General features: G+C 46.3%; 5 protein-coding genes and 1 long non-coding RNA gene across 11 annotated transcripts; 3 read left to right on the top strand and 3 right to left on the bottom strand.

Annotated features, from left to right (window-relative positions):
• The first annotated feature begins 5,316 nt into the window (after positions 1-5,316).
• Positions 5,317-10,566, top strand: LOC100753824 (acyl-coenzyme A thioesterase 5). 2 transcript variants are annotated; one of them, XM_035445564.1, is made up of 4 exons: positions 5,317-5,773; positions 7,884-8,086; positions 9,961-10,149; positions 10,268-10,345. In XM_035445564.1, the coding sequence occupies exons 1-4, from the start codon at positions 5,317-5,319 to the stop codon at positions 10,325-10,327; spliced, it is 909 nt and encodes a 302-aa protein (XP_035301455.1). In that variant the 3' UTR covers positions 10,328-10,345. The 2 variants fall into 2 exon arrangements, with proteins under 2 accessions (XP_035301455.1, XP_027274271.1); XM_027418470.2 differs by having other exon boundaries at positions 9,961-10,566.
• A 4,308-nt stretch (positions 10,567-14,874) lies between these two features.
• On the top strand, positions 14,875-22,828 carry Acot6 (acyl-CoA thioesterase 6). The gene is made up of 3 exons (XM_027418471.2): positions 14,875-15,331; positions 19,694-19,896; positions 22,223-22,828. Exons 1-3 carry the CDS (start codon positions 14,875-14,877, stop codon positions 22,826-22,828), a joined length of 1,266 nt encoding a protein of 421 aa, XP_027274272.1.
• Positions 22,829-34,389: 11,561 nt separating this feature from the next.
• On the top strand, positions 34,390-62,320 carry Dnal1 (dynein axonemal light chain 1). The gene is made up of 8 exons (XM_035444992.1): positions 34,390-34,518; positions 39,822-39,860; positions 40,840-40,949; positions 43,417-43,472; positions 47,958-48,013; positions 52,564-52,690; positions 53,806-53,946; positions 58,687-62,320. The coding sequence occupies exons 1-8, from the start codon at positions 34,516-34,518 to the stop codon at positions 58,725-58,727; spliced, it is 573 nt and encodes a 190-aa protein (XP_035300883.1). The 5' UTR covers positions 34,390-34,515; the 3' UTR covers positions 58,728-62,320.
• On the bottom strand, positions 51,619-56,393 carry LOC113836011. Its single transcript, XR_003485950.2, has 2 exons — positions 55,870-56,393; positions 51,619-53,998 (listed from the first exon to the last, which is right to left on the bottom strand). It is a non-coding gene; the product is annotated as an uncharacterized LOC113836011 (long non-coding RNA).
• A 3,305-nt stretch (positions 62,321-65,625) lies between the features above and the next one.
• Positions 65,626-68,080, bottom strand: Pnma1 (PNMA family member 1). The gene has a single exon (XM_027418472.2). It carries the CDS (start codon positions 67,412-67,414, stop codon positions 66,353-66,355), a length of 1,062 nt encoding a protein of 353 aa, XP_027274273.1. The 5' UTR covers positions 67,415-68,080; the 3' UTR covers positions 65,626-66,352.
• Positions 68,081-69,311: 1,231 nt separating this feature from the next.
• Mideas (mitotic deacetylase associated SANT domain protein) lies at positions 69,312-133,897 on the bottom strand. 5 transcript variants are annotated; one of them, XM_027418478.2, is made up of 14 exons: positions 101,244-101,538; positions 100,770-100,917; positions 89,337-90,976; positions 87,947-88,243; positions 81,980-82,325; positions 80,199-80,265; positions 79,605-79,747; positions 79,379-79,482; positions 78,680-78,755; positions 78,010-78,098; positions 75,955-76,104; positions 74,710-74,922; positions 73,106-73,302; positions 69,312-72,745 (listed from the first exon to the last, which is right to left on the bottom strand). In XM_027418478.2, exons 3-14 carry the CDS (start codon positions 90,741-90,743, stop codon positions 72,592-72,594), a joined length of 3,243 nt encoding a protein of 1,080 aa, XP_027274279.1. In that variant the 5' UTR covers positions 90,744-90,976; positions 100,770-100,917; positions 101,244-101,538; the 3' UTR covers positions 69,312-72,591. The 5 variants fall into 5 exon arrangements, with proteins under 5 accessions (XP_027274279.1, XP_027274278.1, XP_027274277.1 ...); XM_027418477.2 differs by lacking the exons at positions 100,770-100,917; positions 101,244-101,538 and adding an exon at positions 133,776-133,897; XM_027418476.2 differs by lacking the exons at positions 100,770-100,917; positions 101,244-101,538 and adding an exon at positions 108,762-108,896.
• Positions 133,898-142,678: the final 8,781 nt, after the last annotated feature.

Genomic DNA, 142,678 nt, shown 5'->3' with positions numbered 1-142,678 from the left:
GATTCCCCCTTGTTCAGGTCAGCTGTTTCTATGGGTTTCACCAGCCTGGTCTGGACCCCTTTGCTCATCACTCATCCTTCTTTGCAACTGGTTTCCAGTTCATTCAGTGTTTAGCTGTGGGTGTCTGCTTCTACTTCCATCAGCTTCTGGATGAAGGCTCTAGGATAGCATGTAAGTTAGTCCTCAATCTCAGTATCTGGGGAGGGCATTTAAGGTAGCCTCTCCACTGTTGCTTAGATTGTTAGTTGGGGTCATCCTTGTAGATCTCTGGACATTTCCCTAGTTCCTAATTTCTCTTTAAACCTATAATGGCTCCCTCTCTTGTGGTATAAAAGGAGTAATTTTGTGTAATTTCTTGAAGAATTTTTGAAAATGGAGGCCTGCACCAAGCCTGATGACCTGAGCTCAGTCACCTGGACCTACCCGGTAGGAGGTGAGAACTGACTCCCCACAAGTTATCTTTCCACCACTACACATGCATCTTAGCACACACTGGGAGCATGCACACACACACACCACACTAAATAAATGAATGTAGTTTTGAACGTTTTCCTTAAAACATTTTTTTAATTGGGGTAAATGAGACTGGGCATCAGGAAAAAGCACTTGCCAGCAAACCTGGCAACCTCAGCTCAATCCCAGGAACCCATGTGAAAGGCAGAAAAGCAGAGAGAGAGAGAAAAAAAAAAAGTAATCAGGCATGATGGCCCAAGCCTTTGATCCCAGCAGAAACTCTGAATTCAAGGCCAGCCTGGTCTACAAAGTGAGTTCTAGAACAGTTAGGACCACATCAGAGAAACCCTATCAAGAAACCCTACCAAAAATAAATGAATAAATAAATAAATTACAAGTGTTAGAATCTAGTTTTCTTGTGAGGGAAAGATAAAAAGAGATTTTAAAAATCATGTCAAATAATTTTTCATTTTGGGCCTAAACTTTGGTCCTAAATGGAAAGACTAGACTGGTAGGGAGTAAGAAAAAATAATTATAGACTAAATTTAAAATTTAAAATTCAGGGCCTATAAGATAGCACAATAGGTAAAGGCGCTTGTTGCCAAGCCTGACAACCTGAGTCCGACTCTTGGGGCCTCTAAGGTAGAAAGGGAGAGCTGAGGGAATCAGGCATGTTATCTTCTCGCCTCACATGTTCTCTGTGACTCACACAAAATAAACAGATATGATAAAAAATTATTTGAAGTAAAACTAGAAAAATAACAGGTTGGCTAACACCAGGGTACTTCAGGTGCTGGGTGTAATGTACTACAGGTGCTGGGTGTAATGTACTACAGGTGTTGGTGTAATGCAATCCAGGTGCTAGTGTAATGCACTTCAGGTGCTGCTGTAATACAATCAAGGTGCTGGTGTAATGCAATCCAGGTGCTGGGTGTAATGGCTAAAGAGGAGGGATTTCATTCATCTTCATGTCACTTAAATCTGGTTTGTTTGGGAAACTTGGCTCTTAGGGTAGATACAAGGGCCCCAAACGAAAGCTAAATTCACAGGCTTTTACAAACAGGTTATGACTACCTGGAAACTGGCTCCAGGGCTTTAAAAGGCCTTCTATAGACATCTGGAACTAACTCCTCATGATCCTGGCACTTTATCCAAATGGCTAGTCTCAAGAAGAACAGCTGGCCCTATCTATTATTGCCCACTCAACAAAATAGAGAGATGACCACTTGTCCACCCAGCCATGGGCCATACACAAATGGCTCCCAAGATAAGACCAATAACTCCCACCTCATGATTCCATTTAGGAACTTATCCAATTGTCCTAGTTGGGGTTACCATCGCTGGGATGAAACGCCATGACCAAAAGCAACTTGGGGAGGAAAGGGTTTATTTCATTCACAGTTCTGTGTAACAGTTCATCACCAAAAGCTATGAGAGCACAAACTCATGCAGGGCAGGAAACTGGAGGCAGGAGCAGATGCAGAGGCCATGGAGGGGCACTGCCTACAGGCTTGATAGCCATGGTTTGCTCAGTCTGCTTTCTTATAGAACCCAGGACCACAAGCCCAGGGATGGCTCCACCCACTGGGTCCTCTGCCTCCTGGGTGCTGGGATTAAAGGCATGCACTACCACCACCCAGCCTTCAGGTTCCTTTGAAAATGATGTTATATGTGTGGTGAGTGTGTGTACGAACATTGGTATGTGTGGAGATACATATGTGTGTGGTGGTGATGTGTCTATACACACAAGGTGGAAGCCATGCTGTCACCCTTGTTGCATATGGGCTCTGTAGAGCTAAGGCCCTTTGGAGAATCCCATCCATTTGGCAAGGACCTATGGATACCAAACTGCAAACTGCTGCACTGATCTTAGGGAGCTCATGGGCTTCAGGCTTCTCCAACTTCTGCTTTGCCTGAGTTGACTAGGAACAAAAGCCTCTACAGAAAAACTAAATTTCTCTGATCTGTTACAGAAACCAGTTTCTCCAGTCGTCCCTGGCTGCCTCTGCAGTCATCCTGAATAAAGAGGAAGAACTCACTAAGGTTAATGATTATTGCTTATTCAATACCAAAGGAGATAAATATATTCCAAAGAACTTAGGAACCAAGAAAATGGTTTCTTAAAATGACATTAAAATCCTTATAGAAACAAAGAAGGAAAAACAGATAGGACACAAAAGGTCAGGCATCTCTCTGTCACTAGGACATGAACACTCAGATACTTTTCCAATATCAATGTATCAATAAAGAAATCTAAAACTCCTAGTTCCTCTTTTTTTTTTTTGACATATTAAGCAGTTTATTATAGGCCCAGCAGAGTAGGGAAACTAAAGGAGAAGAGAAACAGGGTAAATGGCTGACCGCGATGGCTGGTCACCATAGAGAGAGAGAGAAGAGATGCAGAAGCAGGCAGAGAAGAGGAGAAGACTAGAGAGTGTAGAGAGCAAGTGTAGGGAGAGTGTCCTAGGAAGTACATTTAGAAATTTCCAGGAAGGCCAGGTGTTGGTGGCACACGCCTTTAATCCCAGCGCTCAGGAGGCAGAGGAAGGTGGATTTCTGTGATTTTGAGGCCAGCCTGGTCTACAGAGCTAGTTCCAGGACAGGCTCCAAAGCCACAGAGAAACCCTGTCTCAAAAAAACAAAAAAACAAACAAACAAAAAAAAAAGATGAAGAAAAAAGGAAAAGAAATTACCAGGAAGAATAAAGAAACTTAGTCTCAATAGTTAAAGAGTTAGGTATTATTCATTACGATTATAGCTGTGATCCATATAATAAAGTTGACATTACACAGAAAACTGATATACACCTAAAAATGATACTCTAGGCATCACAATATACTCAGCTGATCCCATATTGTTCAGAATGAATCACCGGGCTCAAATCTCTTATTTTGTAACTGCTGGCTAAGACACAGTATGAATAAGATGTACCTAACTATATACAAACATTGGGCTTGCTACAAAATGATATGGGCCAAAACTACACAGAGAAACCCTGTCTCAAAAAAAAAAAAAATGATATGGGGTAAAGGTTAATGACATCCAGGGAGTGGGAAAAAAGAGAAACTAAAACATTGATGATTCTTGGGAAATGATTAAAGAGAAATGATTTGAAACTGCTCATGCTTGAATGCATTGGAACTTGTAAAATTAAAGACAGCCTGAGCTAGTCCGGGCCATCCTCGGAAAGACAGCCGGTGTTCAGACTCCTCATATTTTGCCTACCTCACACATTCTTCCTGTGGCACAAGAACCCTGCTGAAGCTGGACTCGGGCACACACGTGTGTGGGCATCCATGTGGAGACCTGAAATTGGCATCATAGGTCTTCCCCATTGCTCCTCACTTTGTCTATTGAGGCAGTGTCTCTGGCTAAACTCAGAGTCACTGACTCCAGCTACTCTAGCTAAGCAGATACCCACTCAGAACATGCCAGCCTGGCTGTTACATGGTTTCTAAGGATCGGAACTTCAGTCCTTGCACTTGCACAGCAAATGTGTTCTCTGCTAAGCCCCTGTCCAGCCCCTCAGAAATTCTCTGTGTTCTGTGATGCAGTCAGTGATGAGGCTTTTACCATGGTTACCATCGTGGAGATGGGCAGTATCTCCTGCCCTTGCTAACTTGTTAAACAGAGGCACACTTGGGGAGGCGAAGAGTTAAATATAAGTACTGATTATCTCCTGTTTGCATCATCATTCTGATATGAACTAAATTTCACAGAAAAAAAAAAAAAAAGGCCACACTGATGTTCTTGGTGTTGATTCAAACTTCTGCAATCATTAGACACCCAGAGCCAAATTATCTTTTGCTACCTTTAGCCACCTTTAAACACTTCTCTGTTTAACCTACTATCCAGCCTGTGGCTGTTAGATAAATCCTTTTGCAATGTACAGACCCCTAGCTTCCACCAACCACACTGAGAACACATTCAGGCAGCATCTGAGGCCAACAGAACACAATTCCCTGATGTAAGGTGACCTGCCCAGCTGACGCCTACATTAAAGTATCTTAAGAGTGCCTCGGTTTTTGACATCCTTTTGTTTGTTACCATAAAAACTAAATGGAACTGTTACCAGGTTGGAACAAGGTTTGGAGACAACCCGAATCCCTATTTCTGCATAACAATTAATTGATGGTTCCAGGAAAGCAAGCAAACAAAGAATCTTACTCTTTGAAGTGAGGGCTGCCTGTCTGCATTGATGGTAGGGTGCAGTTGTTGCTGGGGAACCTTATTCCTCTGCCCCTTGAGCATCTCAGTGAAGCCACTCCCACAACCCTTTGAAATGTTGCCATGGTATCAACAAACTGTTCTTCCTAGTCCTATAAGCACCTGTTTCTTGCCAAGACTCTGACTGAGAAAACCCAAAACCGGTGAGTTGAGTTGGAAAACCTCTTTGCCTGTCTGTCTGGGCTGGGGGCATACTGCCTGGCTGTTTTCCCAGGTTCCCAAGTCATTAATCCGCTGAGTCATGGCTTCAGCCTTGGTGGTCTGTTTCCATGCACTTGGCTCCAGCTTCTGTTTGAGGCTGCATGAGAAAATGCTAGCAACATACTCAAATAAAGATGTTTCAAGGCCAAGTTTCTCAGGGTCACCGCATAAAAGTATCTTGGTGTACTTTTGCAAAACTATTGGTACGGGAGCAGTGATCCTTTCAAATCAGTCTTTGTACCGGTATTTCAACAAAATCATTACTGTTGCTTAACTTTTTTGCTATGGGTCACCGCATCCCCTAAACTCTAAGGAGTTTCATACCGCGATTGCCAAAGCAAACAAGTAGGGCTAATGGTTCCCTCGTGATCATTGACTCAAGAAGTTGAGAAACTGTATTTATCATACAGTATTCTCATTTTTCACGGTGTCGGGATGGTGCCAACAGTAAGCCTGAAGCCCGCGGGCCGCAGCTGCTGGGACGAGCCGCTGGGTATCTCCGTGCACGGCCTGGCCCCCGAGCAGCCCGTCACGCTGCGCGCGGCCCTGCGAGACGAGAAAGGCGCGCTCTTCCGCGCCCACGCACGCTACCGCGCCGACGACCACGGCGGCCTGGACCTGGCGCGCGCGCCCGCGCTGGGCGGCAGCTTCGCCGGGATCGAGCCCATGGGGCTGCTCTGGGCCCTGGAGCCCGAACGGCCGCTGTGGCGCCTAATCAAGCGCGACGTGTGGACGCCCTTCGTGGTGGAGCTGGAGGTGCTGGACGGCCACGAGCCCGACGGCGGGCGGCTGCTGGCGCGGGCGGTGCACGAGCGTCACTTCATGGCTCCCGGGGTGCGGCGCGTGCCCGTGCGCGAGGGCCGTGTGCGCGCCACGCTCTTCCTGCCTCCAGGTGAGCAGCCCTCCTTCTGAGCCCGGGATGCTTCAGGGATGCAGCGCCTGGGCCCCTTCTTCCCTGACTCCCGCACTCTTCACTGGGCCCTTGGAGGTCAGTGGGCCCTGGAAAAGTCTTTCTGACTTGGGGTCATGTCTGGGAGAGCCCTGAACTGAAGGTCAGCTCAGGAGCAGCATCTGAATTTGCTTAGGCAAGCTCAGCAGAGGTGGCAAAGCCCTGTGAAGTAGAAATCTTCTCTGTGATAATGATACCAGCAGGTGGTTGTGCATGGGTTCACATTTAGCATCTGCTGCTCTAAAACATTCCTTCAGTCAAGGTGGGCTAGTGCAAGCCCTGGGACACCAGAGCAAGTAGGCAGGCACGGCCCTGGAGCAGCAACTGAGATCTTTCATCTGACCCATAAGCACAAGGCAGCGAGAGGGGGAACGGGGAATGACATGGGCTTTTGAGACCTCAGAGCCGGTGATGCACCTCCTCCAACAGGGCCATCCTTCTTAGTCCTTCTCATACAGTTTCTCCAATGGAGGCCCAAGTATTCATTCAAACTACTGCGTGTTATCATAAAACCTTCATGGAAGTGTTACCATGGAGGGGAAACCTTAGCCCATGTTCCTGAAGCATGCTATGTCAGATTTGGGTTGAAAATAAACTGTCTTCTTTTTCTCCTTCAATTGTTTTACATCAGCAAATAGAATTTTCATGTGTCTATACTTGAGTTGACCTACAGATATTAGAAATATGTGAATGTGACCAGGTGTTGGTGGCACATGCCTTTAATCCCAGCACTTGGGAGGCTGAGGCAGGTGAATATCTGTGAGTTGGAGACCAGCCTAGTCTACAGAGTGAGTTCTAGGACAGGCTTCAAAGCTACACAAACACTAGCTTGGAAAAAAATGTTAATGTTTTGGCAAAGGTGAAACATGCCTTTAATCCCAGTACTTGGGAGGCAGGGGCAGGTGAATATCTTGAGTTTAAAGCTAATCTGGTGTTCAGAGCTAGTACCAGAGTGCTGGGATTAAAGGCATGTGCCACCATGCCCTGCTGCTAAAAAATTGCCGGAGATCATGGCCTTATGCTGCCTCTGGACCTAAACCATATAAAAGCTACAAAATGTTAAGTTCCAGTTTGGCAAGTAAAGGTATAAAACAAAGCATTGCAGCATAATGGTCATGAGCCAGGGAAACTAGAACAAAAAGGGGTTAGGCTTTCTCCCTGCTTTGACTTTTTCACCCTGCCAAGCTTCCCGATGGCTAGCATGCTATGTTCCCAGACTCCCTCCCTACATTCTGCCCCGAGAACTATATAACTGCCTGGGAGAAAAAATAAAATTTGTCAGCTTGATCAGAAAGCCTGTCTTCTGCGGGACAGTGGTGGCACATGCCTTTAATCCCAGCACTCTGGAGGCAGAGGCAGGCGGATCTCTGTGAGTTCGAGGCCAGCCTGGTCTCCAGAGCGAGTGCCAGGATAGGCTCCAAAGCTACACAGAGAAACCCTGTCTCAAAAAACAAGACAAAACAAAAAAGCCTGACTTACTGTCTGTTCCTTGTGTCTATTGTTTCTTCATTTTAGGTCCTTTGTTGCTGCAGGATTTTGGTGTCATGAGTTTGTGTTCTCACCCCGCTGGCTGGGGCAAAAAACATTGTGTTTAATCTAGGAATTTACAAGCAAGTGTAGTTAAATGTGGACTTTGACCCTTTGGTAGCAATCTTGAAAATCACAAACTTTGGCATAGAATGGAGAGACACTACCTGAGAATTTAGAATTCCTTTTCTAATTTTTTTTAGGATTATCAATGATAGATTTTTGACATCACAATACTTTGGAAGTGCAATTAATCAGCCCTTTTAATTGCAGACATACTAAAAACAATTCTGGATGATTTAAGTAGGAAGGAAATGTCCTTGGAGGTCACTGATTTAGAAATACAATGGAACAGGCATTGGGATATTGGCATCAGAAAACTGAGAGGATCCTAGGAATCCCAGCACCCAGTCAGCAGCTGACATCCATAAGGAAGGACACTCAGAGCTGCTGTGGACTCGATGCAAATGCCTTTGAGCTGAGTAAATAGTAAGCCACCTCTCCCTCTTGTGTCTTTCTTTCTAAGGAAATGGACCCTTTCCTGGGATCATAGACCTTTTTGGAATTGGAGGGGGCCTTCCGGAGTATCGGGCTAGTCTGCTGGCTGGGAAGGGCTTTGCAGTCATGGCTCTGGCTTATTATAACTACGATGACCTCCCCAAGGACATGGACATTATCCACCTGGAATACTTTGAGGAAGCTGTGAACTACCTGCTCAGTCACCCTCAGGTTGGCTGTTACTTTCATCTTTTGGTTTAGAAACATCCACCCACCAAGGCAGGATTTTCAACCTAGTAGCTGAGGTGCAGAGATACCATCAAATATCTAGATTATTTTTATTTTTTTAAAAGTTTTTATGCATATGAGTATTTGCCTGCATGCATGTTTGTGCACCACATGTGTGCCTGATGCCTGTGAAGGAGAGAACAGGGAATTGTATCCCCTGGAACCGGAATTACAAACAGTTGTAAGCTGCCATCTGGATGCTAACTAAGCACTGAGCCATTTCTCCAGCCCCAATATTTAGTCTTTTCCAAAGTCAAAAAGGAAAGTAAAATTTTAAATTAGATGAGGCATAGAGTTGGTTGGCAATCCAATGATGGAAACACACAGACAACAGCTTGGTATCATGGTTGGTCCAGAAAGAGGGCTACCTAGGATATGAGCACATTCAGCATTAAGATCAGTGTAGGCCGAGGTAAACCACAAATGGGTTGGGGTCCCTTAGCAGCATTATTGCTTTGCTTGCCTGTGTCTCTAGTCCCAGGTTTTGTTCTCAGTACTAAATGCATCATACCTGTACATCCCCTGCAATAGGACCTCCATTAATTGATAAACATCATTCACTTGGCAAGCAATAGAGGAGTTAGGGCTACAAGGGAGGACGACAAAATCAGGTCCACATGAGTTTAGAGTGTAGTGTGGGGCAAGGTGGGGCTGGCTGTGGAAAAAAAGAAAGTCACATTCAGGGTGAACATGAAAACCAAGAGGCCATGCATGAAGACCAGGAGAAGTGAGAGTTGATGGGAGGAGTCTCATTTTGCAAGGGTTGAAAGCCTACTGTTAGTGCAGCAGGGTTCCCTCTGGGAGCTTGTCCTACCAATTAAGGTTTTGTGAACCTTTCAGTGAAAGCCTAGTTACTGCTCCCACATAGACCCATTGCACAACTCAGAAATTAGGAAAATTGTGTGACTTCAGTAACCCTGCCCCAACTCTCCAAAGCCTGTCAATGGTTTTGAATAAAAACATTTCTTCCAAGTCTCATTCCCCTAGACACTCTTTTTAAAAACATAATTTTTGATTTGAATAAGAAATTCTTTTGTTTAAAGCATCTTCTTCTTCCTCAGTACCTACACATGCATTTTGAACTCTTATTCATAAACGGAATCTTCCCTCACTTACTATGATGTTTATTGGATGATCGTGAACCCCTGTGAATACAGTGCCCACCACTGTAAAGCATCACAGATAAAGAAGAAAACATATTCTTGCCCTGCCCACATACTTCCTTAAACACATTCATGCTTTAAGATGTACCTGTTATTTCTCATTTGAACTTCATGTAGACCGTGGTGTTGTGCAATATTCATTTACACTATGTGAAGATGTGTCGCTGTGGTTGGTTTAATAAAAACCTGAAAGGCCAATAGCTAGGCAGGAAGAGATTAGGCAGGACCTCTGGGGGCAGAGAGGACTCTGGGAAGAAGAAAGGCAGAAGAGCCAGCCAGGCAAAGAGGAAGCAGGATGGGCAGTGCAGAGTAAAGGCAACCGAGCCATGTAAAAGAATGTAGATTAAAAGATATAGCTTAATTTAGGTTATAAGAACTAGTTAGGAACAAGTCTAAACTATGACTGAGCATTTATAATTAATAAGAAGTCTCTGTGTGGTTATTTGGGAGATAGCAGGCAGGACAGAGAAAGACTTGGAGTTGAGTCTCAAAACTAAGGACATTGATTTGAAGAGACCTAATCACCTTGCAAAAGCCAAGTAGGGCAGAGTGAGATTCAGGCTCAGGACTGCTTTGCATTCATAGATTAGCACCACTAAGTATCCTACTGACTAAATGCACTCATGCCCTTCCTTTTCTCTGTCTCTTTCTTAGGTCAAGGGACCAGGGATTGGCCTTCTAGGGATTTCCAGAGGCGGTGAACTCTGCCTCTCCATGGCCTCTTTCCTGAAAGGCATCACGGCCGCTGTCATCATCAATGGCTCTTTGGCCAATGTTGTTGGGAAATTGTGCTACAAGGATGAGACCCTGCCCCCTTTGAGAGTAAATGCAGATCGAATCAGGGTGACCAAAGATGGCCTTTCAGACATTTCTGATGTCCTGAGTTGCCCTATAGAAGGACCTGACCAGAAGAGCATCATCCCCGTGGAAAGGTCAGACACCACCTTCCTGTTGCTTGTAGGTCAGGATGATCGCAACTGGAAGAGCGAGTTCTATGCCAATGAGATCTCCAAACGCTTAGAGGCCCATGGGAAGGAGAAGCCCCAGGTCATCTGCTACCCAGAAACGGGGCACTATATTGAGCCCCCTTATTTCCCTTGGTGCAAGGCTTCCCTACACGCCTATTTTGGAAAACCTGTCGTCTTTGGGGGAGAGCCCAGGGCTCATGCCATGGCCCAGGTGGATGCGTGGCAGAAACTCCAGACTTTTTTCCACAAACATTTGGATGGTGAAGTGAGGACAACCCTAGCGAAACTGTAATTTTGAGTGGTGACATTTCTGATGCTGATCACTCCTGAGAATGGCCACCACTGTTAAGATATGTATAGCTATATATGTTCTTTCTCCTTTTAATAACAACTTGAGGTTCCCCTCCCCCAAAAAAAGTTTTATGGATTATCTTCCTCATTAGTTTGAGGACACAGTGGTTCCTACTTTCTTATGGTGCCAAGGATTTAGCCCAGGACTTGTGCATGGTAGGCAATCACTCTGTCAGCAAGCTATCCCACTGCACTTTAGAGGGCAGCAATTTTAAAGAAACTTGAGAGGTTGAGAAGCATACATGCTCTCTGGCACAGCATGCAAGTGACAACTCCAGGTCTAGTAGGGATGGCATCCACATGATCTGCAGCCATCAGATTGTCTTTTTTTTAGATTTATTTATATCCATTCCAATCTCAGTTCCATCTCCCTCCTCTCCTTAACCTCTCCTCCACCCCCACTCCCCCCTTACCACCTATCTGCTCCTCAGAGAGGGTAGTCCTACCCTAGGAGTGTATTAATTCTGTCCCATCATCTCCTAGGGGCAGGAGCAAGACCCTCCCCCTCCTCTCCCTGTACCTAGGCTGAGCAAGGTATCTTTCCATATATATACAAGGGTCTCAGCTAAGTTAGTTTGTGCATTAGTATTAGGTCTTGGACCCACTGCCAGTGGCCTCATATATTGTCCCAGTCACACCATTGTCACCTGTATTAAAGGAATCTAGTTCAGTCTTATGCAGATTCCCCGTTTGTCAGTGATCTCTCACTAGCTCAGGTCAGCTGATTCTGTGGGTTTCCCCACCATGGTCTTGACTCCTTTGTTCATATTACACTTTGATTGTACTCCAGGAGCTGGCCCAATGTTTAGTTGTGGATTTGTGCATCTGCTTCCATCTGTTTCTGGAAGAGGTTTTCTGGCTTCTCTGGGGTTGTGGACTGTAGGGTGGATATCTTTTGCTTTATTTCTGGTATCCACTTATGAGTGAGTATATACTATATTTGTCTTTCTGGTTTTGGGTTACCTCACTTAGGATGGTTTTTCCTAGTTCTATCCATTTGCCTGAGAATTTTAGGATGTCATTATTTCCTACCACTGAGTAGTACTCCATAGTGTAAATGTACCACATTTTCTTTATCCATTCTTCAGCTGAGGAGCATGTAGGTTGTTTTCAAGTTCTGGCTATCATGAATATTGCTGCTATGAACATAGTTGAGCAAATGTCCTTGTGGTGCTCATGAGGGTGCCTCCTTTGGGTATATGCCCAAAAGTAGTATTGCAGTGTCTTGGTAGGTTGATTCCTAATTTTCTGAGAAATCATCATACTGATTTCCACATGGCTGTAGAAGTTTGCACTCTTACCAGCAGTGGATGAGTGTTCCCCTTTCAGGACATCCTCTCCAGCATAAGCTGTCATCGGTGTCTTTGATCTTAGTCATTCTGATCAGTGTAAGCCATGGGATTCTTTAGTGATGGGGAAACAAAGGCAGTTGATCACAAAGATTCAGTCTTGCTTTCTTGCCAGGTGATTGCCTCATCTCTCAGACTGTCCTTTCCCCTCATTACCTTTGCTCTGGGTAGCATGGGGTTTGCATACACCAGTCACTGAATCCCCAAGTTAATGTGTGGGTGATTAGATTTAAGGTTAACTCAGAGACAACAAGCCACCAGCAGTGTATACATGACGAGCTGTACTCTGGGTGGGAAGATCCTCCCACAGAATGAAGTGCAAATGTCTCTTGTAATAGAGACTATGAAATGTCTAGCAAAATCCAATGCAAGCCAACAACTAGAAATTTAGTCTTTGTATATAGGTATAAAAGACTATTAGGAAAGCCAACACAGGGAATCTGAAAAAAACACAGTGAGCACAGAGTGACAGACTTAACAGTCACCACATATCCAGTGGCCAAAGACAATTTAGAAAAATATTCTCGATAACATGCTCATACTTCATATCTGAGAATACTGTATACCAATTTAGAAGAAAGAAATAAAATAATGGTAGATTTTTTTCTAAAGATTACAATGTAGAAAACATCTTTAAAAAGAAATCAAAGCATGGTGGATTACAAAGCATACCCTGTTCTACTTGTAGTTCTGTTAGCTTCAGGTAGACAAACTCTAAGACACTATAAGGTTCACTTCATTTTCAGAATTTTTGTTTGTTTGTTTTTCGAGACGCAGTTTCTCTGTGTAGCTTTGGAGCCTATCCTGGCACTCGCTGTGGAGACCAGGCTGGCCTCGAACTTATAGAGATCCACCTGCCTCTGCCTCTGGAGTGCTGTGATTAAAGGCGTGTGCCACCATCGCCCGGCCATTTTCAGAATTTAGGATGAATGGAAACAATGAAAAGGGAATGGTTCACCAAAGCTTCTAAGTCATTAGTACTCAGGAGGCATGTGGTGTGCTTAAACAAACCCAGTCCTGATGTGCCAGCACTGAAGCCAAAAATCATAGAAGCCAGGAGACCAACAAAAGAAACAGACGGCTCCAGAATTAAACAGGATATGGTTTTCTGGGGACTTACAGACAGAAATGTGTCTTGAGCAGCCAGCAACATGACAGGAAGATTTTTGCATCTAATCATAATCATTTTCGCCCCACGTTTGGCAGAGGTGGGCCATGAGAACTGGGATGTAGCTAGTCTTCTCTGATTTCTTATTGTCTGTTAAAAAACCAATATGAGCAGCAGCGGCTGGCATATTGTGCTTAGATGACTGTCTCAATGGCTCTGTTCCTCCTGTGGGTATGTAATAGCATAACCTGGACAAGATAGTTATAACCAAGGTACCAATAATGAGGTCAAGCTGAATCCCCACATCGTCACAAAGGATGACTCTGATATGCACAGACAATTTTAGATTAAACTGCTTCACAATGAGATGAAAAGAAAACTTTAAAAACTCCCAGTTGAAGCAACAATTAATATCTTAACCTGAAATTCCAGCCACTGGCAATCAGATGTGTAATTCAATATGTATGCAGTCCTGTAGGGACTGTTCTATAGTTAATTTACCATTAAAATTATGACTTCCACATACTCTAAAACAATTATCTTTTGGAAAGGAAAAAACACCTGCATCAGAAGAGTGTCTCCTAGGGTATGGAAGTGAGAGATCCGTTTCTGAATCTTGTCCGTGTAAGGATATGCGCATATGGTCTTGTGTGTATAAATTATCTTTACACAACCAACCTATTCTTTATGTATGTGAGTTTGCTATGTTTCAAAGTGTTTCTCAAAGCTTGTGTCGTAGAAACTTAATAACTGCCCCAGTATGGTAGGTAGAAACTTAAAGAGGACTCTAGGCTGGTAAATGGAGTGAGTCACAGCAGGAGTGGGTTATCTATAATTTTCTCTCTGAAGGATGAGTGTGACCTTTTTTCTTGCCTGCTTTGTCTATGGGTTTGTTCAAAACAGAATCTCCCAGACTGGCTTTGAATTACAATGATCCTCTTTGTTGTAATTAAAGAAAAGCAGCGCCTGAGAGAAATATACAGTGCCACAGGGTTCAAGCAGATGGTTTGTTTTAATTAGGGAAAGGGATCATAAAAAGGGGAGGGGGGGAGACCAGCCTCTGGGGACAGGAGCATCAGGAGAGAGAAAAAAGGGGCAGAGAGAGGGAGATAGAGAGGGGAACAGACAGAGAGACAGAGAGGAGGAGGAGAGGTGGGCAGGGCCCTTTGAAAAGGGAACATAGTGAATAGGCACAGGTGGTGCTCTTAGTGGCTGCAGCTGAGGGTGTATTCTGTCAGAGCCCCAAGGACAGGCCAGTACAGATGCCTGAATACTAACACTCTTGTCTTGGGTCATTACACCCAAATTTGAGTACTGTTTGCTTTCTGCTACCCGTGACTAAATATTGCCCCCCTCCAAAAAAATTTGGACGTCCCAGACTTCAAAACTGTAAGATATAAATCTTTGTTCTTTATAAATTATCCAACCTTAAGTATTTACCTATCTACAGTAGCAAACAATTGCCTAAAATAAAAGGAACACAGTATTTAAAAGTTGTTTGTTTTTGGAAAAACAAAACAAAACAAAAAAACTGCTACTGAATCCACGCCAGGGCCGGACTTTGCCTGGATCTTATTCACCACGTGAGCAGAATCCTCTGGCTGGCTCTGACCCACTGCTACTCTGACCTCCCCTGTCAGCCCGGGAGACATCAGCCGGGTTTGGGTCCCTGTTTTCTCTGAGGCGCACGACCCACGAGTCAAGACCTCCGAGAGACCCACCAGGTCGGCTCCACAGCAGGCCAGGCTCCGCTCCGGACTCGCGTGGCGCTGCCCGCGGCCTCTGAGCTCCGATGGCGGTGACGCTGAGCCTGGACCCCGCAGGCCGCAGCTGTTGGGACGAGCCGCTGGGCATCTCCGTGCACGGCCTGGCCCCCGAGCAGCCCGTCACGCTGCGCGCGGCCCTGCGAGACGAGAAAGGCGCGCTCTTCCGCGCCCACGCGCGCTACCGCGCCGACGACCACGGCGGCCTGGACCTGGCGCGCGCGCCCGCGCTGGGCGGCAGCTTCGCCGGGATCGAGCCCATGGGGCTGCTCTGGGCCCTGGAGCCCGAACGGCCGCTGTGGCGCCTGATCAAGCGCGACGTGCAGACGCCCTTCGTGGTGGAGCTGGAGGTGCTGGACGGCCACGAGCCCGACGGCGGGCGGCTGCTGGCGCGCGCGGTGCACGAGCGTCACTTCATGGCTCCCGGGGTGCGGCGCGTGCCCGTGCGCGAGGGCCGTGTGCGCGCCACGCTCTTCCTGCCTCCAGGTGAGCAGCCCTCCCTCCTGGGCTTGCAGCCTAGCCTAATTTCTGGTCCACCATGGACCCGGCAGGACAATCACATAATTGTGTAACTTCCACTCTCCAAAGCCTGTCAGTCTTTTTAAATGGAAAATTTTCCTAGTTTCATCCCCTTAAGGCACCGTGAGTCCCTCAGCTACATCCTGAAGAAGGCATTCAACTTTACATTATTGAAATCCACTAAGTGCCAGTCACGTGGATGCATTTTAAGTAAGGATATAATCAATAACTTATGACTGGATTAAAAGTGACTTTTGCCTCCTTTTACATAAAACTTTCAAAGCCACAAATGTAGACAATGTTTTCTCTTATTTTTTTAAAGAATTATTTTAAAATACTAACATTCTTGTATTTTAATTAATTTTTTAAAAGATTTTATTTATTTATTATGTATACAACATTCTGCTTCCATGTATATCTGCACACCAGAAGAGGGCACCAGATCTCATAACGGATGGTTGTGAGCCACCATGTGGTTGCTGGGAATTGAACTCAGGACCTCTGGAAGAGCAGTCAGTACTCTTAAACTTCTGAGCCTTCTCTCCAGCCCAATTAATTTAATAATAATAATAATGTAATATTTTTAAGTCACTAGGCTGGATAAACAACAATTTAAATTCACATTACCATATCTTTTTTTGCAGATGTTTTTTATTTGAATTAGAAACAAGATTGTTTTACATGTCAATCCCATTTCCCTCTCCCTCCCCTCCTCCCCTACCACTCCCCACCCCCAACTAAAACCCTACCTATCACATATCCTTTCTGCTCCCCCTGCAGGGTGAGGCCTTCCATAGGGTGGTAGACAATGTTTTTAATCATTGAAAAGCAGACAAATATCCCTGGCAACCCCTCCCCCACTAGAAACATAGTAGGGTGATTTTTGACCCTCCATGAAGGGATTTGGCAATATCTGCAGAGATTTTTGTTTGTCAAAAATGAAGGTGGGAGATGCAGTTGTCATTTAGGTGATAGAGGCCAATGATGCTGCTAACCTTTCCACCAAATACTGAACAGCCCTAGAACAAAATTATCTTGTTCCAAATGGATACAGTGGGCTGGGGAGATAGCTCAGTCGGCAACCATGAAGACATGAGTTCAGGTCCTCAGGCCCTCAGTACCCATGTAAAAAACTGAGCACTAGACTCAATGCCTGTAATCACACCCTGGAAAGCACACACACACACACACACACACACACACACACACCAGAACATACACACAAGCACTCACATGAACATAACACACGAATGGATTGTGGTGGTTTGAATAAAAATGGCCACCATAGGTCCACAGGGAGTGGCACTATTAGGAGATGTGGCCTTATTGGAGTAGGTATGGCCTTGTTGGAGGAAGTGCATCACCAAGGGGTTGGCTTTGCGATCTCAGAGGCTCAAGCCAGGCCTTGTGGCTCACTGTCTCTTCCCGTTGCCTGTGGATGCAGATGTGGAACCCTCAGCTCCTTCTCCAGGACCATGTCTACCTGCATGCCACCATGCTTCCTGTCATGAAGATAACAGACTAATTGGGAACTGTAAGCAAACCCCAGTTAAATGGTTTCCTTTATAAGAGTTGCTGTGGTCATGGTGTCTCTTCACAACAATGGAAACCCTAAGACATGGATGCTGTGCTAATGTTGACAAACCCTAGTCTAAGAAAAATAGGGTACAGTCTATGTAAACAGTGGGAAGACAGCCCCTTCCAACCACAGAAAAGTACTATAGTCACTGCAGTGTGCAAAATTTTGAAGCTAAATTTGGTGATTGTTGTACAAAGTAAGAGAATATGCCTCATTTATACAGCTCTTAGGCACTTTCTAACCTTAACTAGGGGCTTCTTGGTACAGTGAGAACTCTGTGACTGGAATTGAGTCCCACTCCATTTCTCTGTCTCTACTTCTGGAGACTTCCACATGACTTTAGCAGGAGCTCTGTAAATCACCATGATTTATTCAGTCATCCAGTGAGAGTATTTATCCTAGTGACTGTTTTATTGCTGTGAAGAGACACTATGACCAAAGCAATTCTTATGAACGAAAGCATTTAATTGAGGGCTTGCTTACATTTTCCGAGATTTTGGTCAATTATTATGATGAGGAGCATTGCAGCATGTAGGCAGGGCAGTAGCTAAGAGCTACATCCTGTTAGGCAGAGAGAGCAGCACCAGACCAAGTGTGGGCTTTTGAAACCTCAAAGCTCACTCCTACTGACATACTTCCTCCAACAAAGCCACCACCTCCTAAACCTTCTCAAACAGTGCCACTCCCCGATGACTAAGCATTCAAGTATATAGGCCTATGGGGGGGGTTCATTCTTGTTCAAACCACCACAATGTTATAAAGGCTTTCCTTAAGGACAAGCAAACAACATGATCCACAAGTAAATTACTTAAATAGTTGGTGGTACATATTTGAAATCCCAACCCTCCAGAAGCAGAGGCAGGAGGATCAGGAGCTCAGGATCCTGTGTTACAAAGCAAGTTTGAGGCTAGTATGAACTACACGAGACTTAAAGAAATGGGGAAATGAAGAGAAAAAAAAAAGAGAGAACGAGAAAAGAAAACCAAACAGAAAATTTCGTTGTCTACTGTGTGGCCTGTGGTGGTTTGAATGAGCATGGCCTCCACCGGCTTGTATATTTGAATACCATGTCCCTAGTTCACTGAGCTGTTTGGAAAGGATTAGGAGGTGTGGCCTTGCTGAGGGAGATGTGTCACTGGGGAGGAGTCTCAGTTCTTTCTGAGTTGTGCTTGTGGATCAAGATATAAGTAAGTTCTCAGCTACGCTCCAGTGCCATGCCTGCCTGCTGCAATGATCACTTGCTGACCCGATGATTATCATGGAGCTTCAAACTGTGAGCTCCAAATTAAATGCTTTCTTTTATTAGTTGCCTGGGTCACGGTGGGTTTTTGTTTGTTTGTTCTTAGATTTTATTTATTTATTACATATACAACATTTTGCTTCCATGTATATCTGCACACCAGAAGAGGGCACCAGGATCCATAATGGATAGCTGTGAGCCACCACGTGGTTGCTGGGAATTGAATTCAGGACCTCTGGAAGACCAGTCAGTGCTCTTAACCTCTGAGCCATCTCTCCAGCCCCCAAGGTCATGGTGTTTTTATCACAACAATAGTAACCAAGACATGACCTATCAAAATTTCGGGCAAAACTTATAGCATAATAGAAATTACTTAAGCTTATGGGCTGGAGAGATGGCTCAGAGGTTAAGAGCACTGACTGAGTTCAATTCCCAGCAACCACATGGTGGCTCACAACCATCTATAATGAGATCTGGTGCCCTCTTCTGGTGTGCAGATATACATGGAAGCAGAATGTTGTACACATAATAAATAAAATCTTAAAAAAAAAAAAGAAAGAAATTACGCTTATACACAGAGTGCAGTGTGGCAGGTTCTATGAGAGAGGCTAAGGCATTGGTGAGAACATGTCTAAGACTATCTAATCCAACCCAGCCTTGGGGGCATGTGGAATGACTGGAAGTAGAAACATGTGGAAAGACTGTCTGGAAGGGGAATCTAAATTGAAGTCGGCAAACTAAGAAATTAATGAGATCAAAGTCAGGAGAGAGAAAGAAAATAGCACAGTCAGCGAAAGAAACAGTATGTATAAATATTTAGGGGTCAAATATTTATGGCTGATGCAGGGTCCCTTCTAGAATTATCTAGAAAGATAAAAGGGGGATAGGAATGCCCCCCCAACCCCTACTGTACGTAAGAGTGTCTTACACCCATAAAGCGTCCTCAGATATTGTCTGAGAAAGCTGAAAAAAGTTGTTGGAAGGCATGCATTGTTTTTAAACTTTATTTATTATTATTAATGACAAATTTGGGGGGGAGACATTTTGTTTCACTTCTCTTTTCTCTGTAGGTTATTAAAAACAAATAGCCAGACATGGTGACGCATACCTTTAATCCCAGGAGGCAGAAGCAGACAGATCTCTGTGAGTTTGAGGCCAGCCTGGTCTATATAGTAAGTTCCAAACTAGACAGAGCTACGTAGTGATACCCTGTCGGAAACAAAAGCCAGATGTGGTGCCACCTATCTGTAACTCCTCTGTTGAGAGACAGAGACAGGAGGGTCAAAGGTTCCAGGCCACTGCATACAATGTAGTAAGACCATATCTCCAAATAAATAAATAAAGTAAGAAGGGTCCTGTTTCACAAATATTTCCAGCCACTTCATTCCTGACTTCAAAGACTTTTCCTTGCTGATTGTCAAAATCTGAATCCCCAAATGTCTTTTGAGCAGCTAAGGCATTTTTTTTTTTTTTTTTTTTTTTTTGTGATGTGATATGTGATGCTCTGCAGGCAAGGGGAGGTTTCCTGGGATCATGGATTTGTTTGGAAGTGGTGGTGGCCTGTGTGAATACAGAGCCAGCCTCCTGGCTGGGCATGGTTTTGCTGTACTTGCTCTGGCTTACTTCAGATTTGAAGACCTCCCTGAATATCTGAGTGATGTGCACCTGGAGTACTTTGAAGAAGCCTTGACCTTTATGCTGCAGCATCCAAAGGTGGGTTCCAGTGCTGTCCTGAATACAAAGAGGGCGTGGAGTGGACTCAGGGCCAGGGCCAAAAGCCCTGGCAAGACACTGGGCATTAGAGAAAAGAAGGGAGATCTAGCACTCCCTCAACAACTACCAAGATCATTTCTATTTCTGCCTGTCTTTCTATTTCTTAAGATTGGACTGTTTAGTGCCATCTTTAACTACCGTAACTCTAAAGCACTGCACTAAGAAGCTGCTAACCTTGAATTTTCCTCCCACAAATGCCCAAGTAAGGCAGCTGACATCTCGGAGGTTTGACTTTCCTCATTACTGACATTAATATAAGTTGTTAGTGGGAAATGTTTGACTGAAAAGAGATTATCTTTGAGACCATTGGTGACACCAGAATACAGATGGTGTTTTGATGATATTAAGGATTCTCATCAGTGCTATAAGTGTGATAAAAATTATTGTCCTGGCTAGTTTTATGTCAACTTCACACAACTAGAGTCATCAGAGAAGAGGGAACCTCAGTTGAGAAAATGCTTCCTTAAGATTGTGCTGTAGGTAAGTCTATAAGGTATTTTCTTAATTAGTGATTGGTAGGGGAGGGCCCAATCCCTTGTGGATGGTGCCACCCCTGGTCTGGTGGTCCTGGATTCTATAAGAAAGCAGGCTGAGCAAGCCATGAGGAGCCAGTAAGCAGCACTTCTCCGTGGTGTCTGCATCAGCTTCTGCCTCCAGGTTCCTGCCCTGACTTCCTTCATGGTGGACTGAGGTGTGGAAGTGTAAGCCAAATAAACCCTCTCCTTCACAAGTTGCTTTGGTCATTGTATTTTATCATGGTAGTGATAACCTTAAGACTATTATTATGCTTTATGAATATCTGATATCAGAAAATTTATTTTAAATATTTTTGTGAATGTAAGTGGAATGACACAAACTTTTGCTGCCATCTAAACTTAGAATCTAGAATATTCTAATGTTAAGGGATAAGATGATCTATAAGGACTGTAGGATGCTCTTTGTTGGAGTTCAGGGACAACTCCCAGCAGAGCTATTAAAACCTAAATGAGCTGGGCAGAGTAGCATGCACCTTTAATCCAGCATTTGGGAGACAGAGGCAGGAGGATCTCTGTGAGTTCTAGGCCAGCCAGATGATCTGGAACTGTGATGGTTTTATTAAGGGAAGAAATTAAGGCCCTAGAAAAATAAGTCAAAATGCATTGTATATTTGACCCCTTAACCCCTGGCAAGAGTGGTTCCTGGCCTGGGTCCTTTGTTTTACATTACCATTCTATGGTCTTTCTTTGGCTGGACTCCTTCCCGCAGGGTGAGGAGTCTGAAGAGTCAAGGAAATTTGTCTATTTGGGACCTATATGCTCTTAGCCACACTCTTGAGGTGTGGAACTCTCACATTCTCTGCCTGGCATTTCTGACTATGTGTCCAAGCCCTATGCCTCTTCTCTGTATTGACCAGAACATATGCACCTAGACCTTAAACATGTTAGTTGTGTGTCCACACATAATGAAGGCCTTTTAAGGTACACAAAAGAAGCCATGATGGAAAAAGAAGGCAGACCCCAGAATCTGGGGTCCATGCCTGGTTTTTCTTGCTACATCAATACGGAGCTACAAGTGAGTTCTGAGATTTTTTTCCAAGACAGGGTTTCTCCGTGTAGCCATGGATGTCCTGGAACTCACTCTGTAGATCGAGCTGAGCTGGCTCCCAAGTGCTGGGGTTAAAAGTGTGCTCCATCACCCAGCAAGTTGTAAGATTTTAAATTGAGCTTGATCACACACACACACACACACACACACACACACACACACACACACACACAAACACACACACACAATATATATATATATATATATATATATTATATATATATATATATATATATGGTTTTCTGAGACAGGGTTTCTCTGTGTAACAGCCTTGGCTGTCCTAGAACTAGCTCTATAGACCAGGCTGGCCTCCAACTCACAGAGATGCACCTGCCTCTGCCTCCCAAGTGCTGGGATTAAAGGAGTGAGCTGCCACCACCCAGCAATCTTACATATATTTTTATGGTGATATATTCATCAAGGTAGGGAAAATATTTAACAGTTTGTTCATTAATTTAGTTTATAAGTGCCTTTATGTATACTCTTACCCTGTCTTTATAAGCATTAGATGGTGTACATACTCAGAAATCAATTCATTTGTTTATTGGTGGGCATGCTTGAACTTTCTAGCTAATTGTATGAGGAGGACAAAGAAGTTATATTGAGCGAGGTATTTGGAGGACATAAAATCACCGCATGCTTTCCACTCATGAACTCCACACTTGTTCTCTCTCCTCATCAGGTGAAAGGCCCAAATGTTGGTCTTCTTGGTTTCTCCAAAGGCGGTGACCTGTGCCTCTCGATGGCTGCTTTCCTAAGGAACATCACAGCCACTGTCCTTATCAATGCCTGTGTGGCCAACACAATAGCTCCTCTGTATTACAAAGATCTATTTATTCCAGATCTTGGCTGTGACCCCACGAAACAAAAGACCATGGAGTCAGGCCTTTGGGATTTGGTGGATATTTGGAACAACCCACTGGAGGAACCTAACCACAAAAGTCTTATTCCACTAGAAAAAGCCCAGGGACCCTTCCTGTTTATTGTGGGCATGGATGATCATAACTGGAAGAGTGAATTCTATGCTCATATAGCCTGTGGACGTCTACAAGCCCATGGGAAAGACAGACCCCAGATAATCTACTATCCAGAAACTGGTCACTGTATTGACCCACCGTATTTCCCTCCTTCCAGGGCTTCTGTTCATGCAGTGTTAGGTGAAGCAGTATTCTATGGAGGTGAGCCAAGGGCTCAGGCAAGGGCACAGGTGGATGCCTGGCAACAAATTCAAACTTTCTTCCAAAAATATCTCAATGGTGAAAAACCTGTAAAGTGCAGCAAAATATGACTTTGCAATTATATACCAAATGCCATTGGTGAAAGTTCTAATCATGCAAATTCCTTTGGAATTCCAGAGTACTAAGGAAGCTTTTTGTTTCTTTTCTCTCATGTCCCCTGGAGTCTCACATTCACTGTTCAGACAAGGATGACCTTGAACCTCTGATCCTCCTGCTTCCAGCTCTCCAGTGCCAATATTACAGTCATACACTGTCATGCCTAGTTTCAGGCATTGTTAGGAGCAAAACCCAGGCCTTTGTGTAAAGACAAGCATTCAGCCAACAGAGCTGTATCCCCAGCTCCCTCAGAAGTTTTATGTAGGAAGCTCAGCCTCCTTGTAAGGATTGACCGGGACTCTGAGGCTTTGAAACAAATTACCTTCTTTTAGTGCTAGGTCTACTCTTGCCTCTGAACTCCAACTAATGGATCTCTTTAACTCTGTAAGACCAATCTTAACCTTGGGCAAAAGATTGTAAGAAGTATTTGTCCGATTCCCAGTTACTGGGCTATTATCACTTTGCTTCTGAGGACTGGTGTGCATTGCTCTGAAGTCTCACATCCCCTTTGGACCCTGCCTGATTTTATCTGAGCCTTCAGAACCTGTCTGCTGAAGTCACACTATAAATGGATTCTGCCTTCTTCTTATCCGTTTTTAACATGCCTGAAATTTACTCCAGACTTCACCCTGACCCTTAGACACCTATCAATATACTTCTTTTATGTTTACCATCTTGTCTGGATTACTTGTCACTGTGTGGTATTTTCCTGCCTGGAAAAAAAAAATGTCTTGATGCCAAGATTTTCATGACTGAAGTGTGAGCCAGAGCCTGTGACTTTGGGAACAGTTATGCCTAACCGAGTCACACTTTCTCCCGATACCATCTGCTCTTATTACAACCTCAAAGACTAGTGGTTCACCCTGCTGTAGTTGAAGCATTATCTACAGTCATGAGATTCCAGAGCAGTCTTCCCTCTGAGCACAAGAAGTTCTTCTGATCTTCAGGACAAATCTCATGGCTTTCTGGGTATACACAAAACCTCTCACTAAGCTAATAGCCATGCTATTCCAACATTAAAACAAAAAGTTCCTCAGAGATAACAGTTATGGTCAACTGTAAAGCTTAGAATTTAATCATTCACCTTGTATAATAATGTTCTCCGGAAGGATATGTGATAGGTAGGGTTTTAGTTGGGGAGTGGTAGGGGAGGACGGGAGGGAGAAGGGAACTGGGATTGGCATGTAAAACAATCTTGTTTCTAATTCAAATAAAAAAAATCTGCAAAAAAAAAAATAATGTTCTCTGATGTGAATCCTGAGAGTCTCTGCTTCAACTCATTCCTAGGCAGACCTGCTGCTGTAGAGATGCTAGGGATGGGTCACTCAAACAGTTACACAAAATTTCCAACATTTGTAAAAGAAGTACAAAGCTTAGAAATCAGTGCTCCCAGATTCTTAGTCATATTAAAAGCATCAAGTGATATAAAAGTAGTATCTCAGAAGATGCCTCCCATAGTAGCACGTAGATCTATGTCTCAGGCTCTGCCAGTCACTCTGTGGTTGATTTTGACTGATCCGTTAATCTCTCTAGCCCTCCATTTCTTTATCTATGAAATGCAAAAATAACAACTACATCAGACAGTTCCCATGAGGCATTTACACTGTTTTTTATTTTTATTTTTTTGGTTTTTCAAGACAGGGTTTCTCTGTGTAGCTTTGGAGCCTGTCCTGGCACTCACTCTGGAGACCAGGCTGGCCTGGAACTCACAGAGATCCACCTGCCTCTGCCTCCCGAGTGCTGGGATTAAAGGTGTGCGCCACCAACGCCCAGCTTGCATTTACACATTTTTTTTTTATTAGTTTAAGTTAGGGAACAAGCTTGTTTCACATGTAAGTCCCTTCTCCCTCTCCCTCCCCTCACCCCATCCCTCCTCCCCACCCCCAGCCTACCCCCACCCCATCCACCCACCACTCCCCAGGCAGGGTAGGGCCCTCAATGGGGGCTCTGCAAAGTCCACCAAATCTTCCTGTGCTGGGCCTGGGCCCTTCCCCATGTGTCCAGGGCCAGTGCATCCCTTCATGTGGGATGGGCTCTCAAAGTCCCTTCTTACACTAGGGAAAAATACTAATCCACTACCAGAGGTTCCCTGGAGTGCAGAGGCCTCCTTATTGACATCCATGTTCAGGGGTCTGGATCAGTCTTGTACTGGCCTCCCAGATAGCATCTGGGGTCGATGTGCTCTCCCTTGTTCAGGCCAACTGTTCCTGTGGGTTTCTCCAACCTGGTACAGACCCCTTCGCTCTTCATTCCTCCCTCTCTTCAACTAAATTCTAGATTTCAGTTCAGTGTATATCTGTGGATGTCTGTCTCTGCTTCCATCAGCCACTGGATGAGGGCTCTTGTGGATCGGTCGGCGGGAAGGGCGCATTTACGCATTTTAACCTGAAAGTATTCGATGCTTTTTTTTTTTTTTTTTCCTGATGAGGGTATTGAAAGCAAGAAGTGTTAAGAAGTCCATCTGGGGCCAGTGGGGTGGTTTTGTGGATAAAGGTGCTGGTTGCTCAATAGGTAAGTCCGATGACCTGAGTTCAATCACCAGAACCCATAGAAAGGTGACAGGAGAGAAATGGTTCTACAAAGATGTCCTTTGACCTTCACACCCCAAATAGATACACATCACACACACACACACACACACACACACACACACACACACACACACACTTATTTACAAATTCTGGTTGGTAGAAGAACTAAATCACTCTACCCCCATATTCCATGAATTTCATTGACTATTTAACTCTATCTTGAGATATTGCCATCTCATAATGCTGAGTTGCATTGTGAGAACTACTGGAAAGTTCAAGTCAAGTTACAGCCACAGAATGAAGGCTCTGAAAGCAAAGTTGGAGAGTTTAAACTCAAACATTTAAAAATTAATCATTTTTTAGACATGATTAAAAAAAAAAACAAAAAACACCTTGCTAATACTTTTCCTTGAAGCTTGGTGGCACACAGCAGATGCCATAAACCTAAAGTGAGTTCTATGATACTTTTCAAAAGGAAAATAACAGATAGCAAATCATGACTGCAACCAAGTTGAGACTGTGGCTAACAATCTGGAGGAGGAGAAAAGAGGCCGTGGAGAAAGGGTAATGAACAGGTACTAACTGACAGTTAGTGAGGGGGGTGTGCCATTCACAGCAGGGTGACTAGGAAGAGTGATGATGTGCTGTGTGTTCTGAAAAGTTAGAAAAGGTTTTGAATGTTTTTTGTTGCTGTTTTACCATAAGCGTGATATGTTTGAGGAGATATTATTAGCCTGGCTTAAGCATTGTATGATGTATTCACGTGTCAAAGCATTACACGTGTATCCATTTCTGTTACTGTGATGAAATGCAGTGACCAAAAGCAACTTAGGGTTTACAGTTCCACAGGGTAGGGTCCATAATGACAGGGAGGGCACGATAGCACATGGCTGGAGCAGGACGCTGGCTAATCACCTTTCTAGCCATATGGAGGAAACACACGCTTGCACACAAAAACAGAGAGGGGGGAGGGTGTAGACAGAGGGTGGTGGAAATGGGTACGCTATAGACTCTCAAAGCCCGCCCCCGGTAACAATCTTACTCCATCAACGCTTCATATTCTGAAAGTTCCACAATGTCCCCAAACAACAACTGGTAACCAAGTATTCAAATATGTGAGTCTGTTGGGGGGGGGCTTTTCCCATTCACACCATCAGGACATAGTACCCCCTAAATGTGTACAAATTTTTGTTTTTAGATACTTTAAAATAAATTTTTGAATAATAAAGCATAGCCAAATCCAACCCATCGTCATCTTTTCCTTGGAAAACCCACTATTCTCTAATGTACTTCTGTCTGGGTGAAAAAGGTTAATGGGCAAATCTAAAATACATGTTTGCGTTAGCCACTGGCTATTTAAAAATGTTAGTGCAGCTGGCCTTGGTGGTCCTTTAGTCCTGGCACTAGGAAGGCTGAGGTGAGAAGATTTCAAGTCCACAGTCTTCCTGGGTTACAGAGCTGGTTGACGTCCAGTTCAGGTACTTGATTGAAAGCTGGACTCAATGTTTGACAAAAGAAAGCAGCGGCGGGCGTAGCTCAGTGACAGAGGGCTTGCTTTTGTCTAAGCGGCTACACATTTCAGACAACTGACAATGCAGGCTTCTTAATTCTTCTGAAGCATCATTACTTAAGTTAGGCTCTTCTATATGTTCATTTTATTTTTTAAAAATTTTAGATTTATTTGTATAAGTTGTTTTGCCTGCATATATGTGCATAATGTGGGGCCATCTTTCATATTCAAAATATAACAGAAGACACACAGATAATGCATACAGAGACATTCTTCACTGTATGAGATTCAAGAAGTGCAGATAAAATAGCATTTACCTTAGCTCATTTCCCAGGCCCAGCTTTCTCCCAAAGGTAACTTACTGATCTTGCCCTAACTTCCCTTTGAACCTGTTCAGCCCCTGATGGCTCTAAACAGTCACGTCCACTTTGGAAACACTTTTGGGACTTTCCTTGTCCCTGACCATGGCCCAGATATATAACCAAAATGACTCCTGAATGTACATCCTAAACAAATGTTACCATGTTCCCCTGACCTACTCCTGGCAATGACGTCATTATGGTTCTCGGTTTTGTTTATAAATGCTGTGCCCTTGAATTTTGAACTTGAAAGTTCTTTGTGACAATAGCCTGTCCCCAGTCACTGCTTAAAGGACTCTTATTTGGCCTTAAATGCATGGTGGTCTGTAACTTTCTCAACCGGACTGTAATACTGTTGCTAACTTGATTAAACAGCTTCTAGAACCTTTTTTTTTTTTTTTTGGTTTTTCGAGACAGGGTTTCTCTGTGTAGCTGGCACTCGCTCTGGAGACCAGGCTGGCCTCGAACTCACAGAGATCCGCCTGCCTCTGGCTCCCGAGTGTTAGGATTAAAGGCGTGCGCCACCAACGCCCAGCTTAGAATCATTTTTATACACATAAGAACACATACGTATAAGAATAAAACATGTGGTTTTATTTTGTGAGTTCAATGCCTTCTCAAAAACAAAATCTATTAAAGTCATATACCGTAAGTGTTTGGGCCTTTTTCCACATAAAAAACAATGCACTAATACTTGTGCCAAGTGAGAAGAAGATTTCGGGTTTTTTTTTTTTTTTTTTTTTTTTTTTTTTCAGAATATCCAAAGTTGAACCATGCAGATGTCTCAGTGAATAAAGGCTCTTGCTGTTGAGGCTGATGACCTGAGTTTGACCCCCCAGTACTCCTATGGTGGAAGAAGAGCACTGACTCCCACAGGTTTTCCTCTGACGTCCACACGCCCCTAAATAAATGAAGGTGACAAAACTTTAAAAACGCATTATCAGCTAAAAACAGCCCCCCAAAGTTTGTGCCCTTATCAGCTAGACCCGTTTTGAAACTTCATGGCTTTCATGTCAGAGGACTTCCTCTGTATGTTTCTGTTGGTGTCGCCCAATTGTGTGATAGCTCAATCCAGTGTCGTATTGAAAGGTTTCAATTTGAACTGTGATGATCTTTCTTAATCTAAGACTAAGATCCGCCCCCACCCCCACCAAAGGACACAACTTGTCCTAGCACATGGGCATTTCCACTAAGTAAGTTTAGGGAACAGTGCCCCCTCGTGGCCAGAGAGAGATTTTAGCGACGGTGACCTGCGAATATTTCCAGGGAGAAATCACTGCTTCCCTGCCGCTTCTCTTTTCTCTGAGCGTTAGGCCGAGCGTGAGATTTTGATTGAATCTTGCATGCTGTCCGGCTGCTAAACATAAGCATGACCATCCAAGCCTTGTTGCTGTTTGTACAGCGTGTCAAACTAGGAAACCCCGGCCCCAGCTTTCACAATAAAGCCTCGATTTTATAAACAACACTTTATCTTAATGGATAATTATGCGATCAGTTGTGGACCTTAAGCTGTCCACAAAGGTGTTAGCTGCTAAATAGCCAAAAAAAAAAAAAAAAAAGCTACAGGTGCATCTGAGAGTTTGTTCCCTTTCTCCTGTGTGCCTCCGGGGCGGGGGTTGGGGGTGTGTCAAACTCAGATCATCAGGTTTGGCGACAAGTACCTACTGAGAGATCATCCACCCCTCACCTTCCTTATTCCGTTTTTTGAAACTCTCAACTCTCTCACTAAATCTAGAGCTAATGACTGGCAGGCCACCAGCCCAGGGACCCTCCCCATCCTGTACTGCGCCTGCCAACAATTAGGCCACACTAGAGTTCAAGTAAAGTCACACCCTTTGAGCTCTAAACTCAGGTCTCGTAGGCATTCCTCCAACACCGGTTGAGGGAATAAATCAATGAGTTATAATTCGGGTTTATTGTGACTGCTGCTGTTCTCTGTTTCTTTGTTTGTTTGTTCTCCTTACACAGGGCCTATTTGCTTTGAAAATGTGTTTTGGATAAATTTGATTTATTGTTGTAGTTGACATAGGTCATTACTTAGGAGACATATATTGGCTTGGGGAAATAAACGATACACCCAATATCTAGGAGACAAAGCAATCAAGGAGCTCACTTTATAATTGTTGTTATTATTATTATTATTATTATTACTATTATTATTATTAATGGAGATTTGAGTCAGGGTCTCATTTTGAGCCTGGCCTGAAACTCCCTGTGTAGACCAGGCTGGGCTCAAACTCACAGAGATCTGCCTGCATCTGTCTCCCAAATTTTATCAAAGATATGTACCATCACACCTAGCAAGAGGATTATTCTACAACAACCAAAAATACCATGAGGGAAAGATTAGGTTTTTTTCAATCAAATAACTATAATGGCAACCATAATCAGAATTGGAAACCAGACTATGGAAATAATCTAAACTCAGACCTGAGTTTAGAGCTCAAAGGGTGTGACTCTACTTGAACTCTAGTGTGGCCATTTGATAAAATGACAGTTCTGATTTGAGCTAATAAACCTCTCTCGCCTATATAAAATATTAACAATTAATGACTATTTCGACTAGTTTGTACAATTGCTAATAGTGCTATACTCGACAAATTTTCTTCTCTTTTATTCAGTACACACCTTTGCTTAAAGATTAAGGATTTTTAAAAAGATACTTGTTCCATTTCTCCATCATTTAACACTGTAGCTGTACTTATCAGAGTCCAGATTTTCTGAATTTTGGGAAACGATTTCAATAGTATTTTAAAATTTCCTCTCAACTTTCTTTTACCCAGGCCTGATATTATCACAAACTGACACAAAGCCACATTTTCTGGTGAATAACTTTTAGAATCTATTTAGTAATTTTGAAGGACTAAAACAAAAAAGTCAAGAAAAAAGAAAAAGGAAAGGAAGGCTCTATTATGTAATTCTTTTGTTTCTTATGAGGATATTTTTAGTCTTAGAAAATCTGACTGAAACCCAAAGCATTCTTTTCAGTTTTTTTTTTTTTTCTTTTTTGAGACAGGGCCTCTCTGTACTCTTGACTTTCCTGGGGCGAGGGTCCCAGTAAAGAAACCACTGACATAGCCATACCATGATTAAGGGTAAGGTTTTTGGTTTTTTTTTTTATTGTAGATAAGCGAAAAAGAATATCCAGAGGCGTCTGGGGAAGTCTGCCATGGCTACCTGTCAGGGCAGAGAGAGAAGAGATAGGGAGAGGAGCAGACTGGCAACTGCCAGGGCTGTGGGAACAGAGAAGACAGCAAACTGGTGGGAGAACCCTGGCTGTTATAAGGGGCTATGTTGAGGTGGGGGGAGGAAAGGGGAGGTTAGCAGGCACAGCCCGGGAACTAGCATGAGGCTCTGGGCTGTTGGAGGCTTACTTGAGTTAATCGAGAACTAAATGCCCTTTCTGGAAGTTAGGAACCTGTAGTACCAGATAAGAAAGTAAGGCCTTTAATCCCAGCACTCCGGAGGCAGACGCAGGTGGATCTCTGTGAGTTCGAGGCCAGCCTGGTTTACAAAGCTACATAAAGAAACTCTGTCCCAAAAGAAAAAAAGAAAGTAATGGCTTTTCCTGGCAAACAGAAAACCACTTTACAAGGCTTCTGAGGAATGCTGAGTTCTTACAGGGTCAGAGTCCAGCCTGGGCTGAGCCCAGACTGCCATTCTGAGGGTGGTTAGGATCTGACCCTTGCTATGTAGACCAGGCTGGCCTCAAACTCACAGAGATCCCTCCTTCCTCTGCCTCCCGAGTATTGGTATTAAAGGCATAGGACACATAGCTAGCTCACAGTGTTCTTGATATGAAATGTGTCAAAATATGCTGAATTAATTTGCAGAGACAAGTAAATGTCTGATAATATGAAGTCGGTATGGGGGTAATGTTTCAAGTGGGGGTTTCAACACCAGTTGTATAAAGTGAGGACATGACAGCTCCAAGATATGATTGAGGAGGTTTGTTTTTTTGTTTGTTATTGTTTTGATTTTTTTTTGAGACAAGGTTTCTGTGTAACCTGTCTGTCCTGAAACTCACTCTGTAGACCAGGCTAGCCTCAAACTCAGATCCACCTGAGTCTACCTCCTGAGTGCTAGGATTAAAGGTGTGAGCTTCCATAGCCCAACAGAGGAGAAAGTTTTTAATCTAGATACGAGGGAGAGTACAGATAGAGGCATCTGGAAGAGTTCAAAGAAGGGAGAGAAGGAAGTAGACTAAACATGACCGGCTATGCGTGCAGAGAGAAGGGGGAAGGGGGGGAGAGAAGAGAGGAAGAGAGAAGGGAGATAGAGAAAAAACTCGTAAAAGAGAGGGGGCCAAGAGAGCTCACGCTAGGAGTGAGAAGCTGGGGGGGGGGAGAGAAGTACAAGAGCTGGAGATGTTTAGGGCAGAGCAAGGGGTGGGAACTGAGAGGAGCCACGGGTACTGAGTGAACTTAGAGGTCAGCTTTGCACTGTGGAATGCTAACAGGCACCACAGTCAGTCATTTGTCCCCGGTTTCCTTTAGACCTGACAGTAAAATAAGACATGCTCATGGTTAGAGTTTACTACTGCAATTGAAATATTTTAGTTTGCTGAGAGAAAAAGTTTCAAAAGATTTTAGTTCACAGAGAGAAAACGTTTCCCACAGGCCTTGCCCATTACAAGGAAGTTAGCCCCAACCCCGGGCACATCCTATGGTTTAGACAGCGGCAATCGCCAAGACAACCCTCTTTGGGTCACACCTGGCTGGCCAACAGACAATCAAGGACCTTCCAGGGTACATTCTATGGTTTTTCCTTTGTAGAAAAGCAGGTCACACCTGGGTGACCACTCTAACATGAGATCATACTTTGTAATCAATCACTTTGTGCCCCTTGCCTGTATGCTGATCTGTGGTTTTTTCCTATTTAAGGAGCCTGTAACCCTTGCTGGGGTGTGCAGCTTTCCCGATATTGCTGACACCCGAATGTGCATTTGTTCAATAAACCCTCTTGCTTTTGCAGCTCTTGGTCTGGTTTCTGAGTCTTGGGGGCTCCTCGGGATCCTGAGGCCCTTAGGGGTCTGGGGGCCTTTCACAATGACAAAGAGGAAATACAAATGAGCATGCAGATAGAGTTCATTTATTGATGTTGAACTATGATTATTAATTTCATGGAGTATAATCCATAGGTTTTTTTTGGTAAAGTGAATATTCTGGCCATCTAATAGGCTTGAGGACTGGATTCACACATAAACAAAATCCGTAAGGGATTTTTGACAGGCAAGGGAGATGTGATTAGTCTTTGGAAAAACAGGTTGGATATGTTACAAATATATGTTTTTATTTTATTTAATAAATGTTTTATCGTTATTTTTTTATTTTTTGGGTTTTTTGAGTCAGGGTTTCTCTGTGTAGCTTTGGAGCCTATCCTGGCACTCGCTCTGGAGACCAGGCTGGCCTCGAACTCAGAGAGATCCACCTGCCTCTGCCTCCCGAGTGCTGGGATTAAAGGTGTGCGCCACCAACGCCAGGCTCATTCTTTATTTTTAAATGTGATTGCATTTTCTTTTTCATACTGAAATGTGTTATTCTGAAATAAAAAATACACACATCACAGAGCAATCAGGAAATACGAAAGCAATAACATTTTATTAGTCAGCTTGAGCTGCCATAATGAATGAGGGTCCACAAATTAAGTGGCTTCAACAACAGGAATTTATTTTCTCATACTCTGGAACCTTGAGCTAAAGATCAAGGCACTAGCTAAGAGATCATCAGATGGCTTTTTGTATTTTTCTGGTGGTCCTCCTAGTGTCTCTTACTTTTTTTGGTTTTTGTTTTGTTTTGGGTTTTTTTGAGACAGAGTTTTTCTGTCTAGCCTTGGCTGTCCTGGAACTCACTCTGTAGACTAGGCTGGCCTGGAACCCACAGAGATCTGCCTGCCTCTGCACACATTAAAGGTGAGTGCCACCACTGCTGGGCTGTGTCTCTTGCTCTTACAAGGACACAAGTCCTGGATTATGGCCCTACTTAACCTTAAATGCTGTTTCTAGAAACTGTGATATGGACATTAAGACTTCAACATACAAATCTGGAGGAGACACAATTCTGTGGAGAACAACTATCACACCTTTATAATACCCTTTTAAATATGTTTCCAAATTTTCGTGTGCACTATATAGATTTTAAAGAGGACCCATCACTTATTTTGCTTGGCAGCTTGAATCTTTACTTAAAATACCAATACCTTTGTGTTGGGTGATAGCCTCCGGTCATGAGGAACAGAAAATCAAGCTATACTGGAGTGGCCATAAAGAATGGCTTAGCCCCAACCGGACCATTCCACTCCACCTGCAGAAATAATAGGCCCTGGTATGGAAAATAACCATCAGATGTATTTCTACAATATTTTAATAGAACCGTTATTCCATCATTTGTATGTTTAATACTACTTACCTAACCAACTCTCTTTTGTTGACATTTAGATTTTCTTTTTCCTATTAAGGTTTTGAACACGTGCGTGTGCTGGGGAGCTTACACATGTACTTCGTTGACTGTTCTACTGGACGAAGACTGAGAACTTCTGGCTTGGTCACGAAGATACACAAGTTTTTAAACACATATCACCAATAGTCCTCCCATTAAAGTGGCATCAATTGTTCGCAGCTGTGTATTTATTTGTGCAGCTCTATTTTCCATACCCCTAGCAACTCTGTTAAGACTTGCGTCTGCTTAAATTTTCTAGCTGGCTTCTTAGGGAAGGAAAAAGATACCTCGGTTGCACAAAACCAACATTTTGTAAGACTGTAAGCGTGCAGCTGAGATTTCGGGCGCCTTGGAGGATCTAGGGTAAGGAAAAGGGAAGTTCATAGTGTAGGTCTGGGTATACTGAGTTAGACGGCAAAGCGAATTGCCAGAGACAGTTTAACCTCTCCGGTCGGTTTTTCTAGAGGACTTTTTAAAAGTTCTTTTATATCAGGAATGCAAATGTTACCAGGAGGCCAGAAAGTTTCCAGCTTAAGGCAGTGCTGGCATTGGGAAAGCACGGGACTACTTCCCTGGGGAGCTGAGCTCTGGTCTACACCAGCGCCGGTGCAGCAGAGCGGGATTGGAGGACCGGGGTGGGGGGGGGGGGGCGCCAGCCGTCCCACAATGCCCTGCTCGCGCCACCCTAAGGGCGGAGAGAAAGGACCGCTGCCAGTGCAGCGGACCGTGCACGCCAGAGGCGCGCCTGCGCACTGACCCCGGCGGGCCCTAGCAACCAGAGCAGTGACGGTAGCAACCGCCGGAATGGTGAGTACCCTCCAGGCCTCGCAGCCGAACCCGAGAGGAGATTGGGAGTGGAAAAGGGGGTGACTGTGGGGAGTGGAGGGTGGCGGGGCGCTGGCACCGCGGATGGGAGGGAGAACGGAATGCTGGCTCCGTGGCGCGGCAGGCCCGAGGCCGCAGCAGCCGGAGCAGGGGGTGGTCTGCGGAGAGGGAGGCCGGAGGCTGACAGGAAGTTGGGTTAAGCTGGAGGGACTGTGACAGAAGAAAAGGGAAGACAGCTGGAAATTCTCGGGAGAGCGGATTCGGGAGGGAACCGTGACAGGATGGGGGCTGTGGTAAAGAGATCTCTCCACGTAACCGCGACTCTAACTCTCCTCACCCCCTGGCGGGATGGAGGGGCCGGGGCTGGTTACAGGGGGCTCCTGCTGCAGCTGCAGCAGCGTTAGTAGCCTGAGGTGTGCCCGGGTGCCCCTCATTGGCTGTGAGGGTGAGTCCTGTTATTAGGTGACGCTGTTAAAGGTCTCTCTGATGGATGCATTAGGCTCCTCCAGTTCCAAGGTGAGTAAGTGTGAGCTTCGTTGGAATGCAGATTGTTGGTTTTTAATATGACAGGGGGGTTCAAGAATGTTTCGACTATGCCCGGCAAGTAACCCTGAAACTGGGGAGCACTCACCACGCTTTGAGAGTCGCTGCTGGTTTACGTTTGCAGTCTACCAATGGGTCTATGCAAAGTTCTCAGTAAGCCACGATTTTAACTAATGATGCTTGTCAACATGGAAAAACGCGCACGCGCTCTTTTGCTTGCATGCTTGGTATTTCAAACTATTCGTTTGAAAACGATTTCAGATCCAGCCCAGCCAAAGCTAGCGAAGTATGAGGTTAACCTGCTGACTGGAGACGTTGATAAAGGATGAATATTGGAGGTCCGAGGAAGTAGCTCCGTTGTTAAGTGTGTTTTTGACTGGCATGCATGAAGCTACAGATTCAATCCCCAGCACTACATATTATCAGGCATAGTGGCAGATACTTGTTATCTCAGTACTCAGAAGGTGGAGGCAGAAGAAGCAAAAGTTCAAGGTCACCCTCGGTCTGAGATAAATACATTGTGCGGGGAAGAGGTATCCCTCACTGGTGGAACTAGTAGTAGAGCACTTTCCTAGCATGTGTGAGACTCTAGGTTGGATCTCTAGCTCCGCACAAGTAAATAGCAAAACAGTATAATCAGCAGGCGTGTGTGTGTGTGTGTGCGTGCGTGCGTGCGTGCGTGCGTGCGTGTGTGTGTGTTTCCAATGCTATATCAATGCATGAAAATTAAAAGCCCAAGGTGTTAAAATCATGAAGTCATGTACTCCCTCATACTGACTGCATACTGGTAGGCCTGGTCCCTTCAGGAACAAAGGTCCACATAGTACTTGAATTTTTTTAAGTATATACTGTCATACCCTGGGAGCCACATGTTGGAGAATGAAAGCCAGTTCTCAGAATTTGTCCTCCATACACTATTACTCATGTGTGCATGTACACACACACACACACACACACACACACACACACACACACAAATGTTAAAAACAAACTCAGGTTTCTGGCCTTTCTGAAAAATTAGAAGTGCCATGTTTCACCATGGACATAATTTTTGTTCACATTTAATATTACCAAAATATGCTTTTAGGTAATTTGTGGCATCTTTTATTTTCTGTTTTTAAAGATGAAGTCTTTCTGGGTAGCTTAGGTTTGCCTGAATTTGTTATGTATCCTTGGCTGGTCTCAAACTTTTGATCTACAGCCTACTGAAGACTAGGATCGCAGGCATATGCAACCATTCTTAGCGACTCTTCTTTCTGTTGGTATGAAATAAGGGTATTATTTAATTCGTGGAGTTTTTATATTTGAGAAAATGTATTATTAAGACACCTCTTTTTCTGTAAGTCCCACCAGCCAGAAATTATATTGAGTAGAAATTATATTCTTTGTTTTTTTGTTTTTCAAGACAGAGTTTCTCTGTGTAACAACTCTGGCTGTCCAGGAACTAGCTCTGTGTACCAGGCTGGCCTCGAACTCACGGAGATTTTCCCACCTCTGCCTCCCAAGTGCCGGGGTTAAAGGTGTGTGCCACCACCACTCAGCAAAATTATATTCTTTACATGGACTTATAATGTCCACTTGGTCCTTTAGGAATTTTTGGCTCCTATCTGTAAGAGGAACCGGTATCCTACAGCAACTTACATTGCAAGAAGTAGCTAGATTGCCTCTAACTCTGTTCCAACAATGTTGTGAAAGTGTTCTTTTATGTGTCACTTTTGTATGGATCAAGGCAAGGATTTCCCTGGGAAATAAAAGTAGGAGTGTTCAGTCAAAGAGTCTGTGTGTACTTAATTTTCCTTTTCCAGGATGCATAGAGCAATTTTTACTTCCTCCATCACTGCATAAGAGTTCCTCTCTCTCTGTATTGTCAACAACTTTTGCTAATCTAAAAATGTATATATATATATATATATATATATATATATGATATTCTTTTGTTTTACTTTGAATTTTTCTGATTTTCAATGAATACAAACAATTTTTCATAGTCATATCAGTTACCTGGGTTTGACTATCTATGAATTGTTAATTCATGGTTTAGTTTTGCTAGTTAAAAATTTTTATTTATGAATTTTAGTAGATGCTGTCATAGTCTTTTATTGGTTTCAAGAGGAAAACATCTTCTTCCAATTTTTCTGTTAACGTTGTCATGGTGTGCTTCACTTATTGAGCCATTTGTGCTAACGGTGGTTTATTCTTTTGGGTTTCTATATAGACCATCAACTGCACTTGGTGACAGTTTAATTCCCTTCTTTAGATCATTCCAATTTGTACTTCTTTTATTACAACATTGACAAAGCAGTGATATTGGACATCTTTGATGTGTTTGGGATCCTAAAGAAAATTACTTTAAGCTGGGCGATGGTGTCGCACGCCTTTAGTCCCAGCAATCAGGAGGCAGAGGCAGGCGGATTTCTGTGAATTCGAGACCAACCTGGTCTACAAGAGCTAGTTCCAGGACAGCCTCCAAAGCCACAGAGAAACCCTGTCTCAAAAAAAAAAAAAAAAAAAAAAAAAAAAAAAAAAAAAAGAAGAAGAAGAAGAAAGGAAGGAAGAAAATTACTTTAATGTTACTGTCCAAGTTAGTCTATATTTTCCATCTTATTTAAAATAAATATCCTTGACACATATATGCATATAACCTGATACCATTTACTAACCTCAGTGTCCTAGTTTTTTTAAATGTTTACCTTCTAATGCATTACTTACTTTGCTTATATTTGCTTATCTTTTTATATTTATTTTATGTATGCATATGGTATACCTATGGTTACATATATATCATATTTATACATATATATGTGTATATTTTATATACATACATCTATATCTACTTCTTTTAATAGATGTCAGTTCTAGAAAGGCAGGAATCTGTTTTGTTCATTGATATGTCAAAAGCAAATGGAAAGACAGGTATGATGGTGCATGCCTGTCATCTCAGAAAAATATGACATAAAAGAATGCTTGTCACATAGTAAACACACAGTGAACAGTTATTTTGCTAAAGGAATTCCCCCAGATATGGTATTTGTTTCAGGCTTTTTTGGCTTTTATCTAGTAGGGATTTCCTTTTAACTCTCAACTGACAGCTTTTACTATCCAGTGTAGACATTTATGTTTTCTTGCACTTACTCAAATAAACATGCCCCCACTCTTCATGCATTAGTTAATGATTGACACTTACAGGTTGGTCTGTTTCGTCTCCAGCCCTCTTGTCTTTATTAGTAGAGCTCTTTATTGATGGCTCTTTTACATCTTTAGACTCAATAATTTTTTTGTCAGGTTATCCTTTGCAGACATGAAAAAGGATATATATAATATATATATATATATATATATATATATATTAAATAAATTATTATCTTCTAAAGTTTTACTGCATCTTATCTTGCCACAGCGACTGTAAATTGTTCCTAATTCAAATATGCACTGACTTTTCAATGTTAAGATATAAAAGAAATATAGAATCAGTGAAGTAAGATTGATTTTACTACTCAGGGGTAAGAAACAATGACATCTAAAATCCGTAGCCAAATGGACAGAACTAGAAAAAAAAAACATACTAAGTGAGGTAACCCAAAACCAAAACCACAAATATAGTATGTGGTCACTCACAAGTGGATATCATACATAAAGCAAAAGATACCCACCCTAAAGTCCACAACCCCAGAGAAGCCAGAACCCTCTTCCAGAAACAGATGGAAGCAGATGCAGAAATCCACAACTAACCAATGGGCCAAGCTCCTGGAGTACAATCAAAGTGAGGGAGGAGTGATAATATGAACAAAGGAGTCAAGACCATGATGGGGAAACCCACAGAATCAGCTGGACTGAGCTAGTGAGAGATCACTGACTCAGGTCTGACAAATGGGGAATCTGCATAAGACTGAATAGACTCCCTTAATATAGGGACAATGGTGTGACTGGAGCAATATATGAGGCCACTGGCTGTGGGTCCAAGATCTAACTCTAATGCACAAACTGACTTAGTGGAGCCCATTCTCTATGGAGAGATACCTTGCACAGCCTAGGGTGTGGGGGTGGAGAGGTGCCTTGGTCCTGCCTCAAGGAGATGATGGGACAGACTTAGTAGACTTCCTAGGGGAGGCCTTACCTTCTCCATGGAGCGGATGGGAGAAGAGGGGGGGTGGGGGAGGAGCTGGAGGAGAGGAAGGAGGGGGAACTGGGATTGGAATGTAAAAATTAATAAAAAATTAAAGAAAAAAAATTATTTTAATATTTATTACTGAAAGACTGTATGTATGTATGTATGTATGTATGTATGTATGTATGTATGTATGCATGTATGTATGTATGTCTGTCTTTGGTTTTTCAAGATAGGTTTTCTCTGATTACTATGGAGTCTGTCCTGGCACTCGCTCTGTAGACCAAGCTGGTCTCAAACTCAGAGAGATCCACCTGCCTCTGCCTCCCGAGTGCTGGGATTAAAGGCATGTGCCACCAACACAGGGCAAAAGACGTATATTTTTTATAGACTAATTTGGAGTAAAATGTTTGGATATCACACAGTATTTTCTCTAAAAGGTTTTTAAAGAAATCACCTGGCTGTCAGGAGATTAGTCATGCTTATATCTTAGAGTTTCAGAGAAAGAATTGAATGTTTTAATGATAGAAGCAGGGGCCAGTAATTATTGCATTGCAAGTGAACTCACAAATGGCAGCATAAAGATAGCCTTTGTTTCTTCTTCCTTTTCCCCACTTTCCTTTTTCTTCTTTTTAAGGCAAAAGCAACAACAATCAAAGAAGCCCTGTCCAGATGGGTGAGTAGATGGGTTCTCCCTTCTTTTAGAAACCACAAGGAAAATTTTAGGCTGTTGTTTACATCTGGCCATTCAACACAAGAGATTCTTTGGACTTTGGGACTGTTTAACTATCTTGTCTCTGGTGGTGGATGCCTGAGCCTACACAAGTAATGGAATTGTATAGGTGTTAACATATAGTATTTACCAATATGCCAGGCAGACTGGGGAAAATATGCACAAAGTGATGGTTTGGGGAATAGCAATACCCTGGTTGTGATACATTACGGTTCTGCTGAACATTACCCCTGGGTAAAACTGGACAGACAAATGATCTTCTTGAGGATTTTGTGTGTGTGGTACTGTGGGTGGATGGAACACAAAGCTTTACACATGCTAAGCACGTGTGCCACCATGGTGTACACACCTAACTCCTGAGTTACTACAGAACCAGGCATCTCTCTTGCTCTATAGCTAGGCTTTGAATAAAAGTCTTTCAGTAGCCTAGGTATCTGGGGAAATAGTCAAAAGTGAGTAGAATCATGAAGTATTTGAATTTACAAGTTTCTGTGTTTGTTCTAACTGCGTTTTAGAGAGGCACTCTTGGGGCTGAAGAGATGGCTCAGTTGTACAGTGTTTACTGCAGAAGCACAAGGACCTGAGTTCAGATCCCCAGCACCCACATAAAACACCAGGTGCAGTAGCACCTGTAAATCCCAGGGTTGAGGAGGTAGAGACAGGAGGATTCCTGGGGACTACCAACCAGTCTAGCTGCATCTGTGAGCTCCAGGTTCAGTGGGCGACACTGTCTTAGACATGAAGGTTAATTCCCCGTATCTAGAAATGTGGCTATTAAGGCCGACAAATGCCAGTAATGAGTGGTGACCAATAATCCAAGTTATTAAAGCATAATGATCACTTTGAGACAAACATCGAAAGGCCTTGTGAAATTCTGACCTCTTTTGTTCCACATTATCACCAAGGATCACTTTTTCCCTAGGAAGAGAAGACTGGTCAGAGGCCGTCTGATGCCAGAGAGATAAAGCTGTATGCCCAGATCCCCCCGATAGAGAAGATGGACGCGTCTTTATCCACACTTTCTAACTGCGAGTAAGTTCCCCTCTCACCATCCATTATTGTTAAGTTTCCCTCCCTTCTCATACACAAACTTGTTTGCTTTCTGTGGTCTTTGTTGTTGTTTATTGTAGTTTCTCCCTTGACAAAGCCAAATGTGAGAATTGATTGGTTTATGAAATTGTTGATAGAGTGACACTGGATAATGCAACATTTTCCTGTGTAGTTTTTAGACAATGTTTATAGATAGAAGCTTCCTAGTCTTTTGAGAGAAACTCAATAGCACAATAACTTACTGCTTTGTTTTGCAGTCTACTTCCTAAGCAGGGGGGTGGAATTTAGTGTTAACCTGGGAAACTTACCAAGACTCTCAAAATAAAAAATAAAAATAAAAGGGGCTGGGGAAGGAGGCTGGAGAGATGGGTCAGTAGTTGCCAGACACTAATAACTGGGGTTCACACCTCCAGAACCCACATCAATGCTGGCTAATTCTAATCTGGAAAGGCAGAAACAAGGGCTCCCCAGAACAAGCTTGCCGAATCAGTGAGCTCAAAGTTTGATTGAGAGACCTTGCCTCAATGAATAAGGTGGAAGAGTGATGGAGGATGATTCAGAAGCATGAGTCCTCAACATTAGGCCTCCACCTGTGTGTACACATGGGCAACACACACACACACGCACACACGCACGCACGCACGCACGCACGCACGCACGCACGCACGCACGCACGCACGCACGCACGCACGCACGCACGCACGCACAGTAAAAAAGTTGGCTGAGGTCATCAAACAATAAAACAAAATTTACGAATCTATTGATTTCTCTTGTAAAGCTACATAAGACCAAAGTCATGTTTAATTACTAGATGCTTGAGATGCTGCCTTTGAAAAAAAGAACTTTAAAATACAGTTCAAAATACAATATGAAAAAAGGAATTATTATCAACCTAAGTTGCAATACATTGTGAGACTAGTATTAGCCATTTGAGAATACCCTAATTAGGCTGGGTATGGTGGCATATGCCTATAACCTCAGATCCTGGAAGGCTGAGGCAGGAGGATCATTGGCACAGGGTCAAATAATGAGATCCTTTCATAAAGGCAAACAAAAAATTCTAATTGGGATCAAATTATACTGTTTTTTATCTTATTTCCCAGGACCTTAAATATCAGGTTGATATTAATTCTTATATTTTCTAAACATTCTGTCAGTTTTTAGCAGGGTTCTGTGGCTAACTTGAAAGTTGTACTCTGATACATCATACCCATGTTTTCACGCTTCCTTGTCTCTTGTCAAGGCTATAGAATACTCTAGAGTTCCTGAGGTTCCTTCACCCTGTGTTTATCTAATTGTGATACCTTCACTTGCCCTTTCTGTAGAAGATAAACCCAATCCCAATTTCACAGAAGCAGAGGGCCTCTTAATGAAACCTCAGTGTCTTATTTACAGTAAGCAAATTGGACCGTTCTTGGACACATCTGTGAACCTATTAGAGTGATATCTTTGGATCAAAAAGAAAAGCAAGCTGGGCGTTGGTGGCGCACGCCTTTAATCCCAGCACTCAGGAGGCAGGATCTCTGTGAGTTTGAGGCCAGCCTGGTCTTCAGAGTAAGTGCCAGGATAGGCTCCAAAGCTACACAGAGAATCACTGTCTCAAAAAAGAAAAAAAGAAAAGAAAAGCAAGCATGAGTACAACTTGTTCCTTGTGATGAACCAGAGAAAAAATGTTTTGCTTCAACTATGACTTCAAAGTAATCAAATATGTTTTTAATCATAAAACTATCTGAAAGGCAATGATTTTGAGGCCTGTGAGCTCAGAGCACCTCATAAGCCACTTAGAGTCAGGCTGTTCATATTTTTTGCAGACATCTTTTGGACAGGCTGCCTAAAGAGAAATTAGAGAATTCCTTCCTAGATTCCTTAGATTTAAAGGCATTCCTTTCACCACCAGCAGTGCTCAGTAGTGGGTGAGGGAGTAGAAAACCTGCAGCCTTGGCCCTTTACTTCCTGGTATTTATATAGTAATTGCCTTTGCTTTTTCAAGCAGATTAAAAATGAATAATTCCTCCTCAAGTCAAGTCACGAGGGTAAGATACATGTTCTAGGGTTTTAATTTTGGCCATGCCACCTTGTGACTATTTAATATTGGGAAAATTGCTTAACAGTTTTGCACCTCAATTTTATCTGTAAAATGCAATAAATATCTCAGAAGACTATAAAATATTCAATCAAAGAATATATGTACTAAACATTTAATAGGTAACAGCAAACTGCCCTTAAAAAGTTAGTTTTTAATTCTCTATAATGAGTGTGTATTAACTTGTATAATCAATTGGGGGAAAGATTTCAAAATGAAGGAATAAATTCTACAAATGAAGGGGGAAATAGATTCAGTATAAAAAGAAACATGAATTAAAAATCTTCCATGGGCTATTACTATTACCATTGAGAAAGAATTTCTGACATTTTCAAATTAATTAAGTTTTTCTTTGTTCTTTTAAAGGAAGCTTTCCCTGTCCACAAACTGCATTGAAAAAATTGCCAACCTGAACGGCTTAAGTAAGTGATCTACGGGAACAGATGGCTCTCGGCTTTCTAGTTATTGGGGCAAACATTCCAGAGACATGTGTCATTCCCGATGCTGGCACCTGTTTTAATCACAGTACATGTCAGATGACAGAGACTAGATGTAACCATGTCTTGAGTTTGGTTATCTAAAGAAAATGAGAGATGGCATGAGACCTGAATTTTAAGTCCCTTTAAAATTTACATGGAGTTAGAGTTGAGATGACTGAGACAGCTGGATTTCCTATGTGTTCAGATTTGTCTTGTCGGTGTTTTGAACTTGCTGTATTTAAGTTGTCAGCCCCAACCATCCCCGTGTTCTCTCTGCTCCTTACCAGTGTGAGCGGCACCTCCATCCTTCCTGCCTCTGTTCCTCACTTCCTCAATTAGTTTCCAATGGCTGCTGCAACATGGTGACTTAAACGACAGAAGTGTATTCCCTCACAGTTTTAGAAGTTGCAAATGTGAAATTAGTTTCACTGAGCCACAAACCAAGCCTTCCCTGGGGCTTTTAGGAAGAATTTTTCTCTTACTTGTTCCATTTTCTGGTGGCCCCACATTCCTTGGCTTCTGACTACATGATGCTTTTGTAGTCAAAGGACCTTCTAATCTGTCTGTGCTAAGTCCTTGCCTCCCTCCCGTCAGGACACGAGGACACTTGGCACATCAGATAGTAAGGATGACCCCCATCTCAAGATCTTTGCTTCCTTTCCTTTTCTTTTTGTTTGGTTTATTTTTGTTTTCCAAGACAGGGTCTTACCATGTAGCTCTGGCTGTCCTGGAACTCACTATGTGGACCAGGCTGGCCTCGAACTCACAGAGATCCATCTGCCTCTACCTCCCAGGTACTGGCTTTATCACAAGGTCTTTGGACACATCTCCAAAGGACTTTTCTGCCATACAAAGTCACAATCACAGGCTCTAGGGATTGGCATGGAGGTATCTTTGGGGGAGCCATTGTTTAGTCTATGGCACTCCCTCAGTCCACCACTGAGCCCTGTTTGTTCTCTTCTGTCCTCCTCTGTGAGGGTCCTCTCTGGTGATGACACTTTCCATTTCCAGGAGCAGAGCCTTTGATGTAGTTTCCTTCTAAGTCTTGTAGAAAACAAACATTTGAACTTATTATACTGTCCTATAAGTATACAGATCAAATTTGCATGTGTAAACTGGGATAGTTTGGAAAACAGCATATGCCCTTGTAGCATAAGTTCTAGTGTGAATTTTAAAACTTGATTTCTTTTCTCAATGTCAGCCATAACACACTAAATTTGTGTGTCTGTGTGTGTTTCAGTCAGAGGCCAACATTGGGTGTCATTCTTCAAAAGCCATCTACCTTGCTGTGAAAAAGGCTTTCTTTTACTGGCCTGCCTGGCCTGGAGCAGGCCAAGTAGGCTAGGGTAGCTGGCCAGCTAGCCCCAGGGGTCTGCCTGTTTTCCCCTCATAGATCTGGGATTACACCAGCTTTTTGTGACTTTTGGGAATCAGACTCGGGTCTTTGTGCTAGCAATTAACTGTCCACCCAGCCCACAACACACTAAGCCAGTCTCATGACCCATTAAAGACTCTTGCCTTGTGTGCCCTGAAAAGCACTGCCCAGGACAGTCTTTCTGTTCTTCAATTAACTGTCCTTATTGATGCCATAGTTCTCATTCTGAAAATGCCATTCTCCCAGATCAGAGACCTTTTAAATCATTCATATTTGCCTAATAGAGATTTAATGCCTAATGTTGCAGTCAGAGTCATCTAAAAACTTGTACTGCTCTAGTCATTCTCAAACATAAACATATCTTTTTTTGGCTTGTTTGCTTGTTGGGTTTTTTGTTTGTTTGTTTTTGTTGTTTGAGACAGGGTCTCACTATGTAGCCTTGTCTGGCCTGGAATTCACTATGTAGACCCAGCTGGCCTCAAACTCATAGAGATCCGCCTGCCTCTGCTTCCTAGGTGCTGGGATGAAAAGCGTGCACCACCATGCCTGGCCATACCATTCTTTTTTGTACATTTGCTTAGAAAGTGCTTCTCATTGAGTACAGCCTCGTCGTCTCCCAAGAAAAACCCCGTAAGAAATTAAGGTCAGCCAGAGAAGCTAGGTACCAAAGAGGACCCCAAGAGAAATGTACATGGTTCTGCCTAGGAGGGAGAATTAGACAAGACCTCCTGAGTAAATTAAGCGCGTGGAAGAGGAGAAGGGAGGAAGGAAGAGAAGTGGGGAGGAGAACATGAAGGAATGAGAAGGTCAAGTTGGGGGAAGGACAGAGAGGGAGAGCAAAGAAGGAAATATCTTGATAGAAGGAACCATTACAGGATTAACCAAAAAACCAGCACTAGGGAAATTCCCCAGGATACACAAAACTCTAAGCAATAGTGGAGAGGGGGACTAATCTGGCCCTCCCCTGTAATCAGATTGAGGACCATGGTAATTGTCAAACCTTCATCCAATAACTGATGAAAGCAGATGCAGAGATCCACAGCTAAGCACTAAGTCAAGCTCCCCAGAGTCCAATCAAAGAGAGGGAGAAGTGATAATGTGAGCAAAGGGGTCAAGACCATTGTGGGGAAACCCACAGAAATAACTGACCTGAGCTAGTGAGAGCTCACTGGCTCCAGACTGACAGTTGTGGAACCTGCATAGGACCAAACTAGACCCCCTGAATGCAGGTGACAGTGGCTGGATTGGGCAGTCTATGAGGCCACTGGCAGTAGGTCCAGTATCTACCTGTAAGTACATGAACTGGCCTTTTGGAACCCATTTCCTATGGAGAGATACCTTTCTCAGCCTAGACACGGGGAGGCAGGGAGAGCTTGGTCAGACCTCAACGTGGTGATGGGACAGACTTCATTGACTCCCCATGGGAGACCGTACTCTCTCTGAGGAAGAGATGGGGGTGGGGTGAGGGGAGGGAGGGAGAACTGGGATTGATATGTAAAATTAAAAAATAAAATTAAGTTAAAAGAAATTAAGGTCAGGATTTAAGAATGCCACATTTAAAGGCCATTTCATCTCCTCTGGACTTTCCATATCTCCACCATCATGATCACTACCTGGAGAATATTTATAATTTACCTTAGATTTTAATAATATTTACCTACAATACAGTTAATGTAAAGATCAGCTGAGTTAATATAAATAAAGTAAAGAATTGTATATGATACATATAAAATGAGGGTTAAAGCTGGCTGTGGTAGTGTACATACATAATTTGAGCTACTTGGGAGGTTGCGGAAGAAGTTTTGAGTTGAGGGCACCATGAGCAGCCTTTACAGGGCCCTGTCTCAAGAATAGGACTTTTTTAAAGAGGGAAGGACTGAAGCTAGACATAGTGGCTCAAGCCTATAATCTCAGTACTTTGGAGGCTCAGGCAGAATGATCACTGCAAGTTCAAGGCCAGCCTAGACTACATGAGTCCTAGGCCAGTCTGGGCTACGGAGTGAGACTTTGTTTCAAAACAGGGGCAGGCTGGTGATGAACTTCAATGGTGGAATGCTTGTCTGACATACATGAGGCCCTGGGTTCAATCTCCAGCACCAAAAACTAAACATGCCCCCCCCCCCCCCCCGTGAAGCTAAGCAACGGTTATTGTTGGGAACATGTTCTGTTCTGTGGAGCCCCTCAACAGGAAGCACTGCAGCTAGGAAACCTCCCTATCTTCACGTCAGACCCCTTACCCCATGATGAATGCCAAGAGAAACTGGAGCGAGGAAGATTTACTTTGACTAATGGTTTCAGAGTTTTCAGCCAAGCTCATCTAGATTGTTGCTTTGGGCCTGAGACAAGGTGGTGACATGGTAGGATGCCACAGCAGAGGAAAGTTGGCATGCTTCCCAAGAGAGAGAGGGAGAGGGAGGGGCTGGGAACAAGGCGTGTCTTCCCAGAGCACACCCACATTGGCCTGCGTCTTCCCCGTAGCACCACCTCCCACTGCTGCTGTGTAATGACACCAAATTCATCACCACGCAGGCAGCTCCCCAAAGTTCCACCTCTCAACATTTAGAACCAAACCTTTAATGCATGAGCCTGCTAGGGGGGCTGGCTCATATCCTAGCCATAGACAGTGTTAATCCCAGTCCACTCTGCACCCCTGCCCCGCACTGTCATCGGGTATTCGGGGGAAGTGTTAGCTATTTCTGGGCTTGTATCTAAAATGGTGCCTTTGTTTCCCTTTGTGCTGACTCATTAATAATTTAGGCTATTTCAGGTTTTTCCTCTCCTCAGTTTCCCTGTAATTGAAGTAGCCTGCATGGGTATGGAGATGGGAGGACCTGCTTGTGGGGGCCTGCTCCAAAGTGGGGCCTGAGCAGTGACCTCAGGCCATCAAGCTTGGCAGCAAACATCTGCTGAGCCATCCTGCCGGCTCCATTACCTATTTTGTAGAAGAGCCTTTAAACTCACTGTGTAGAGATATTTATTCTATGACATTTCTACGGACTTAGGATATGTATGTGTATATTTCTCATGAACAAAATGCTTTCTTTCCATGACAGAAAACTTGAGGATTTTGTCCTTAGGAAGAAACAACATAAAGAATCTCAATGGACTGGTAGGTTATTGTTTGACTTTTTAAAAGCATATGCTTTTTTCTCTTATAAAATAATGTTTTTATGTTGTAGAGACTTTACAAGTAGAAGATCAAATATGACAAGTGGCAGCAAACGACTCACAGTTTAAGACTGCTGGCATTTGCTTGACTGTGTTGATGAGTCCGTAAGGTGAAATTGCACTATACATGCTGTTTTGTATCTCTTTTTATTTTTATTAATTTATTTTTACATTATATTTAGTGTGTGTGTGTGTGTGTGTGTGTGTGTGTGTGTGTGTGTGTGTGTACAAAGTTATACATGGGGAAGTCAGAGGACAAATTTCAAGAGTCACTTCTTTCTGGTGAGGCAAAGTCTCTTCCTGAACATGAAGCTTGAGTCTGGAAGCTTTAGACTAAGAAACCAGCAAGACTCAAGGGTCCTTCTTTCTCTGTCACCCTCAGAGCTGGACATTTGTAGGGATGCCTGGCTTAGTTTGTAGGTGCTGGGTCCAGACTGCTTCTCTGGTTACAGAGCAAGTGCTTTTAACCACTGAGCTATCTCTCTAACCCCAAGAATACCTGCTTTAAGCCAGGGACTGGTCTAAGCACTAGATACGTGGAAGAATTTAAAACAGACTTAGTGATTCAAGTATCCTAGCACTTAGGAAACAGAAGGAGGTGGATCTCTGAGTTTGAGGCCTGCCTGGTTTACAGAGTGAGTTCCAGAGCAGCCAAGGCTACCCAGAGAATCCCTCTCTTGAAAAGCCAGAAAAAATAAGAATAGAACAGTCTTTGCTGACATTATGGTCATAGGAGAAACACTAACAGACAGCTGTGCATCAGATGTTAATGAATGCCATGAAGCAGACTGAGACAAGGCCTCTGTGATCTAAGTTGGCTTTGAACTTACAGCAGTCCTCCTGCTTTAGCCTCCTGAGTGCCAGGAGTACAGACATTTGACATCACACAAGTCTGCAATATTTAAGTTTGTACTAGACTCAGGAGTAAAGTACTTACTGTATAAGCAGCGGGGCCTGACTCTAGATCCCTGCCATGTGAAGAAGCCAGGCACACAGCACACTTGTAATCTCAGCACTGGGCAGCAGAGGCAGGAAGAATCTGAGGCTGAATAGCCTGCCTGCCCGCCTTATTGGTGAGCTCTAGGTTTAGTGGGAGACCCTGTTTCAAAAAATTAGGTGGAAATTAATAGAGAAAGACACTCAACTTTGACCTCTGGCCTCTATACACACACACACACACACACACACACACACACACACACACACAGAGAGAGGCATGCAGGCACACAGGCACACACACAGATTAGTTTATTTTTACATGTATTTAAGTATCAGACATTTCTTTCTGTTTTGCTAAATTACTAGCCATTTATAGAAAAGTCTCCTTGGGGGCTGGGTTCTGACATGCTACGTTCTCTTAGTGAATGTGCACAGGTGGTGCTCTTAGTGGCTGCAGCTGAGGGTGTATCCTGTTAGAACCCCAAGGACAGGCAGTACAGATGCCTGAATACTAACATTCATGGCTCAATGATTAAGAGTATTGGCTGCTCTGACAGAGGACCCAGATTTAATTACCATTCCCACATGTCAGCTCACAACAGTCTAACTGTTGTCCCAGGTATCTGACGCCCTCTTCTGTCCGCTTCTGGTACTGCATGCTCATGATGCACCAGCATGCATGCAGTCAAAACACTTACAAAACCAGGCGTTGGTGGCGCATGCCTTTAATCCTAGCACTCGGGAGGCAGAGGCAGGTGGATCTCTGTGAGCTCAAGACCAGCCTGGTCTACAGAGTCAGTTCCAGGACAGCCTCCAAAGCCACAGAGAAACCCTATCTCAAAATAACCAAAAAAAAAAAAAAAAAAGTTTTTTTTTTTTCAAGTCCCCTTCCCACTGTTTGGAAATGCTGCCCACCAAAGTCTTGTATGTGTGAATGAGTTCCTGCTTGGTTATCTTTCTCTCGTTCCCTTCATAAATTCCTGCCTCCTACCTGTTTCTTTGGTTTTATGTTATTTGTGCATCTGTTAGGACCAATCTTCTCTCCTTGGCAAAACATGTATGACTTTCCCTGGAGAAATTTGAGAAATTTTCTCTGGAGAAATTTGAGAATCACTGTGTCACATTCATGAGTATAACTCCCTTTGGAAATCTTAATAGAAATGCATTAAGTATATAGATTGATTTGAAAAGAATTGATGGCTTTATAGCAATGAGCTTCTTACAGAAAGATTTACTCATTTTGTTGTTGTTCTTCATAAAGTTATATAAGTTTTCATTCCGATAAGACCTTCTACATTTCTTAAACAAAAAAAATGTATTCCTGGGAATTTGAAATTTTCATTGCTGCAATGAATGGGGTGACTTTTCTTCCATAAGTAGTGGTATATTCCACAAAAAGGTTATTTGTTTTAGCTGGGGCTGTAACTCAGTGGTAGAACCTTGCTTGTGTAAGGCCCAGTTTAAACCCCAGAGCTGCCTGGGGGGATAGAACTATTTATTTTATATACCTGGGTAATCAGTTAAAAACAGTCCTAAGTATTTAGAAATCATACATTCTAAAGTCTTATAAGCAATGTTATATTATTTGATTTTGTTTGTTTGTTTTTTGAGACAAGATTTTTCTGTGTAACAGCTCGGACTGTCCTGGAACTCACTCTGTAGACCAGGCTGGCCTTGAACTCACAGAGATCCGCCTTCTTCTGCCTCCTGAGTTGGGATTAAAGGCGTGTGCTACCAACGCCCTGCTATCAAATACTAATCAAATAGTAATGATCTGTCAGTGTAATTTCTAAAATTAGAAGTCTTAACAACAGCCCATGAAACCTTCCCACTCTCACAACCTCTAACAAGGGAAGAAGACCCTTAGTTGTTCTGTTTCAGTATTAATGTGATACTGAGGATCAAGCCCAGAGCATGAAGCATGCTAAGCCCACGCTCCACCCTGAGCTACAACTCAGCTGAGACCTAAGTCCTCTCAATATTTAACGTGTTTTTCTGCTACCTCATCACACTTCATGGAGACATGAGAAAGTCGGGGATCCAAGGCAGTAAAATTGTATAGAATGAAGTGTATATTGTCTAAAGACTAATTATTTTGCTCTAGAAGTTATGTATGATACTGTAATTAGATCTCTTGGGGAAAGATGACAGAATATTAGTTTAGAAAACTTAGTTAAGCCGGGCGGTGGTGGCGCACTGGAGAGGCAGAGGCAGGCAGATCTCTGTGAGTTCGAGACCAGCCTGGTCTATAAGAGCTAGTTCCAGGACAGCCTTCAAAGCCACAGGGAAACCCTGTCTCGAAAAAAGAAAACTTAGTTAAATCCCAATTTCCTGATATAGGAGTGCCAACATAGACTGGTTAAAGTTTTCCTTTAATTTCTATTTGGAAAGTTAAAACTGAGATGAAGTACAGGGGTTGAGATGGAAGAGTTAACTCAGGCTACCCTGTTCTCACCTTTCCTCCTGGTTTACCATTATGGAAAACACATTCTCATTCAGTCCATAGTCTTTTAAGGGACACTTACCCAGAGTTAGACCTGGGCCACCAGACATTACCCTGTGAGTGCATGCAAATTGTAAGGGATGAGGGAGACACACAACACAGAGTGAGCTCTGCCCAGTACTTTGTTTTAAAGGAAAAGATGATTGCATTTGTCTAATGTCCACTGAAAATCTCTGTACAAATGGTGGTTGTCTAACATTTAAGAGGCAGTATAATATAACTTTTGTGCTATAGTAGAAAGAGCAAGTGTTTAAAACTGAATTTTATATATGAAAATGATAAGGTGAGGCTGAAGAGAGAGCTCAGTTGGTAAAGTGTCTGCTCCACAAGCATAAGGAGGTTGTGTTGAACCCTCAGAACCCACTTAAAAAGAGTGACTGTAGTCCCAGAGCTAGGAAAGTAGAGAAGGGATCCCAGTGGCTTGCTGGCCAGCCAGCCCAGCCAAATTAATGAGCCCCAAACCAATGAGAGACCTTGTCTCAAAGAACAAGGTGGGCATCTCCTAAGGGGTGGTGGAGAGGCACACAGTGACGGGGTGAGTTGAGGGGTGGGTATCGAGATGGATAGATAGGATAAAAATAGCAAAATGGTCATAGTATGTTCTGGATATATGGGCTCTTAGTGTTTTAATAATTAAATTTTCCTCTAATATTGAGGAAAACCTGAATTTTAGAGCAAGTTCTAGGACTTAATGTAAATGAGATCTTAGGTAGAACCCTATAGAATACAAAAACTAAATTGGTTTTTCTACTTTTAAGTTTTCTTAGGACCAAATATTATAACCTATAAGAAAGTAATTTGAAACTACTATTCTATTAAAATGACAGAGTAGTGCCATTACTTCTCGGTGATTTTAATAGCTGTTCTTGAATGTTTGTGAAGCAATCAGAGAAGAGTTCAAATCCACTTAATAGGGGGAGGGAATGTTCTGTTCTGTCATTCCCTTCATGAACTAGAACTTCCACAGAGGGCAGGCAAGTCTCAGGTCTCTTTAAAAGCCATTCCATATGTTTGTAAGGAAAGAGTAGATCAGATGCTTTCTTTTCCAGGAAGCAGTAGGAGAGACATTAGAAGAACTGTGGATCTCCTACAATTTTATTGAGAAGTTGAAAGGGATCCATGTAATGAAGAAACTGAAGATTCTCTACATGTCTAATAACCTGGTAAAAGACTGGGGTAAGCTGAGAGTGGCGCTTGCTAGTCTCCTGCCTCCTGTTTATGGAAAATATCCAGCAAGAGCTGGGCATGCATGGGATGCACTCCCACACGCAGGGGGCTGAGGCAGGACAGGGTACCTCACAACACACTAATAAAAAAAGAAAGCACCCACCTAGGGAAAAAACACATAAAACAGGGATCTTTATTTCTAAAGCAGAGAAAAACAGCTTTGGGAATAACTGTAGGAACTCCCAATTTTTAAATACAAGAAGTATATATTTAACTATTTACTTAGACCTGGGAAGATGACTTCATTGCCCCACAAACATGAGGACCTGAGTTCAGATCCCATGTACAAGCTGGGAATAGACAATGGGCATCTATAATCCAAGTGGTGGTGGGGAGGTAGAGACAGGGGCCCGGGGCTTGTGAACAGCCAAATCAGTGAGCCCATGTTCAGTGAGAGACCCTGCCTCAAAAAATAAGGTGAAGAAGATTCAAGGAAGATAATCCACATCCCATGTTCACGTGCACGTGCACACACACATTGACTTACAGTGAATATGGCTGCATGAGTACTGGACCTATTAATCATGAAAAATGTATTATTCAAAGGCTAAAGACATCCATTTAAATTTAATAAACATGGAAGACTGATTTGATGCCTACATTGCTTTGCTTCTTTTTGTATGTTATTCTTTGAACATGTTCTAACACTGTACTGTATACGCCATGAACTATGGCAAACCCTTGAAAACATGTTGGATGGGAACATTGTTCCAGCTTCTCAGTTCACAGCTGAGAGAGTTGCTTGAGAATTCAGAGACAAAGGCCGACTGGTGTAGCCTCCTCAATGCCTCAGAAATTGATTTTGCTATTCTTTTCAACACTGACCCTTTTCTGTTCATCCCATCATTAGAGCAGCATTAAAGGTAGAAGAGAGAGGTCTGCATTTTCCCTCCCATCCAATAATTTCCTCAAATGATGACTTTATAAAGTTTTCCTTCATCTTCAAAATCTTAACAGCACTGCATAGTTTTACATGTGGAGTTAGTGATTGAATTCTGTGTCCAAAGCCATGAGAGTATGACTCCCCAGTTTATCAATGTGGACAGTGTTCTTTGTACTTGCAGCTGAATTTGTGAAGCTGGCAGAGCTGCCGTGCCTGGAAGACCTGGTGTTCGTAGGCAATCCCCTGGAGGAGAAGCACTCTTCTGAGGGCAACTGGATCGATGAAGCAACCAAGAGAGTGCCTAAGCTGAAAAAGCTGGATGGTGAGTGGCTCTGGGCTCGCTGGAAGTGTTCCTGGGGATAACACCTGAAAATCTGGAATAGGGTTATAAGAGGAGCAAAACTGGAGAAAAGGGAAGTTGACTCTCATTGTTGAGGCCATTTCTGTCCTCTGCGATTTGACCATCCAGTTTTAGGCCAAGTATAATGAGAAACCCCTAGGAATTTTAGACTGGTACAAAGATCACCCTGGGCTTAAATCTTACAAGAAACTGGACTTATACCCAAGTTATAAGAATATTATTTGTGGAATATTTAGGCATAAATGACAAATAGTTGATCTTCACAATTAAATCAGAATTATATTGTAACCTTACTTCCTCCCCCGGGACTTTAGTTTCCCAGTCCCTGAGATCCATGTTTTGTCAGTAGATATTCCTGACTGACTGGGCCAAGGCCCAGCTCTAACACTTAAAAGCTTTTGGGACATTATTCTTGTTAATTAATTGCATCAAAACTTGTGGTTTGTAATATAAAAACTGGAGACAATAATACCATTAATAATCATGTCAGAGGACATATCACAGTGTTGCTATAAGGATTATGTTGTTATCAGGCTGGATGGGCTGGTCCTGTCTCCACAAACTCTCACCAAGCCTCAAACTGTAACCTTCCCTCAGCATAGCTGGAAAAGGAATCTCTTACTGAGACTTGCTTCTGTCTTATATACTTTCCTAATGTTGGAATAAAAGGCATGAGCTATAATTCTCTTTTAGACTGATTAACTCTTGTGTAGGTCTGGGTGGCCTTGGACTCACAGAGATCCATCTGTCTCTTAATCCTGAGTCCTAGGATTAAAGGTGTGTACCACCACCTCCTAGTTTCTGGCTACTGGGATTAAAGGTGTGTGTCACCACTGCCTGATCTCTATAGCTTGAGGCTGACTTTGCTTTTCTGAATCCTTAGTCAAGCTTTTTTTTTTCTTTTTATTATTATTATTATTGTTATTAATTCAAGTTAGGGAACATGCTTGTTTCACATGTAAGTCCCCTCTCCCTCTCCCTCCCCTCACCCCCATTCCTTCTGCCCCACCTCCAACCTACCCCCCACCCCATCCACCTACCACTCCCCCTTAGTCAAGCTTTAATAAATCATAAATAATATATCACTACAGAAATAATCTGTTAAACATTGCCCTTAGCACAAAGTATTCAATAATATTATTATAATTATCTTAAAATATTTAAACAATCCAGAAATTCAGACATATGAAAATCTCAGTATAAATTCATTTTTACTTTTTGTTTTGGGTTTTGTTTTGTTTAGTTTTGGGGTTTTTTTTGTTTGTTAGGTTTGGTTTTTCGAGAGAGGATTTCTCTGTGGCTTTGGAGGCTCTTGTAGACCAGGTTGGTCTCGATCTGCCTGCTGCTGCCTCCTGAGTGCTGGGATTAAAGGCATGGCTGCCTCATTTTGACTTTGAACTCCATATTCCTATCAGTTCAGCTGGGCAATCAAAAATTTATTATGACATTCTTGTCTGTTGGGTTTTTCTTTGTCTTTTGAGACAGGGTCTTATATAGTCTAGGTAAGCCTAGAACTCCCAATGCAGTCCAGCCTGGCTGGAAACTCACAAGTTCTGAGAATAAAGACACCATACCCAGCTATAGGAAGATAGTCTTAATATCTCTCTGGATGCTGCCATTGTTATAGAGCAAGTCATGGTCAGTGGTCCCTGATGAGAATAACAGAAGCATCAATTGTCCCCATTCCCAAGACTCCTGTCGACTCCTCCTGACTGTTCCTTGCCACAGCCGTGCTGTAGACATGGTCTTTTTGTTAGTTTGTTTGGTTTTTGTTTTTGAATGAGGTCTATGATGATCATAGGATTCTCTCCTTAGATAAATCACAGGTATTCATTCCCTCCCAGTAGTGTTAAAAACCAGGGCCAGAGTTCCCCTATTCCAGACCTTCTCTGCTGCTGTCCTCAGGAAGTACTTTACACACTCCTTCTTCATATTATTCTGTGTCTTTCCACGATCAGATCCTTCTCAGCCTTCTTAAGCTGTACAGAGACAAAAGCAAGGCTGTGGTCTCTTTCTGCTTTCTAGTCTGTCCCTACCCTAAAACAATCGTGCACACAGCTTGACGAGCCCAACTGTTTGAATGGGAGGAAGGAGAATACCCAGTGATGGTGACCATGACTACCATATTGTACCAAAGGCATATTTCCATTATCCTCATCAGTGTACCCACAAAGATGGTCACATTCAAAATAAAGGACCTCGTCACTCATCTCTCCTTGCCATCGCTGTGCTCCACTCTTGCAATCTTAGTCTGTGACTCTTCCTCCCCTCTTCGTAACTACTGTCTAAAGCTGTATAGTCAAACCTGTGTCCATAACAAATAACTACAGGATTGTTATTAAGTGGGGCTGCACCCTACTAGAGCAGTGCTTCTCAACCGGTGGGTCACGACCCATTTGGCAAACTTCTGTCTCCAAAAATATTTACATTATGATTCATAACAGTAGCAAAATTACAGTTATGAAGTAGCAATGAAAATAACATGAGGAACCTGTGTTAAAGGGTCACAGCATTAGGTTAAGAACCTGTGCTAGAGGGACCTTCAGAGTCTCTAGGGAGTTAAGGAGATGTATATAGTTTAAAAAATATGCACAGGTTATTCTGATATACCTCCCTAGGAAGAAAAATGTTCTCTGTTCTTGTAGTGGGAAGTAGAGTCCCCACAAGGCCCTTAAGTAGCTGCTTTCCATACCCAAAACAAGGAACAACTTAGTCGGGGTATAATTGACATGATTAACTTGACATATTTAAAGTGTAGACTTTGATAAGTCTCAGCATGTATAATCATCACCATTGTCAAGAAAATAAACATGGGCTGGTGGACGGCTGGGTTGGTCAGGTTCTTGCCTTACAAGTATAAAGCAAGTATAAACCCTTACATAAGGGCTTGCATTTGATCCCAAAGCTCCAGGCTAATGAGAGACCTCTCCCTCCTTCCCTCCTTCCCTCTTTCCCTCCCTCCCTCCCTTCTTCCCCCACCTCACACACACACACACACACAAGATGGAGGAGCTAGAAAAGTGGCTCAGTGGGTTAGGTTCAAATCCCAGCACCCATGTAACAGGCTAGGGATCCCACAAGCACCTAGAACTCCAGCTCTGAGGGATCTGACACTGTCTTCTGGTCTTTAGGGACACTATACTCATGTTCACAAACCCACAGGGGCTACATTAGGGGTTCTATTTCATTCTTTTGTTTATTTTTTTGTGACAGGATCATGCCATGTGTAAGCAGAGTTTTCTCTGTGTCTTGGCAGTCACTCCCAAATAACCACACGAAAACTTGTTAGTAATTATAAATGCTTGGCCAATGGCTTAGGCTTGTTACTAGCTAACTCTTACAACTTAAATTAACCCATTTCTATTAATCTACATTCTGCCACTTGGCGTTACCTCGCTTTCATCTTGCACTTCCTGTTTCCTCTCCATGTCTGGCGGGCGACTCCTCTGATTCTGCCCTCCTCCTCCTCCTCCTTCTGCCCAGTGTCCTTAGTGTGGCTTTCCCACCTAACCTTATCCTGTCCAGCTATTGGCCAGTCAGCTTCTTCATTAAACCAATCACAGCAACATATATTTACAGTGTAAAGGAATATTCCACAGTCATGTAAAAATTAAAAGTAGGTAAATTAATAAAACCTTAAAGAAAAGGCAAGGTGGACAGCACCTGAGAAGCCATACCTAATGTGTCCCTCCAGCATACACACACACACACACACACACAGAGAGAGAGAGAGAGAGAGAGAGAGAGAGAGAGAGAGAGAGAGAGAGAGAGAGAGAGAGAGAGAGAGAGAGGAATACAATAAACTAAGGCTTCTTGTGATCTTTGCAGCCCCTCATTCCTTCTCCCCACTGCCTTCTCCCCTCAATTCCTTCTCCCCACTGCCTAGTCCCTGCTGCTTTGTGTCTCTGGATCAGTCTGCTCCGGAGCTTTAGATGAACCATGTCAAATGTGTCCCGTTCTTCCCTACACACATACCTAGACAAAAAATAACATGATTCCAGAATAGTCATGAAGCAGACAGGCTCCCCCAATACTAGTGATGTCCTAGTTCCCAGACTATACGGGAGTGCACAGTTAGTCTTGTGACCCTTTAAATAATCTAGACTGCATTTGCATGAATGAATATTTCACTTTAAAATGAAGATGACCAAGAGGATAGTCCAGTGGTAGAATGTTACTTAGCATGTGTAAGGCCCTGGGTTCAATCCCCAGCACCAAATAAAGAAGGGGGGGCGATGGGGAAAGAAAAAGGAAATAAAAGATACATTGGAGACTTGAATTTCAGCCATTCTCTCTTCACCTTTGCTTGGACTCTAGAGGCTCTCTGAGTTCATTTGTCTTCACTTCTAGAGTTGTGTAGAGGAAGTGAAATCCTTCCCATAAGAATGAAACAAGCCAGGTGTAGTAGCACACACCTTTAGTCCCAGAACTCAGGAGTCCAAGGCAGACGATCTCTGACCTCAAGGCCAGCTTGGTCTAGTGAGTTCTAGACATCCAAGGTTATATATAGAGATACTGTCTCAAAAACAAACAAACAAAAACAACCCAGTACTCTCAAGATGAAGATTGGAGGACCTCTGAGTTCAAGTCCAGCCTGATCTAAATAGCAAGTTCCAAAACAGCCAGGACTGCACAGACAGACCCTGTCTCAAAAGACAGAAAAGAAAGGGACCAGAAATAATGTTTTCTTTTTCATTCTAGGTACTCCAGTAATTAAGGAAGATGATGAAGATGAAGGCTAAGGCCATACTTTACACTTTGTTAATTTATTTAAATGTTATGAGAACAATAGATAATGTTTTGTATAATTGTCTATTTTAAAGATTTTGTGAGGGTACAGTTCTTAAGATAAAACACATCTCTCACTTCCATCCTTTAAAAACCCTATTCAGTGTTTCTCCCTCAAACCAGCAGCACTGACTCTGTGCAGTCCACCTTTGGAAACTATCAATTTCCTGGTTTTATCCAGTCATGGACCACATCACTTGTCTCCTAAAATTTACACACCAGTCATTTCTAACAGCAGAAGGACCTGTTATCTGTACTCAGTTGTTTAGTATTTTTTTTTTAGGCCAGGCAATGTAAAGGTATATTTTTAAGTCTGTAAATGTTCATGTCCTTAAAACTCAGAAGCACAAATTCATCTCCCCAATGGCTCAGAAGGCAGTGTGGGCATGGGAAGCCTTCCTGTTAGAACCACACAACTGTACCTACAACCAATTCCTGTTAGAACCACACAACTGTACCTACAACCAATTCCTGCTGTACCTACAACCAATTCCTGTTAGAACAACACAACTGTACCTACAACCAATTCCTGTTAGAACAACACAACTGTACCTACAACCGAGAGTCCAGTGGAGACACTGGTGAAAAAAGGAAGAGTGACTCGGCTCCTGGTATAGTTACTTCTTTTTTCCAAAAATATGTGCACTGTCAACTGGAATTTAGATTGTGCTATGTGGATAGTCACTTGAGTCATTATGTTCAACCAGACACCCTGTGATCCCCATCAGTGGCTAATGCAACTGGCATGGTCTGTCCTTTGATGGTAATGTGACATTAACTCTTGTGGACCTTGCCTTATGCAGATTATAAAAAATAATTTCTCGTATGTTTAAAGCAGTAGTCAATAGTTCTAAGTATCTACCCCTGAGATTTGTAAAAACTTTTCCCTAATAATTTAGCCCAATGCCCTTTCCTTTATGGCTATAAGGGTACAGACTTAAAAGACTGAATTTGGTACCTCTAAATAAATGAGATAGTTTTTCAAAATATATTTTTGAGAGGATCTAAGTTAAACAGCTCTTAAAGTGTATCATGTAAGTGGTGCTGAGGGGAGAGAGAGATGTTGTGGGATGGATCCCAGGCAAATGGCAGTATGATGGAGACTGTTTCCTGTGGAACACTAGGTGTCTTAACCTCCCGTCTGCAAAACATAGTTAGGTGTGGAGATTATGATTTATCATGTAAGACAAATATTCTGAAAAGTGTCAAACATCATAAGCACCAGATGAAGTCTTTAGTGGGCTATGATGGAAGCATCAACTTCAGAAAAGAAGTCAGGACCCCCTGCCAAATTGTGCCTAAAGTCTCAGCAGAGGCTGCTGGTTCCTGTTCCCATCTCCATGGGATTCTTTTGTAAGCAACCACAGTGAAAGAGGAAAGTCATTCTTTTTAAAGATTGCATAAGTAGTCTTGATTTGAGAAACTGAACAGCTATCATTTCAGGAAGAATGACTTTATTCCTCTAAGAGTCAAACTGATCAAAAGGGACCACTGCTTTGACAATCAACTCTAAATCCAAACAAGAATGCCTAGTCCTGGGCTGCAGACAGCTCAGAGGCTGAGAGCACTTGCTCAGGACCAGAGTTTGCTTCCCAGCACCCATGTGGAGGTTCACAACAGCCTGGAACTCCAGGGGATTCTATGCCCCTTTGGGCCTCTGGGGATATCAGGCACACATTACACAGACATACATGGAGGCTAAACACTCATACACATGAACTAATATATTTTTAAAAAGAATACCTAGTCTAATACCTTATATGCTTCTTTTAAGCTTTTCTGATGGGAAGAAACTTTATGCTGTCACTGAGCTTAAACATTCAAAACCATTGGCATTTCTATTGTGAGCCACAGGGATAAGACTTCATTCTCCTTGGTGATGCAGACACTTATAAACTGGGAGGAAACACTCTTATTATTTGTAGTTTGAACAAGGCAAGCCCTGTTACTATGTATGGCTATACTTTCTGAAAGGTACCCTGGGAGTGAGTATGGGAAGTAGATGACTTCGTGCTGGATCTATGAAATGATTTACAGTAAAAGTGTTAGTTTGTTTTTTTTTTTTTTCAAATTCTGTAATTGGGAAATGCCCCTCCCCCATTTCTTAATGTCATTTAATCAGTGGTTCTCAGAGATGTGTAAGGTGCTTTTCTGTGTCCATGTCTCACAAAAATCACTTTTGGCTCTTCTCCACAAATATTGGAACGATTTTGATGCATCTCTGTTTCTGGAATTAAAGCCAAATGCACTCAATTAGGAAATGGAACGGAAGGCTGGATATACGAGAAAGTTAAGCATATTCTCCCTTAAGTCATCTGTTACTTTGGAAAAATGTAGTTTATAGAGGGTGCATTTGGCTTATGCTGTTCAGATTGGAGACTGGACCACCTCAGAATAGATGCTTCCTGTGTTCACATGAACTTTTGCTGTTCTGTTGAATCGCTGTAGAGTGCTGGAATCAGCCCAGTATTTTTATTTTTTCACAGTCAATATGATGTTGGTAGATCAGAATTCTACTTTCTGTGTTTTCTAATGCTGAGCTAATGGCCATATTCTCTAGCCAGGCCTTGGAAGGCTTTTGTGCTCTCTGCTACCTGCAACAGAGGGCCTCAGTACCGGCACTGTTTACATTTGGATTGCATAACCCACTGTTGTGGGCTGTGTATTGTAGGCTGTTTAGCCACAACCCTGTCTCCTACTCCCTAGATACCAGCAGCTCCTCCTCTCTAGTTACGATAACAAAAGATGGCTCCAAACATTGCCCACTCTTCCCCGGAGTGGGGGAGGAGGGGTGACACAGACACAACCCAGTTTCTTGTAACATTCCTCTGTCTGGGCTTTGTTCACTTTAACCCTGTGTAGTCCGGTGCTGGTAGAATTATTGTGAGAAAGTGACATCTTTTCCCACCATGACTGGAGATGGTCAGTAGTCTGCCCTTCATGCCGTGCACAATTTCATGGGCCACACAGTCTTAGAAACTCAGGTCTGGATGCTCTACCTTCTCTCTGAAGGATTTCAACTTCAGTGACGCGTCCTCTTATGTGTCCCCAGCTCATCTTAGGACAGATGGGGTTTGATGATTTAGCCTGTTTCTCTCACTGTCAACAAAATCTAACTTTATGATAGGTTTTACTTTGTCTCCAAAGCTTAATATTTGGAATGTGCTTCAGAAAATGTATCACCATGCACACATTCTTTGCAGACTATGTCCGTCTTTTTATCTAGACAGTGTTGTGTTCAGTCGCCCATGCACGGACATTAGCTGCTGCAGACCTGCAGACGTCCAATGCTGCTTTATGTGGGCTGACAGTGAGTCGGAGAGTACTGAAGGGAGAGCCAGTGTAGCAGAGTGGAGCTGACTTGACCTATTCCTTTATCTTTACCTAGTGTGACATACTCACCATCCCATCAAAGTATAAAAGGTAAAATTTAAAACTTAAGAGTTACGTTAAGAATCGCTGAACTTTTAGAATTCCATGTTTGTGTATCTGTCCCTGCCTTCTATCCATCATTAATTGTAAGAAAGGAAACTGAAAGAAAAAAAAACTAGCCTTCTAATCTAGTATAAATTGGTTCACTTGACACATAATCAGATTCTCATTAATTTCCCATATTGGGCAGATTACAGAGACAGCCAAATTATGATCTAACAAATTTAGCAAGGAGATAGAGAGAATAAACTATTTTTTTAGTAGATTTGCACTTTAAAATTATGAGTGTGGCTAATGGTGGGAGCTCCTTCCATAGGGGAAGTGGTGCTACCTAGCCTGCATGCAGGGCTCCAGACTCAGACTGAAGCCCTTGCCTACTCTGCTGAAATTGCTGTCTGTCTGTATGTCAGTTAGGGTTTCCTGCCTTTCCCATTAGGGCTGCTGTGTCCAAGGTTATCCCTCTGGGAGGGTGTAAAATAGCATTCCTATTCAGAATAGAAACTGTGGATGTTTTCTGTCCATATCTAGATTTTCTTTCATTTGGTCTTTCAAGGCAGGTTTTCCCTGGCTGTCCTGGAACTCACTCTGTAGACCAGGCCGCCCTTGGTAGAGCCGCCTGCCTCTGCCAGTGCTGCAGTTAAAGGCATGCACCACCACACCCAGCCCATATCTAGATTTTAAAAATTCGTTTTGGTGTTGGCTACTTTACATGGCTAGGAGCTTAGCTTCTTGATCACTGGGAGACCCTGTGGGAGATCACTGTGATGCTGTCACCCAGTGGAACCACTCTGTCACAGCTGCCAGTGAGTGGAGAGCCGAGGACAACACACAGTCCAGCTGAACTCCCAGTTGCCCTTAGTGGCCAGGGGCATCATCCCCAAAGCCTTGGCTTCTAGAACCACATCCATTCTGAAGGCATTTTAACATCAGTTAAAGCTTTGGTAACAGTCTTTTATACACAGGACTTTTGTAGCATGACTTTATGATAAAACTTATTGTGTGTTAAATTATTTAGTAATATTGAGTTTCTGAATGTTATTTTGTGAAACTTGTTTTAAAATAGTAATAAATCATGTTATTTTATAAAAAAAAAGAAGTCCTTTGGTTATTATGTTTTAGTTAACATAGAGTGACTCCCATGTTATTTGATTTTTGAAGCAATTCAGCTTTTGAATACCAGAGAGGAGAGAGACATAGAGATGGTGGGGGAGAAGGAGGGAGATAGCAACGGGGTTGATTGAAGAGACACTTAACTGTTACTTATTTATTTTTTGAAACAAGGTCTCCATGTGTGTAGCCTGGGTGTCTTAGAACTCACTATATAGACCAGGCTGATCTCAGACTCAGAGATCTGCCTGCCTCCCAAGTGCTGGGATTAAAGACCTGCACTACAACACCGCTGAACTAATTTCCTTCGCACTCACCACCAGTGAGACTGTCCTTCCCCGACTTTCTAACTCTCCCACCACTGTGTCCTCTGAAGAGTGCTTCCAGGGACAGCACATTCCTCCTGCACTTGGCCATCCCTAGACAAGGTGAGCTGAGAGGCCCCCAGAGTCAGGGTAAAGCCAGCAGTATCAGTGGCATCATACACTTTGCCAGTGTATAGTCTGTGCTATCAGCCAAAACATAATTTTGTTACAGAATAGAACTACCATGTAATTTCTACTATCCCACAGTTCTTTCTAAAAAAAAAAATTAAAAATTCCTGAACTTATAGAGAGAAAACCTCAAATCAGGTCATAACTAGTTACTTTTAATTCACTGTTGCCTAGAACAAAGAATGTGTTATCCACCAGCATCCTAGACTTGAGGCAGGGGTTCAAGGATAGCCTAGGCTACAGAGGAAACTCACCTCAAAAAGACTGGGGAAGAGGGAATGAGCATCTGTGATCCTGACATTGCTTTATGTATTGTATTAAATATGGTTGTATGTACATGTAGATATGCACAGCTGTTATATACAATCATAAAAATACATTTCATCATGGGATGCAATCAGTGTTTCAGCTGTTAAAAAAATATATAGGCTAAGCATGGTGGCAGAGTGCTTGACCAGCACACATGAGATCTTAAATTCAATCCTTGCTACCAAACAAAATGATGTAGCAGCCACTGAGTTGAGGTTGCATTGGCAGGGTGATGTGGGCTGGTGAGATGGCACAGCAGGTAAGTGCATTTACCATCAAGGCTGCCAGCCTGGGTTTGATCCCCCAAACCTACGTGGAAGAAAGGAGAACTGACTCCTCCAAGTTGTCCTGTGTCCTTCACTTGTGCCCACACACAAAAATTGTACTATGCCCCTATGTGAAAGATGCCGAATCCATATTTGTCTTTAAGAATGTATATCTAAATATAGGAGTTGGGAGTGTGGTTGGTTAGCACATGAAAGCAAAGTGTGTGCATGAATAAAAGTTTAAGAAACAGAACTTTATGTTGAGGGACCCATATGGTAGAAGGAGATAAAGGATTCCTCCACATGCATACCATAATATGCACAGCCCCCCTCACACACACACACATACACACACACTATTTTAAAAAGAAAAATGTAGGAAAAACACCAATGTTAGCATTCATAAATTCATAGTCACAATTAACAAATGGCGCCAGCTCTGCCAACCCCACCAATGCCTCCATGAAGCGGAGCTCTGATCTTAAAACCTTGGAGAAAGCTTCACAGCACTTCTGTATCTATGCAGGAGCTCAGGGGCAGCATCTTCAGTCACAGCATCTCTAGAGCCTTTCCCTTTTCTCATCTTAGTATAAAATGACTGCCGTGAAACAAATGCTCACTTTGAACACACATGACTCGACCATATTTCTTCACTGAAACAAGGTGTTAAAGTCACAAAATGAAAAAGGTTGCTAGAAAACCTAAGCCCCATTTCAATTTTTTTGGTCAAATTTCATAGAAATACACTTTCATCTCTTCAGCCATCATCGCTTGCCTTGAAGTCATGCAAAAACAGAAGCCACTAAAGGGCATTGCAGAAGCAGAATGTGAAGGCACATGCCTATGATCCCAGCATCCAGTAGGAAGAGGCAGGGATAGATACCACAAGTTCAAGACTAGCCGGAGCTAGATAGTGAGACTGTATCTAAAAGAAATAGCTGGGTGAGGTGGCTCACACCTGTAACCCTAGCACTGTGGAGGCTGGAGGCAGGAGGATTGCTACAAGTTTGAGGCCAGCCTGGGCTACAGAGTGAATTCCAAGCCAGCCTCAGCTAGCTATCGAGTGGGACCGTGAAAAAGAAACAAAACAATAACCGAGGAACCGGCAACACAAGAATGTGTAGGTGATATTGCAATTTAAGCTCATAGCAAGGAGATTAAAAAATTTTTTGACATGAGCAAAAATGTGCAGAGAAAAAATGTGCAGAGCTAAGTTACACTGAAAATTTTTTATACATGTCAGGAAAAGCAAGATGAGAATTTTCACATTTTTATTTGTATACATCTATTTGATAACTTCAAATTTAGAACACTTAGCATCAACATGACCAATAATTAAATGACAAATAATTCATGTGGGGAAAATGTAGCTTGTTTATGGAAATTCCCCCTGACTTATATTTGTATCTTACACCATGAAAAGTAGGTTGTGCCTCTTCATAAAAATCACATTTTTCTAACTTGCCAATTTTAATCCTAGAGTACTTTGCTGGTAAACTGGTTCTGATGTTGAGCCGTGAGGAATGAGAAATCTGAATTTTCAAAATGAGCAGTATCATCTAACAGACTCATATTCTTCCCATGTATATAAATTAGGGACAATGTACAGTAAAACTATCCACAATATTAGTAACAAATGTCAGTCTGTACCATACAGCCTGTGAAGCAGGCTTGCACTTTCACAATCATCCTGACAGGAAGTGTCTCAGCTTCACATTTTTCACAACTGTCAAAGATGTCACTAGGAGGGCTTGCATCAAGCATTCATTTTAGGCAGTATGAACCACCTCTACTGTTGCAGCCCTGGCCAATCACGCAATTCTGTGACTGCTACACAAATACGCAGGCCTGACTCCCCTATCCCATCCCCCAGAAAACAAAACAAAAACAGGAGGCTAGGTCTTTACTATGAGAGGCAAGGCTTGTAAAACCGCACAGGGATAACAAAAGCAGCCAGACTGATCCAGGGACTCAGAAGTGCCCCTCCAGGCCTAGCTGCAAAAGGGCTGCCTCAGCTTCCTCTTCCTCCTCCTTGGCTTCCTCCTCTCGAATCTGCACCAGCAACTGGAAGAGGTTGGGTGCCGGTCGTTCCGCAGCCCCAGTCAGCCACAATTGCCTTCGGATGGCCCCACTGTGGTTGGCCCCGGCGATGACCTGCTCCAGGCGAGCCTGGTTCACGTTATCTTTATCAATGGCCCCCTTTTCCACTACCTTTTGTAGCAGAGGCTCCAGACGAATGACGTAAGATGACAACTTTTCCCCGGGGTTCTGGTAAGTGTTCAGAAATCTGACCTGTGTATCTCTAGAGCTCTCCACGCTCCCAAACACCTGCTCAAGAGCCTTCAGGCATTCCGCGGTGGTTATGGCTGGGTTGTTGGTCTTGAGGATGCGAATGACATCAGCAGCAGGGCCTCTCAAACTCTCCATCAACCGCCGTCTCTTTTCTATATCAGACACCTGCCATTCTTCTATGACCTCATTCGAGTGCTCCAGCCAGGAATCAAAGGTCTCCTCGCCAGGCCCGGGAATGTCCCTCCCAGAGAATAGCGTCAGCTTCTTATACCATATGGACTCAACAAGAGGTTGAATAACATTATCCAAAATATAATTGAGCATCTCTGCTGGCATTTCTGGGCCTGGAGCGGGAGCAGGGTTCTGAAACCCAAGCACACGAGCAACATCTTGCACAGTCCACCCTTCCCTAGCTAGAAAGAGGTGCAGCCTCTCCAGAAACTCCGCATCAGAAGTGGGGGGCTTAAAGAACACTTTCCAGAGCCCTCCTTTGCCTGGCATCTCTCTAGGGATCAGGGAGTAATCCACTTCCCCGGTGAGCTCTAACAAGGCTGCCTTCGCATTTTCTTCCCTCCAGAACATTCTCCCCAGTACTCGGTAGGGCACTTGGGGCATGGCAGCTTGGAGGGTCTCTTCGATTTCAGCCTCATCACAGTTCACAGGGATCCCCCAGACCAGCAGAGCTCTCTGAGAGTTCACATCCATTCCCCTGCACCAGTCTTCCAAGAGCGTCAAAGCCATTTCGCCCCACTATTAAGGGTGCCAGTTCTACAGACACCGACTGGACTGGCTCGCAGTGCTATAGGACCTAGGACAATACAACATGCCTCCCTCCCCCGGGTAGGCCAGGGGGCGACAAGCTTCAAGCAACCACAATTACCAGTGACACCGGAGTCCAGTCTCGTCCCTTCCGGGTCCCAAAGTCAGTAGTGTCAGGTGCCTCGGGGCACTCTGCCTATCGAATGTCGCCCTCTTTGGTCCGAGCAGGTGCGGGCTGGCCGCAGCTATTCGTGGCCTCACGGCGGGCAGGGGAGAAGCAAGGTTGGCGCAAGGCGGTGGGCTTCAGCTTCACGAGGGAGACGGCCGGGTGCGGTCGCGGGGTGTGGCAGCTCCCCCCCGCCGCTCTCGGGCCGGCCGGCCGGCGGTAGGCGCGGGCGTAGGGTCACGCGAGGCAGTGGCTGGGAAGACGCCGGGAGAGGCGGTACTCGGGTCCGGCGGCTGCGGCAGCAGGCGAGCACCGGGGACGGAGGCCTCAGGGAGGCGCGGAAGGCGGGAGGCCGGATGGAGGCAGCTCCGCTCAGCGTCTAGAGCAGCGCGCTCCCGCAACGGCCGCCGCCGTGCAGCTGCAGTGCAGGGCGGGGCCGGTCCGCTCGTCAGTGTCGCCGTGGCAACCGTATCCATGACGACGGGAGATGCGCGAGCTCCAGAGGATCTGGCGGTTGCTATGGTACCGAGGGGTTGAGGAGTCTATTTTGTGATGGCGCGCGCGCGCGCGCACACACACACACACGTATTTCCCAGCTTCTTTCTTAACAATAAATATTGCAAAGCATCGTTTTCTTTTTTTCTTAATCTAATTTTGCTGTGAATTTAAGTTGGCCTTATTGATACGCATCCACCACGACAGACTTGTCTGTCTCATGTTGCTCATCCAGCTTATGCATTCACTATGCAGCCCATGAAAACACTCAGCACTCTGACTTCTGCGTACCTCCTGACCACACACCACAGCTGCTGCTTGCTCCTCCCCAGGAAAGCAAAAGACAGAATGCCATCTCCAGGTTCCTGTGAGACTTACTATGCTTTCTTGCCTAAATTTTGTATATATATATATAAAAAAAACCAACAAAATGCTGCTGCTGCTACTTCTTTGTAGCCAGGCAAACTGCAAACACTTTCATTTCTTGATCTTACTGAGTATACAGGATAACAAAAGAGAATGCTTAAGGCTCAGAAAGGTAGGGTAAATTCTCTTCAAGCAAGGCCTGTCAATCCCAGCTGGCAAAAACATCCCTATAAATCAGGCGGGCCTTGGTGGCCCATGCCGTTAATCCCAGCACTCGGGAGGCAGAGGCAGGAGGAGCTTTGTGAGTTCAAGGCAAACCTGATCTATAAATTGAGTTCCCGGCCAGGCTCCAAAACTACACAGAGAAACCCTGCCTCAAAAAATCAAATAAATAAATAAACACACAAACCCCACCCCTATAAAGATATGGCATTGGGGGCTGGATAGAAGGCTCACTGGTTAGGAGCATTGGCTGCTATTCCAAAGGACCTGGGTTCAATTCCCCGAACCCACATGGCAGCTCACACCTGTCGGTAACCCCAGTTCCCAAAGATCTAACAACCTCACACTGATACACATGCAGACACAGAACACAAATGCAAATAAAATAAAAATAAACAAATCGTTACAAAAAAAAGAATATGGCGCCGGGCATTGGTGGCAAACTCCTTTAATCCCAGCACTCGGGAGGCAGAGGCAGGCGGATCTCTGTGAGTTCAAGGCCAGCCTGGTCTTCAGAGCAAGTTCCAGAACAACCTCCAAAACAATACAGAGAAAACGTGTCTCAAAAAAAAAAAAAAAAAAAAAAGGAAAGAAAAGAAAAAGAAAAACCAAGAATATGGCATTCAACAGTGAATTTTTTAAAATTTTTATTTAATAAAAGGTCTTAAGATACAGAACATTCAAAAGTAAATAAGTTACATAGGTACATTACAATCACAGCAAGATTCTCTTTAGTGTATTAATTTTTTTATAAAAAGCACACAAAAAATAAAATTTTCAGTCTGGTCTATCACAACTGTACAGCAAAAGAGGTAATATTTATATATATGTACACTATTTAATATGTAACAGTCTTTTTTAAAAAGAGTGCCACAGGCAACAAACACATGAAAGGCAGTGTCTGATCATTTTGTTTCAAAATAAAAGGAATATACTTATTTTATGCTATTAAAATATTTGTACAATAATTACAGACTGTCAAGGCTGTTCCTGTGCTCTGTCCTCAACAAGGCCTTCAACTTAGCAGACAAATGAGGAAAAGTTCTAACAGCTGCAATTTTTTTTTTTTTTGAGGCAACAAACACAGCCAAATGTGGGTTAGACACAACTTTTTTTTTTATAAAAATATGCATACTTCCCATAAAAACCTAAGGAGTTAGGCTTTGCCAGTCTAGTAATAAATAACAACCCAGAAAAGTGAGCCCCAGTAAAAACATTTAAACAGCTGAGGCTTGAGTACGTGTGTTTCCTCCTTCACCTTTAACACCTGGCACGTGAGAAGAAAGAGGTTAGGTCACTGAGGCAGTTAAATATAGGCAATCCCTTTAGACACTGGCAGCACAGGATCTCTGTGCGGGGGTGGGGTGGGGTGGGGTTGCGGTTGCAGAAAGGTAGATATGTACCTTAGCTGTGAGGGGGCTGCTGAAGGCGTGGAGGACAGTAGTGACGGCACTGTCTCCTTAGATGGGTAAGAGACCCCAGAAATGGTCCAGAACACAGGCACTATGTCAGTTTCATGCCCTTTGCCGAATGCCGGTGGAGGCTGTGGGACAGGTAAGGTGACATGGTCTAGGAAGGCTAATATCAAGCTGAAGTTGTTACTTATTCTTAAAGCAAAAAGCTCTGAATAATAATAATAGTTAATAATAAAACAACAAAAACCAAGCCCAGTGTGTTCATATGAGAAAGCACCAGTAAGGATGTGCCTGTGCCAGCCTCTGGCTACTCGCCACAAGTGGATCTGCCCGTGAAATAGTACAGTTTTCATGCTGCACCCCGGAGCATGGACTCTTCAAAAAGTGTCTCATGAGATCACCACCAATAGGTAGCATCTTGATTTTTTTTTTTTTCTGGCTATGTTCATCTGGTCTGGTCTCTGTCAACTTAGAAAAGTAAAACTGCTTCTTTTTATTAAGATTTCTAAGGACTGGCAGGTACCACTGAGCAGAAGGGTCTCGTGTGGCTGTAGATGTCTGATACCACATGTCCAAGGGGCCTGAGCCAAATATGGTTTAAATAGAAAAAAACCTTGGGAAACCTAAGTAGCACTTTGGGGCTAAGCTGTGAAGGCACTCATTATACAAGTGATTTAGGAGAAAGCCTAAATTTGTTGTCCTCTTGCTTCCAGAGGGTACCAGATTTTTGCAATCTTGAGACTTGAGTTTGTAGAAGTCTACGGAAAAAAAAAAAATTAATGGGGAAGCTGTAGGTTTAGGAACCATCCAGGCATCTAGGGGGACATCTTTTGTTACTTTCATAGGCAGTTCTCATAGAACCATACTAATGAATAAATGAATACAAAAAATACCCAATAGTGCATAGCTTAAAAACAAAACACCTCGTCTATTTCCACTTTCCAGCAGGGCTGCGGGCCATCTGCTACAGAACAGTGAAAGAATCTTTAACAAGTTTGACCACTCAGACACATCCACTTAGACGTCCTTCCGCACAACTAAAGCTGAGTAATGATATCAGAAAAATAACTTAGGCCCCTATGGAACTGGCAAGTGAAGGGACCTCCAGAACATTCCGACCCTTCAGTAATTTCATGCCAAATATGGTTTCTTCAAGCCAGAATCCAGGCTGATAAACAAAACGAGAATTCTGGCCTCCTGCCAACTCCCTCAAGCATTTTGAAAGTACAGAAAGGGCAGGCCAGAGAACTGTCTTTGACCTCACCCACATCTGCCCTTCCTCTGACTTTAATGACACTCCCCACCTTTCCGGCCGGTTCAGCACTACTACCATTCCTAACAGCAAGAGCAACAAGGTAAGGGACCCTAGGGCCTTGGAATTGGGGGTGGGGATGCCAAGAAGGTGCCTTATTTGGGGATAAATGCACTTGGACCTCTGGAAAGCAAGAGGCCCCTGGTCCCTGAGGATGTTAAAAATTAAATATTAAGAATAAATAAATAGTTCCCAAATGACACGAGTCGAGGAATGAAGGCTCCTGGCTAGTCTAGTTAGGGGACATCCCCTCCCAGGGAAGGATCCAGAAATCTCCAGCATGCAGGACAGGGGGTGGGGGGTGGGGGAGGCTGTAAATATCGACACCGAGTGGGGTGCAATGGGGTTAGGTGGCAGCTACTAAGAGCTGGCACCGAAGAGCAGGCCGGCCCTTTCCGGGACCGCTTGAGGCTCCTTTAGCAGCCTCCAGGACCCAAAGGTATAAAATGGTAGTCATCAGGCTTGTCAAAGGATCCCTCGGGCCTGGCTCTGGATCTTCTGCGCAGTTCCCTTCCCTGCAGCAGGCTGAGAGCAGGGACATGAACAGAGGTCCCTTCCTCAAATGTCTGAGAAAACTAACTGTCCCAGCCCCAGACGGGCTGATAACAAGCAGCGAAGAGGTTGAAACTGCCCTCCAAGATACTCCTAGGGAGGAGGTGACCTGAAGCCTGATCACCGGAGCAGCTCCGGCCTGGCCACAGTTGTACAGGAACAGCACAGGTATTAAGGCCACCATTCTCTGAGGAGTCCTTTTGTTTGCGGATTGGGGCAAGGTCTGCACAGCCTTCCAGGTCCTCCGGGGGAGGAGGACTACTCTGCCACGGGGTGAGCTTGTGCTTGGCTTTCCACGGTGGCTTACTAGGACCCGGGATGAAAGAGGCAGAGACGTGAAAAGACAGGCAACAGCAGAGATCCAGGAGGCAGCTGCAGAGCCCTTCCCCCTTCCAAGGGGCCTGGCCTCTCAAGGCTCCAGGAAAGCAGAACAACTCGACCAGATACTGAGACAACTGGATCCTGCAGCCCTTAACACTGTCCTCGGCCTTTGTAAATAAAAGAGCCTGTTTATTTTTCATTATTGGATTTGTTTTGCAGAGCAAAGTCCACGTGATCCTCTCCTGGCTCCCTCTAGAGGTTCCCGGGTGCTGGGTGCGGGGCGAGAGCAGTGAGAGGGTCCAGCGGGGTCTCAGCCCTTCTCGCCCTCTCCGCTCTCTTCCCTCAACGCCTGCTGGTGCACAGCTGCAGCCTCCTTCTCTTTCAGCCTCAGGGCTGCCGCCTTCTTCTCCTGCTCCGCATGACTCTTCATGTGAGCACTGCGGCTCTTTACCTTGTAAAACACCCTGCAGAGGGCAGGAGGGGCTCAGGTGAGAGAGAGCAACCCGGGGGCTGGGGTGTGACACCCTTCACTCAGTAACTCCCTTAAGCTCCAACCCCAATCCGCCCACCTTCACCCGTCTCACTTGGAATGGTGCCCACCACACACACACACACACACACACACACACACACACACACACACACACACACACACTTCAAACCATGCCTGCCAGTGATGTCATTACCCTGGAAACCCACTGAGCCAATCAAAAAACAGATCCACAGTGCCCTATTCCCATCAGCTTCTGTACCCCAACTTGCATCCAAGTCCCTGCCCCAACACTCTAAAAGGTCCCTGTGGAGACAAGGCAGGGACACCTTACCTGCCGCATTTTTTACAAGGGAAAGTGTTCTCCTGGTTTTGGGTTTTGTTAAATGCCTCGGGCTTCTTCTTCTTCTCTGTGAAAGGCAGTGCCCTTCGAGACTTCCCCGGCCCCTCCCTTGGCTTCTCTGAGGTCTGAGCACCCGCAGGTCCCGGGGCATTGGGTTCGTGACTCCGGAGAATGAGGACGTCACTGGCCTGGAGACAATCAACAACGACGGTGCGTTTTAGAGGCAAGCGTGGATTCAGCATTCTGGCATCTCAAGAACAGAGGGTCCTAAACACTCATACATTCCTGCCAAATAATCACCTAATACCCTCCCTTCCGGTGACAGGACCCACTGGCTGCCTCCAGGAGGCCACTGCAGCTTGGGCCGCCTCTAACTCAATCACCAAGGGGCTGGCACAGGAATTCCGTGCCACACCTTGGCAGCTATAGGCATGAATACTACTGGCTCTGTGTTCATGTTTTCCGACATTTTGTCCAATCATGTCTTCATGCCAGAAAGAAATGTGTTCCCATGATGTGCCAGGTGGTAGGGAGACAGGTCCTCCGAGGAGCCATGTCTCCAGAAAGTCCCTAGTGTAGTAAAAGGGACACTTGGAGGGTGACTCAGGGCGCTTCCTCAGCGCTGTTAGGAAAAACAGAAGAGAAAGAAAAGGTGTCATGGGAGTGGAGGACCCATGGCGTGTAACTCAAGGAGGGCACTGCTCTGGCCTCAGGCCAGGAACCCCAGATGGCCATCAGATGTGATAAATATGCCCTGAGTCACCCTCCAAGTGTTCACAAAGACAGAACTAGACAGTACGGACACCACACAGCCCCCCGGCAGGGGATCAGCCAAGCGGAGAGGAAGCAAGCAGCTGTGTTTGGCTGACAGGTGCTCTTCAGACATAAGTGTGGAAATGCATTCCATCTCCCGCCTTCCTGGGAGAGCTCTCCTAACAGGAGAGATGCCTTGCTTAGCTGGTCGAAGGGACAGAGCACTCCACTGAGAGAACACAGCCCTGCGGTGTGTCTTCAGGCAAGTCAAATGGCATCTCTGGACCGGATGCCCCATCTGCTGAGTGGGAGTTAGCACTTTGGGTGTCTATTATGAGGAATTAGCTAGATAATGGACATGAAACACTCAGCAGAGAACATAAAGGGCCATTATTGGTATTCTCATAGTCTCAGCTCTACTTCAGACATCTTGTCAAGCGCATGCGTTAGGGGCAGTCATGACTGAACTACAGCTTATGAATGCTCCCTCCATGTTACACACATCCATCTACTGGGCTTTCACAAGGCTTTTTCCCTCTTGACTGTCAGACACACACACAGAGTGCGTATGTATGTCTGTATGTCTGTATGTATGTATTGCAAACAAGCTACATTACCTTCAATCTCAGTTTCCTTATCTGTAAAATGAGATTCATAATAGCCCTTACCACCCAGGGTTGGGGCCCAAGTAAGTTAAGAACATAAAGTAAAGTACTTGGTCCACTCCCTGAGTCACAACCACAAGAATCACTATGGTTTTGCTCTGTACCCCCACCCACGCCCCCAGGCTTGGCTCTACCTGCCTGGCCTGAGCTGGGAGAGTGAAGGTGGAGGTGACTTACCGCCTCATTGGCCTGTAGTGTCTGCGTAGCTTTGACAGCAGCTGCCCTCCGGCTACGCTCTCTCCCTTCTTCCTGCTCTCCCTTCTCCTGGGTTTCTGGCACCTCCTCCTCCCCCTCCTTCCTGGGCTCTTTCACTTCCCTCTTAGGCTCCAGTCTCTCTTCACTTGGGGACTCTCTTCTGGGAGGAGGCACCCTTGGGAACTTCTGAGAAGTCTATGGGGGACAAACATGAGCTCAGTCATTCCAGAGAGCAGACTCTGAATCCAGCCAAGGCTCCACAGCACCTGCTGGTCCCGCCGCCCTGTCTTGGGCCAGGGTAGCCTCTTACACTAGAATTCCCATGGCCAGTTGGCCCAGAAACAGAGTAGTCTTGACCCTGGGTGCCCTCGGGGGGGGTGGGGGGGGGGAGAGACAGAGCCAGGGTTAGGGAGGGAGCATGCCAGCACCCACAAACCACCTGGTCTCCTGGAGAGATGCCTGGAATCTTCTGGGCACCCTTTGGGCAGGGTGACCTCAGAGTGTGCCAAGCAGGAGAACTGAGCTCCCGTTTAACTATCTGTGACATTTTCTGTATCTCTACTTCCCATATGCAATATGGGGACCAAACTACTCCCTGGTCTCAAAGTAGCATGCCACCAAGTACGGCCTTGTGACTTAGAGACAGTATCACAGCATCTGTCAAGGACGAGGTCGGGGTTAGTGATTCCCTAGACCTGGTGATCTGTGTAAAAGACAAGTTGGCCCTGTGCCTCAGAGGCCAGGCAGGCAATTACAGCGTGGAGCTGGCGTTTAGTAACAGTGTTTGGTTTTCATGTGAACTTGCCTTTCCCGGCACCTTCTATTTATAGGAAACAATACTGGTTATCTATTTATGACTGTAATATAAAGCTTCCCTTTTGAGAAAAAAAGAATGAGTTGACTCAAAAAATGAATAATGAAAGTAGTATGGTACATGAAAGAATTAGTGGTAGTGGCTTGTGTTAGGGCACAGACAGCAGAGATCATGGTGCAAGAAGGGCTAGAGCTCAGAAGTGACGTCAGCGGTTTGCTCTGAGGAGACCGGAAGGTGAAGCTGGTGCCGCTCATCAGCACTTATCACTATGACCCGGCAGCTGATATGGGAGAATTCAAAGGTTCAGGACCATGTTTCCCCCTGTCTACCATCTATAAACTCTAGGAGAGTCTGTCTGGCCTTAAGCTTCTGGTGCTACAGTCTGAGGCAACAGAGGCTGAGAAAGGACTAACCTTAACATCCACTTCAACTTCTTCCTGGGCTGACTTCTCATCCCTTGTATCCACGTCGCCGAAGGTGAGCGTTCCATTGCGGCCAATTTTCACCTGTTTCTTGTAGGTATAGTAGAACTCCACACACTGGGCCACAGTCTTGGTCTGGATCTGAATTAAAGCCAAAACGGAGGTCAGAGGGGGCTGAAGTGGCTCACCTTTCTCATCTCTGCATACTTCCCTTAGCCTTAGGCAAAAAAACCAAGGGCGGGCGGTGGTGGCAGACCCTTTAATCCCAGCCCTCAGGGGGCAGAGGCAGGCCGATCTCTGTGAGTTCAAGGTCTACAGAGGGAGTTCCAGGACAGGCTCCAAAGCTACACAGAGAAACCCTGTCACAAAAAAACAAACAAAAAACTAAACCTCAAACCCCATTTCAATGCCTGCTACACAACCAGCGTAATTAGTGGAAGCTTCTGCACCGTTTCAATGAAGGACAATAGCAAAACTACCGGGGAGATTCGACCGTGGACTAGATACCAGAGGGCTGTGCCATGAGAAGCGGCACTGGGCCAGCAAGACCTGCAGGGGCTCAGCAGCCTTGGCTGGGTCAGCATCTGCACCTGTGGTATGACTGACTGAGCTTTCTTATCCCTCATCAACTTCTCAGAGGTGCACACGGCTCCTCCTGGAGTCCTCAGGTAAAAAGGGGCTCACCACCCCAATGTCTGCTTTCTCACATGTAAACAGTAAGTAAAGTGATTCTTGAACCACGCCTCTCAACATACAGTTTACACTGCTTGCCAATGCTTAGGACAGTTTTATTTGAATATAACCCCTGTGCCCTGTACTGGGGATTGAACAAGCTAGGCAAATGCTCTACCATTAAATAGTACTCCCAACCTACCCCACCTCCTTTTTTTGAATTTTGATACAAAGTCTCATTAAGGTAACTAGGCTGGCCTTGAACTCACTTCAGTAGCCCAAGCTGGCTTTGAACTTGCAATCCTCCTACCACAGCTTCCCAAATAGCTGTGATTATAGGCCTAGACAGCCCCAAGCCCAGTTATAGCTTACTTTCAATGATTAGCTGAAACAGAGAGAATGAATAGAGAGATGTGTGTATTTCATGGTGGGTGTTTAGATGCAGATGGAGAAAGAAACCAGGATAAACGGTAAAACCAGTAAATCTCAGCAAGGCACTTTTTAAAAATTTATTTTACGTGCATTTATTATGCCAGTGTGTGGGTGTCGGGTCCCCTGGAACAGGAATTGCAGACAGTTGTGAGCTGCCATGTGGGTGCTGGGAATTGAACCCAGGTCCTCTGGAAGAGCAGTCAGTGCTCTTAACTGCTGAGCCATCTCTCCAGCCCTCAGCAAGGCATTTTTAATGGGCGTATGTGGAGTTACTCTTCTCTTCTCATTTAGTAAATGGAGAAGCACCTGGGCATCTTTCCACATTCAAAGCCGGCCCCAGTACAGCAGTGCAAACTCCCTGCATCAATCTGGGGAATGGTTTCACTGCTCTCTAGGGAGCAGTGCCAAGTAAGGAAGAGAAACGTCATGTGGGGAAGACTCAGGGAAAACCCAGAGAGGAAGCAGAAGGCCCTCCTAGCCTTGCTACTAACTGCCACCAAAAGGCTGTGCATCCTAAGGCAAGTCACTCACCTTCCTAATTTCCGTTTTTTTCATGCGTGAAGAGTATGTGGTGTGATGCTAGGACCATGAGACCATCCCTGTGGTCCTCTCAGACTGACAGCTGCCCTCCCATTTCATAGCTCTATCTGACCACTGGATTTGGTTTGAGCAATACATTCCCACATGTCCCCCAAGTCTGCACCCGCCCGCCCCTCCCCACCCCCCTTCACCCACATCTAGGCTTAAAGTCCTGTCTGGAGAGCTCAGAGGTCAGCGGAGGATCATCTGTGCAAGCTGTGGTTTTACAAAGCTGTCTCTGGAGCTACTTGATGGCAGAGATCTAACTGCAGTGATGGCTGTGACTCAGATACACTAGGCAAGCACCCTGCCATCAGGCCACTTGTTGAGTGACCACAGGACCCCTTGCTCGCCCCTGCTTACCAGCTTCTGCACCAGGAAGAAATCCTTCTTATAGATGGCGATGCCCTGGTTGAACAGCTTCCTCTCAGCTGTCTTCCAGTGATCAGAGCCTAAAGAGTAAAGAGGGCACCAGGTGTGAGTCGGGCAGGAACATAAGAACTTGCTCTGTGAGCATGACTCTGAGGCCATCCACATCTACCAGCCTCAGGAAGCCTCACTCCCCTTGCTTGTCAAACGGGAATGAACACCAGAAACTGTCTTCCCAGGTCCAAGAAGGTGGGAACAACCTTTTGAAACTCTGACTGGTACAGACAAATATGGACCTAATAGAGGCTCAACAACAGTAGCTACAATACAGCGCCTGGACTAAGACAAGCACTCCAAGGGTTAAGTTCCAGGTACCTGAAATCAGTTGATTGCACTCCCTAGGTCTCCGACCTTTGTACCCATGACTTGGGCTTTTTTTTTTTTTTTTTTTTTTTGCATGGATTGCCTACCCACTTCATGCTTCCCCTCTAAGAGCATGGGGAGTCCCAACCTGGCCTTGATATTAGTTTCCTTGCTCTGACTTCTGGCTGGTTCTCCCCATCCCCACTCCCATTCGGGGCTCTGACTCAGCACTGAGCAGAGCCCCACCGATGCTGGAAATCCCTGAGGCTCTGAACCACATGACTACCCCAGTCAGGCCCACCTGTGTAGTGATAAGTTGCCAGTGGGTGATTGTGGGGCCTCACAGGCTTCTTCAGTAGCAGCTTACTCAGTGCTTCCTGGAGGAGGAGAAGAAAGGGCTGTCAGGAAGCTGAACAGTAGCAGTGAAGGATGGAGTATCCTGGACCCAGGCAGCATGCGAAGGGCCTATGCAGGCCTCCAGGCAGAGCGAGCACTTACTCCTGCCTGGCATAACTCTATGAGACAGGACATAAGAGGGTGGCAAACTCACAGGAAGTGGGACTGCTGAGGAGTCGGGCAGTGAGGCCACCGCAGGAATGCTGGACCCCCAAAGCAAGTAGCATGGACAGAGAACGTCCTCGGTGACAATTCTGAGAGTGGGGCACCTACTGACTTAGAATCAGGGATTAGATTCAACAGTAGGACCTTGCATACCCAGCTAGGGTTTAGGCCAAACCCCAAAATCCTCTTTCTTGGCCAGAGCCCTCGTAGCTACCTCAAATCACTTTGCCAAAGCACCCTAGTACTCAGGAGGCCAAGGCAAGGTGGATGATTGTTAGAGGAAAAAGAAAGAACCCCCCCAGTAGAACTTATGCAGAAGAGTAAATGTAAATTAGTAAAATTTTATACCACCAGGCCTCGTCCTGGCAGCAGAGAGGGAGGGACCAGGACCTGCTTTCCTAAAAGACCCCCAAACCCCAAATTAATGAGGCTTTCTTACCAGGATGTCCCCCCTAGACTCATGGAGATAGTGCAGGGCCAGTTCCTGGTTGGTGCCAGCACCAGGGAAAATGCTTGAGCAGGCAGCCGTCAGCAAGTCATCCACTGGATTCCCAGGAGCATTGAAGGACAAGAGGAAAGCATGTTCAGTGCCGAACCTTGTGGGCCCCAGCCTGCCCATCCGCCCACCAGCCTGCCATGGCTGCTCCCTGGAGGTCTCTCCTTACCTTGCCTCTGTTTCTCCCAGCTGCTCTCAAGATGCTCCCATGGCTGCCACACCAAGTCCGCCTTATGGGGGTCTGCAGCTGCCAGGGCTCGGTCTCTCATCATAGGAATTTCTGCTTGGAACCGGGTACCAACATTGATCCGTCTGCAGGGGCAGAAAGGCAAGGAGTAAGGCTTCACCATGTGGAGACAAGGAACCTGACTTTCTCCCTAGGATGTGTCGGAAACAGTGCAGCTGTCAGGTGATGAATTCATGCAGCAAGGCCAAAGCTGGGTAAGCCAATCTGGTATCTGGTGTGATCAGAAAGGCAAGGCCCAGAGGCTAAAGGGTGGAAAAGCTACTCCATATCTGACTGATAAGGAGAGGTTCTTGGATGTCCCACGCCCACCCAGCTCTCCCTAGTGACAACCTGGTCCTTCCCTTTCCTCTCCTGGCAGCTTCCATACACAAACAGGCAGAGCCTGGGACAGATTACAGAAGCCCAAAGAGACTGCCTGTCTGTGTGCAGGCCTCCCAGCCTCCTCTTGCTCCAAAGCTAATCTGCAATGCATTAGGCCCACCTGGCCACCCACACGCCCATGAAGGCTGTACTTACGGTTCGATGCTCACAGGGGTGGCCTCCCCCATCACAGAGAGGACGGGCGGGGTGACTTCAGAACTATCTATGGACAAAGAGCATATTGATAAGTGACCCCTTCCTCCCTTCAGGAAACACCCCTGTCCCAGGAGGCTGTCTCGTTGGTGACTCACTGAGTACAATTGGAACTCAGGCGCCCTCTGTCCTTGCTCTGCAACCTGATGACTGTGCAACTCAGGCCCTTTATTAAATATGTGGGTGCCTCAGTTTTCACATCTGCAAAAAGGGGCTATTTCTTTCTGTCTCGTGGGAGTAATGAGAATTCTGAATTAAGTAAGAACCTAGCACGCCATGACCATTAGCCATATTGTCAGCACAACCTCCTGAGCCCAGCTCCTGCTCTCTAGGAGTCTCCAATCCACAAGCTTCAGTACAGAACTATGTTTTACTTTGGTTTTATTCTAGCCAAGAGGCTGAAGCTGGAGGCACACCAGGCAGATGATAAGGGGGTCTCTTTTATAATTATCTTTTCATTTCCTCTCGGTGATTTTTTTTTTTTTTTTTTTTTGCCTCTCTCATCCAAGTTAATCTTAAGGTCAGACTAGATCAAGGCACACCCTTACTCAAAACAAAACCTCTGTTGTTGTTTCTCTGCAGCGTTAGACAAAACCTGAAACCCTCAGCTGTTCAAGGCAGTTCCCCACGTGTCTGTACCTCCCACGGCCCAGACTCTCGACCCTCGAGGCCTACTAACCTCATGGCCCTTGTTCCCTCTGCTCAGCCCCCACTCCATGCCTTCGGTGCCCCTCCCACTCTGTAGTTCAAGCTTAACTCTGTCTCCGCCATTTTTCAAATTCTTTCCTTATCTAGCCAGGCTTCTGCAGGCTAGAAGTTTGGTGACAGCCTCGTTCCCTGGGTGCTGGCCCCACACTGCTAGGAAGTTCTGCTCTTCTGTCTCCCAGGCTTTCTAGTCAATTCCCTAATGATCCTGCACTGCACTTTCTTTAGACTAGATACCAGCATCCAAGATACATTCTTGGAGCCTGCACAGGATCCATTCAAGGTTTTACACCCAATGCGCAGCAAACACTTGTCGGGCAGACTGACATCTTGGCTGACAGTCTGCTCTCCTCAGTGATTTCCAGCACAAACCGAGCCAGGGAGAGAAACTTCCCTGTGAAGCGAAGCCTATGCCTGCCAGCATAGGGCAATTCCCATCCACAGACACCAGGAGGCACCAGAGAACCACACCATGGGTGAGCTCTGGGGTCAGAGGTTAACTGGGTGAAGAATGCACTTGTGTGATACCACTGTAAGCAATCGGTGATTCCATTTTCCAAAGGAAAGAACCGCTTACTTTGTGAAATGGGCATTTTTAGGTCTCACAACACCCAGGCCTGCTCCACAGGCCCAGGAGACTAGGTCAATCACCTAATATAAACAATATAACATCTGATTCCCAACACAACCAAGGGAGGCATCTCTTAGGTTAACCATAGGAAACTACTGTGTGTGGATCTAACAGCTGAATATCAGCAAATCCACCATCAGCCAAGAATGACTAATCTAATCCCTGCTGAATAATGAAGGAATACAGTGAGGTCTGGGCAGTTGGACTTGTACATGGGATGTGATAGAGTAAACAGTGAGACACGGTTAAGAGAATCCAAGGAGGACCACACCTTACCATGCCCTCGGGGGAGACAACAGAGATCCTTCTTCCAGCCTCCAGCCCCGCTACAACAGCCCACAGACTCCTCCCTCCACACTCCCACCACCACAGCCACGAGGTCACTCACTAGAACGGAGCAGGGTACGATGGGCACTCTTTGGCGTGATAGGAGGAGGGGCTGGGATGCTGCTGGTTGATACGATGGCATTGAAGTAGAGGCCGGAGCCTTCCCGAACGGGGCTGAGAATGGGGGGCGGGGTATAGGGGGGCAGCTCAAAGCTTCTCTCGGAGGGGTGGTCGGCTAGGCGGACGGGAGAGCGCAGATGGCTCTGGTAGGGGGTGATGTTCGAGTAGACTGGAGGGGCGATGAAAGTGCCCGCCTTGGTGGGGATGATGAGTGGCTCAGGCCGTGGCCGCTGCTTTGGTTTCCGGATGGAAGGCTCCCCCTCCAACTTGACGTTCAGGTCTTCAACCTGGAGACGGAAAACAGAACAAAGAGGCTCAGTCTTTCATGTGTCTCCAGAAACCTGAAGTCTTGACTGGAACCTGCCAATGCTATCTCTGAAACTTATCTGCCCGATGTACCCACCAAGGCAGCCTATAAGATGAGAAGGCCCCCAAATCCAGCCTATTATCTCCTCCAGGCAGATTCAGGCTAGCAAATGTCACCTAAAGGCCAGAGGTCTTTAGGTCTTAGGAGCCACCTGTTTTACATTTTGTTTAAATAAAATAAAAATTAAGGTCTGGAGAGATGGCTCAGAGGTTAAGAGCACAGACTGCTCTTCCAGAGGTCCTGAGTTCAATTCCCAGCAACCACATGGTGGCTCACAACCATCCGTTATGAGATCTGGTGCCCTCTTCTGGTGTGCAGATATACATGGAAGCAGAATGTTGTATACATAATAAATAAAATCTTTAAAAAATAAAAATTAAAAAAAAAAGAGACGAATGTCCTGTCAAAACTTAGACATTATTCTTAGCTCTAAATCTGGGTTCCAGGCCATAGCTCCCAGTCAATGCTGTAATATATGTAATAGGGAAAGAGTTCCGTTGGGAAAGGGCCCAGACGCTCTACTATTTAGAAAGATCTATCACCTTTGCTGGTTACTTAAAACAACGGATTTCCCGTGTACATCTACACTCTTTTATAAAAAAGACTGAATTTGTTTTTATTTATGTATGTGTCAGAGGCTAGCCCACGCATGTTGTCAGAGGCTGGCCTCCCTAGCTCACACTTTGTCTCTATGGTATGCCTTATGGGCTTCTATACAGAATAGAAAGCAGGGCTGTCAAGATATAGCCTAACACTCTCAAAAGAGAAGCAGACAGCTGTCATGGGTGAGCAGCTCTTAAAACATCTCTGGGTGCACAGTAAACCAAGTCAGTCATGTGGACTGAGGCTATCCCTGCTCCAGGGATCCAGCCTAGGGGCCCTCTGCTTCTGAGGCCCTAGCATGACCTCTACTCCTTCCTGTGTGCCCTTGTCTCCCTTCTACTAATTAGGATGAACTGAGAACATTCATTCATCCCTCTGCCTTTAGGGGAACAGTGACGACACAGGGAAAAAAAAAAACAAATTGCAGTAGAGCTATGCTGGCTGTCAACCCAACACAAGCCAAACATCTAGGAAAAGGGAGGAGCTGCCTCCATTAGACTGGCCTGACTACAGGTCTCTGGGGCATGTTCTAACTGCTAATCGATGTGTGAGGGCCTAGCCCACTGTGGGCAGTCCACCCCTGGGTGGGTGCTCCTGTGTTAAGGCAGGCTGAACCAGACGGTGGTGGCACACGCCTTTAATCCCAGCACTCAGTAGGCAGAGGCAGGCAGATCTCTGTGAGTTTAAGGCCAGCCTGGAGCAAGTGCCAGGAGAGGCTCCAAAGCTACATAGAGAAACCCTGTCTCGAAAAAAAAAAAAAAAAAAGACTGACTGTATCTGATAAGGCTGTGAAAACTGGGTAAAGATTAAACATGTATTCACTAGACCCTTCTCTGTTTTTATGCATGATTGGGAATGTCAATAGTACAATGAAACATAAACAAGTAACAAAATATAAGCGTCCCCCCAGCTACAGAATGAGAGTCCAGAAAGCAGACAACCTTGGGCTAACTATCCTACAGTATCTCAAAGTAATCGTGAAGCCCTCTGGTGTAGCAGAAACCCTCACAGGCAGAAACTCATGATGCAATCCAGGGTCAGCTTTGCCATTACCCAGTTGCATGACCTTAGTTCAGTGCTCAGGTTTGCAGACGTTGGCAGGCTCCTTCCTACACACTCTCAAGACAAGCTGCCAGGCCTTGACTTCCAACTTCTAACACAAACTGATGATGGAGGTGGAACCTAGGACCTGAACATGTTAGGCAAGTGCCCTACCAATGAGCTGTATCAAGTCACCAGTGGTATGGCTGGAGATCATTTGCATCCGAAGCATGCACTCGTGGGGGTTTAATCCTCAAAGCCTCATATCAACAGTATTAAGAAGGTGGAAATTGAAGTCCAGATGGTGTTTGGAAGCAGGAAGGTGATTGATTAGGTTTAGATAAGGTCATTACAGCAGAGCCACCATTGTTGAATCCTGAGTGGCCTCAGAGGAATACAGAGCCCATAGACATAGGCAGACACATGTGTTCCCTATCTTTTTCTCTGTGGGGCTCTGCAATTATCTTGAAACTCTGCCTGCAAGATGATTATCACCAGAAAAAGGCCCCTGGACTTTGTACCTCTAGAACAACAAGCCTAACGAAAACTCTTCATTATGTTAGCCTGCCTCGTGTGTTTGTTTATAGGGATGAAAAAAACAGACTAATACAGTCTCTGGACTTTTCTGGACCTGTTTCCCCACATATGAAATGGAGGTGCTGACTAGGTAGCTGCCCAGGCTCCTTCCTACCCACTCTCAAGACAAGCTGCCAGGCCTCAACTTCCAGCCTTTAACACAAACATTCCCCTTTACCCAACCATATAGCCCCAAGACCTCAGAGACCTGATAAGCTTGAATGAATTACTTCACAATAATCTTATGGAAAAGAGGCATGCAGGTTAGCTCTCCAACCCAATAAACGGGAAATTTGAACTGAATAGAAAAGACATACCCAAAGATTCAGAACAAGCAGCTTGACAAAGAGTTACAGACCTAAGACCCGGGGTGGGCATGGGGTCAAACAGATGAACACAATATCTGAGCAGCCTTAAGTCTGTAGGCGAATTCCATTACTGCAAGAAGCACCTGAGAGGGGGGACGAGGCTAAGGACTAAGAGTTTTAACAACTTCAAGAGCTAGCAGAATAAAGACTGTGGCTCAGAATGAAGGTAAGTGCAAATAAGCTTGTCCTTACCGGGAATAAAGCTTACACCACTCCATCTGTTTCTGATTAAGTAAAAGTGACTCTGGATCACCAGGCCCCTTTGCTAGCCACCAGAAGACAAGATAAATGCCCCTTTGAAGAACAGAATTGGTGGAACCTAGACACACTGACACAGAGACACACAGACACACACATTCTCACACGCACGCATGCACTGGCTTTTCAAGTAAATTTTAACAATTGGCCATGAAGCCATGGCTTCAGATCTGGCAAATAAAACAGCATATAAAGATGAATTCTTGAGTTGGGTGGTAGTGGTGCAAACCTTTAATCCCAACAATCAAGATGACAGAGACAGGCAGATCTCTGTGAGTTTGAGGCCAGCCTCATCTACAGAGGGAGTTCCAGGACAGCCAGGGCATTACACAGAGAAACCCTACCTCAAAACACAAACAACAAACAAAACAAAGATGAATTCTTCTAGAAGGTGGAAAGATATTACAGAAGGCTTTAGAATGATGTCTAAGGTGGGGAGATGTTAACAGCAATATTGAAAGGAAAGATTTCATAGAAAAAAAAATAAGTACAGGAGGGCTGGGGAGATGGCTCAGCAAGGAAAGTATTTGACACTCAAACATGAGGATCTGAGTTTGGATCCTCAGAACCCACATAAAAAAAGCCAGATATGGTGACAAACATCTGTAATCCCAAAGCTTGGGAGGTGAAGACAGGAGGATCCCTGGGGCCTGCTAGCCAGCCAGTATAGCTGAAGCATCAAGGTCCAGGTTCAGTAAGAGACCCCAGCTCAAAAAACCAAGGTGAAAAGTAATTGAGAAAGACATCCTCTGGCCATCATAGCTGCACATACACAAGCATGCACATCTGTACACATGTGCACACATATACACTCTAACACACAAGCACTGAGTTATTTATTCATTTTTGAGATATCCAGAGCTAAGATAGTAGAAAAATAAAACCAATATTAGGGGTCTGGAGAGATGGCTCAGCAGTTAAGAGTACTGATTGCTCTTCCAGAGGACTTGGTTCAATTCCTAGCACACACATGGTGGCTCACAATTAACTGTAACTCTAGTCCCAAGGGACCCGACGCCCTCTTCTGGCTCCCATTGGCACTACACCCATACACGGTATATAGACATACAAGCAGGCAAAACATCCATTTACATAAAAATAGATAAAAGTAAATAAATGAGGAAGAAAAAGAAGCAATAGAAATATTAGGAGTAGCTTTGGGATGGGAACTGGTACAAAGAGCTCCTGACCTAGCTTTCATTGCACAGTTCCAAAAGAAGCTGTGGCTGGGTCACTCTGTAGAGATCCAGGTAAGATGCCTACTAAAATAACCACTAAAAGAGAAGTAATTAAGTATATAACTAATACGTTGTTAACAAAGGAGAAATGGGAATGACAATCCCAGTCAATTTAAAGCATAGGGGTGGGGGACAGATCATAGCAAAGGCAGGATGATGTAAGCAGAGAGCTAAGAGCAGGCGACAGAGGTTCAACCAGGTATATAAGTAATTACATTAAGTAGAGATTCTATCAGTGGAGGCGAACTCCATACAAACAGTAGAATGGCTGTTGCCAAGGGTTGTAGCTGTAGTGAGGATTGGGAAAATGATCAAAGGAAACATAATTTCAGTAAAAAACAGAGATATAAATTCAGGAGGCCTATTGTACAACATGATGGCTTTCATTACTAACTGTATTAATTTATTTCTCTTAGAAATATTGCTAAGAGACCAGACCTTAAATTTCTCACCACAAAAAAAGGTGGGGGGATGTGAGGTAATGACTATGCTAATTAGCTTGGTTTAGCAGGTCTACTACATACACACACACACACACACACACACACACACACACACATATATAACATCATACTGACTACATACACACACACATATATATAAAACATATTTAGACCATGCATGCAATTTTTATTAATGAGTAAATAGAAAAATGAAAATTGTATTGGTGTTCTTCTTAAAAGACAAAGGTTGGTTGTTAGGCTAGAAAATGGCAAACCGCCATTGTATGCTACTTGAAAATATTCCTGAAGGATACAGAGAAGATGAAAGTGGAAGGAGAGAAAGATACGTGCTGCCAACACTCATCAAAGGAATGCTAAACACCAAAAGATGCTAAAGATGAAAAGAAGCCTCTCACACTCTCATCCAGGTCTAAATGCGCACACACCCCAACATCCTATCAAGACATACAAAACCAATGACAGAGGTAAAAGAAAAAATACAACCACAGTGTTAGTGGGAGACTTAAGGTGCTTAGCTCAGAAGTGAACAGAACAAGTGAACACTTCTACACCCCAGGAGGTAGCTCAGCCGCCTTCACCAGAGGCCATCAAAATGTCCTGACCTTCAGCAAAAAAAGGTTCGCATCCTAGATTCTCCTCAGTAACCACAAACTTCAAGCATGAAACTCATACGCACTAGTACCTTAGTACAGGTCTGATTTGGAAAATAAAACAGTATCTCCCTGACAAGTGGGAAGATGGATTAGTGGTTGACAGCATTGGGTCCAGGGTTCTAGTCCCAGTACCTACATGGTGGGTCCTACTTTCCATAACTACAGTTCTAGGGGCTCTGATGCTGTCTTTGGATTCTAAGGGCATCACACGCACGTGGTAAACAGACATAAACAAAGAAAACAGTCTCTCCCTGGGTTCCTCAAAGCACCTATTGCTCCCCTTGGAGTCTTTGGAGCTAGAAGCTCTGGCACTCGAGGACATTGGTGAACAGCCTCATACCTGAGCTGCAGCATCCGTCCCAGGGACTCGTGACCGCCTGCGGGTCACGATGACCGATGGCTTGTGCTCAGCGGGGTACTGTTCAAGACCCTTCCCATCCTCGTCGGCACTTCCCACTTGGGCCACCTCAGCTGGATCCACCGCCCGCACAGGGACAGACACCGGGATGATGAGGGGCACCATCCCACTCTCCTCGCGTGCTCGCTTGGCAGCTAAGGCAGGCTCAGAAAACTCCACTCCACATTTGGCAGTTGAGGCCAGCACACTTTTCCGTTTCTCCTCAGAGCCATTGGCATCCTGGAGAAGAGGGAGATTGGGGGAGGCGGTGAGGTTCAGAAGGCGAGTCCCGGTTTGCTGCCTCCCACACCCGTTCAATCCAGCAACTCAACCACCCACTCAATGATCTTTGACAACCTGGCCTTTCCTGAGCCACCCCTCTTCCGATGCATTTCAGACAGTCTCCATAGCCTCCTTCTGCCGGGTTGTGCCACCCAGGCCTGAAGCAGGCCATTCCAAGAGGTCATTTCAGTCCGCTAATAGCTTCAGATGCTTAGCATCTAGCATGCAGGGTGTGACATCTAACAAAGCCTCTTGCTCTGGCAAGATCAAGGGAGGTCTTTGCAGCTATCTCCTCACAGGTGTCTGACTGGAGTGAAGACCCTAAAATTCTGTAGCCTCCTGTATGACAACCTGGACCTAAAGACAACAGTGGCTGCAACTTCTCAGGAAGGATAGAGTAAATGAGGATCAAACGGGAGGAGTCTATCCGGACTTACTCGGTCCTGCAAATTCCCAGTTGGCTCAGCTTTACAGAAACCTGGGACAGGTGAGGTGACCTACCCTTGCTGTTGCGTTTGATAAGAAGTCACTTTTGAGCAAGTATAAAATAAAACTGAAACCCCAAAGTGCTCAAATTCTGTTTGGTTTTCCTCCCTTTCTGCCTTTAAAAAAATGAACTTTATTCCAATGGATTTATAGCCGACTGAACAAACCTGTTTTAGATCACAGTTAACGATTTTGACCTGTGTCACCTCAGTAACCACCAGCACATCCCTGAATCGTAGAATACTGGCTCCCAGACCCCTACTCCCAATCCTCAAGTTCTACACAAAGAAGCCAACAACCTCCATATGGAGAAACCACAGCATCCCTGCAGGTATGGGTGCCTCAAACTGCCCTATAAACCTAGCATTGCCAGGTGGTGGTAGCAGCAGAGGCGGGGGCACACACTTGGGAGGTAAGCGGATCTCTGTGAGTTCAAGGCCATCCTGGTCTATAGAGCAAGTTCCAGGACAGCTGAGAAACCCTGTTGGGGCGGGGAGGCTAGCATCATTTATTTCCCACTCCACCCCAGACCCTGCCTGATACCAGCTGCAGTCCTCATTCTCACCTGCAATGAGGCCAGCTCCACTGCCTTCTGGGCCAGCGTCAGCAAATTAGCCTCCTGGGACGCCCTGCGCCTCCGTCTTGTGCTCTGGATCACCCCACCTCGAATCATCTGCCCACAGTCCCCCAGGCCCCCAGCCCTCATGGCCTCCTCGTTACCCATGGGAGGAGCCTCCCGCTCCCGACCGTTGGGTGCTAGTCTTTCCCCATCAGCCAGCAGCTGTGACTCCCTTAGTTCTAATGGGAAGCCCAGGGCTTCTGGGTGGGGCTGCCCCAGGGAGCCTGGTGGTGGCTGCTGAAGAGGCCAGGGATGAAGGAACAGATTGCCTGTGGGCTCCTGCCCAGGTTGGGTGCCAGCTCCATCGAGGGCATTGGAAGGCAGAATCCCCTCCTTGGACAGACGGCGGGAGCGACGTGGGAAGGCCATCTGGGGTTGAGGTAACACAGGCTGTGGGGCAGAATCCTGCAGGAGGGCCTTGCGCAGTTCTGGGTTCATATCTGGGTTGTGAGGAAAAGGGTAAGGGGCCATGTTGTGATGAGCCAGGTGTGTCTGTCCCAGTGGCCCACCAGGTGCCAGGCCAAAGTCCTGGGCTTGCTGCGAAGGTGGCTGATGCATGGGATAGAAGTTCTCAAACAGTTGCATCTGAGACATGGCTGCCGGTTGCTGCTGCGGCGGCTGCTTCTGAGGCGGGAAGGAGGCGGTAGGGTTAGAGGGCTGCGGGCCCTGTCGGAAGACCTGGCGGTTCATCTGGTGGCCAAATGCCAGCTGGAAGGGTTGCAAGGGCAGTGTCTGGTTTGGGGGTTTCTTGGCTCCATGGAAAGAGTTCAAGGGTGCTTGGGGCCTCCCCACCTCGAGCTGCATCTTCTGTGGCACCATGGGCTGCACTGTATTTCCATAGTGATCCAGCTGTGGACCCCCAGGTTTGCTCCCCTTCAATGCCTCGGGGTGGTTATAGTAGGGAGAGACCCCCACACCTGGATGAGGGCTCCCTTTGGGTCCACTGTAGAGGGGCAGGTGGTTCCATGCAGGGTGGGGTGGAGGCTGGCCAGGTTGTTGCTGCCAGCCACTGTCACTAATGCCTCCTCCACGCTCTAGGCCCCGCCCTGGAGCCATCACAGAGTTGGGCCACTTTACTTGGGCTTGCTGGGACAACATGGTTGCCGTGGTCCGCTCAGATCCGTACACCACAGAGTTCAGCAGAGTCAGGCTGTTGGGAGGAGGCAGCTCCACAGGCTGGGTGGTGGAGGCAACACCTGCTGCTTCGTGGGCCTCGTACTGTTCCTCCTTTGCTCTGAGGGACTGTGGTGGAGCTTTCAGGGGTGGTGGCTGTTCCTTGGAAGCTGGATCCTGGTCCCCGAAAGGGCAACGCTTGCGCTTATTCTGAGCCTTGGGCTGGGCCTGGAGGTTCATGGTGTGGCCAACTGAGCCCTGGCAATGAGATCCCCTTCAGCAGCTGCCCATCCCTCAGGAGAAGGTCCTGCTGGAAGCCTGGCTCCAGTCCCAGTCCCGTAGCCAGTGAGGACAGAAGAGGGGCAGAGGAAAACACAGGAGCCAAGAAATGTCCGCCGGTCCTTCCTCTCCTGGAGAGGCTCTTGAGCTCAGCTACACGTCCCCAATCATGATGCCGCACCAGGTCCTGGAGCCTGCAGAGGAAAAGCAGAGACAGCCATCAGCCACAGGATCCCTGGGTATCAGCACCAGTGTCCCCCTGCCTCAGGTCACAGAAGAGCACTGTACATAGGGGCCAGGAGTGCAGCAGAATCAGTAGTCTCCTTAGGTATACTGTCACCCTCCTTCTGGCTAGACTCCAAGGCTGCTGCATTTGGGTGTGTAATTTGTGCCCTGTAAAACAACACAGGCCGAGGGACCAGGTGGAGTTGACATGTAGCCTAAGCCCCAAAGCAAACTGAGAAAGGGGAAAACAAAGGTCAAACTAAGAACCTTGTCCTATTAAACTAAGTTCCAGCACTGAGCAGCTCCGGCCTGGTCCTCCTTACTCATCTGTCTGTCTACACAAAAGCCCCTGACCCAGAAGAATCTTCCCCAGGCCACCGCCATCTCTAACACTCCCCTGGAAGACAAAGGAACTTAGGGAACAGTGACTATTCCCAGGATGCCCACCCATCCTTTGTAGCCACACCAGGCTCTTGCAAAGCTAGGGCCCAGAGAGCTAGGCTTGCAGCCTTTTATGCTGAGGCATGTAGGTGAGGCCCCACCCCTGGGAAGAGCTGCTGGGTGGGGCTCTGGCTGCCAGAGTCTTTCTCAAACTAGCACAGAACCTGTTTTGCAACCCTGGCTGGATAGGGGCCCAATTTAGTCTAGTAGCTAGCTGGTCAGCAGCTGCTGCAGGCTGCCACCTCCTTCAAGTCCGCTGCTAAAGAGCAGCTGTCTAAAGTAGAATCTAGCTAAAATATGAAGGGTGCAGAGTTCTAGAACTTAGGTACCCACGACTTTCCGAGATGTAAAGTGCTCAGTGTTCTGCTTTACCATAATTTGGGGGATAGGGTAGCTGGAATGGGGACTTTATATGTGCTTACCACATGTTGTGGGCGTGAGTCAGACTAGACTCTCCAACCCCCTTTAACTTTGATGTTTACGACGACTGTTTGGTTTGGTTTTTCGAGACAGGGTTTCTCTCTGTAGCCCTGGCCGTCCTGGAACTCTCTTATAGACCAGACTGGCCTCGAACTCACAGAGATCCACCTGCCTCTGCCTCCTAAGTGCTGGGATTAAAGGCGTGTGACACCACTGCCCAGCTGTTTAGGACGATTGACATTGCTACAGAACAGAATCCAGGCCTGTATTTTACAACATGCATAGCTGCTTGCTGTATTTCATTTCTTTAGTTTGTTTTTTCTTCCTGGGAATTTAGTAGGAATATAGCAGCCCACCTCTTCCCCAAGATTCTGGCCTTGGGTCTCTAAGGTAGGAAGATTAGGGGCGGACAAAGATGAATCTGCAGATCCTGGTAAGTTCTGAATGCAACAGACATTATGTTAGCAGGTGGGGCAGTTCCCAGAAAACCAGCAGGGAACAGACCAGGCGTCACAAGCCCTGCCCACACCTAGCCGGGTTCCCCTCCCAGACACACCATGCTATCGCGGCTCTGCACGCTTCCGAAGCAGCTCCAACTCTGGCTCCGGGACTGGCCTGCCTGACTCACTGGAGGCCCCCTCCCTCTCTTTCACTTTCACCCAGCACCCAGAAGGGGAGTAACTTCCTCCTCCATTTCCTTCCTCGGCTCCTGGGCCCTGAAGACAGTGCAAGCCACCAGCCTGTGCTCTTCTGTTGTTTTCATGTGCGTATAAATTGCAGGGAAAGAGGGACAGAGAGGGTACTGAGGCACCCTAGCCCCAGCAGGACAAGAGCTCAGAGCAGAGGGCCAGAGCAACAAGCTTTTTAAACAAATCTTTCTCTTGCTTTTTAAACCCCCCTTTCTTGGGCAACCAGACCAATTCACAGCAGAGAACCAAAGGCAGAGAGGGAAAATCCCCCTGGGGTCTCCATGAAGCTGAAAGGGTGGGACTGAAGACTTCCACCTCTCGGAGTGAGACCCAAGCCCGGCAAACTAGAAATACGCATGTGTCTGCAGCAAGGCAAGGCAGAGGAAGAAAGGACACGTGAGAGGGGAGGAGACAGAGGAGACAGGACAGAGGGAAGCCCAGCAGGCCACGTGCCTCTAGGGGGCTGCAAGCTCAGGGATGCTCACATTCATTTGTGGGAGCCATTATGGGCTTGGGGGGGCCTGGAATAGGGAGGCCCACGTGGCAGGCAGGCATGGGTGCACGTGCAGACATGTCCCTGTCGGAGGGGGCCTAGGCAGGGGAATGGCTATTCAATGCCTGGTGAAGGGTTTGGAGGACATGAGGTGGAGTCTGTGGAGAAGAACTCCAGGGTTTGGTGGCTACTGCCCAGAGATCTGTGGGGGTGGCAGGGGAGATAGTAAGTCAGAAGGTGGGATCAGCTGCCCTGTTCCCTATCCTGCACACATGGGAGAGCCCACCATCCAGCATACCACAATAGGAGACTGCTTCCTTAGAACACATCGGAGGAGGGGCTGGTTGCGGGGGGGAGGCAGAATCAACACCGATAAGCTTCTTGCTGCAGAGATCTCCACCACTTTGCCCTTCCTGCACTACAAGCAGGCCACAAACATACAGGCCTAAGAGAAGAGAGCACTTGGGACCGATGGGGAATAGGAAGGGCCACCTAGGCAGCCAAACTCTAACCCAAACAGTAACAATACGGCCTGCCTGCACCAGGAGGGTCCAAAGTATTTCATATTTTTTTAAAGCCTGTTATCAAGCACGGATATTTTAGCTCCCATTTTGTAGGTGAGCTGGGTAAGGCTTACAGGAACAAGGTAATTTGCCTGTGGTCACACATGATTATGTCACCAGGACTTGAAGTCAGGCATGACTCAAGATTAAGTCCTCAACACACACCACTCTGATAAGTTCACCTTTCTTTGGGCCCAGGGCAAGGGCTTGCTGGACAGAGACAGCCTCTTCACTAGCTCCAGAATAGAGCTCCTACTTCTATTTGAGCTCTGGCAGGTAACCTCCTCCCACTCTCTGCAAACATAACTGAGACCCTCAGTCGTAGGAGAGGCAGGAAAGGGGCCTCACCAAAGACGCAGCAGGTGTAAGGTCAGTTGCAGGAGTCATGGCACTGGCTAAGCTGGCCCACCCTATGCCTAGGTTCTCTCACACTGGCACCTCTGACCCCAGCTCAGTCTTGGTTGTTGTGGGGCTTTCAGCTCTCAGAGTACCCTGGCACCTCCCACCCTCGCAAGTCACAGACCCGAGCCACTTCCTCTCAGTTTTTCCTGTCACACCCTCACTTTCTTCAGTCCCACAGGTGTAGGTCAGCCTGACCTTCCTCACAGTGAGGAAGAAGGAAACCAACTTCTCCAAAGGCTGCCAGTCAATGGGCCAAATCCCCAAGATTCAAGAAGAGGGTGTAAGGAGGAAGCCTGGCCAGCAGGCCACCCCTGGGACCCCAGGGTCTCTGACGACGGATGCAAGAACACAGAAGAAGGAAGCCCGCAGCCACCATGGGGCCCAAACACTGCAACCACTTTGTCAGTCTATGTGACTGCCTGTCACGCTCCCTTCTGTGGTCCCATCCCCTAGGAGCCTCTCGGCGGCAACCAATCTGACCAAAGAGCTGCAGGTCTCCCCTAGGCTGAAAACAAAGCCAGTGTCACTGTCAGTGGCCTGGGCCCAGGCCCAGTGAGGCTCTCAGAAAGATCTATAATGAAAAATACTTTCTACAGAATGGGGGGGGGGGTTGCACCAAGAAGAAAGCAGTGCTGAACCCACAAATGGGTTTCACAGACACATGAGAAGGTTCTAGAATGTCCTTGGGAGTGCTCTGTGCTAATGGTCACTACACTCTAAAGGGACAGCAGCTCCTCAAGTGGCATAGCAGCCTACCTGAAGGCCCAACTGTGACTGGGCCATCCACGAGAATCTACTGGGCCCTTCAACGCACGGGAGAAGGACCCATTGTGGCCACTCATCAGTCACCTGGGCCATTCAATTTGTTCATCTGAGATATAAGACTCTGTGAGTCACAGAGACCAGGAAGCAGGTACCCAGCTTGATCCAGGGTCACAGGGGCTCAACTCTGAAATGAAGAGAAAAGCCAGCTAGAAAGCCCTCCTAGCCGTTAGGGGGCTAAAAGTTCCGACTCCAAACTATTTTGAGGCAGAGTCTTACTATGTAGCTCAGGCCAGCCTTGAACTCTAGACCCTCTTACCTTAGCCACCCGAGTACTGACATTACAGATATGTGCTGCCACCCTCAGGTCCAAGTCCTACGAGTCCAGCTCAAGGAAGCAGGGAAAATCACAGCTTGGGGTCTCCCACCAACTAAAACACAAACGGGGTACTCTACTATACCCTGAACTCCAAGCAAGTCATATCTCTGAGCTCTGAACAGGCTGCCTTGGGGCAAAGTCTGAACTACCTACCCTGTCCCAAAGTCCCCAGACTCTGGCTCCTGCTGGCTGTCCTAACACTTCATGCATAAAGGATATGGTCAGGCTCATCAACCTACTTTTCCACGGTGCTTCGAGGTTTCTGATCAGGCTGTGTCCTGCATGGCCACCCTTTGCATCTGACCACGACCCTCCCTCTCATCCTTTAGCTTCCTCTGGGAAGCTCACTGACAAGGCCGGAAGAGGGACTCTGCAGGGAGCTCGTCATGTTGCCTGACCCCACCACACACTTGTGTGCCTGGTTCCTCATCGCTGGTGCACACCCTTGGGCCTTGACACTCCATCTGGAACTGCCTAGTGGGATGTTCATTCAAGACTGCTTCCAGGATTTGCACTTTAGAACTGACCCAATCGAAAGTGCTCACAGCCAGGTATCCAGACTAGGGTCCTGCCCAGACTGAGGCCAGTTTATCTCCCTGATAGACAGCAGAGCTCCCCAGGCTGCTGAGGCGATAGAAAGGGCCCACGTTAGCTCTCCTGACAACACACACACAGGGTGCATGTCCTCTCCAACAAAGCTGAACACAAGTCCATCTCCAGTGGCCGGCCCATGAGTCATTTGCTCCTGGACCATCATTCACTGCCCCGGACAACATGCAAGCTACCTGGAAAAGTACCAGCTCGCCTGCCCCCAAGGCTTCTCACCCCTTTCTGGGCCACGGCAAGGAACACAGGCCCTTAAGTCTGTTTACCTCATGTCCTGACATGGTTGGGCTGGGTCTCAAGACACTAGATCTGTCTAAAACATTAAAGAACCATGCCAAGGGGCCCAGCACGGCCTAGCTGGCCCCCTAATCCAGATTCACTTTCTGAATGGCCCTTTCTCAGGTAACTGAGGTTTCTGGCTACAGCCAGGCTGAGTAGGTGTTTTGAAAATGCCATCTTGAGCCAGGTAGAGTTGTGAGGTCTTCAATAAACCTTCCCTCTAGACACAAAGTATCTATCAAAATGCCTTTTGTTCCCCACTCCACTGCAACAACAAGTTCACACTCAGGCCAGAGAGCCCAATTTCTCCAGACCACTGGATACAGAAGCTCTGTTCTAAAGGGGTTGCAAAGCCAGTGAGAAAAGATGCTTTGATGTGTAAGATTTTGGTAGCAGGGAGAGCAGAGCAGGCAGGATGCCTGTGACTGACCCATTCCCCATCAGAGTCCCGGGATCACCCTTTCCCCAGACAGAACTTCAGCTCAGAGTGCAGAACCTATATCGACAGGCTGGGGAGAGAGTCCCCAGGGTCTCAGTTATGAAGCTGGCCAGGCTCAAAAACTTGGCCAAGGTTCAAACTGAATACAGTATGAGCTTTGACAGCAAAAAAGGCCAACAGTGAGTTGCTTTTAAAGGACTATGTGTGAGAGGGGAATCCTCGACCTGATAAGACACTCAGGGCTCCATCCTAAGCAACAACCTGAATTGCCTTCCTCTTCCATTGCCCCACAAACAACAGCAAGCTGTCCATTAGGGACCAGGATAACCAGTTTCCTTGGGTGGGGGGGTCATGCAGAGAGAAGTGCTATTGGAGCCCAGCAGAGGACCAAGCATCCGGACTCACATAACCTCCACTAAGGGACTGACTGGCTGCTTGCCTACTAGACAAGGGTTACCACCTTGTCTAGAAAACCCTCCTCAAAGAGCTCAAGGTCCAGAAGGAAAGGGTGACAATGACAAGTGACACACTCTGTAAGAAAAGATAAGGCTGGGAAGGTGGCTAAGTAAAAATGCTTGCTGCTCAAGTATGAGTAGCTCCACTTGGATCCCCGTATCAGAAGCTGGACATGACAGGGCACCCTTAATCCCAGTATGGGAAGGTGGAGGCAGGAGGACTCCTGGGACTTGCCAGCCAGCCAGCCTGTCTAGCCAATTCTCAAGCTCCAAGTTCAATTAAGATATCTGACTCAAAACACAGGTAGATATGAATGAGGAAGACACCCAGCATTGACCTGTAGCCTCCACATGCCCTCTCAGCCCCAGAGAGACACAGACAGCATTGCAGCCATGCCCTCCCTCTGGTGGCTGAACCTTGGGTGGGGGCCTCTAGCCTGTCCCCTCACAACACTCTCTCTATGCCCTGTGATGCTCACACCACCAGAGTCTGCTCTAGTTCTTCCCTTCTGGAAAGATCTAACTCCCTAGTAGGTCTAGGGCAGGGCTCTCTGGAGGCTGCCTGAGTGCCCTGGTGCCAACCTCGGCCCTGAGCCAAGATACAGAGGAGGCCAGTCACAGGGGCCTTGCTTAACGCCGCCTGTCCTGCCTCTTCCCCCACTGCACACACCCTGTTGCAGCTGTGCAGGTCTGCCTGGGCCCCTTCACCCATTCATCAGGCATTTGATGGCACTGGCTGCATGCCAGGCTCTAGGGAGACACAGGCATAATTTTTACCCTCTGGAGCGTCTAGTGAAGTGGACAGAAAAAGACACAGAAACACATATCAGCTATAATGCAGGGGAGAGGTAGGGCTAGAGATAAATACAAGGGACAGGTAGGTGACCCTCAGTTCCCTCTCTGAGCCTCTGCTGAAGCTGTCCCTTTGCCTTTAAGCCCCACCTATAAACAGTTAGCTCTGCTAACTCTCTGTCTCCAGCACATTTTGTTATCACCCCTACTGACTCTTCATGGGTTTAGAAGCAGATGAAGAGAGTAGTGGATGGCTCGTCAGGGAACTGGGTATCTGGTCCGATCATCTCCATTTGCTGGTTCCTGCATTTGAGGAACTCACTGGCTACAGATAGGGTACAGGCAGACATGGGAACCAAAGAAACACTGATGGAACAAGCATCAGCCCCAAGATACCAGCACTTCCTGTGTGCCCAAGGTATGCAAGCGCTGCGTACTTGTATAGGCGCCACTTCCCAAATGAGGCACAAGGAGGGGATGGCTCTGAAAAGTAGCTTTCATGTGTGAGGAACCAGGCTTCTGACTCCAAATCGGACAGCTGCCTCCATCATTATGCTCTGCAGCTGTCTGTATCCTGCAGTAATCCTCAAACCTACCCTGGGTCTGAGAGAGGCAAGAGAGAAACGGAAGGAAATATGTAGTTCTTCATAAAGAGCCCAAGCAGTGCCACGTACTGGGCGGGGAAGACACGGCGAGTCAGGGCCTGGTGTGGTGATGTTTCCTGGGGACCATCACTGCCTGAGCAGTGTTCTGTGTAAAAGACACAAGGGTCCCAAAGAGCCCAGGGTGGACTTTGCTTAGCAAAGCCTAGGATGACTGTGACTTTTACAGAGCCCAGTGTCCAACTGGTGTCCATGTTTATGGACCTCTTAAGGTATGGGCAGTATCTCATTTAACCCTCACTTTTTTTTTTCTTTTTTTAATTTTACAGGCCAGGAATGGAATACTCAAAATAAATAAATAAATAAATAAATAAATAAATAAATAAATAAATAAATATTTTTTTGAAAAGTAACAGGCAGTCATGGGGAAAGTATAGAATAAGACATAACAATGAAATGGCAAAAAGGAGATATACAGCCTACCTCAACAACTATTTAAAATGTTAATGTGTTACATGCTCCGATTTAAAAGCAGTGCTAAAAAAAAAAAGGCAGTAGTTGGCAGAATTTCTTAAATGTTTACAAGATACTCTTTCTATTACAAGACTTAAATAATTTGAAAATACAGAATGGAAAGAGACAGTAGCACTCTGAAAGGCAGAAGCAGGAGGATCTCAATGAGTTTGAGGCCAGCCTGTTCTGTATAACCAGTTCCAGGCCATCCAAGGCTACATTGTAAGACTCCGTCTCAACCCCATACCACCCCAAGGAAAAGGAAAGAAAAGAAAAAAGAAGTGCCAGAGAGTGCAGATCTCCAGCACCCACATAAAAAGCCAAGGACAGCAGCACATGCCTGTAACCCAGGTGGACACAAAGGACTCCTGAGGCTTGCAGGCAGAGGCAGGCAGATCTCTGTGAGTTTGAGGCCAGCCTGATCTACAGAGTGAGTTCCAGGACAGCCAGAGCTGTTACACATATTCCCCTTTCTCGAAAAACAAGAAGAAAAAAAAAAGAAAGAAAGAAAAGAAGAAAGTAAAGGACTGAAATTATACAAAATATGTTCTTTGATCAAAATGAGCTAAAATCTAAAAGCATATAATACAGTTGAGAAATTTACAGAAAGTAAAGGTCCAAAGGCCTGTTCATACTCTCCTAGTTTGTAAAGGCCACTTCCTCCTCAACCCATGTTCTCCTTGCGTGGTAGATCTTGAACATTTGCAAGCAGGTAGGTATCTTCTTCCCCATTCCTCACACCACACACACAGATTCTGGCACAAAGTCAGGTGTGGTGTCACACACCTTTACTCCCAGTACTCAGGACATAGAGGAAGGGGGATTTCTGTGAGTTCTAGACCAGCCAGAGATTCACAGTGAGACCCTGTCTTAAATAAATAAATAAATAGCTTCGAATGAAGCAGCCTTTGCATTTTAACAGGTCATCTTGCAGCTCTCCTCTTCCCTGGGGAAACCGCCACTCTGTGGCCAGTCTACAGAATATCCTAAATCTTCCCAAAAGACAGGAGCTAATGTTTACAGGACACCTGATCCAGGCGCTCTTGCAAACCCTGATTCATGACAATCCATCCTTAGAAACCATACAAGGATGGGTCCTGTCCTTTCAATGGAGGGAAACTCAGAGTCTGCTGTCAATGTTGCAGAAGCAAGACCCAATTAGTCTGCCTCCAAGGTCCCTCCTCTTCCCACCAGCCCATACCTGTAATTCCCAGAAGGAATGAACAATACTTTTGAGAACACTGGAAAGCCAATGTGGCCTCTGCCTTTCCTCCCACCCCATCCCAAGGATGCTGCTCTTCCTGGGCAACATTTTCAACCAAAACGTGGTATATCACACTCTTCTCAAGAAATGATCCAACTAAATCTTCTAGAAATAGGTCCCTAAAGGGGGTGCTGATAAAAAACCCCTGAAAGTCGGGAGAACCCAGAGAGTACACAGGCAGTGGGGAGAGAGGAGCCCACAGAGGTAGGCTGGAAGCTGAAGGTCAGCAGGATTTCAGTAAGGTCAACCATCACATCAAGATGGCTTGCTTGGACCTCTCTCCGGAGCCAACAGTTAAAGTAGAGCTCAGTTGGGAAAGCTGAACAGATTCCAAATATCAAGGGATGTCCATGTTCACACACCCTAACTCCTCATTCAGCACAGTAATCCAGAGAAAGAAAGAAATTTGTCTTAGGACATACAGCCAGGAGCACAGCATGGTTCCAATATTAAGGTCTTAAAAAGCAATACTTCATGCCTCCATTTAAGAAGGCCCCAGGTCTTGGCAAGACTCTGAGGAAACCTGGGACCAAGGTTAATCGTACCACTACATCTTTTTCTATGCCTTTAACACCATAGCTTCAGGGAACTGCCGTGCAAGCATGGTACTAAGAACTCCTATTTAATCCTCAACCAATCCTCTCCTCTTTCCCACCAACAAACCTGAAAAATTCCAAGGGGTCAAAGGTCAGAAGAGCACAGCAGCAAGTCCAGGACTGGAGCTGGGACTGCCTTGTCTCAATAACTCTTTCTGCAAATTTTCTTCTTAAGTCTCAGGCTTGACCTCTTCTTTAGATGCCTTTTTTTGAAACTAATGACAGAAACACAAGATGAATAGAAGCCTCCAAGACACAACTTCTCCCTGAAGACTGTGAAAACTACCCAGCTGTTCCCGAAGTGTGGCTGGCTAGGTAAGGCCCAGTGGGTGAGTAGCTCTGAAGAGGCAACAGTGATTCCCACGCCTGGGATCCTATGAGAGATTCTGTGTCTTTTCCTTCCAGAAGCCACACACTTCCCATATTCTCTAGTACTGTATCCACAAGTGGCTTCAAAATAAAGCCTGCTCTCCCTAGGCCATCAGATACCCCAAATGCCTTCCCCCGACTCCCCAAAATCTAAGTCCAATCAGTTCCATACCCAACTTCCTTTGAGCACCTATGGTCCCTAGTGCCCAGGAAACGAGCATCAGATCCAGCCACAGGCAATCACATCTCTGAATGGGGTTCTATGGCTTCTTCTGAGAAGTTAAATTTTTAAATAAAAGCTGTTGACGACACATGCTAAACAAGGGAAAGGGAGATTAGTAATCAACACTCCAAGATCACAGCAGAAACGCCTGTTTCATGACTGATGAAACAAAGTAAACTGACCATGAACCCATGGTCACTTACCCCAAGGACACACAGATGACTACTTCAGTAGAGCTGTGGTCAGAACTGCCAAGCAGGTGACCACACATTTGATACCTGTCTTAGTCACTGTTCTATTGCTGTGAAGAGACACCATGACCAAGGCAACTCTTAGAAGAGAAAGCATTGTATTGGGCCTTGCTTGCAGTTTTAGAAGTTTAGCTCCTTATTAGCATGTAGGGGAGCATGGCAGCATGCAGGCGGACATGGTGCTGAAAAAGTAGCTGAGAGTCCTACATCCAGACCCACAGGCAGTAGGAAGAAACCTTAAAGACCACCTCCAGTGACACACTTCCTATAAAAGGCCACACCTCCTTACCCTTCTCAAATAGTGCCACTCCTTAAGCATTCAAATAGATAAATCTTGGGTGGGGGAGGGCATTCTTATTCAAACCACCAGAGCAGTCCTTCAGACCTGCCAGGTCCTCAACCACTGTTTGGCTCATCTCTTCCCAGCTTTGGGGTACACACACACACACACACACACACCCGCCCGCCCCAGTTCGTAGGTTTTCCTGTCCAGCCAGCTCTAGTTACCAGGCTTGGTGTGGAAGTGAATGTGTTCCCTGATCCTCCCAGTGACTACTAAGCACAGAAACTAGCTGCTAGGAAGGCAGGTGAGCACGGCTGCTTGGAACCTCTCAGAGGGCTGCAGGGTAGGTGCAGAGAGCTGCCCATCTTTCTTACCCAAGCATTGTGTCGGCATCAAGCCCTTCCTCAGGCCTGGTCAAGATGCAGGACCTCTGCCAAATGCTGGCACATTCCTTGCATTTCTCCCGTCTCTGAGCAGCTGCTGTAAGCCCTTTTCTCCTCTGCTGATTTATTCTTTATTGTTCCTGAAATACACCCAGAGGCCTTTGGCATGCCACACCAGGCACCCGCAGAACATTCAGCCTAAGCCCCAAGTACACACCAACCAGGCACTCTGGGACCTGGGCCAAGCCAACAGGAATGATAGGCTCTAGGGTCAAACCCAATAGTCAGGAAGACCCAAGATCCCACCTAACCCCTGGTCTATGGTCTCCAGAGCTTTTCTTAGGACTGTAGAGGCTGAGGTACATTTGAGAAAGAAGACATCTGGAAGGCCTAAATTAAGCCTCATCACTCCCTCCCAAGCATGTATGAATGGCCTAGCAAGCCCTAGACCCAAACTCCAAACTGGGCTTCTGGTTGCCCTGTAAAGTATATTGGGGAGGGAGGCACAGAGGGATCTATCTTTCCAGCCCTCCTCAAACATCTTCCCTTCCAGTCAGTCCAATGCTGCCCTAATTCTTACCATCTCACTGTTCCCCATGCGTATGAAAAAAGTCACAAGAAGAGTGGGGCTGTGTGGTAAGAGAGCTGAACAGGGTGTAGTGTGCAGCCTCTCCTTTGTAAGCCTCAGCCCCCTTATCAGTAAGTGGGCACAACAGTGTTAAAGCCACTGTGCGATTAGATGAGGTAACGCATCGATGAAGCGCCTGCACAAAGCCAGACCTCGATAAATGCCATTTCCTTCCCCCTTCTGCTGGACCTGGGAGAAATGAATGGCTTGCCTCTCTCACCTTCACAGCTGGCTGGCAGCAGCTCTGAGCAGGCAGGGCAGAACAAGGAGACAAGGAGTCCCAGCAACAGTGTTGAGCTCTGTAGACGTGTAAGACATCTGGTCAACAGACTCAGGAGACAGGGCTGGCAAGAATTCCAGAGCACACACACCACAGGCCTCCTCCTCCTCTAGACTCAACTGTGCCAGCAGGGACTACAGGGACACAGTGGGACAAAAGTATTTCCCAGAGAACACTGGCAGCCCCCAGGATGAGCGGTCACCCTCCTGGACTCACTCTAAGAAGAGCAATAAAAGGGAAGGCGCCATGGTCTGGGAGAGGCTGGGCAAGGGTGGCCACAGGAAGGAAGAGCAGAGATGGCAGATGTTAAGCCTGCTTTAGAACGTAAGCAAGCCTGCTCGGAAGCCATGGCGATGAGTGTGCCACAAGTGGAAGTACCCGCCTGGTTATTTTGGGCACTTCTGTCCAGAGCCGGCAAGGGAAGGCTACTTACTGCTGGCAATGTGGAAGGGCTGTTTACTCTCAAGTGTGCAAGCCTGCAGCAAGGACAGAAGGCACACCAGCAGCCATGTACAGGGGCCTTTACCCCTTTCTTCCTCTCCTAGCTGTCACTGCATGTGCACTGTGTAGTCTGAGTACTTCTGCTTTCCCTTAGATACACACACACACACACACACACACACACACACACACACACGGCTGAGCCACACCCAGGAGCTGAGACACTATTCCTCTGCGTTCTTTCTGCACTGCACTCAAGTCATTCCAACTTCCAAAATGGGAGGACAGGGACCCTGAGGGTGACACCAGATGTAGTAAGCACATCCCTTCTTCCCACTCTTCCAAGGTGAAATGGGAACTGACAACCTCAAGCAACTCCTGGCCTCTTGGCCTCCCTATGTGGTAAGGAAGAAGTTTAGCTAGAATGACCCCCAAGTGTTTTCCAGCTCTGGAATAACTCCCCAAAACTAAGAGCCCAGGATTATGAACTAAGGCCAACTGAGGCCTCAGACCCAGTGAGGTCACGTGAGGACACAGGTGTTTGCCCCAGGAGCTGCCCCAGGCTGGGAGGGAGAGTTTGCTGGGAGGAGTTTGAAGCACAGGCCCACCTGCACAGCACAGGCCTCTGTCTGCACTCTAGTGGCCTTCCCTTCCCAACTGGCAAGTTTTGGCAACAGTGGGCTGGACTAGGGCTCCTGTCTACCCAACTTGGGAAACGCCAAAGCCCAAATCCCCTTACCGCATTCTTTCTTCTCTGGAGCCCATCTTCCCTGAGAATCAGGATGGCCTCAGGGAATCCCTGGCTGGCTGCTCGCCTGCAGGACCGCCCTCCCTTCTAGCCTGGGTGAACAGACCTCACCCAGGCTGCTCCCCTCCCCCTCCCTGAAACTTGGAGGAAGAAGCTATGCCTGGAAAAAGCACCCTCAGCCACAAGCTCCCTGTGGTTGGGAGAAAGGCAAAGGGAACAGGGAGCACCTTCCCCGGCTGGCCACTGCATGAGGCGCCACTCCAGGGGAAGAAAGAGCAACAGCTGCCAGGGAAGAGATGGACCAGACACCCTGGTTCTCTCTACCAACCCCCTCCCCCACCGGCCCACCAGCACAGTAAGCAAAAGGCTCTGGCAGGGGGACCCCTCTCTCCACCCAAGAAAGCCTCAGCTCTTTGCTGACTGACATGTGGCAGTTTCCTTCCTATATGTTATTCCAGCACTTCTCATCCTTGCTCCTACTTTGGGGAAAAGTGCCCTTGAGTGGGACAACTCCCACCCCAACTCCACCCAAACCTCCATCCAGGCCACACTGTCAGGGTACAGGTAAGGAAAAATCCCTAAGTACTTTGTCCTAGGCTACAAAGCACCTATGCCCACCCAGGTGAGCCATTCAGCCCAAGGCCTGGGAGGGTAGGTTCCCCAGAGCACAAGGTGACCTCTGGGAAACCGAGCTCTTAACTCTCTTCTCCAGGGACAGTCTCTTCCTGGGTAGCCTGAAGCAAACAAACCACTTGTAACCCAAGACCCAAGGAGTCAGAAAACAAACTTCACTTGGGCAAGTTACAGCAGCCCCCCACACTGATTTCCTACCAGAAGCAGAACATTCTTCATTTCCTGCTCCCCGGTAGGGGCGAAAAGCAACCTGGAGCTGGACCTGCAACTAGTGAATGGATAGCTAGCATTTATTACAAACCTACTTACTCTCAGCCCATCAATTTGCATGCGTAATCTTTCACCTTTATAGCCACTGTACAAAGTACTATTCTCCTCTCCATTTTACAGAGGAGAAAACTGAGGGTCAGGAAATTAAACAATGCACAAGGCCACTCGGCAAGTGGAGAAGCTAGTGTACGAACCTGGGTGCTCAGGGGCCATTCCCATGCACCCACCAGACTTCCTTCAGTCATTGCCAGGTGACTTGTCCACACACCATCCAGGAGTGGCGTTGCAGTGTGGAGGCAGAAGTGGGTGTGGACAAGTTTTGCTTGATGGCTCTGGAATTTGAATTGTTGATGCCCCCCCCCCAACTGTTACAGTTCCCAAGTGTGTGACTGTGAGAGCTCATGTAAGTGTGTAAGAGGGAGTGGGGGGAGGGTGATCTGGATTCCAAAGAGCAGCCTCCAACACAGAAGTTATGCTGTAATGTTTCTGATTCATAAAATGAGCTCACAGTCTCAGCGTCCTGAATGCTGCTACGAATGCAAATGCAGGTCTCCCTGCTAAGAACTGGGGATTTCAGCATTCCCAGCCCAGGGTGCAGTTTCCTCCAGCCACACAGGGAGTTATGATGAGAAGTAATTTCTCCAACAAAAAGCACCACTGGCTGCATTTCCTGCAGTCTCCAATGAGTCAGGAAAAAGTAGAGTCATCCCACACACACACATACACCATACACCAGCTGGCCCTGCACCAGCACACACGCGCTCGCGCACACACATGCATGCACGCACGCGCGCGCGCGCACGCGCACACACACACACACACACACACACACACACACACACACACACACGAAGGGTGCCAACCTGTCCTAGCCAAACGAAATGGCCGGTTTAGCAGATCCCCAGACAGGAAGCTCTACAGCTCTCACTGTGAGGTCCCTGTGAGGTCAGGATGACAGAGACAAGGGTTCCCAGAGGCTAAATGCAGAGTGGTGTCCAGGAACAAGATGTACCAACCAAACACTAGTATCCTTTGTGGTGGACTGGTCCTCTTGAAATTAACAATGAGTAAGGTGGGCCCTGCAGGAGAGGAAGGACTCATCTGCCTTCCTCACAGCAAATCCCCTTTTCTTTTTCTGAGGCAGAGACCACATAGCCCACCCAGGATGGCCTTGATTCATGAGCTCAAATCATTCTCCCACACAACTGTCCCATACCCACCTCCCAAGTATCTGGGACTAAAGGGGTGTGCCACTAACCTTGGTAAGTGCTTTTTCGGGGGAAATGGGGGCTGCTCACTCATTTACCTAACAGGTACAAAAATCTTACTAGATGCCAGGCGTTGTGGAAACAGCAGAAATTATCAATGTTTGCACGTATTAACTCAGAGTCCTCACAGCAACTCTATGAAAGAGAGCCTATGCTGCTGATACCATCCATGTGTGCAAATAAAGAAAGCAGCAGATGGGTTTCAGAAGAAGGCCTTCAGCAGTGACATGTGAAATAGCACAAGCAGCAATCTCCCAGCTCCTCATGTCCTCACCGGACAGCAGCAAACTTTCCTCTTGAGTGACATACGATCAATGTTAAAGATTTGTGGTCCGGGCTCACTAGCCAGGTAACTCCATCTTCTACCCAATCCTGTCTTTCTCCAGAGGCCTTGGTGTCAACAAGCCTTTCCCCAGGTTCTGCAGCCATGGGGAGCCCTCAGCTGCATCTCCAACCATCGGCATGTTGCCACCCCCCTTCCACTTAGTAAAAGCAGCAGCCCAGGATTTTAAAACTAGGGCTATTTTTAAAATCTCATGTTTAAAAGTTAAACTTCCATCCTTCCGGGCATTCCAAGAACTCTTTCTTGAACTGAGGGGTTCTACCTGGTGCTTGGGGCTGCCACAAAGACAGCTGACAGGCCTTCCCAGAGCAAGCTGTAAACCTGGGGACATTCTCCAGGCTCTTTCACCCCTTGACCCCTGGGAGCTCCAGACCAGAGAAACCAGCCAGAGGCCAATGCAATTAGGATGGAGACTGGGCCAGGGCTGTGCAATGAGATAGTTTATCACAGTAATTGAATGTTTACACCCTGCAGAGCAGCAGGGAAGAGAGGCCCCAGAAGTTCTCAACAGAATAGTCTGTCCCTTTGGGTTCTGGAGTCATCTGACCAGGCAGAAAGAGGACATTTCTCTGAGGCTAAAGGTGCATACTTTTCCTGGTCTCAGAACGACGGCTTCACCCCCTCAGCTGAGGCACCAAAGCTGGAGTCAGAGGTCAGAAATTCTGTCTTCACCAGATCATCTTAGTGCTAAAACTTCAGGGTTAGGATAACCCAGGCCTCCAGGCCAGGCTCCCAGTGCTCGATGAAGCCACTTTTCCCCTCCCCAAGCACATCTGCCAGCCGGGTCCCCTCCACTCACGTGCCACGGGGGCCTCAGAGACCAGCCACTGCTCCCCTATCCTGCCTCCCCTGAGCAAACAGGTCCGAAGAGGGATGGTGGAAGCAGGAAGTAGCCACCGAAGTTGTAGCCAACAAAGTTTAAAACAAGACAAGAAACTTCCCCTTTCATCTCTCCAGCAGCTCAGGCCAGAGATGGCTTGGAACACTCAGTGGCCTCCCATTTGGGTGCCAGACGCCTCCTCCAGGTCTGCCTTGGTTCTGAGGCTTGAAAGCCCCAGGTACCCAAAGTTCCTCGGCTTCCCAAAGTCCTTTTAAGGCCTGGGGGGGGGGGGGGGCGCAGCGGAGGTCCACATGCCCCTCATTGTGCGCGTGCGAGGCGGGGAATGATTAACTCCAACGAGCCCGCCATATGCAGGGCCCAGACGAACCCGGGCTCCAAAGCTCACGGCAAGCACCATGGAACACAACACCGGGCCACGGACGCGGGCGTGCGGGGGCGGGCGAGACAGATGACAGGTCTGAGGTGCAGCAGCACGCGGGGTGAGGCGGCTCCACGCTCGTCGTCCGGCCCGCGCGCGCTCAGAGCTCCAGCCTAGGCCTCTCCAGCCCTGGCCCGGGTTCTCCGCCTCCATAGCGCAATCGCCCCCTCCCCGCCGCAGGTCTGTCCCCGCGCGGACACAGCGCCCAGCACGCTGAACGAGAAGAGAAGGGACGCCCGCTCCAAGTTCCCGCAGCTCGCGAGCCTCTCGTCGCGCCTCCCCGGCCGTGCCGCCAGCGGGTCCCTGCGGTCACCACGTTTCTCGCGCGCGCGCAGGAGCAGCGAGCCGCAGTCCCCCAGCCGCTGGTAGCGGGAGTGGAGAGGCTCGGGAGGGCTTTGCAGCCGGGGCCGCGCCTGGGTGGGCGGGCCGCGGGCGAGCTGCGTAGCTGCACAAACACGGCGGGGCTGCGCTGCACACGCAGCTGCGGGGTGCGGGCCGGGCAGAGGAGGGCTACGGCGGCCCCACGTACCGGCTCCCGCCGCCCCGCAGGCCGCAGAAGTTGGCCGCCGGGGGCCCCGCGTGTGCAGTGCTGCAGCCACCTCCTGCACGGTCGCCCCGGGATCCCCTCGCTGGTCCAGCCGCCTGCAGGCCTCGGCCGTCCCCCGAGCTACACCACTTACCCAGCTCCCGCTCGGCCTCCGGCCCCAGCAGTCTCCCTTCCTTCCGCCGCGGGCCGCCGCCGCCGCCACCGCCTTGGGTCGCCTCCGAGGAGCCCAGCCGCCTGCACGCACTCCCGGATTTTAAAAACAAACAGGCGCCGTCGCCTCCCCGCGGCGTTAGCGGGGCTTTCGCCAAGCCCGCGCCTCCCGAAGCGGGGAAGTTTGCTGGCAGGGCCCGGGCGGGACGTGCGTGCTGTCACCCACTGCTCGAGACACGGCAGCGTCGGCGCGCCTCGCGCCCTTACAGTCCGCCTGGAGAGCGCTCTCCCTCCCTGCGTGTCACCCCCAGTCCTGCGATGCAGTGTCAGGATTGCACGACTCTGACTCATCGGTTGAGCTCACAGCTTGAAGAAAAAAAAAAAAGGAGAGAGAGAGAGGGCGAGAGGCAACAGCGAAGGAGGAGGACTCGCTGGCGTGCTACAAAGGATTGCACAACTCGAGGCTGGGAGCGCCGAGCGCCCAGTGGCTGGCCGGCGCGCGCGGCACGGCGGCGAGCAGGAACCAGCTCTACCACTTCATCAGCACAACTGTCTCTGGGCGGCCTCTCCGCCTGCAAGCTCCGCACCGCCCACTTCCTGCGACCAAATAAGGCCAGGGAGGCGTCTTTAAACCTCAGGGCGGCTGCCCGGGTTGGGGATTTCCAGCAGACCTCACCTCCACTTGCAGAGGCTTTGGCCACCCTCCACCCCAAGCCTAGGCCTGAGCCGTCCCCCCACCCCATGGCTCTTCTGTAACCAACAGGCCACGCGGCTTGTTCCTTGCACACCAAGGTCAGGAGGAGACAGTGACGAAATGTTTGGAAACCCATCCAGCCTGCCAGGAAAGTGTGTGGTGGGGGTGTGTGTGTGTGTGTGTGTGTGTGTGTGTGTGTGTGTGTGTGTGTGTGTGTGTTGGTGGACAGGGCACGAGTCGCTTTCCTCCACAAAGAAAACTGTGGCTTTGCAGACAGTAAAGCATGATGCACAATCCTCTCTGAGGCACTTTATTAGCAGCCTTGCTGGGTTTCGATTTCTAAGCCACCAGCCTGCCCATGGTATGAAGGTTATAGAGAAACCAGCCCTGTCCCTATAAAGGACTCACGTGACCATTACTTAGGAGATGAAAAGCTCCTGGGTTGAATTCTCACAACTCAGGCCTAAGTTGAGCAGCGTTGCCTCTAGGCCACATCGCCGTCCTTCTCTCCCCCTTGCTTTCCTTAAACGGCCCTGACATAATTTTCTGGTCCTAGCCTGTGATGCCTCTTTTCCTGTTTGGTGAATGACGGGAAACTCAAGAGGTCTTCCAGAGCTGAGGGAAAGTCAGATGTATTTTGCTATTTGGATGTTGTTGCTTCTTAAGATGAGTCAGAAGGTTTTTCCTTTGAAGGAAAAAACCACTGAGGAACACACTATGTTCTGAGAGACACTTTCCCCTGCGACCCATCCTAAGTGTCAGGTGCATCCTTTCCTGTCTCAGAAGTGGAAGCACAGCGGAATGGCTCTTACCCTGAGATTGCAGGGCCTGGGCCTTCACCTCACCTAGAGAGTGGACAACACAGACAACAGGGGACATTCTTCATAGACACTTGCAAGACCTAAGAGGCATGGTATCCCCATCCATCCTCTTCCTACTCTTGCTGGCTTCATTGCTACCTGTGTGCACCTGCACCTGGAAGGCACTCCTTCCCCCAGAGGACAATGGCTTATTTGCCCTATGTCATGACAGACAGGTCAAAGAATTTTAGCTACAAAATACCAGTAAGCATGCCAGGGGACTAGACCAGATGACATCTGAAAAAATCTCTTCCGGTTTAACATCCATGATTCTGTGAACCTGAAAATGAATGGAGGAGCCTAGGAAACCCCTTTCTACAAGGAAAAATCCAGACGCCCCAGCCCCAGTTTAGCATCCGCTATGACAAGTCTCCAAACACTTCCCCAAACAGCGACTGAACAGCTGTGTGAGAGTATTTTAGCACTCTCATTCATCGGATGGGAACACAGGACCAGAGAGCTTGCATGCCTTGCATGAGGTCACAGGGTAACTCAATCATCTGTCACCTCTCTTCCTCTGGTCCCCCAAAGAGAAGGTCACTGACCAATTGAGGTACACGGTATCCCCCTGCCCCGCCCCCTCATACAGGCTAGACTCTCCATGCTCCTGGCAGAGGCCAGGTCTAAAAGTCATTTTGGTGTTTCCATTTGCAGAGTTCTTCCTCCCTGTGGCAGGCAGTTCATCCAGGTGAGAAAAAACAAAAGCAACACACTTGGTCTCCAGAGTCCTTCATTAAACCTGCAGCCATCCTGACCTTCCTAAAGGCTCAACCCCTGCAACTAACCAGGGCCTGCCCAGAGGGAGCACCTGAAAAAGAGTATAAGCCAGTCCCAGGACATCCCCTAAAATGACCTAGCTGGGGAGCACATTCCTAGAAGAGTCTGCCACCATAAAGCCAGGCCTCACGGGAACCAGTGGGAATCCCTGCAAAGAGCACTGCTCAACCTGGTCTCAGGGGACTTCCTCTCCCACCACACAAACTGCTGGGCCCGTCCCAGAAGTCGCATGGGGAGGAGAGGCAGATGGTAAGATGCACAAGAAAGAGAAGTCAGTGGCCCCGAAGGAAGCCACCCTCCTTGAGCAGCACACTTTCTTCTTCCTTCAGCTACCCTTCTGAATTTGGGCCACCTCAGAAAGAAGGAGAGGGGCTGACCTGACAAGGTAGAAGCCTACCTCCCACCAAGCAAATGGGGTGATATAGAGGAAGCTACAGCCCTTCTGGGAAAGCCTTGGAGGTCAGTCTTCCTGCAGATATGACAAAGCAGAATCACTGACTTGTGAAGTGAAAGTTTTGGTTTTAGAAACTGGGGGTGGAGGTAGAGGGGTAGGGAGGTGTTCCTGAGACTTCACCCAGAGAATGCCATTTTTTCCCCTACCACCCCACTTCTTCGAAAACCACAGGGGACAGAGAAATGCAGGGCTCCAGGTCCCTGTGTATCTGCCAAGAAACACTCCAGGAAGCAAAGCATCCTGGACTGGATTCCCAGATCTGAGTGTAGCCTTACAGAGGTTTCCTGGGATGATGTCAACTCTCATGACAGCTCAGAGTAAGACAGCACTCCCCTGAGTGGTCATCACCTATGTCCAGCCCATTAACCTGTTTAGGGTAGGGAGCAGGATAAGGCTAGAGAGGTGGCTCAGCAATTAAGAACACTTACTCTTGCAAAGGACGTCGGTTTGTTTCCCAGCATGCACATGGTGGCTCACAGCCATCCATAATTCCAGTTCCAGAGAGTATGACTCCACAGGCACATGGCACTCATCTGGTGCACACACACATAGGCAGGCAAAAACGTTCGTACAAATGGAATAAAGACATTATTTTGTAAAATCTTCCAAGGGTGAATTTTATGGTACATGAGTTAAATCACAGTAAATGTTATAAAGAATGGGGAGGGGCTTCCAAGAAACCCAGGGTCCTACTGCCCACCTCTCTACCTCCATTAACTCCCTGTTGGCATTGTTCACTACAGAATAATGAAGAGCTCTAGGACTGGAATGCAGCTCAGTGCATGAGGCCTTGCATTTAGATGCTAGGGGAGGAAGCGAGGGAAGGAAGGGAGGGGTTGGCACACTTCTCTGATCCCAGAACTCAGGAGGCAGAGGCAGGAAGACCAAGAGTTTGGGGGCAGCTTGGGCTACATACCAATACTGTTCAAAAAACAAGCTTTCTTCTCCCCAGCCTCCAAGTTTGCATGCTTGTTCTTTCTCTGTTCCCTCCCTTCTCCACTGAAGTCAGTACACGTGAGCGTTCGCATCCCTTCACTGGGGGCACAAATACTAACAAGGACACAGTAAGTCCACAATGTCAGGCTCCCTATGTCCCTACTGCTATTTCCCTTTGCAAAATAAAGATGCTATCTTTAGGACCTCCTTGCCTAGAGCTACAAGGAAAGAGAGAGAAAGTTGTGGGAAAGACAGGAAAGCAGGACTGAGGATGGATCCTGTCTAAAATAAATCTGTTCAATCTTGGGACAGTTGTCAAGAGCCTTCTCTGAGCTTTTTGTTGTTGTTTTGCCTACAATAACTCCACCCTATTCTAAGGGGTTATTACTGTTATTTCTCAGTATTTATTCCTCCCACCACTTTCTCCCTTTCAAGAACTTAATTCCAGGAAATATCCTTAAACACACACTCCCACCCAAAATGGCCCCATTGGTCCTAGAATGACCTCTGCTGGGCTCCACCAGAGGGACTTTTTCCAGCATCAATTTGGTGTCTTACCTCAGATGTCCCTCCACAGCTCCCCACTTCATGCCTTTTGTATCCTTTCCACAACACTGAGAGTGTGGGTTGATTAGGGACATCCCTCTGATGGCCGTGTCTTCTTCTAATGCCTGACCAGGTCCTTCCTGAACGAGTGGACAGCTTAGAACCAACCTAGTCAGAAACTTAGATGGAGAAGCCTCTGCATGTTGATCTCTTTTACCCCTGAGAACCAGGGATCTCCTCCTTGGTTCCCAGTTACATCACCTGTTCTGGGGAATGCCTGCAGCACCAGACCCCAGCTGTCTACATCCCCGGGTACTTCCCACTTGTCCCTCCCCTACAGGCCTAGCCAGGTTCCAGTGCCTTTGTCAGGCCTGAAAGAGAGCTTCTATAGATGTCCCCAGTTGCTGCTGTCACTCTGGGAGAGATGTCTGGCTGGGTACAGTGAGAAGCACAAAACAGGTGTGGCTGCCAGGGAGGGCTGGCCAGCAGGGCCAAGGGACAGAGACACCCTTTCTTCAGCAACAAGAGCTGCCAGTTTCCCAGATACCTCACTTCAACACAGTCCCAGGCCCACTCCAGAACCAGCCCTGGACAAACTCCCTTGTTGGCTATTGGCTAGAACCCAGCTTCTCTATCTACATCATTACAGTGAGCCAGGAAGGATCCCCAGAGATCCAGTGTGTGCAATGGAGCCTGCTTTAGAGTAAAAACAAATACTGATAAGTCACAGACTGGAATCCAAAATTCATAGTCTTGGGAGTATCTAGGTTAAAAACACAGGTTAAGACCTGAGTTCAAATCCTGACTCACACTAACCTGATGACCTTGAGCAGGCTACTTATACTGTTGCTCATCTGCAAAGTGTGGACAAGAGAGAGTTTTAAATATCTGGCCCACACTAGCTTTTTGATTTGTGGTGGTTATCATTTTCCTCACTTCCTTAACTGATCTCTTTGCTCTAGCTATACACGCTGTATGATCCCCAAGCCACCAGAGTGCCCATTCCTTAGTAGTTCCTACCACCTACTGCCTAAAGCTGGGGCTGTAAACCAGACTGCTAAGACACTCACATTCTCAGGACCTTCTAACACCGTCCGACTTCCCAGCCCCGTCCCCGCCCAACACAGACAGATGACCTGAGGTTCCCAAGATGCCTTCTCCTCACTCTTCCTTCTCCCGTTGTCTGCAGGTAACCCACGCCCAGGTCTCCCAGCAGTACTTCCAAGAAGCCTTTCTTCATTCCTCCAAGCAAGGGAACCTGATGCATACATGGTGTTGGAGTTCTCTCATTTTACCAGGCTGGCAATTGAGTGCTGGCTAAGACGTCACCACTGCCCCCACCAAAGGATCCTCTGACTAGAGTGTGGCCATCTGTGCTGTAGGGCTGCCTGTGGGCTCCAGCTTAGCTTCTGTTTCCCTTCCTCTTGATAGCACTTCCTCAGCAAACCCCTGACGCTCAAACCCCTCTTAGATCTCTGTTTCTACACAGTGGTCCTTGGGTTATCTTCACTCCATCATCTACACATCGTCCGACTCTGTTTGCTGGCCTTCTCTAGCTCAGAGCAACATGGGTCAGATCAGAGTTCCTCAAAGGCACAGCTTAGATTTTGGTAACCCTGACGTCTGCACAGTATCTGCACTCTGTGGGTACTTGTGAATACTTTGGCAAGAACTTTCATAAAACCATATATAGGTAGATGGCAAGTAATTGATATATGGATCATAATTTAATTGCTACTTTCATTTTTATTCCATTTCACTGATTCTATGGTGTATATTCCCCCCATTTTAGCACCTATGAAATCAGGATGCTGTGACAAGGGATAATGTCTATTTGTTGTGGTTGCTGCTCGGTTTGGTTGGATTTTGGTTTCTATGTGTGAGAGAGGGTCTTACTATGTTGCCTAGACTGATTTCAAACACCTGGGTTCAATCCATCCTCTTAATTCATCTTTGCTACTGGGCCCATATGCCTGTATGAATGATTTAAGGACCATAATTTTCTCTTTTTAAATTTTTTATTTTATTATTTTTAAAGTGTGTGTGTGTGTGTGTGTGTGTGTGTGTGTGTGTGTGTGTGTGTGTGTGTGTATCAGTATGTGCACATGAGTACAGGTGCCCAGAGTCCAGAAAAGGGCATTGGATCCTCTGGAGCTGGAGTTACAGGTGGTGTAAGTCACCTGATATGGGGACCCAGCTCAGGTCCTCTTCAAGAACAGTATGTGTATGCCCTCTTACTTGCTGAGCCAACTCTCCGGCCCCATTTTCTCTTTTTAGCTTGACATAAAATAATAGTACCTATTGGAATCAGTGCTTCTTTAGGTTCAGTGGTGCATGATATTATTATTACTGACACACGGCCTCCTGGGTCCTAGAGCCTACAACATGAAGTCCACTGTGTTACAAGGCCTCCTGTCTAAGCTTGGTGGCTGGCAGGCATTCAGGCTCTCATAAAGTAACCTACAATGTTCCATGGAAATGAAAGACTCTTGTGTCCAGGTACCTCGAGAAATCCTAATGAATGCAGGTCCATAGCATGTGGTACAGACTGAACTTGAGCAAAGATCTAAGCTTGACTCTTACTCAGTTTTCTGGATGATCCTACACAGGACCTACCTAACACATCTATTGAGGGCATGCCTGACCAGCACCCTGGGAGGAAGCCATGATCCCCATTTTATAGAAGAGGAAGCAGAGGTTGGAGAAGGCAAAGCCACTCTCCCAAGGTCATACAGATGCAATTCAACCTTGGATACAGATTCTGTACATCCCAAATAAGGAAGCTGAATAAAAGGAGGGGATGCAGGCTGGAGCCTGGTAAGCCGTTCTCCCCCTCAGAGATACTAGATCTAACCAACATATTATCTTTCATTTCTAACTGACTTTACTGCCAAGTTTTTGGATTTTGTTTTTTAATCAGGAGATTTAGGGACTGGGGAAATGGCTTGGCAGCTAAGAGAACTGACTGCTCTTCCATAGGACCTGGGTTCAATTACCAGCACTCACATGGAGGCTTTCAACCATCTGTAACTCTGTTCTAGGGATTCTGACACCTTCATCTGGCCTCATTGAGCACTTCACACAAGTAGTATGCAGACAGATATGCAAATCTCCACATGCATAAAATAAAAATAAACAAACCTCAAAATTTTTTAAATAAATCAGGATATTTGAACTGAAAATTAGGGTTTCTGGTTTGTCATAAAAAAAAAAAAAAAGTTGCATCCAGGCCATGATGGCACAGGCCTCTAATCCCAGCACCTGGGAGGCAGAGGCAGGTGGATCTCCACCATGCCAGCCTGGTCTACAGAGCGAGTTCCAGGACAGCCAGGCCTACACAGAGAAACCATATCTCAAAAACAAAAAAAAACAAAACAAAATAACAACAACAACAACAACAAAAGCAATCAGTTGGAACATTAACTGCATCTAAGTCCCCTTAAAGAAGGAGTGGTATAGCAGGAGGTAAGGATGGCAGTCACTCTACATTACACACTACACATTCTAAGTTTCTGCTCTTCCTGGGCCTTCCTAAGCATGGGTTACTGTCATTTATCATCTCACTTGTGCCCACTTGTCATTTCATCATTCCAGTTTCCTGCTAGCCTTTCAAGTGCATAATCCCTAGACCAGACGAACTCCAGGGTCCTCCTCTCAACTTCTAAAGCCTGAAGTTTCTCTCCAGGCACTCTCTGGGTAGCCACCCACCAAGTAGGTCACCTCTGAACCTTCTGCGAAAGCTCCCCAGACAAGCCCCTGCCCTCTTAACCTCCTACCTCTACCTCAGGGCTCCCCTGGGCCTGTCATTTTACCACAGCACCACACCCCAAGCCCTACAACCCCTAACGCCCCATCCCACCCCCCCACCCGGCAATCAAAGGCTGAAGGCCAGAGTCACTAGAATGGTCAACCCCTCAGGTGTGAGGGTGAATCAGACAAGATTGTGGAGCAGGCCCCACCCAGGCAGTGAAGGAGGAAGAACGTTCCCAAGAGAGAAGCCAGAGATACATGTGAGCAGGGCTTCTGCAGTTGAAGGAGATGAGCAGGGTTTGACATATGCGGAAACACAGAGAGCAGATCGTCAGGAGGGAAAATGTCGTCTCAGCAGCGATTTTAGGATATGCAAATTAGAGCACCATTAAGGCCCCATTACAGCTGAGTCAACTTGAAAATAAATAAATATTTAAGACAAGAAAGCTGCTGTTGGGAGGGCCTGTGGGGAAACGGCCACACACACACCGTGGTGCTACTGTGATCTGCTTAACCCATCCTAGAATGTGGCCTGACACTGTATTTCAAGAATCTAAGACTCTGATCTTGGAATTATGACTAAGAGACTATGAAAACAATCCAAAAGACCAGCAAACACAGTTGGAATAAGAGATGCTCACAGCAACTGTCTATAGAGGCGAGAAACAGAAATCTCCTTTGATTGTGGTACGGTATGATACAGCAGCAGGATAAACTGTGAATGGGCTCCATACACTGACCATTCCGAGGAAATCACATGAAGTGACAAAATTAGCCCAAAGAGATGTGTAGAGGCAGGCTTGCAAACAGTCGCCCGCAGGAACACCAGACGCAATCAGGTGAGAAGTCTGAACAGTGCAGATTGTTGCTGTGGAATGTTTGTCCTGTCGGGCTGATGAGGATGGGTTAAATGACAAGGATTGATGACGAGCCTGACCAGGATGGGGAGCCACAGATTAAATTTCCTCAAAGTACAATACCCCTGGGCCAAAGTCCCAGAGGGGGCAGATAGGCTCAAGTCCCAGGCATCGAGATGAGGACAAGAAAGGAACACAAACAGGTGTGTGTGTGTGGGGGGTGTTGATAGTTGTGGGCAGAAGGACCCCAGAACTTTATCTGGACAATCTGAAAGACACTTGTCACATAAGAAGTGAAGTCACCCAAATAAACCCACACCATTTAACCTCCAGCATTCTCCGAGCTGACTCTTATCAGCATGTGTACTCTCAATTTTACTAATACCTCATTTCAGCAGCTTCGAAGGTGATACCGGAGCTCTTTGTGGGCTAGCCTAGGAACCCAGAAACCAGTTATAGCACTGTTTCTATGGAAATGTATTTCAAGCTTCAAAAAAAAATGAGCGGCTGACAACCCTGGGGCACACATGTGGTCTCTAAATTAGGGAACTGAGATGGGCTGGTCCTGAGCTCAGGAAGATGGCCTGCTACTTAGAGTCTGTAGTAATTAATATTCGACCACCATCAGTGATCAGAGCTGAGCTCACTGTCGGTCGGGATAGGGTGAGGAGGGAGCAGAGCACATAGGAATGGACACTGTGTACAAGGGAGATGTGACAGCCTTGACCCTGGCTCCAATCACACGCACATGGTATCCTGAATAACCCTCGAGCATCCAGGCAAGCCCCGAGTGAACCCACACTTTTCCCAATTCCTCTTTGACCCTGGCAAGCCTCCAGCCACAAGGCCCTTCTGATCACAGACTGAAGAACTCCCAGATCTTGGACAGTTCTGGAATTTGGTTTTTAGTAGACATATATTTAAAATAACAGGGTCCTAGATAGGTCTGGACATACCCAGGCCTATCTCCAAGTTCTGTTACAGTGGCCCTTGTTTCAGCAAGCTCCAACCTGCCCACTCAAGATACACCCAGAGCTCTGTAGCCCCACCTACCCTAAGACTTCAAACCCTGCCAAGGAGTCTCCATTTCCTCCTGGGGTCACAATCCTGAGCTAGTCACAAGGAAAGGACAAAGAAAGGGTCTCCAAACAGAAATAAGATGTGTCAAAAAAAGTTCCCCACTCTGAAGGAAAGGCTACACAGAAGGGCTGACGTGACAGTGATGAGGCCACGGGAAGGCACCACACATTCTGAAACGCCCTGATTTGACAAGGTGATCGGGAAAAGGGTGGCTCTCAGTGGCAGCTCAGCATCAAGTTGCAAGCTGTTGACGATATGGGGACTCAGACACTCTCCTTGATAAGCCAAAGGTGGATTGGATGGAAGCGAAGGCTTCATATGGCCAGCACTAAAAAAACAGCTCTAAGTTTAATATGAAAATATGAACAACAGTGGACACACCCAAGACACTACGTCACTGGGGCCCCACCTGGCTGACGCTGGACTGTGGAGGTCAGCTTGCAGAGCACACCCTCCTGCTACCAATTAGGAAGTGCAGAAGAGAGAGTTGGTTCTCACCACCTGTGGCTAGGGCTTGCAAGTAGGTGGGTGCCTCAAGGGCTACATGTTCATTCTGCCGGCTGGTTCCCTGGAAACTCAGACTTGAGCAACTTGCTGGTCTCTGAGCCACCTAGAGTTTCGTGAACCAACGGCAGGAGGCAGGGTCCTCATGCTGTGAACACTGATGGTAAGCAGCTAGCCAGCCTGTTTGGTCAGGCCAATCTGAATTCCCCAGCCCTATTATACAGCGACAGAGGTCAATAAGTCAGAGCAGTTGGTTCCTTCTGGTGGTTACAGATGGGAGGCTCAGAGTCCCTCCCTGACTTTCCCAACGCATTTCCAAAGTCTTCAGTGTTGCAGCCTAGTCTATTTAAGGGTGTAAATACTATACATCAAATATACAAATCCCCCAAGCATAACCTTTTCACCTAAACCCAGCATTTGCATTATGTCAATTCATACTATGGCCAAGCATTCAAGATCTTTATGCATTCACCTAATATATGCATAGGCAGTTTTATGTTTCACTTATGTTCATCAAAATTCGCAGTGGTGGTGCACGCCTTTAATGCCAGCACTTGGGAGGCAGAGGCAGGTGGATTTCTCTGAGTTTGAGACCAGCCTAGTTCCAGGACAGCCTCCAAAGCCACAGAGAAACCCTGTCTCGAAAAACCAAAATAAATAAATAAATAAATAAATAAATAAACAAATTATCAACATTCTCCTATGAATTAGCATCATCTTCATATTAATTCAGCACAAGACTCCCCAGAGTCCAGGTATCATAAATTATTTAGCCACATGGAACCCCAAAGCTGGGAACCATTTTCTTGCTATTTTAAACAACATTGCCACAAATATCTCCATGCTTATAGCTCTCTATTCCTTTTTAGAGCAATTTCCTTAGAATTAATTCCCAAGAGTAGCACCAATAGGTGAAAGGCAATTAGCATTTAGCATTTTCTTACAGCTTCAAGCTTGGCATTTAAAAATATATATTGTTCCCTGTGAGTTTATAGGGTTGTGCATTTTCCAAAGTTCTTTTGACAATACTTCTCAATTCCAGAAATCAGGGTGCACCCCTCTCACCTCACCTCTGCTGCCAATGCTAGGACTGAACTCAGAGCTTTGTACGTATCTATCTCTCCCCATCCCAGAGAGAGAGAGAGAGAGAGAGAGAGAGAAAGAGAGAGAGAGAGAGAGAGGGAGGGAGGGAGGGAGGGAGGAGGGAGGGAGGGAGGGAGGGAGGGAAGGAGGGTGGAATGTTTGTGTATGCCTGTGTACACAGCCAGTATGTCCCAGGGATCCTCCTGCCTCCACCCCAGGCCCAGGCCTGTAGGAATCCAAACTCAGGTCCTCATGCTTGCTCGGCAAGTACTCTTACCTCCTGAGCTATCTCTCCAGCCCCCTGAATCTCTTAAAATGCATGTTTTCCAGGGTTGGAGAGATAGCTCAGCAGTTAAGAGCACTGGTTGACTTCCAGAGGACCCCAATTCAATTCCCACCAGCACCTACATGGCAGCTCACAACTGTCTATAACTCCAATTCCAGGGGATCTGACATCCTCATACAGACACACATGCAGGCAAAACATCAATGCATATAATAAATGAATAAATAGTTTTTAAAGTGCATGTCTTCCAGTTCTCCTGTGGGTTGGGCATCTGGAGTAAAATCCTATGACTGTATGCCCTGTGACATTGGAGGAGGTAAAACTGATTTGTTGTGATATATACTCATATAGAATTGATACAGAATGATAAGGAGACATTTAGAGGGCTGCACAGTAGAAGGCTGGGTGGGAAGAGAGAAGAGGAAGTCCCACAGAGATACAGATTAATGCAGTGTCTGCACACTGACCATCCTAAAATAAGCTGAAACCCCTCTGGACTTTAGACTCATACATCTACCATCCAGGCTGCCCCTGATCGATCGGATCTGCCAAGAGCAAAAGATGGGCTCCTAAAAGGCAGAGGAAACACCATGTATTTCTAGGGTTTGGACATCTATCTAGGAACAACATAAGTTGTGCACTCACCACTGAACAAATAGGCAATGCACTCAAGTTCTGCCCAAGGTTACCTCAGCTTTGAGAAATACAGTCCAGTTCAGCAGCCATAGTGAGAAAGATGTTTGCCACAGTACTCTCCAAGGGGCATACAGATCCTAGGTGTCTATCTGGTGAAGGATTGCCTCCACAAAACCTCCGGTTCCCACCACAAGGCACCATGGCAACCACCTGGCAGGCAGCATTCACAGGCTTGCAGCATCTCCAATGGGGAAGGACCTCACATTCCAAATCATTTTACAGACTCACAAAGGCCCCAAGAGCAGGGGCCTGTCAGGAAGACAAGTTTCTCCCCACCCTCTAACAGGAAGAGCGACTAGACTGAGCAGGTCCTTCATCCGAAAGAGCCCTATCTCTCTTCCCACAGTGGGCTGGCTTGTTCTCCCTTTCCCTCTGCAGAGCCAGCAGACTGCCGTGCAGAAGAGCTGAGGGGCCTCTAAGGGCAGCCAGGATTTGTGTTTCCCCGGGTAAGGCAAGTCTGCTACCTTCAAATCAGTTCGTCGCCACAGACACCGGGTCAGGATGTTTCATCTGAGTCCTTCCCAGAGTGGGCAAGCCCAGCTGCTGTGATTCCTACGCTCTAAGTCCCTTTCTGCCCTCACCAGGGTCTTGGAAGTCTCAAAGAAACAGCAGAACATCAAGGGGTCATTTGCAGTTGCAGGAACTAAGGGAGACTGGTATCAGGAGTGGGGGAAGGCTGCCCTGCTGACTACCCACTCTGCATGCACAGCTAACCACCAGGTCCCATCCCACTGCACCCACAGTCCCTCAGGCTGCCCTTAGTGTCCACCCTGTGGAACACCTACTGTGTGCCAGGCACAACTCTAGGCCAGTGAGACTTCAGGCAAACCAGCATCTGATTCTAACATCTCACAGTGGGAAAGGAAATTGATGCCAGAAATGCAAAGGTGATGGCTCAAAAGGGCAACATGGAAGCAGGTGACATCTAGCTGGCTCTGTGGACATGGGCCAAGAGGGAAAAGGGCAGGGAGGGCAATCCACACAGAGGGGACAATGAGGAAGCACAGAGAGGAGCAGTGAGGACCTGGCCCCAACAGAAAGGACCATGCTTAGACAGCAGAGGTGCAAGGGGAGGTGGGGCTGGGACTTCAGGGCCTGGTGCTGTTCTGAGGAAGGTAGGGTTTCTCCTGCAGGATGTGGGCAGCTCTAAAGAGTGTTAAGAAGGCTGACATTACCAAAGCTGTATTATAATAAAATAACTCAGGTCCCTTGAGACTTCATTTCCACCTTTAATGCTGCTCTTAACACAATTTATTTCATCTGGATATATGGGAGCCAGTTCAGCGTAAATTAGCTCAAAGTCAATGTGGCCAGGAATGCAACTTTTCCCCCACCAACCTGACAATCCTGACCCCACATTAGTCACTAAGCTTCAGCATCAAGGGAAAAATCCTGAACTACTACTGATGGTCATCATAGCTAAACACTGGTGAGTTCAACACTGCATTTTTCTTTCTTTCTTTTCTTTTTTTTAACAGAAATTAGTTCATTTGTCTAAGGTTATTGGAACCAAATGGCCACATTTTTAGTCAAGGAGACCTGCTTCAGAGAGATAATGTGAGGATATGGTGGGAGATGTTATTCTGTGTATGTTTCTCTTATTGGTTCATGTATAAAACATTGGTTAGCCAGGCAGGAAGATAGGTGAGGCTAGGAGAGGAGGAGGATTCTAGGAAAGGCAGACAGAGTGAGCCCACGGGACAGTTGTGATGCTGCCGAAGGAGTAACACCATGCCAGGCATTACCAGGTAAGCCACAACCTTGTGGCAATATATAGATTGACAGAAATGGATTAATAATTAAGACAGAGCTAGCCAATAAGAAGCCCTAGTCATCGGCCAACAGTTTCATAATTAAATATAGCATCTGTGTGTTCATGTGGGGCTGACGCAGCTGTGGGACCAGGCTGGCAGGAGAGAGTGCTCGGTACAAGGATAAGAAGGGGACTGGAGCTCACAATTTTGGAAATTTGAACAAGGATGTGATAGGCGATGCTGACAGCCCCAGGCAGACAGTGCCTTAGCTCCTATCTCAGGAAAAACACTGGATAGAACTTCTTAACCTAGATTGACATCTTCAGAACCAGAGGGGTGCCCACCACTGGGGCACCATAGACCTCCTGTTTCACAAACCAAACCAGAGGCCAAACACTAACCTCAGGTCTGAAAAGCAAGATGGTACCCTCCCAAATTCCTCACCATCCTGTGAGTTTCCTGCAGCCTTGGAAGGGGAACAAAATCCAAGTAGCAGTTGTTAACTAGAGAGCCCAATGCTTGGTGCCTGTTCTCATGGGACAGCACTGAAGTTTTCCAAATGGAGTCAAATGTGCTGGCCTCCCCACATGCTGGGATGCTTATTTTCCACTGGAATGGCTCCAATTCCAGAGAAGAAACCCAACTGCTAACGAGACACTTGGCTCTCCAAAGCATACAACAATCCTAAAGCCTAACTGAAGGCTAAAGATTTGGAATGATGTCCAGGAAGATTATGAGCAAGAGGTGGATGTTTTAAAAGCCCAAGAGGGATGTCCTGTCTCTTTCTCCCACACTCAGCACTTCCAAACAACCTAATTGAATAACTAGAATAGACTCTGGATTCTAAGGGGACACCGTCCATTTAGCATGTACCCTCCCTTGTTTTCAGACACCTGGCATTGAGATGCAGTGGGAAGCAGAGTTCCACCCACCACTAGAGAAGCCACAAGTTCTCGAACTTGGTTCCTGGGGACCAGTAACAAGCATGCAGAAAGATAAGGTAAGCTGGGCTGACTGAATGCCCAGCCTGGGCTTTACCTAGAGCAGCAGTTCTTAACCTGTGGGTTAAGACACCTTTGGAGGTAGAATATCAGATATCCTACATATTAGATATTTACATTCTGATTCATAACACTATCAACATTACAGTTTGAAATAGCAACAAAATAGTTGGGGAGGGTCACCCCATATTAAAGGCCACAGCATGAAGAAGGTTGAGAACCATTGTCTAGAGAATAAGTGGTACCCAAAGGCAGGGGAAGTTCAGAGCTCATTCTGGAGGGGGTAGTACCATCTGGGTCTGCTTTCAGCAATAATCCTGGGCCAGTGTCTTCATCACCTTGGCTCTGGTTCTGGCTATCCAACTTCCCACAAATCCTGATTGATTTCTGAACCTTCCTTCAGGACATCCAATGAGACACCAGATACCCTTCCAGTAAATTTCTTTTCAATTCTGCTAGAGTCACCTTCTACTTGTAGACCTAAGAAGTAGATCTATCCTAGTGTCTCCCATCTACACACAGAACCCTGTGGCCCATGAGACATTCCAGCACTCTCTTTTCTTGACTTCCCACTGATCAATAGCGGGTCTGCTTTAAGCCAATTAAAGAAACACTAGGGGGGAACTTGGGCAAAGTGCAAGGCACCATCATTTCATGCACGAAAATCACAGTCCTCATTCTCAACAAATGCCCAGCTTTCTCTCCCCCTTGCTTTCCTGACATCCGTTCTCCTGTTTCCTTCCTTCCTCACCTCACTGCCTTCTCGGCCTCTGCTGTTAACTCTTCAGCCACAGCCCTTAACCAGTGATTTCCCCACTTCCTCCTCACATGACCCACCGCTCTCTATATCCTGGTAACCCCCCCCCCCAAATGTCTGCTCCAGAATGTCTAACAGACCCAAGAGGCTACAGAGATAACCAGGCTTGCCTGGAATTACAGCCATCATATTTACCTAGATGCTGTGTCTTTGGAGTAGCCTGGTGGAAAATCAGGTGGCTTGCTGGACTGGAAGGGCCAAACTCCACAAGCCCCTCCTTTAATTCCAGGGCAGCCCTCATGGCACATGGAGCCTGCAAGGTGTAATGTCTTCCTAAGCCTTCCCTGTCTCCAAGCTCCCTTGACCACAGAAGAGTTAACTAGTCCTGAACACTGGATTATCTAATGCTCTTGGATTTTGTGCCCAACTGTCCCCTCACAGACTGTAAATGTGGAGTGCAGGCTTGAACTCTCTTCATCATTGTACCCTCCATAAATGAATGTAGCATGAGAGAAAGAACCAAGCTAGTGTGAGAAAACAGCATTTAAACCACACAGTGCAAGGTTACCTCTGCTATGGCCGTGACCAATTTTCTTCTCCAACTTGGAGAAGTCGGATTCTAAAACACCGTCTGCTAGAGCCCCTTAGAGAAGGTGGTAGGAGAAATCTTGGGCCTCTACTTCCTCTAGTGCGAGATAGGTCCAGATGTGGCTGCTGGCCCCTAAGGTACCCCAGAGGTGTGCACGAGAAGACACAAATTCATATCAGTGGTTTGTTTGCAAGCCTCTTGTTGACCTTCAGCAGGAAGGTCAAGGAAGGGGCTTATAGAAGGCTGCAACCTTAGAGCGAGGTACCCCTGCACACGGGCAGTGCACCCTCACAGCCCCACACCAAGTACACACAACCCAAACATAAGGTTTTCACCTGCATCCTAGGTGAGCAAACTACAACTAAAAACCTGCCCCATGGCTCTCCTTTTCATTATCTCCCATGCACCTATTCAAAGAGCCTTTTTGGATTAGCCTCATACAGTTATCTTCTAACTTACAGCCCCCATGATCTTGCATGAGGCACAAAACAATGGGCTCTTACCGTATTCATTTACATTATATAAATTCAAATAGTCAACCTTATTAGAAGGGAAGAGAGAGAGAGCAGGATGGGAGGGAATGAAAGGAAGGTAAGATAGAACAAGAAAAAAAAACAGCCATGTAAACCTGCTGTTCCAGTCAAGGGTAAGCATGGGCTAATGAGCCCCCAAGCCTGTTGTGGTAGAATATCAGCATACTGTGCAACACAATAGCATTTAAAGTCACACCCATTTCATACTACACATCCCTCTTTCTCAGGTGTTCAATCTTGGCTACTGTACTTTCTTCTATAAATAGAACAGGTTAAGACAAATTTAAATATCAAGAGCCTATATGATCAAGGCATCGTAGTGTAAACCTGTAGTCACAACACTGGGAAGCCAGTTTGAACAAAGAGCAAACTTGAAGGCAGCCTGAATACAATGAAGGACTCAGTCTCAAAAAAAAAAAAAAAAAAAAAAAAAGAGCAAATATGTCTACAGTGCACCTGGTATCCCCTGGAGGACTTTAATTGCTCATCTTAATTATATTTGTATTCCTTTTTTTCTCCAAGACAGGGTTTCTCTGTGTAACAGTCCTGACTGTCCTGGAACTCACTCTGTAGACCAGGCTGGCCTCAAATTCAGAGATCCACCTGCCTCTGTCTCCCCAGTGCTGAGATTAAAGGTGTCACCACCAATGTCCAGCTATGTATTTACCTCACTTACTGACTACCCACCAATTCAGCTCTGCCCTCTGTCTGAGTCTCACCTGGACTAAGAGGTGAGCATGTGGGACCCACTTTACAGCCCTCATCATGCCATTGTTGAGAGCTCCATAGCTGTCCCATAACACTAGCCCTATGTTAATCAGCTGTCTCGGGGTGCCATGTCTGTGTTGCTGAACCTTTTCTTCATGCCTCTTGGGAGCTGGGACAGTTTGTCTATCTTCCTGGTGTTTATCAAGCCACATTCTTCACCTAGAATATACTAAGTCTCTTCCTTTCTGGACAACTAAATGATTAGAAAGCTTGGGGGAGGGGCTGAAGAGATGGCTCAGCAATTAAGAGCACTGACTGCTCTTCCAGAGGACTGGGGTTCAACTCCCAGCACCCACATCATAGCTTTTTTTTTTGAGCCCCCCCCCAAAAAAAAGAATTTCCAGTGGTAGTGCATGCCTTTAATCCCAGCACTCACAGAGGCAGAGGCAGGCAGATTTCTGTGAGTTCGAGGCCAGCCTACTCTATAAAGAGAGTTCCAGGACAGGCTCCAAAGCTACACAGAGACCCTGTCTTGAAAAACTTTTTTTTTTTCAATCAAAAGTGAATTTGGTGTATTAGTTGCAGCATTGTTTGCAGTTGCAAGGCTGGAAACAATCCAAGCACTCCTTCATAAGAGGCCAGTGGTATAAATCATGGCATTCACATAGCAGAATATAGTCTAGCCCCTGGGTATAGTGAAGCAGCCTCATGTGGACTGGTATAGAACACTCTCCAAACTTCCACGTATGGATTCATATTTTCCTCTATTTGCTAAGGCTACATCTGGAAGAGTAGCCGAAAAAATGTCAAATTTCGTTGTCTAACTGCAAGAAACTGTAGTAGTACTGAAGACACAATAAGAGATGGGACCTCTTTTTCAAATTTTATGTAATCGCACTCATCAAGTTTCTCACTTTTGCATGTGTGTGACAGAGGTATACATGCGTGTCCTTGCTCACATGTATGGGCACACGAGTGTACGAGTGTGCACATGTACGTGAAGACCAAAGGTTGATGTCAGGGATTGTCCTTCACCTTCTATATCCTAAGGCAGGGAGGGTCTCTCACTTGACTCCAGAGCTCACTGTTTCAGTGAGCTAGCCAGTCAGCTTGGTCCAGTGATCTCATCTCTACAGTGCTAGGATTTCAGGCTGGCCATTATGTCCTCAAGTGTGTACTGAGACTCCAAACTCCAGTCCTCATACTTTCACACAAGCATTTTGTCAGTGAGCCATTTCTCCAGCCCCCGCACTTATTAATATTTTATTATAGCTTCTGAGCTTTGTAATTTTCTTAAGAAAAAAGTCTTTCACAGTTAACTCACACTTTCCTAATTCTCTTTATTATATTGTGTGTGTTTGTTTGTAATTATGTGTAGCCATCTCTTTTGTCTGTGTCTGACATTATTTTGAGACTTGTTTTATTCCATGTAACATATCATTTGAATTTTGAACTATGCATCTATGTTAGCTTCACAACAGGAAATGGAAAGCTGGGGGAGAAGGAGAATCTACCAATTTTTTTTTTCTAGCTAACAAAAAAAAAAAATCAAAGAATCTACCATATAAGGTTACTTTATACTATGTGAATTATATCTTGAGTATAAAAAGAAAGAACAATCTTGGGCTGGTGATCTGGATCAGTGAGCAAAGGTGAGGACAATCCAGAGCCCACCTAAAGCTAGAAGGAGAGCTCCGACCTCACAAAGTTGTCCTCTGACCTCCACACACACGCACCATGTCACACACACAAATGCCCACACTCACTCACAAACTTAATCATGTACAAATGTTTTTTTAGTCCACTTTACAAGACAAGGTTTCGAGTCACAGCCTGAGAACTAGATGGAGCCCGTGGATTCTCCCTATCAAGGCCGATGTCAGTGCTTAGCCAGGACCACCCCCTTCCCAAGACTGTTTTCTTCTTTAGCCTAGTTTTATAGGTCAGCCCCTGATTGCACAAATCAAGCCTGCAGTCACCTGGGAAACAGCCCATCTCAAGTCTTGCCTCAGGTTCCCTGAGAAGGAAGGCCAAGCAAACCTAGGCAGTAACCCCTCCACCCTTGGGACAGGCCTCAAGGCACAACAGGGCATCATGGGCAGGACAACCCACCCAGATCAGGCCAGGGAGGAGTGAGAGCCAATCCTGGACAGATACTGTCTGACACCCTGAGGAAAAGCAGTGCTAGACATGGAGAAAATTAATGAGGTGAAAAGTTAACAGGCAGGGGAGGCAGGCCTGGAGAAGTGTTTGTAAGTAAGACCAGGAATCACGGGTTTGAGGCTTAGTTTAGGTGCATATCTATACGGAAGACAAATTCAACCATAGGCCTTAGTATCATTACCATCATCATCACTATCAACACGATCACCACCGCCACCACCACCATCACCACCATCATCGTCATGTTTACCAAGATGTTCTGGAAGCAGAGGAATAGATACAAAACAAAGCTGTCTATATTAGCTTTAAATTGATGAATTTCACCCATCTAAAGATACATTTAGGAAGCTGAACAGCTGGTCTGGGTGAAGCCATGCTCAAAAGAGAAACTGAAAACCTCTCCACCAAGGCTTGCTCCAGCAGAAGGCCCCAGTGGATGTTACCAGAGTCCCAGGCAGAGGCCGACAGAGTGGGGGCAGGGAAACACTTAAGGAAGGAAATGTGAACAGGGTGGGAAAAGAACAAGACTAAGCCAAGTGGAAGAGAGGAAGAGGGAGGCATTCCAGGCCTCCAGGAAAGCATGGGAGGCCGGAACGCTTGCCATCAGCGGCTGGACAAACACCCACAGTGGGTCACTGGGTCAGGGCTGTGATTTGGAACAGAAGAACAGCAGAGGCCAGACCTCTATCTAAGTGGAAGGCCCTGACCACCAGCCCAAAAGTTTGATCCTTACCATGGGGACAGTGGGGAGCCATTGAAGACTGCAGAGCAGGAGGATGACCCTTGCAAACAGGAATTTAAGAAAGATTACAGAGCAGCCCTTTATCCAAGACTTATTCAAAACCCCATGTGTGTTTCAAGTGGCACTAAAGACACAAAGTCCTAGCACTTTTGCCCTGTGTCGTGTGGACCAGAAAAAGAAGGCTTAAGGGTCTCACAAAGAGACGCCTGATTGAGAACAAGAACTCAAGCGAGGGCTGCTTTATAGAAGGAACCAAGCCTGCGGTTCAGCACAGCTAGCCACAGCATCTGGAAGATTGCAGCACTTTCTTCAGAGTCTGGAATGTCCTCTTCTGCGAAGACTGCTGCACCTCCTGTTTTGGAGGTAGGTTGTTATGTCAAAACACTAAGTTGTGTAGGGCCAGAGGCAGCCAGAGGGAAGCGGAGAACTAGAAATAGCAGTTTCAAGCTCGAGCTAGGACCACATAAAAGGCCTTCTATACCGAGACCACCTTCTTCACAAAAATCTGCTTCGCCCAGTAGCATTTTGCTGGGGTGTTTTAGGTTTGGTTTGGTTTTCTTCTTCTGGAGTTGCTGAACTCCATATCTGCCCACTCCCCTACCCCCACCCCTCAGCATTTCCTATTGGAACAATAAAAGTATTTGTTATGTAGCCAGGCTTTGAATCAGAGCTGTTTCTAACCGGTGCCGCTTAGGGGCTGTGAAGTGAGTGGCAACATCAAGCTACAAACCATCATTTGTGCAAAGTGGGTGAGGAAGCGAGGCCTGGACTGTGTAGCACTGCAGGGTAAGTTCTGCGAACAGAGGCAAAGCCTAGTAAGCCAGAAAAAAAGGGCTTGAGTTCTGTGTGAAACTCGGGCAAGCTACACTGGAGTAGACTGCTCCAGATGACCCCACAGCTCCAAGGAGCAGGCCTTGCCCGGGGCCCCTCCCTGCCATTCTGCCAGCCACACCGGGAGGGCCTTTAGGTATTTTAGTCTCATCGTACAACGAGCACATAAAAGATCATAAATGCAAAGTTCTCTTTCGATGAGGGTCAGAAGGAAACATGCTCCTCCCATCATCCATCTTGGTATCACTGAGGCAGTTCTTTCTGGTCAGGTGATAAGGACCTTGACAGACAAGTTCAGTAAAAACTGAATATCCCTGGAACTCAAGGGTTATGCAATTTTACTCCTCCTGTCGTGGGGCTTTTCTTCTAAATCTTATTCCTCTGTGGGACTAGATTTTCCAGAAGTACCCTGATTTTACATGTTTTCCCTCCAGTCTCTGAAAGCACCCCTGCCAGGGACTGTGCCCTAATGTTTTGGCCTAACAAATGGTCACTATGCCAGTGACATTCAAATGGCACAGGCTGCAAACCAGCAGTTGGCTTCCAAGTGAAACTGCTGTTTAGTTGGGGATAGCAGCTATGAGGGAACCCTAGCTGTTTCTAACCGGTGCCGCTTAGGGGCTGTGAAGTGAGTGGCAACATCAAGCTACAAACCATCATTTGTGCAAAGTGGGTGAGGAAGCGAGGTCAAAGTTTTTCAAAATAGCCCCATTTTCACCACAATAAAATGAGGAGATGTTTTCACTACTGAAACCGGGGGCACCAGGACCTGCCACTCTAAGCCAAGAGGCTGAACTGCTCATGCCCTTCAGGGACTTGGTACCAAGCAGTCACATAGTAACACAACAGGGGAAAACACTGCCCGGTGAATCTTCAGCCCGGGACAGACTCTAAGATTGACATTTGAGGTGACAGAATGATGACCTTGCACAAATCCAGCACACACTTTTTGACTATGTCAGAAGAGTTGAACTGGCCCACGACTACAGTTGAAGCTCTCAAGAACAAACTGTTAGCCTTCTGTGTGCAGGCTTGGCTCCCACAGGCTCATATATTTAAATGCTTGGTCCCTTCTTAGTGGAACTGTTTTGGAAGGATTAGGAGGTATGGCCTTGTTGGAGGAAGTGTGAGGCTGGGAGTGTGCTTTGAGTTTTCAAAAGCCCACCCCAGGCCCAGTCTCCCCCACCCCCACCTATCTGCTGCTTGTGGGTCAGATGTCAGCTCTCACCTACTGCTCCAGTGCCATGCCTGCCTGTCTGTCACCGCCGCCACGCCACGATGATGGTCGTGGACTCACCCTCTGAAATTGTAAACAAGTTCCTGTGGTGATAAATAAACTTGTGGCGCTCATTATTCACTGGATTGCCCTCCTGTCTATATTCTGTGTCTCTGTCTTTTCCTGCCTTTTCTCAATCCACACTCCCCATCTCAGGTACAAACCAGGCAAGTCGGCTGGCTCCAACTGAAGCCCCCACAAAGACAGGCTACTACAGATCAGTGCCACAAAATGGGGCTGCTACAGATGGCAACTACAAGTCCCCAATTAAATGCTTTCTCTTATAAGTTGCCTTGGTTATGGTATCTCTCCTCAGCAATAGAAAAGTAACTGAGACACTCTGCTTCCTGCAGGGCAGCAGTTGGGTCGATACGAGGACCCTGACCTGGCCTGTGCTGCAGGCTGTACTGAGGAAGTAGGTGTAGGGACCACGCTAGAGAAAACCTGTGAGTCACCCTCTCCCCCACACCCATCACAGACACTTAGTCTCAAAGCCCCAGCACATTTCCTTTAGCCATTAAACATGCTTTGCCCAGAACACAATAAAGGAATTAAGACCCACCTAAATTTCAAGGCTCAAAGTCTGGTTGGCCAGCTCAGACATACGTGACTTGTGATTCTTCTTTATAACTAGCCCCAATCCTGCTACCGGCGCAATTCTGCTAATTCAAATAGCCTTTCCGTTAAGGCAGAGTAGATAGTCATCTCCTATCTCCTTTTCCTGCTGACGTCATCCCACATTTTCTTAGGACACATGAAGGTATAGTTCCTGGCCCAATTTTCAGGCTGCCTAAAGTATTCTACAGTAAGTAGTAGAAAAGCTGCTTTCCTGAGTAGGCTCCGAACTTTCCGGCAAGTTGTCAGAGGTTAAGGGAAATGCAAGGAAACAAGTCACCCAGCCAAAGTTAAAGGGTAAAAAGAATCCAGGGACTGTAGTTCAGGCCCAGATCTGTCCCCAGCATTTGCAATGCAAATCTGCGTTTTGTTCACCACCACCACCAAGATCTTGCACATTGCACAATAGCGTGTGTATAAACATCCACGCCAACAAAGCCTGACTGTGCAATCACGCAGTAATTACAGACAGGCAGGAAGCTGCTGCTAGGGACTTCACCATTCAACCTCTAGCCATCCCATCTCCAAGTGTCCAAGGCCTGTATACACACACATTCCTGCACACATCACCATGGCCCGCTACTGTGGCTTCAAGCACAAACCAGGGAGCCCGGGCACTAGCCTCTGGGCCTCGCCAGGAGTCTCTCTACTCTGCAAAGATGTCATAAACTTCACAGCTGCTCTTTAAAGACCCAAAGCCACAAGGATACGGAGGGTGGCAGGAACCACCATCAAAGTTCCCAGGCACATTCCTGCAGCCCTAGCCGTTTTAGAACACAGAAAAGAACAAGATGCGACGGAGTCCACTGGAAGCGGCTTTCTGGGTTTTATATAGAAAACACTCACATATGTACGTGGGTGTGCTGACAGTTTTTATGGCTAAATTGCAAAGTGTTAGGCCTTAGAGAGCTTACTGTTGGGTTCGGGGCGTGGTGGGGAGGGAGGAAGAGTGCAGAGTCGGAAGGGGCTTGTTTCAAGAAGGTTTAGGGACAACTCGGTTTTTTGTTTTTTTTGGTTTTTTTTTTTTTTTTTTTTTGGAAATGGATAGGGCTGTTGACCCAAAGTTCTGAGTTGCTCACTGGAAGGCCGAGCAAACAAAAGTAGAGGGAAAGTTCCTGTAACTTCCTTTCTGCAACCTGGTGGAGGACTGCGTAGAGGAAGGGAACGTTTCCCAGGGAAACACCGGGAAGGGCTGGAAAGGCGGCTGCCCGCAGCCCGGAGAGATGGGGCGCAGGGTAGAGGGCTGGCTCCGGACACGGGTCCTGGGAAGCCCCTTCCAGGCATCTCTGCTTTCAGGAGTCGCTCCCCGGGAGTCCCAGGGCAAAGCAACAACCCCAGGGGCGCCACACTGGCCCAGACCTCCGCCGCTCTGTCCCTCTTCTGCACCCCCACCGCCAGCACCCCAGGGCCCGGCCCGCGCGCGCCGCCAAGCCCGAACGAACCCCAGGTCCTCCTAGACGAATGCGCCCCCGCGGCGAGAAGTGCACGCGGTGTCCGCCACTCACCAGCACGCTGGATCGCCGGGCAGCTCCGAGGGGCGCGGGACGCAGGCGAGCGCGACCCGCAGACTCAAACTTTGTTGCTCTCGGGACGGCGCAGTCGTCACTTCCTCGTCGAGCCGGCGGCGCGGCCCGGGCTGTGACCCAGCAGCTAGCGCGGCGGCGCGCAGGGCCCTGCAGCCTCCCGCCCCGCCCGCCTGCGCCCCGGTTCCAGCCAGACCCTCGGTGCCCCGCGCTGCAGCCGCCCCCTGTGCTCGGTGGAAGTGCGATCGAAGACACCCTGTTATTCCTTGGGTCTGGAAGATGGCGTTGAAGTGCAGGGGCTGAGTTAAAGGGACCCTAGAGAAAAAAAAGTCCCCCACCGACCCCCTTCCCGCCACACACAGTCGGGAGGAAGGAGATTAAGATTTCCATTTGGTATTTGGGCTAGAGTGGTCATTGTGAAAGCAGTGAGCTATTTCCCTAAATAATACTGGGCCTGCTTCAAACCCCAGTCTCCTGTCCTCATGCCCCTTAAAGGTCTGCACGGGTTGTTCTGTCACTTTCCCCGGGTTTTACTTGCGCACGACATTTACCATGCATTGTGTTTCAGGAACTATGTCATCACCCCAGTCAGGGCTGGGAAATAGTCGTTCTGTTCCCTTTCTTCTCGGATTTCCGCCTCTTCCTTTAGCACTCAAGTATCAGAGTCTTTGGAGCCTGATGCACTCGGGTGTCATCACAAGCCAAAAGTGATTTACAAGGTGGATCGTGAAAGGAGCTTCAGGCGATAGCAATTTTGAAGTTTATCATTGCCCAAAATAATTTTTCTCAGCATATTAAAAATTACATCAACAGTGAGCTGCCTTTTGAGTCGCTGGTAAGCATTAACAAAGCAGTCAAACAGCAGTGCCCAAGGAAAGATTCCTAATTCCTTGGGCTGCAAAGGGGACTAAGCTAGCCTTTGCTGAGGTTTAAAAAAAAAAAAAAAAAAAAGCAGACAGCCAAAACTGCAGGGCAAGGCTTTCCCAACAGAAACATTCAGCCCAGTTGAAGCTTGCCCTGGAAAACAGGGACCTATAAAAAGCCATTCAAAGACCTCAGCTACAGCTAGACAAGTTTCCCTTTTCCCCCAAATACTGCTCCTACTAACACATTGGCCTGATAATACCTCCGGTACCATGCTTAATCTTCAGTGAAGGTTTTGTGTCAAAAGGTGCTGTAAGACTGATGGAAAATAACATTTTCAAAATGTCCCCCACCCCCAGTCTGGTTAATACCTCAGGGGAAGCCACAGACTCACCCAAAGATTGGAAGCATGCAGACCCAAGCTCTCCTGGCAGCGTGAATTCCTCCACATTGCAGCTGCTAATGCACTAGTTCTGACCAACTTTTACAGAGATATTAATGTTACATTACAACTAGAAAATGCTTGATGAAAGAAAAATAATACTGCTTTAAGAAGTAAATATATCATTAGACTTAAATGTAATTCTTTGACATTTTTTGTTATATCACACTGTGATGGAGTGAAGGCCTCATGGAGGTACCGCCCCATTTTAATTTTGAAATAGAACTAATTCCTTCCAGCAATGACCAGGCTTCTAAAGAAAATGGTGTTACTCTGTATTTGCTAAAACAAGAGCAGAATATTTCTTTGTTCAGTGTTGTGATTCTAATCCTCTGTGGCAACTTCATGAATATTCAGTATTTCTGCATGCCCAGGAGTAATTAGCAGAGCCCAGAAATGTGTGAAGGCCTGACATTCACACATGCACACACACACACACACACACACACACACACACACACACACACACACACTGCTTTGTCTCAGCATAGCATGGCATTTGCTGGAGTCCCAGGACATTGTGTGGAGGATGTGGTAGACAGCTCCCTGCCAATGATCTCTGCCTCCTGGTATTCACACCCTTACCCAATCCCTTCTCAACTCCACTGACTCAATTCTAACAAACAGAACATGGCAGAAGAAACGTGATGTCACTTCTGAGACTAGCTCATAAAGAAAACTGTGGCTTCCATCTTGGGTGCTCTCTGTCTGGCTCATTGTAGGGGAACCAACCGTCATGTTCTAAGATTAACAACTCCTTGAGTGAGTTTGGGAAAGGGTAATGCCTCCCTCAGTCCCCCTGTTACCCAAGCCTTCCAAAGTCACTTAGGCCAGGAAGCAACTTAATAATAAACTCATGTCAGCTAAGCTACCTGGATGGATGCTTGACAGCCAGAAACCGTACCAGGATAAATGTTTGTTATCACAAGTTGATCTGTGTGTGCATGTGTGTGCTTATGCCTGTGCATGTGATACTGGAGATTGAACCCAGTCCCTCGTGCATGCTAGACAAGCATCCTACCACTGAATTTACACAGCTTCCCCAGCCAAGCTGCTGTGCTTTAAGGTGGTGGTCACAGCTACAGATTACTAACATAGGAGTAAGACAGTGTAACATAACGTAAGACAGTGGGGGCTCAAGGATACCCTCGCACTCCCTTGGCAATTCCTCGTCCTCAAAGCGGAACATGGAGAAAAAAACTAGGGCCCTAAGCAGATTTAAGTATAACACCTAAATCTGAGCCTCCTCTCCTTTTGCAGAACAAAGGTTATCTTTCCATTTTAAACTAGGTCAGAGGGTGTGGACTGCTGCTCCAGGCCTGGCAGCCCTGGTATTGGGTGTCACCTACTTCATGGCACATGCAGATGTCTTTGAGTCACAAGAATTTACATCTGTCCAGGCATCCCTTTCTTCCTCCTCAGGGTAGCTACACTGGTTTCTTGAGACCCTGGCATGTGAGAGTTAGTTTCTAGAAGGAAAATGTGACAGAAGTGACTTTAACTCTGGCAGCTGGAAGGGGTAGGTAACTGGGAAGGATCTGAAAACAGAAATTACCTGGGGATGTAGCTCAGTGTTACAGCTCTTGTCTAGCATTTGCAAAGTCCTGCAATCCCCAGGAACACCAAAAACAAAACAGAAAAATAAAAAAAGAAAGTTATGCTACTTTGAGCTAGGAAATATAGCCCAATGATGGACTGCTTGCCTGCATATCTTGTGTTTGATTCCCCAGGGGGAAAAACCACCACAAAAATAAATTAACTAACATAATTAAGTTTGAAATAAAAACTAAATTCTTGGTGGCACAGGCCTGTAAACCTATCTCAGGAGGCTGAGGCAGGAAGGTCACAAGTTCAAAGCCATCCTTGACAACTCGGTGAAATCCTGTCCCAAAATAAAAAGTAAAAAAAAAAAGATATATCCAAGGGATGGGGCTCTTGACAGGCATTCCCAGGGCCTGATGTTCAATCAGTCCTAAGTACTATAACAATAATAATGATAATGATAATAATAATAATAAATGTAAAAACTAGAAAGAAAAGTGTGTGATCCTGAAAGAGCAGGACACCGACTCACTCTGATAAAAATCACTTCCCTGCTGCTTCCAGGCTCGAAAGAATAGGTTGGCCATGTGACTGAATCTTTCACTAGCATACTTCCTCTCTGGCTGGAGCATATTATTTACTTTCCAAATACAAAACAAAGTTTTAGGAAGTAGGAAAGATGTCAACCCTCCTTTAGCCCTGACCAGGGCAAGCATCTGCTTGTGACTGCCAACATTCCAGTCTCCACCCCTCCTGCAGAGACTGGCGATTGGAAAAGCTGGCCATCTCTGGTTTCCCTCCAGAGACACCAGGCTTTGATTTTTCTCATGTGCAGTGGCTGCAACCGCTGTGTTGCTATGCCGTCATCCGGTTGCTATGACTCGTGAGGTGGTGAATGTGCCAGAACGTGAATCTATTAATTTAACAGGAACTGGGCTCAGCACATATATTCCTTGTTAGGTCATTTGCTTTGCTACCTAAACCACATCCAATGTCCTCAGCAATGGGCATGCTTCCTAGAGTCTGGCTTTGCAAAAATGTCAAATACCCTGACTTTTGAGTGTTCCCAGTTTTATGTGATTAAATTGCCATGATGGAGATGCAAGCAAAGGGATCAGTTCAGGGGAGGAATAAAAAAGGTGTGTGTGTGTGTGTGTGTGTGTGTGTGTGTGTGTGTGTGTGTGTGTGTGTGATGGCTAAAATATCTGGTCCTCACTCTATGCTTTTAGGTCTTCTCTGCAGAAGTATATACTGATGTTTTTAGGGATCCCTTTATGAACCTCAAAAATACAGGTTAAAAAGCTCACTAGCAAGTTCTGAGCACCCACCCACCCACACACACACACACACACAAAACAAGTTCAGATGTTGTAGCTGCAACAAAAGGGATCCTGACCTTGATCCTTTCTTTTGTGCTGACCATATAGGCATTTTCCATTCGTCCCTCGGTTACCATTCGTAGAGGGACTACTACTGGATGTTCTAGGGATGAGAAGATGAAAAGGACAAAGTCTCTCCCTAGTGGGAGAAAATGCACATAAATTACATTGCATGAGCAATGCTAGACTCCAGCTTTGCATAAGGCAGGAGATTTCAGACCAGGGAGTTTAGGTCTGGGAAGGGAGCATCTACCCGTACTTTTTCTTTAAAGAAAAAATCATTAAGAATTATCAAGATGGGTTGTATTGAGTAAGCACTGCATCGTGTGGCATTTGTTTGGGTGGGTGCAATACAGATGTGTGTTTGTACAGGTGAGAATGTCAAAGGTATTTCCTATATTCAGACAAAGAAAAGTGTGAAGGCTCTGATGGATAGAACGGTGACAGTCAGGCACAGAGAGGGGCTTTGGAACACTGGGGATTCTGGAAGGAAACTGTACCTAAGGTTAACTTATACCAAGCTAAGGACAGCCCTGTCAAAGTGAATCCATTGGTCAGACCTAAGAAAATAGTCAGAGGGGGTGCGTAGCTCAGTGGCTAAGAGCACTACTTGTTGCTCTTCCAGAGGACCTGGATTCAATTTCCAGAACCCACATAACGGCTCACAACCTCCAGTTCCAGGGGATCCGATTGCCCTTTTCTGGCACCATGGGTAGGAAACACACACGTCGTTCTCATATGTATGTGTAAGCGAAGCACACAGCCACAATACTCAAAATAAATAGTGTTCAAAGAAAGAGAGCAGACAGGATCTCTGACCTGAACTTTCCCAGCGCCAGCACTTCCCACATGCTACGTTGGCACTGCCCTCATAGGGCAAGATGACCCCGAAGCAAGCTCAGGGGAAGGATCATGGGTCTGCAGCAGTGGGAATTCTAGGAAAAGGAGTACTGCCTTGGAAAAAAGGAGAAACAAATGCAGTGTGGGAGCTTGGCTGGAGAATGGATCACCGATGTATCACGATAATTAAAGCACCCAGAAACTGATATTGGGGTTCAAACTTCAAGCTGAAGATCAGAAAAGCAAAGCAGCTGGTCACTAGCTCTGACTCTACCTCAGAATGACAGGCGATCCTGGCTCCACCAGACCTCAGACTGTAACCTCTCCTCAGCGTGGCTGGAGAATCCTGAGATTTCAATGTCTTCCTATCCTTAATGTGGCTGGAGAATGAACCACAGTTCTGAGACCCTGTTCCTGTCTTAAATACCTCCTTAATGCTGGGATTAAAGATGTGTGATCCCAGGTGCTGGGATCAAAGGCATGAGCTCTGTTATTCTTCACCCTTGTGTAGGCCATGGTGGCCTTGAACTAGCAGAGATCTGTCTACCTCTTAATCCTGAGTCCTGGGATTAAAGGTATATACCACCACTGCCTGATCTCTATAGCTTGACGCTGACTTTGCTTTCTGAATCCTCAGGCAAGCTTTAACAAATCATAAATAATATGTCACCACAGATCACAAACTTGTCCACAAAGCAGCAACAGAGTCCTAAAGAGCAAATAGAAACTCAGGCAACTGGTAGCTCAGTATATTGGTTAGGAACAAGGATTCTGCACTGTGCACAGACTGTCTTCAGGTCCCATCTTTGGTGCAGATTATGTGACTGTGGACAAGTTTGAAGCCACCCTACACCAAAGGACTCTGTCTCAAAAAATGAAAGAGAGAGAGGAGAGGGAGGGAGAGAGAGAGAGAAAGGGAGGGAGGAAGAGAGAGAGAGAGAGACTCACCAGATGTTCAGTGGGTAAGAGCACTAGCTGCCAAGCCTGACAACCTGAGTTCAACCATTGGAATTCACATGGTAGAAGGAGAGAACCAACTCTCCCAAGTAGTCCTCTGACCTCTGTGCACACATAAAATGAATAAAAACAATGAAAGAAAAGGAAGTGGAAATGGGATCATGAACCAATAGACGAGGTTGGCTTCTAGAAGCTAGAGAAGGCAAAAGAACAAATTCTCCCATGGAGTCTCAGAAAGGAACATAGTCTTGCCGTACTTTGATTTTAACCTGGTGAACTCCTGCTGGACCTTTGATCTAAAAACTACAAGGCCAATAAAGTAAATAATAAATAAGTCCTATGTTTTTAAGCTACCACGTTTCTGGTGGTTTGTTACAGTCACTGTAGAGTGTGAATAATGCAGGGACATTGATTTTTTTTAAATGTAATGTTTTCTGGAAAATGCTTGTACTGTGTATCAAAAGCCCTTGTTTTCATATTAGAACTTGAGCAGGAAGCTAGGCTGGGTGGAACAGGTAAAATCCCAAGAAGCCAGGTCATCAGGAGGCTTCCAGAGCAACAAGCTGCTAGAAACTCAATGGCATCAGTCCCAAACTATTTGAAACTATATGGGAAGTGCCATCTATATGCTGTCTTCTGGATGAGGCATGGGCTTCAGGCATCACACACCATGTCTTCTAGTTTTTCTCAGACTGATTGCTTGTTATATATCTTAACTATCCTATATCCTATATGTTGAAAGCTTGGTCACCTGATCCGACCACTGGGAGGTAGTAGAACATCCAGAGGTAGATCTAGGTAGAACGAAGTGAGTTCACTGGGAGCAGGTATTGAGACGCTAGCTACTTCCTATCTCTCTACTTGCTCCTCTCTGCCATTAAGTAAACAGTCATCTTTAGATACAGGGTTCCACCATGATGTACTGGGCTACCAAGGGCCCAAGGCAAAAAGACTACACAAGCATGTACTGAGATTGCTGAAACCACCTAAATAAACCCTTTCTTCTTTTAAGTCGATGATCTTAGGTATTTTGTCATGATAGAAAGCTGACTAGCATCCATCTGGCTGGCCACAGTGTGGAGGCCAAGTGCAAGAAACAGTCAATAGCCATGAGCCAGAACTGTCAACATTCTGTGAGAGTTCTGTGTACTCAACAACCCCAGGACTCCAGAGAGGCTGCACGACCACCCAGGCTTTGTAAACACATCTTTCTTTTTCTCAGTGCATGGAAAACACAAAGTCAAGAGTCAAGGCATTATGTACAGCATTCCTGGAGTCCAGGCTGACCAGCAATGCCCGAGTCTCCTACTGTCATGTCACTCTGCTTCTTCCTGTTTGAGAAGTGTTTGCTGACTGGCCCAGCTCAAAGGTCAGAGCTCATTGCACAGTGGGAAGGAAGTCTTTCCATAAGTCTCCACCAGTCATAAATGCTGGTTCTGAGACATCACCCTTAGCATTATATGGGAGGTGCCTTCTGGGTTCACTGCCAAGAGGGCTAGGTTACTTCAGGGCCTATGGCTTCCACAGAAAAGGAAAAAGGCCTCCTTCCCTGCGTATGGTAATGTCTGGGGATTCCAGCAAGGGACCAGGTCTCCTGAAGCAGCTTTTGTGGGGGGTGGATCTTTGGAACAAAAGTTCTTCACAGTAGCTTCTAGGAGCTGTGTGTCAGACCTGTAGTTTGGACAAAGCCAAGGCTACATAATTTATCCTTTTCTTCTTCCCAATTCCAAAGTGATTTCCCCAGAAGTCAATGAGGGCCATATTGGATGACCAGATATGTGTATGGTACTTCCATGTAAAACATCCACTGGAGGATCTGTATCCCCCATGCCCCTCTTTTATAGAATTTTTAGGGTTATTTCACTTGAATGGCCTTTGTTCTGTAATGTTGAGCTCTGCCTGATTTCCTGACATATTTTTTGCCCTTTGCACCCAGTTGAAGGGTGTGGTCACTGACTCACCTGCCAGGACCTTTAAGGCCTAAGTCTAATGATGAGTTACTTCCCACCTGATGTGGTGGCAAAGGGCCTCAGGACATATAGCATCCCTCTGTGAACCAAATCCCAGCTCCTTTTCCGATGCCAGCAGGGTCTTAAGAGTTCTTGTCCCAAGCTATATCCTCCTCCAGACAGAGGAGTATGACAACCTTGGGCCTGACAGCCAAGGTCCCGGATCCTGGGTCTCAGTTATAGTTACAAAACATCTGCTTTAGAATTGTAAGCCACTGGGTCTGGAGACATGGCTCCACAGTTAAGAGCGCTGGCTGTTCTTGCATAGGATCCAGGTTCTGTTCCCAGTGCCCACATGGTGGCTCACAACCACCTGTAACTCTAGCTCTAGGGGATCAGATGCCCTCTTCTGACCTCCGCTGCCATCAGGCACACATGTATGCATAGACATACACTCAGCCAAAACATTCAACCATTATCAGTTTTAAAAATCTGTTGTAAAAAGAAAGAAAAGAAATGCAGTCCATATCTCAAATAAAACCTCTTTCATGGTCGGTCTAGACATGGTTACAGATGACAGAGAAGATCATGTCAGGAATCTTTTCTATTGCATCCTGGCGACTAGCAAGTCCTACCATATTTACCTTAGATGTTGACGGAGATGATGCAAGAGATGAGTGCACATCCTACAATCAACTGCAATGTGGCAATCATGAATCTTCCCAGCATTTGCTACTTCCAGAAATCAGCTAGCATGTGGAAAGCTACATTCTTCTCCAATCTGGAATTATGGGCTTCGGGGGATTTTTCTTAAAGACACACAAAACAAAGACTTAAAAATCATCTAAAGTCAGTAGAGACAGTGACCCGAGGGGTTATGGACATTGAGAAGTGACACTCATGTCAAAATCC

Source organism: Cricetulus griseus, chromosome 5 (genome assembly GCF_003668045.3).
Source record: "Cricetulus griseus strain 17A/GY chromosome 5, alternate assembly CriGri-PICRH-1.0, whole genome shotgun sequence".
Lineage (NCBI taxonomy): Eukaryota > Metazoa > Chordata > Mammalia > Rodentia > Cricetidae > Cricetulus > Cricetulus griseus.
Note: the sequence above shows the minus strand (reverse complement) of the source record. Positions and strands in the feature narration are given on the sequence as shown.

Bases quoted from the DNA above. Each gene is read 5' to 3' on its own strand.
- Dnal1 (XM_035444992.1), top strand. The intron at 40,950-43,416 runs GTAAGTTCCCCT...GTTCTTTTAAAG, and splicing joins TCCACACTTTCTAACTGCGA to GAAGCTTTCCCTGTCCACAA. The intron at 48,014-52,563 runs GTAGGTTATTGT...TTTCTTTTCCAG, and splicing joins TAAAGAATCTCAATGGACTG to GAAGCAGTAGGAGAGACATT.
- Mideas (XM_027418477.2), bottom strand. From the start codon at position 90,743: ATGAACCTCCAGGCCCAGCCCAAGGCTCAGAATAAGCGCAAGCGTTGC. The intron at 82,326-87,946 runs GTATGAGGCTGT...TTCCGTCTCCAG, and splicing joins GGACGGATGCTGCAGCTCAG to GTTGAAGACCTGAACGTCAA. The intron at 80,266-81,979 runs GTGAGTGACCTC...CTTTGTCCATAG, and splicing joins TCGTACCCTGCTCCGTTCTA to ATAGTTCTGAAGTCACCCCG.
- Pnma1 (XM_027418472.2), bottom strand. From the start codon at position 67,414: ATGGCTTTGACGCTCTTGGAAGACTGGTGCAGGGGAATGGATGTGAAC.
- Acot6 (XM_027418471.2), top strand. From the start codon at position 14,875: ATGGCGGTGACGCTGAGCCTGGACCCCGCAGGCCGCAGCTGTTGGGAC. The intron at 15,332-19,693 runs GTGAGCAGCCCT...GATGCTCTGCAG, and splicing joins CACGCTCTTCCTGCCTCCAG to GCAAGGGGAGGTTTCCTGGG. The intron at 19,897-22,222 runs GTGGGTTCCAGT...TCTCCTCATCAG, and splicing joins TTATGCTGCAGCATCCAAAG to GTGAAAGGCCCAAATGTTGG.
- LOC100753824 (XM_027418470.2), top strand. From the start codon at position 5,317: ATGGTGCCAACAGTAAGCCTGAAGCCCGCGGGCCGCAGCTGCTGGGAC. The intron at 5,774-7,883 runs GTGAGCAGCCCT...TTTCTTTCTAAG, and splicing joins CACGCTCTTCCTGCCTCCAG to GAAATGGACCCTTTCCTGGG. The intron at 8,087-9,960 runs GTTGGCTGTTAC...TCTCTTTCTTAG, and splicing joins ACCTGCTCAGTCACCCTCAG to GTCAAGGGACCAGGGATTGG.